Genomic DNA, 126,995 nt, shown 5'->3' on the forward strand with positions numbered 1-126,995 from the left:
ATATCATATATTATAAATATATATTTATATATAATGTATATTTATTAATTTATAATATATAAAAATACAAAATATATATTTTATACATAATATATATAAAATAAATAAATAAAAAAATATATATATATACCGATTCGATTAACCACCAATTTTCTTTATTGGTTAATAGAAACCAAACTCATACGTTCGATTTTTTATAAAACACCAAACCAGATCGATTCGATTTATCGATTTTTCGATTCGGTTTCGACCGTTCGATTTTTTGGTTTTTTCTCATCCCTATATGTGATCTTATATAATTCATTTCAAGAACCATTTAACAGCGCAGCTGTACTGATTTCATCCAGCTCTCAATCTTCGAGGTGGGACCCAAGAGTGCAGAGATCATCAAAACAAGGTCCTTCAAATAAAAAAAGTACTGGTGGTGCTTGGTAAAAAAACATGAGTCAACCGACGTTAAACTCAACAAAAAGAGTTCACTTTTGCTAAGTTACTACGATATGATTTTAGCGCAGCGCAGGGGTAAAATCGTGGATGAAGAGCATCGATTGAATTCAAGGTGGGAAGGTGGTGGGGCCACAACATCACATCCATGGCTTTGATTTCGTGGTTTTGGCGCAGCAGCAAACAAACGTGGTTTGTAAGCTCCAATGCGATGCTGGCTACAGTACAGCCTATATTTGGTAGGGAAATATTTGTAAATTCATAGAAAGGGAGGCCCCAGGCCCCAGCCTAACATCCATCAGGACTCAGGCGTTAACCCATTTCACGTCTTCGCTAGATGGATAACATTCTCCGGCAAAGCGCGCCGAACTTCGAACGTGACGGCAATGTCATAAAGCAGTTGGCTTGGCGACCAAAACAAAACGCCGTCTGTCCCCTCTCCCCCTCCCCCACATAGGATTGAGTTTGACCCAAGCTTTTCTGCCACGTGTACTGAAATAAAAGAAGGCCCATCTACCTGATTTTCGCTGTTAATAAGAAGCTTAAGCTATTCTCTTTTCAGTCTCATCAGACAGGCAGAGAGCTCTTTAATGGCAACTCAAGTTGGCTATATTTATGTCTCCCGCCGATTCAGCTCTTACCCTCAGGCCTTCACGTTCTCCGAGCTTTCTGGCTTAAAATACCTCTAAAACCTGTAAGCTTTCCGTGCTGGCTCAAGAGACCATTCCATTTTCTTTCTTCATCTTCAGGTCCCGGCCGCATTTCCGACGAAGTGAAGGTCAATCGCCCGGAGTTGTTTCATCACTAGTTTCTCACTACATCGCTTCTGAGATCTTAGCTCTTAAAGTTAAGGGCGGGTCGATCCCGAGCTAGTCTTCTGTTCGAAGCTTGATATATGGGCGTTTTGGCATGTGGAGTTATTCTAGGGTTTCTTTACTGAAGATTCCAGTCATTCTTGGTTTGCTTTGTAGAGCCTTCTTGTTTTGGTTATTCCTTTCCGACAGTAGCTTGGAAATCACCTGCTAACGTGGTTTTTCCTTGTTGAATCGGTCATTTCGAGTTTTGTTGGAGGTCTTTATTTGCTTTTTCGGCTCTGTAGGTAATCTCACCAACTTTTACCTCTCAGGCTCAGCTTCTAAGAGTTGGTAAACAAACAATGTTAGTGCGACAGTGCCATTGACTTACTCCCTTTGGTACCGGACCGCAATTGTTCATTTTCAACATCTCTCTTTCTCTCTCTAGAAGTACTATTTGCTCAAGGTTTAGTTCGCCAATCAGTGTTTTCCAGCCCCAACTGTGACAAAATCGTATTTTTTTAGAGAGGTTTCTCCGTGGTTCTGATTATATCATATGAAGTTTCTCATTTCTGTTCACTTTATCTTTGAAACTCGTTCTTGAAGTCGTGAGGAGCTTCCTGCAATGACTGCGTAACATCAACCCAGATAGCTGTTGAAATGGGAAGGCTACTTGGGATTTTTGCCTTTCTTGTCTTAGTCCCATTTTTTGTGAGATCTTTGGAAACAACTCTTAATGACGACGTTCTTGGGTTAATTGTCTTCAAGGCTGATCTCCAAGATCCGGACTCGAAACTGATATCTTGGAATGAAGACGATGACAGTCCCTGCAATTGGGTAGGAGTAAAATGCGACCCCAAAACCAACCGGGTCTCTGAGCTTGTTCTTGAGGGATTCTCTCTATCTGGGCGTATTGGCCGAGGAGTTCTCCAACTGAAATTCCTTCGCAAACTATCCCTCTCAAACAACAATTTCACCGGGACCATAAACCCAAATCTTGCACGACTTGAGGGCCTGCGGGTCATTGATCTTAGTGATAACAGACTGTCAGGACCAATACCAGATGATTTTTTCCGGCAATGTGGTTCTTTAAGAGAAATGTCCTTTGCGAGGAACAACTTGTCAGGACAGATCCCACAGAATTTGGGCTCGTGTTCAACCCTCGCCACTCTTAACTTCTCCTCCAATCAGCTATCCGGCCCGTTGCCGTCCGGAATCTGGTCCTTGAATGGCCTTCGATCACTTGATCTTTCAGATAATCTACTAGAGGGCGTGATTCCCAAAGGTATGGCAGGCTTGTATAATTTGAGATCGATCAATTTACAGAAGAACCGGTTTTCTGGGCAATTGCCCGATGATATTGGAGGGTGTTCACTCTTGAAGTTGATTGATTTTAGCGAGAATTCTCTATCTGGGAGTCTTCCAGATTCAATGAGGAAACTTACCATGTGTAGTTCTCTGAGTTTGCATGGCAATCTATTTAGTGGAGAACTTCCGGCGATGATTGGAGAAATGAGAGGCCTTGAGACTCTAGATCTGTCAAGGAATATATTTTCTGGTGGCATCCCAGATTCATTGGGGAACCTTCAATCACTGAAGCTGTTAAACCTGTCTAGTAATGGGTTTACTGGAGTTGTGCCTGATTCCTTGTGCAACTGTAAAAACCTTTTGATCATGGATTTTAGTCGAAATTCATTGACGGGTAACTTACCAGCATGGATTTATGGATTGGGCTTGCAGAAGGTTTTTCTTTCAGAAAACAGACTAAGTGGAGTGATAAAAAATCCATTCCCCCTATCAGTGGAGCCATCATACAGTATTCTACAGGTCTTAGATTTGTCAGATAATGCATTTTCTGGTGAAATTCCCAGGAACATTGGGACTTTTAGCAACTTGCAGATCTTGAATGTATCCAGGAACTCTCTCATTGGTTTAATCCCTGCAAGTATAGGTGATTTGAAGGCTGTAACTATTCTTGATTTGAGTGAGAACCGACTGAATGGTAGCATCCCATCTGAAATTTGGGATGCTGTTTCTTTGAAGGAACTGAGGTTGGAAAAGAACTTCCTAGCTGGCAAAATTCCTTTACAGATTGAGAAGTGCTTGTCCCTAACATATCTGTAAGTTCCGTGTCCTCTTGCTGTCTCATTTCTGCTTTGAAGTATATCATCACCATGAAATTTGAAAGTTTTTTTAACTCATTCTGTCGGAAGTATTTTAATAGTTTCTCAATGTTTTTTCCGGCTACTGGGAATTTTTAGTAATCAATCAAAGGGTAGATTACACTAGGACAATCCCTCCACTTGACTAACCACGCCATAGACAAACTACTAGCGGCAAGAGCTGAAAGATGGCCTATCTCAACTGTGGAGGAACCAAACCCCATGTCAATTTTTGAAGGATACTTGATAACATCAAGGTTATCTTCGCCTCCACTTATGTGATGATTTGTTCATCAGGCAGCATGCCTACGGCTATACTATTGCAATCTGATAGGCAAACTGTCTTTGGAAGTCAGAATTTTGCCCTCCACTGAACAAGTCCTGATTGCAACTTGCAAGTGTATTTGTCATCTTCTAGCTTGTTTAACAGTATCAAGATTCTTATTTTTTTTACTGGAAACTGAAAGTAAAAAAAAACAATAAAATGAAAATTCTCAGTTTTTTTTTTCACATTGGTTTTTGCAATTGTTCTTGGTGTGTTCGTTAAAAAAATCATTGTTCAAATGTTTAAATTCTAAAATTGTAATACTAATGACAGGCAATCATGGAGTAAATCTGAATTGGGTTGATGTTATATCTCAAGATTTTAAACTTGTTATGATTATTTATTTCTGTTTTTCTAATTGATTTTGCTTTTTCTTTTATTTGCATAGGATCCTGTCGCAGAACAACATCTCAGGTTCAATACCTGCAACCTTAGCAAACCTCACCAATCTCCAAACTGTAGATTTATCCATGAATAATCTGTCCGGAAGCCTACCCAAGCAGCTGGCCAATCTCCCCCACCTTTTGTCTTTCAATATTTCCCACAACAATCTCCAAGGAGAGTTACCTGCCGGTGGCTTCTTTAACACTATTTCCCCCTCCTCTGTTTCTGGTAATCCATCCCTCTGTGGTTCTGCTGTCAACCGCTCATGCCCTGCTGTCCTTCCCAAACCAATTGTCCTTAACCCTAACTCATCTTCTGATTCCTCTGGCATGGGTTCATTCTCTCCTAATCTCCGCCACAAGAAGATCATCCTCAGCATCTCTGCCCTAATTGCAATTGGTGCTGCCATCGTGATTGCCCTTGGTGTGATTGCTGTGACTGTCCTCAACCTCCGGGTACGGTCATCTACTTCTCGCTCAGCTGCAGCCCTTACACTATCGGGTGGAGATGAATTCAGCCAATCTCCCATTACTGATGCAAATTCTGGCAAGCTTGTCATGTTTTCTGGTGATCCTGATTTCAGCGCCGGGGCCCATGCCCTTCTCAACAAGGATTGTGAACTTGGCCGTGGTGGTTTTGGAGCTGTATACCGAACGGTACTCAGAGATGGCCGTCCAGTTGCCATCAAGAAGCTTACTGTGTCAAGCCTTGTTAAGTCCCAAGAAGATTTTGAGAGAGAAGTAAAGAAGCTGGGTAAGATACGACATCCTAATCTTGTGGCACTGGAAGGATATTACTGGACTCCATCACTGCAACTCCTCATTTCTGAGTTTGTTTCTGGTGGGAGTTTGTATAAACACTTGCACGAGGGAGCTGGTGGAAACTGGCTCTCATGGCATGAGAGGTTCAACATAATTCTAGGGACGGCAAGAAGCCTGGCTCACTTGCACCAACTGAACGTAATCCACTACAATCTGAAGTCGAGTAACGTACTGATTGACAGCAATGGCGAGCCAAAGGTTGGAGATTTTGGGTTGGCGAGGCTGCTACCGATGCTTGATCGCTACGTTTTAAGTAGCAAGATACAGAGTGCACTTGGGTATATGGCACCTGAGTTTGCATGCCGGACAGTGAAGATAACTGAGAAATGTGACGTATATGGGTTTGGGGTTTTGGTGTTAGAGGTGGTGACAGGGAAACGGCCTGTGGAATATATGGAGGATGACGTGGTGGTGCTGTGTGACATGGTGAGAGGGGCATTAGAAGAAGGTAGGGTGGAGCAGTGCGTGGACGGGAGGCTCAGTGGAAACTTCCCAGCGGAGGAAGCAATTCCGGTGATGAAGCTAGGGTTGATCTGTACTTCACAGGTGCCATCGAATAGGCCGAACATGGCAGAAGTGGTTAATATATTGGAATTGATCAGATGCCCATCCGAAGGCCAAGAGGAGTTGGTATGAATTGGACTTTTTTTTATTAAATTTACTACTACTAGAAAGGGAGGACATAGAAGGGATAGATAATGGGTATTCCGGCGAAGAGGAATCCGGTTAGTTTATCAGTCTAATTACACAGAAAGAGGAAGAAGAAAAATTGATTGTTGTAATTTTTGTTTTTTTTTTGGAAATTTCCTACTCGTTTGTTTTGTTTGTCTAGCTTATGACGGCACGGGTTCTCTTTGTAGGGTTTTTTCCTTTGTTTTTTTTTTTTTTTTTTTTTTTATTATTGTTATCATTATAGTGTTGCCGGATTCCTTTTCACCGGGTTTCAATTTGGGACCCCTTTCGAACCTGAACCAATTACTTTGCGGTGTGGATGAGTTTCTGATGTTATTGTTGGTTGGTTCTTTTATTTATTTATTTAGTTTGCCGTGATATTCGTGTGATGGGTGGATATACGTTCTTCTTGGTACGTACAATGGTTGTGTTGTGAAGCAAACAGAAGCCCTATCTTACGATGTACTATTGTTGGTGAAATCTGGAATCCGGTGGAACCCAAAAAAAAAAAAAAAAGGAATGATGGGGTCCGTGTGCGTCTTCCTGCTTAAAGGCGTTATTGTGAAGACTGAAGACGCATCGGCATCGTCTTTGACTCTTTCATCTTGTGGCTGCGGCCTGCGAGCGTTAAGCTTTGGATAAAAACAAATTCCCATTGGCTGGTTGTTGGGCTTTCTCGACTCGATCGGCCGACTGTGTTGCATGTTTCTGGGTTGGGTTGTACTAAAATGTTTCAGGATTGCCTGGTTGGCTGGGGCCAACCACCAGGCGTAGAAAGATGTCATTACGCTCTCGATCATCAGTATTCAGTAATTATGGGGTGCAATTTGTATGTCTTTCATTCATGGAAAAATGTTCCCAATGCGGTTGCAAGTGTCGTGACTCGTGAGGATCAATTTTGCGAGTGCGAGGATGAATTCCATTCTCGGCTAGCTGCCTAGACCTAGTTTTCCAAATTGTAATTAATAACACCAGAAGAATGGAACAAATGGAAAATTGGAGAGCTGGTGAGTGTGAGATGCCCAATTTTCACTTGTGTTCACAAACATCCACAGCTTATTCATATTGTTAGTGTGTTATTTGGTATTAAAAGGTAAAAGCAGCAAATACATGATGGGTGATGGGTGGGTGAGGCAGGTTAAAGTTTGGAACCGAATAACTGAAAGGCAAAAGCCCGGTAAAAAGTAATATAAAGAAAGAAAAAAAGAACCACTTCCACTATAAAGAAAAGCTATTGCGTGCTTTCGTACTGTCGGAAAAGAAGCACTCTTCTTTTTATTTTTTGTTTTCTTTCTTCATTTCTTCATTTATTTTTACTTTTATCTTTTGATAAATTTGATTCCCATTTCCTCAGTTGACGCCTTTTTTAAAGAAATTGAAGAGCTTGACGTTCATTACTTATAATTTTAGATAATTTCGTCCCTTTTTTTTATTATTCATAATATTCAATACGGATGCTGTTCAAGCTTCTTCACAGCCAATTTAGTTCTTTTTTTTTTTTTTTTCTTTTCTAATTTCGAAGAAAAAGGCCTTGTAGCAAAGGTGTGTTGATGGGTTATTTTAATTTCAGAACTTATTGCTTCACACTTTCACAGGCACAGCCTGCCCCTGCCAAAGTGCCTATCAGTTGAGGCATGAGCTTGAAATGAAACTTTTGATTAAATTAAAACTGTGTTGTGGGGCCGCCTTAGAGAAGCTTTTCCATGGGCTTCTCATTAACTTGCACATGGGGGGCCCTCAACAACTTAACTTTCTTTTTTACTTGGGTGGAATGTAGCATGTAGTGATGTAGGTAGGCCCTCTTCATTATGTGGTGACCGGGACGCTGGACTCGCCCCCCCCCCCCAAAAAAAAAAAAAAATGGTAACAAAATTAAGCCGAAGTGTTTCATCAAAAGCAACTCTTCAAAATTGTTTTTTTTTCTTTTTCTTTTTACACCAAATGACTTCTGGGTTTTCTATCTTTAGCTTCTCAATTCGCTAAATAAATAAATTCATCATCACTGTTTCCCTAAACTGAATCTGAACCCTTAGTTGGAAGAAGTTGCGCGTGCGCGGGCTGGGGCCTTGGGGAAAGATTAAGAGAATATCGAAAAATTTGTCTTCGTTGATGGGGCAAGGCGTGCTTCCTGTGAGGAAAACAAAACGAATTTGAAAGGATAGAAAAGAAAAAGAGAAAATTCTTGAGATGTGAGGAAATAGTGAACTTTGTACTTGATTACTTCATAGAGGGACAAAATGATATCTTTATACAACTTTCACTGAGCACGTAGTGGTTGAGACTTGAGAGAGAGAGAACATATGATGCTGGATTTTCCGATTGTGAGCGGAGACAATACGACTTGAATTTATATATTATTTATGCTTGTTTTATTTGGAGGCGGCATGTGCAAACAGCAAACAGGTTGATGAGATCTCAGTGATTACCTCTACAATTTGTAAGATTGAAAGGATTCTGATTTCTGAAAATAGATTCAAGTGTCTGTGAATCCATCCATCACATGCGGACAATATTAGTATATTACTTTTCCCATCCATCAAACAGTGCAGATTAGAATTAGACGGGAGGAGCTGTACTGTACGTGCAACAAAATATCAAATTGGATACTTGAATGGATCTGACCATCTACATCCAGCTGATTGATGATTGGACGGACACTCCTGGGTACCTTACCTTACATTTACAGTTCTTGTTAGACACCCACGAATTATCATTATTATTATTATTATTATTATTATTATTATTATTATTATTATTATTATTATTATTATTATTATTATTATTATTATTATTATTATTATTATTATTATTATTATTATATTACATTTACATGAGCTGCTGCTAAATTGTCTGTTCCGCACTTCCTTTTGTAGGGGGGGGGCACTATTTCCAGCCCAACAACACTCGCCTTTTAGATTATTATATCAAGTTTTTGAGGCACGTTGGACCCATTTATGATTTATAGATTTTGCAGGTTGGATTCGTTGGAAGGGAACAATGCCGATGATCAAACAGTATGCACCCTGACCGAGTCCGGATCTGGTCCCAATAATCATTGCAGTTGCAGAACATCTCGCCACGAATAGAATCCAGATTTCCTACTCTATCCGCCGTGAATTGCATCCTCACATCTGGTTGCAATTCACGGTGGCGGATAGAGTGGTGGGTAGAAAATCCGGTTTGCCAAGAATACATCTGTCTGCATGTACTTATAATGTGTGCATCAACAGTCTATACTCTACATACAGTCCAAGCACAATAGAATAGACACTTAAAATTCGAATTTCCAAATGATTTATTGAGACCAGAATATACGGAGTTTGATTTGGTGGGGATTGGATTTGGGGAAGAATGACTATTGACCTTTACGGCGTTATTTCAACTTTCTAGTGCATTTGGAATTTGCACCCATCTCAATTAGATATTATTCTAAAAGGAATGTAGATAAGATTTGGAGGAAAAGGAAATGAAACAGCTAAACCTTCAGTGGGATACATGATAATGTGATATTTCATCATTCTACCCATATGATGTTCACACTTCATACTAAATTGTTATAAATCAGAATTACTACCATGAGTTGTCAGGGCAATATTTAATCCAACTTCAAGGGATCTTCACGGTGAATATAATTATAGATTTGCTTTTGGACGCACATCTCCTCTTACCTATCAGATGAAAAAAAAAAAGAACGCCTCATTCCCACCCAACTATCGCCAAAACTGCTTTCTATTTATTATTTGAAAATCAACATATTGCTATTGAAAAATCTAATGTGTAACTATTTCTGTCATTTCTTTTCATTTTTTCCTCAACAAAAAAAAAAAAAAAATCCCATTCATTTTTGTCCAAAAAACCTCTAATCATCCCATCCGACTTCCCATCCATCTCTACTGGATGACCTGGAAGTATGGCCATTTGAAGACACATTTCCAGCCTGGAGTCCCCCTGCTGACTTCACTGCCTTGTCCTCATCCCAATCATCACCCCAATCCTGATTCCAACCATCCTCTGTGTCCACAACTACAGCTGAAACAGTCTGCGGCAGCCCCATTTCAAGTTCTTGGTATGGGATTCCACCATCACCGTGCCGCCTCTTCCCTAGCTTACAGCAGGCCCATGTCCCTCCAACAATCAAAGCAATTATAAACAACAAGTAGGCACCATAGATGGGTGACACAAGGGTGGTGTAAGAGGGGATTCGCTGGAAAAACCCTTCAGATACAGGTGATACCATATGAAGCACGCATTCCCCATTTCCAGCATTTAATACTATATTATGAGTTTCTGAGGTACTAACTGAGAACTTGATCTGGAATAAAAAAAAATGTAAATACTACCGATAAGCTCACAAAAAATGAAAACAAGGAAATAAAAAGACCGTGGAAACAGACCTTTTTCACTCGGTGTTTGGGTATCTCTAGCTCCTTAACAGGAATTTTTACTGATGCTGGGACTGTAATATTTACTTTGAGGGTACTCTCTCCATCATTCTGCACCAGAAGGAATAATTCCTGGGGTCCTGTTAGAAGAGCAAAAAGGAGTGAAAATCATTATTTCTTCCTTTCAAGAAACCAATAGAAGAACAAAATCCCTGTTGCTAGAATTACCAAAACTTCAACTACCTTTCTCTTCCACTTTTTTCTAAAATTTATGTGCACATATTGTGCTTGGAGTAGAACATGCAATCTAATGGATGCAAAGTAGAATATAAACAATTGAGCCATGGATTAGAGATTAGAGAACATCAACATCGACTTCCAAGTTGCATTATAAATTCTAAAACATAAATATTTAATTCCTTTGCAAATTGTTGACTCAGAAAGGAAAGAAACAAGAAAAGCCAAAACACAAGGAGAGCTAAGAAGGCAATTGTTAAAGATACCAACAGGAATTGATGTTTGAAGTATCAATTTGAGCCATTAGAGTACCCCCGAATCAGTCATAAATTCTCACTGAATATTGTGTGATAAACCCTCTCAATTAGGGCAGAATCATAGTTGTTACCTCATCACATTAAAGTTCTATAATAGAAATAGAGTGGATTACATGAAATGGTTTTTCTTCTTCATGCGTTATTTCCCTATTTAAGGAAAACACCTAGTATCTGGTAAAGGTGAACTTGGTCCACCCTAAAAGATTTTAATGGTGGAACGTTAAGTTTATGGAATCAAATTTAAGAAGTTTAAGTTTGCAGTAGCTGAAAGAACCATCGCATGAATGTGGACATGGGAAGTGGGAGCAGCTGTATAGTATTGCAGATATAACTTGATAATCTGAAAGAGAAATGGGTTATTCACAGGCCAGACTTCAGACTCAGACAATGAACATTTTCAACTGCCTTGGGCCCGGGCGAGGCCCATTCAAATTTTGGCAAAAGCTAAGTCCAAGCCCAGCCCATGAACAGGTCTATTGAGGCTGCATTTGGATTATCAAAAAAATTATTGAGAAAGTTGTAGGAAAGTCCACAAGGAATTTCATGACTTATTCTCCAAGGATACATGAACCATATGAATCGTATGAGTCGTGAATCAAATAATAAGATTTAAAAAATAATCATAAGAGTTATATTGAAAATTTTGGATGCATCTCTAATATTATATATACATCGTATTAAACAAAAACAAATGATAAATAAGAATAACTTTCATACACAAAATATAAAAAATTATTGAAAAATTTGAACACATTATTACTGTTATTATCATCGTCATCTAAAACTGCCAGATGCAAAGAATGTATACATTTGCTGGTTGAGAAGAAAAGGTATGCCACTCTAATCGAAGCATCCCAGTCAACTTACCACAATACCTTGCAGCATTGGAAAGCCTGGACAATCAGATACAGGTGGTGGTATCAGAAATAATGAATGAATGGAGGGAGCATATCCTTTTGTTTGACATGAGGTACTACTTGTACTTCTGTTTCTACTTGGAGCTATTGGGGAGAGTAGCAATTGGGTAGCTCTATAATGTAACGCACTCATTGTAATTACTTGTATATTATTCTTCACCCATTAATAAACTTTTTAGATACTGATTAAAGTCTTACCTCAATACCATTTTTGAAGGTGAAGATAGAAGATATCATGCTTTATATTCTGTTTCCCTATTTAAGATTCTGGTATCAATCTTCACAAGGAGCTTGTTAAGAGGTAATTTTCATAGCATAATATGGAAGGGGAAGAAAAGTCACCTCATTGATAGGCAAAAAAAATTGCAGACATAGAGATCAAGGGGAACAAAGCTCTTTTGTGCAAGTATGCAATAAGCATGGAGATTCAGGGAGAAAAAAGGGAAGTTTGTGGAAGTCAATGAGAGTAGTAGCAAGACTTTTGGCAGTTATAGGGTAAAGCATAAGGTAAAAGATAGCTGCAAGTGTAAATAAATTCATACTAGTTTTTTCATATAAGCAAAGAAATTTATCTCAGGAAAGCAAATTGCAAGTTAGAGCCTGCATGTATCTCTATATTTTTAACTAAAACCCTTCACCATGGCAATATTGGGTGTGAAGGATACTTTTCTAGCAGATTCAGAGCCTTCATATCCACAAATATAAATTTCTTTATGTATAGACTGTTAGAGTGTGGGGCCCATAAATTCATGGCCTATCGTTGTGGCTATAGGGGTTCCCTACAAAAAACTCTCATTTTGGTTTAAGTGAAAACCATAAAGCCCTAAAATCTCTCGCCCACTTATCTTTATAATATTTTTGAATTTAAAATTGAATTTAGGTAGATGAGTAGAAGTGGAGAGTGGTTGATTCTTATAGGCTGTTATAGTAGGAGTTCCTTAATGGTGGGGAACTACCTACTAAATAGGTGGATAGGGTCCCTCCTTTTAGCTATCTTCTAAGAGAAAAGAACCCCCGTTCATTCTACTCTTACCCACCGAACCATTATTGGGAAAATGAGAGAAGAAAAATTAACCCTAGCCTCTCTAGCCCAATACTAGAGTTTGTGAAAAGCTCCATTGAGAAATACAATAAACTTTTGCCAAATATTGCAAACCATCAGCCCATGTTCAAGACTCCATGAGGAGAAAAGTGCAGTACGAATACAAACAAGAGGCTGGACTGAATAGCTGATCAACCTAACTTTGAGAACATTCTGCTTGGCTGGAAATCAAAAGCAACAAGAGGAAGAAGAGATGCTCATGGCAATGGGCTCTACAAGTATCGTTTAGCTTATTTGTTTTTTTTTTATTCTATTTTGTTGACATTCAATCAAACAATAGTGGTATCAGAGCTGGTCCTTGCAGACCATTGCTTGAACCATGGCTGGATTGATTAGAAGGCCAATGATGGGCTAAAAAATTCCTACTGATTTTATTAATGATTGAGTGTATCATTTAGTTTAGTTATAAATTTTAGTTAATGGGTTTTGGTGATGTTCATTCCAAGACATGGCATGATCTAAAGTGGTAATTGTGAGAAAGTCATTTCCATGTATTGTTTCTCGTTGATGTAATTCTTTGATTACTTTATTTTAAATTGTGGATGCTGAAATTTTAAAGGCATCCTTGATGTAACAGGCCATGTTGAGGATGGACAAAGTCCACCATTAACATATAGTTTCGTTTCTATGTTTTGCTATTTTTTTAGGATTTAAAATGATAACTCAAGCATTACATTTCAGAACCATTGTTCAATTTATCTTCAGCCAATATTTATTTATGATTATTTAATTATATTTTTTGGCGCGTCGTTGGCTGAACAGCATGCTACGATCTAATCGGTTTTTAATTCCTTGTGGTGGAGTATGGCTGATTGGATTTGTAATAGAGTTTGTTGCATAGTAGCATGCAAGATAAAATTTTTTTAAAGAAAAATATTGATGCTGAAATGCAATGCATGCCCATCAAGTACTAGTTGGTAGCTTATTGATTAATTGCTTACGTTAGAATGCATAGTACTGATGTTGATATTTTTTTGAGATGTCTTAAATGTTCTCTTATTATTTGATGGATGTAACTTTACTTATGTTACTAAACTTGTTTGAGCCCAAAAGTTGAAGTTGCAAAGGGCTGGCTGAATTGCTAGGGCAATTTGGTAAGGTCCAACTATGTGTTTAATTACACATTTTGAGCTGAATTGGCGCAATGGACCATTACAATTCAATTGGGAATGTTTTGGGCTGAGATAAGTTTTGTGCTCCATAAAACAATAATAGAAAATTTAGGACTACTTGCATACTCACGTATAGTGGCCTTATGTGAATCAAGGATGTTTAAGCTACCTAATTAATTGATTTTACATACACCACACATCCTTGAGTTTAAGCTGCCGTTAATTAAATTTAGATTTAAACTTAAGCGTGGCCAAAGCAACCTAAGTGTAAATCGTAGTAGGCAACCACGTTTTCTGCAAAGATTGCATCTAGTTGACAAAACAATGACCATGAGGGCCCAAAGGCGAATGGTCATTGACATTGGCAATTAGATGGAGGGAAATAGATGTGAGTTAATTAGGGAATGGAGAAATCTCTAATACCCAAAGGTGCGGGACCTTCATACTCAAATTGAACCACACCTAGTTTCACATCTAGCGGTTTGCTACAAATGCAATTAGGTTGAATGCCCAAAGGTAGACTTGATTTCGTTTTACAATTAATCTAATAATTTATTTATTCTTTGCGGCAGCTAATCTTAACTTCCTAGACCATAGTTTCATACTTCTATTGGAAGGAGACAATTTCTAGGAGTGGAAAGAAAGTCTTCTTATTGCCTTAGGCTGCACAAACCTGGACCTAGCCTTACGGGTCAAAGAAAAGCCAATTGTTACAAATGAGAGCACCAAAGAAGAGAAGGAACTTCTCGCAAACTGGGAAAACTCAAATAGGCTGTGCAAAATGATGTAGTTCTTGGAGTCCAATGGTTAAGGCAACTAGGGCCGGTGATATGTGATTGGGCCCGTCTTACCATGGATTTTCACGTGGGCAGCTCACAGGTGCATATTCAAGGGCAGCTGTCCAAGGGTCCAGGACCCATTAGTCTCGCCTCCCTAAGGAAACAGGCAGCAGACCCAACCCACATCATTTTAATGCAGATAGGCTCCCACGGGAACGGCCCCATTCTAGTCCAAGGAAGCAGATCCAAAGAAGGCCGCACACAACTACAACAGCTACTTCAGAAGTTTTCAGTGATCTTCCAAGAGCCTAAGGAACTACCACCGAAATGTGCCCATGATCATTGCATTCCATTGCTGCCCGGAACTGCACCCACAAATGTAAGGCCCTATCGTTACCCCTATTTTCAGAAACTAGAGATTGAGAGAAAAGTGCAAGATATGCTTGATAGAAAAATTATACAACCCAGCCAAAGCCCATTCTCCTCGCCAGTATTAATTGTGAAAAAGAAGGATGGGACATGGCGGTTTTGTATAGACTATAGGGCTCTGAACAACATTATTGTGAAGGATTGATTTCCCATACCGGTAATCGATGAACTACTAGATGAACTCGACAGGGCCACCATATTCTCTAAACTAGACCTGAGATCGGGATATCATCAAATTCGGGTCCATGAGGGAGACATCCACAAGACTGCCTTTCGTACACACAAAGGGCATTATGAGTTTCTAGTCATGCCGTTTGGATTGACCAATGCGCCAGCTACGTTCCAAGCACTTATGAATGACATATTTCGACCCCATTTGCGCAAATTTATACTCGTCTTTTTTGATGATATACTCGTATATAGCGCTACATGGGACGAACACCTAGTACATCTACAAATCACCTTTGAACTACTAAGGACTCATAAACTCCTTGCAAAGGAGTCAAAGTGCGCATTTGGACAGACACAAGTACACCATTTAGTGCACGTCGTCGAAAACGACATTGTAGCAGCAGACCCGGAAAAGATCTCAAGCATGATAAATTGGCCCCGACCTCAAAATGTTAAGGAGTTACGAGGCTTCTTGGGTCTAACAGGGTACTACCGGCGATTCATCAAAGGATATGGACTGATTGTTGCCCACCGGCGCTCGCACTTCCAGACTTCTCAAAGGACTTCATCATTGAATGTGATGCGTCAAGCCAAGGAGTTGGTGCAGTCCTCATGCAAGAAGAAAGGCCACTAGCGTTTTTCAGCAAGGCAATGACATCACAGAAATGGGCCAAGTCAGTATACGAACGCAAACTGATAGCAATTGTTCTCGCAGTTCAGAGGTGGCGGCCCTACCTTCTAGGGAGGAGGTTCATCATACGAACCAACCACCAGAGCCTGAAATTTCTGTTGGAGCAGTCCGTACTATCCCCAGAACAGCAACGATGGATAGCCAAATTACTCGGCTACGATTATGTCATTTAATACAAGGCAAGGCACACTAACAAGGTGGTGGATGCACTGTCACGACAACCACAACTATTTCCATTACTTCTCACGGGCCCAACATGCTCCATCATGGGTCAGCTAAGGGAAGAAGCTGAAAGGCACCCACAACTGAGCAAGCTACGTTCGCAGGTCCAAGAGGACCCTACTAGCCACCCAGGGTACACAGTGGAGGACAACTTGCTGCTGTATAAACGCTGAATGGTGATACCACAGGATTCAGCAGCTTTTGGAAGTGTTCCACGCATCACCAGCAGGAGGACACTCAGGGATCCTGCGCACTTACAAGAGACTAGCCACTCAATTCCACTGGAAAGGCATGCAGAATTCGGTCCAAAAATTCATATGCGAATGCATTATTTGCCAGAAAAAAAAAGCGGATACCTAGTCTCCAGCAGGACTGCTACAACCACTCCCAATTCCTACACAAGTGTGGGCAGATATATCCATGGACTTCATAACAGGGCTTCCCCTTTCCTATGGCAAGTCCGTCATTCTTGTAGTGGTTGATAGATTCACCAAATACTGCCATTTTCTCCCTCTGTCCCACCCCTTTAGAGCCTCAATGGTGGCTGAGAATTTTACTAAGGAGGTGGCATGACTGCATGGTACCCCTAACTCTATTGTCTCAGACCGCAACCCTATTTTTATGAGTTGTTTCTGGGCAGAACTTTTTCGACTACACGGAGTGAAACTCTTCAAATCTACCAGCTACCACCCTCAAACAGATGGGCTGACTGAGGTGGTCAACCGGAGTTTGGAAACCTATCTAAGGTGCTATGCAGGGGATAGGCCACGTCAGTGGCTCAAGTAGCTTCATTGGGCAGAATGGTGGTACAATACCACGTATCATAGTGCAGTAGGAATGACTCCCTTCCGGGCTCTATATGGACAGGACCCACCTCTCCTACTCCCATATGAGAAAGGGTCTACAGCAGTAGCAGCAGTAGAAGACCAACTCCTCCAGCAAGATAGAGTGTTACAAGATCTCAAATCCCACTTCCATCGAGCCCAACAATGGATGGCAGATCCTACAACAGAAGGCATAAGCCTGTCTAGCACCAGATTGGGGAGCAAGTCTTCCTTAAACTACAACCATACAATCAAGTTTCAGTAGCAGGCCACAGGTGGAACAAACTGAGCCCAAGGTACTTTGGCCCATTTCGGTTTGTGGAACGCATTGGGTCTGTGGCATACAGGCTTGACCTCCCAGCAACATCAAAATTGCACCCTGTTTTCCATGTATCCCTATTGAAGAAATGGCCAAAAACAGGAGCAATAACAACAACCACCCTCCCATCATTCTCGGAAGATGGCTAAGTTCAAACTAAGCCCACCCAGATAACATATATCAGGTGAATATGCAAAGGAAATCACATCGAACCAGAGGCATTGGTGGTATGGTCAGGTCTCCCAATTGAGGATGCAACTTGGGAACCTTACTTGGACTTACAGAATAGATTTCCACATCTTGACCTTGAGGGCAAGGTCACTTTCAAGGGAGGAAGGACTGTTGAGACACAAATAAAGGGAATACAAGTGTACAAGAAAAGGCCACGCCAGCCTTTAAGGAATGTAACTAACAGCCAACCACTAGAACAAACTAAATAACTAACTGGACAAGTGGCTGGTATAACAGAATTGTAACAGCAGTATATAAATAAGGAAAGGAAGCTAGGAGGGCATCATTGACTAGGAAATACAATCTCTCTCTCTCTCTCTCTTTCCTGTTCAGGAGGCAGGCTTCCTCGAAAGAGTCCCTTAGTTAGGCAATTCCTAACAAGAACTCTCTGCCTACAAAGTATAGACCATTCAAGGTCTCTTATAACACACAAAGAGAGCCATGGAGTTTCAATAGGCTCTTAACTATGTGTGTCCAAGAGGAAGAGAGATTGAGGCATGAGAAGCTGGAAACAGTGAACCTTGTGCTTAAGGACAAAAAGAAAGGAAGCTTCACGAAGGGCAAAGGTCAGAAAATGACCAAGGGAAAGGGAAAGGCGTATCGGCATGCTTCCTATGCAAGAAAAAGAGCCATTTCAAGAGTGATTGCACTCGTTACAAGAAATGGTTGGAGAAGAAAGACCAGATGGGAAAGAATGCAAGTATAAATCTATCCCTTGTTTGTGAATCACATTTAATTGAAGTCCATAGAGACTCTTGGTGGATTGGCTTTGGTTCAATGTTTTAAAAGCGTAAGGCGCAAAACTACAAAAAAAAAAGCTAAAAAATCAAAAATAAAGTCAAAAAATTAAAAAAAGTGCCAAAAAAATAAAAAAAATATTAAACATAATGTTAATAAAAAAATAAACATAAATTTTAAAATAAATGTTTTAAAAAACCAAAGATCTAAAATTAAAATACATAAACATAACACGTAAAGCGTATTCGAATGAACATTTTTGAAAATAAAAGCAAACATATAAAGCATTTTCAAGCATGTAAAACCCACAATCTCTTTTTTTTCCTTAATTGCATTGCTTCAAGTAGCTAATGTGATGTAAAACATATTGCATTCTAGATTCTATGAGTCACCTTTGTACCACGCCCCTTGAGGCAAGCCTGAACAAGTCTATGTTAGGTCAAGAAAAGGCAAAAAGCGCAAAATTTTAAAAAGGTGCACGCCTAAGCTGAGGCGCATCAGGCGCACGCCTAGGTGTGCCTTAGGCGCGCCTTTTAAATCACTCCTCTGGTTCCTCAATCCATGTTGTTAAACCTTGTGGGGGTTTCTTAGACGTAGAAACCGAGCCCAAGTGAGCAATACATTTATTTGGGAAATGGAGATCGCCTCGAAGTGGAGGTCGTAAAAACATTTAAATTATTTCTTTCCATTGGTTTTGAGTTGATTTTAAACAGAATTGTGTTTGCCCCTGGGTTCTCTAGGAATTTGATTTCAGTCTCCAAGTTAACTTTAGATGGTTTTGAACTACTTTTTATTGGTTCAAAGTTTGAGTTGTTTAAATCCAACAAATCAGTTGGGAATTGTTTCTTAATTGACAACCTTTATAAATTGGACTGCTCATTGGGTGAGACCAAATTGGTCTTAAGTTGCAATGCGAGTATTAAAAAGAGTTCTCATGAAAGGGACTCTCTAACCTTGGGGCACAAAAGGTTGGGTCATATATCAGTTGATCAACTCAAAAGATTAATGAATGATGGGATATTGCAACCCATGGATTTCACCAAGTTCCCCACTTGTGTAAGTTTTATAAAGGGAAAACAAACTACCGAGAGGGGAACGAATGCCGCAAGAAGTAATGCAATTTTAGACTTGATCCATATAAACATTTGTGGACCCCTACCTACTCCCTGCTTGGGTGGTCAACGATACTTCATCACTTTCATCGATGATCACTCTAGATATATGTATCTTTACCTACTGCATGAAAAATCAAAAGCCCTAGAGGCATTTAAAGCTTTTAAAGCAGAGTTAAAGAAACAAACAGGAAAGACCATTAAGGTCTAATAGAGCTAGGGAGTATTGTGGTAGATACACGGAAGCTGGTCAAAATCCGGGAGCCTTCACTTGGTTTCTCCGAAAACATGGTATTGTTGCACAATACACCATGTCGGGTTCTCCTTATTAGAATGGTGTGGTAGAAAAGAAAAATAGAACGCTTATGGACATGGTGATGAGTATGATGTGCAACTCCTCTCTACCACAAAATTTGTGGGGGGAAGCCCTTAAAACTGCAGTGCACATACTGAATAGGGTTCCAACAAAGGCAATTCCTAAGACGAGTCCAGATTTTCTGACCACAACACATTGCTGGCCACGTTCACCCAACCATATATGGAATATCGGTTGTGTTGTGGTCGTCGATGTTCTCAATGCGCGACTGGATGAGCATGTCTAGCAATGTGTTGTGGTCAACAGATCCAAACTCTTCCTAAGACACCTTTTGAACTGTGGGTTGGAAAGAAACCCAACCTAAATCATGTACACATCTAGGGTTGTAAAGCCGAAGTAAGGGTGTATAACCCATAATTGGGGAAACTAGACCCAAGAACAATAAGTGGATATTTCATAGGATATGCAGAAAAGTCAAAATGATATAGGTTTTACTATCCTAATAATGCCTTAAAAGTGGAAGAAGACAGGAATGCTAAATTTCTAGAGGATCATGAAGAAAGTGGGAGAGAGCTCCTTGAAGCTCAACCTAGTGGGACAAGTGTTGTTGCACGTACAAATTGTGTTTTGCTTGTACGAGAAATGGAACAACAACAACTCCTCAATCATGGAGAAGTAACACCCACTGAGACCACTGAAGATGTTCAAACAATTGAGGCTACTAATGAGGTTCAAGAAATCGTTCTTGAACCTGAAGGACCAATACCTCATAGATCTTCTAGAATAAGGAGAAGCACCGCATTTCCGGATTTTGTGTATCTCCAACAAACAAACTATGACATAGGTGTCAAGGATAACCAACTAACCTTTCCAGAAGCCATGAATGGTTCGGACTCTGTGCTATGGCTTAAAGCCATGAAAAGTGAACTAGACTCCATGGCCATGAATGGAGCCTGGGAACACGGAGAAAGAGCAATTCCATGTAAATGGATATTTAAAACTAAGCGGAATCCTATTGGCATAGTAGAGAGGTACAAAGCCAGATTGGTGGCAAAAGGATATAACACGGAGAAAGGAGTGGATTATAATGAAATTACATCACAATGGCTTTAGTTTGGAAGCAGGATTCATTACGAATCACAATGGCTTTAGTGGCGCACTATGATATAGAATTACATCAGATGGATGTAAAAACAACTATTCTAAATAGGGATCTTCAAGAGCAGATATACATGGATCAGCTAGAGGGTTTCATTGCTAAAGGAAACAAGCATTTGGTGTGTAAATTAAACAAGTCAATATATGGCTTAAAGCAATACTCCTATCAATGGTATTTCAAATTTCAGAGCGTTATTACATCATTGGATTTAAAGAAAACGTTGTTGACCAGTGTATATACCTTAAGGTCAGTGGGAGTAGCTTCATTCTGCTAGTGTTGTATGTAGATGATATACTTATTGTCAGCAGGAAAATTGGCTTGCTTAATCAAACAAAAGAATTCCTAATTGAACAATTTGACATGAAAGATATGGGAGAAGCATCCTATGTCTTGGGCATCGAGATCCATAGAGACAAAGCCCACAAGACACTGGGCTTATCCCAGATGGCATATATAAATAGGATCTTGCAGAGGTTCGATAGGGAGAATTGCACACCAAGTGTAGTACCCGTTAATAAAGGAGAAAGGCTAAGAAAAAATTGCTGCCCACAAACTCAATATGAAAAGATAGACATGGAGAAAGTTCCCTATGCATCTACAGTTGGGAGCCTCATGTATGCACACGTGAAAACAAGACCCGATATTGCTTTCACAGTGGGAGTGTTAGGCAGATTCCAAAGCAATCCAGGTAGCTTCATTTGGTGTGTAAATTAAACAAGTCAATATATGGCTTAAAGCAATACTCCTATCAATGGTATTTCAAATTTCAGAGCGTTATTACATCATTGGATTTAAAGAAAACGTTGTTGACCAGTGTATATACCTTAAGGTCAGTGAGAGTAGCTTCATTCTGCTAGTGTTGTATGTAGATGATATACTTATAGTCAGCAGGAAAATTGGCTTGCTTATCAAACAAAAGAATTCCTAATTGAACAATTTGACATGAAAGATATGGGAGAAGCATCCTATGTCTTGGGCATCGAGATCCATAGAGACAAAGCCCACAAGACACTGGGTTTATCCCAGATGGCATATATAAATAGGATCTTGCAGAGGTTCGATAGGGAGAATTGCACACCAAGTGTGGTACCCGTTAATAAAGGAGAAAGGCTAAGCAAAAATTGCTGCCCACAAACTCAATATGAAAAGATAGACATGGAGAAAGTTCCCTATGCATCTACAGTTGGGAGCCTCATGTATGCACACGTGAAAACAAGACCCGATATTGCTTTCACAGTGGGAGTGTTAGGCAGATTCCAAAGCAATCCAAGAAGAGAGCATTAGAGAGTGGCCAAAAAGGTTTTCAGATATTTGCAAGGAACTAAGGACTATTTGCTTACTTATACACAAGTAGACAACCTAGAGTTGTTGGGTTTTACAGACTCAGATTTCGTTGGGTGCCCCGATAGTAAAGCATCGACATCAAGATATGTATGTCTGCTTGCAGGTGGAAAAGTACTAAGCAAAAGCTTAGAGCATCCTCTACGATGGAAGTAGAATTCATGAGATGTCATGATGCCATGACACATGCAATTTGGTTGAAGAATTTTATCACATGACTCAATGCCTTAGTGCTCGACAATGTGGATAAACCGATAAAGTTGTTCTGTGATAATTTTGCGACTGTTCTTTTCAAAGAACAACAAGAGTAGTAGTCAAAAGTAAATCTTAAAGTACTTAGTAGTGAGGGATAACGTGCAAGAACGGAAAATCATCATCGAGCACATAAGAACTAAACATGAGCCATGTTAAAAACATAGGAATTGTTAGTTCTTTTACAGACTCAACATGATGACACGTGTCAATAATTGATTCTCTCGTTCTTGCAATCCCGCAACTGTCTAATGCATGCACATCATTATAGACAGGCAGAAGAACACAACTACGACCGGTATACAAATATAATCCACTACATTGAGGGTTACAAGTGTAATCGTAATGATGCATGGATGGAAACTCCACTTTTAGGAGAGATTGCCATGATCTAAGTTTACATAAGTAATTACCTAAGTGTGTTTGAGAATCACCATGAGCTATGATCAAGTTGCGTCCTTCCATTGTTGACCCACCCGGGCCAAGTGCGAGATTGTTAAGAGTGTGGGGCCCATAAATTCATGGCCCATCATTGTGGTCATAGGGGTTCCCTACAAAAAGCTCTCATTTTGGTTAAGTGAAAACCATAAGGCCCTAAAATCTCTCACCCACTTATCTTTATCCTACTTTTGAATTTAGGTAGATGAGGATAAGTGGAAAGTGGTTGAATTGATAGGGGAGGTGGTTGATTCTTATAGGCTGTTATAGTAAGAGTTCATTAATGGGGGGAACTACCTACTAAATAGGTGGATAGGGTCCCTCCTTTTATTTATCTTCTAAGAGAAAAGAACCCCCATTTGTTTTACTCTTATCCACCGAACCATTATCGGGAAAATGAGAGAAAATAGTGAAAGGAGGAGAATTAATTCTAGCTTATTTAGTCTAGTACTAGAGTATGTGAAAAGCTTCATTGAGAAGTACAAGAAGCTTTTGCCAAATACTACAAACCACCAGCCCATGTTCAAGAATCCATAAGGAGAAAAGTACAATACGAATATAAACAAGAGGCTAGACAGAATAACTGATCAACCTAACTTTGGGAGCATTCTGCTTGGCTTGAAATCAAAAGCAACAAGAGGAAGAAGAGATGTTCATGGCAATGGGCTCTACAGGTATCATTTAGTTTATTTATTTGAGGAGTTGTTCAATTTCTTGTACAGGCAAAACATAATCCGCACATGCAACACCTGTCCCACTATGTTGAGCTTCAAGGAGCTCTCTCCCACTTTCTTCATGATCCTCTAGAAATTTAGCATTCCTGGCTTCTACCACCCTTAAGGCACTATTAGGATAGTAAAACATATATCCTTTTGACTTTTCTGCATATCCTATGAAGTACCCACTTATTGTTCTTGGGTCTAGTTTCCCCAATTGTGGGTTATACACCCTTACTTCGGCTTTACAGTTCCAGATATGTACATGATTTAGGCTAGGTTTCTTTCCAATCCATAGTTCAAAAGGTGTCTTAGGAAGATTTCGGATTTGCTGACCACAACACACTGCTGGCCACGCTCATCCAACCATGCATTGAGAATATCGGCGACCACAACACAACCAATGTTCCATATATGTGGCTGGGTGAATGTGGCCAACAATGTGTTGTGGCTAGCAGATCTGGACTCATCTTAGGAACTACATTTGTTGGAACCCTATTCAGTATGTACACTGCAGTTTTAAGGGCTTCCCCCCACAAATTTTGTGGTAGAGAGGAGTTGCACATCATACTCCTCACCATGTCCATAAGCGTTCTGTTTCTCCTTTTTGCAACACCATTCTGATCAAGAGAACCCGGCATGGTGTACTGTGCGACAATACCATGTTCTCGGAGAAACAGAGCGAAGGCTCCCGGATTTTAACCAGCTTCCATGTATCTACCATAATACTCCCCACTTCTATCAAACCTTACAACTTTAGTGGTCTTTCTTGTTTATTTCTCTAGCTCTACTTTAAAAGCTTTAAATGCCTCTAGGGCTTCTGATTTTTCATGCAGTAGGCAAAGATACATATATCTAGAGTGATCATCGATTAAAGTGATGAAGTATCGTTGACCACCCAGGCAGGGAGTAGGTAGGGGTCCACAAATGTTTGTATGGATCAAGTCTAAAATTGCATTACTTCTTGCGGCATTTGTTCCCCTCTCGGTAGTTTGTTTTCCCTTCATAAAACTTACACAAGTGGGGAACTTGGTGAAATCCATGGGTTGCAATATCCCATCATTTATTAATCTTTTGAGTTGATCAACTGATATATGACCCAACCTTTTGTGCCCCAAGGTTAGAGAGTCCCTTTCATGAGAACTCCTTTTAATACTCGCATTGCAACTTAAGACCAATTTGGTCTCACCCAATGAGCAGTCCAATTTATAAAGGTTGTCAATTAAGAAACAATTTCCAACTGATTTGTTGGATTTAAACAACTCAAACTTTGAACCAAAAAAAAGTAGTTCAGAACCATCTAAAGTTAACTTGGAGACTGAAATCAAATTCCTAGAGAACCCAGGGGCAAACACAATTTTGTTTAAAATCAACTCAAAACCAATGGAAAGAAATAAATTAAATGTTTTTATAGCCTCCACTTCGAGGCGATCTCCATTTCCCAAATAACTGTTTCTATGGCCTCGATTTCCATGTATTAACAACATGAATCGAGGAACCAGAGTCAATCCACCAAGAGTCTCTATGGACTTCAATTAAATGTAATTCACAAACAAGGGATAGATTTATACTTGCATTCTTTACCTTCTGGTCTTTCTTCTTCTCCAACCATTTCTTGTAACGAGTGCAATCACTCTTGACCTCTACCCTTCGTGAAGCTTCCTTTCTTTTTGTCCTTAAGCACAAGGTTCGTTGTTTCTAGCTTCTCATGCCTCGATCTTTCTTCCTCTTGGACACACATAGTTAAGAGCCTATTAAAACTCCATGGCTCTCTTTGTGTGTTATAAGAGACCTTGAATGGTTTATACTCTGTAGGCAGAGAGTGCAACACGAAGGCCACTAGGAAGGGTTCAATAACGGTGACACCTAAACCATTTAGTTTGTCACTTGTGTCCATCTCTAATATGTGCTCTCTCATTGTCTTGGAGTTGGAGAGCTTCATATTAACCATTTTGTTAAGAAGGCTCTGATACCACTATTGGTTGATTGAATGTCAACAAAATAGAATAAAAAAAAAACAATTAAACTAAATGATACCTGCAAAGCCCATTGCCATGAACGTCTCTTCTTCCTCTTGTTTCCTTTGATTTCAAGCCAAGAAGAATGTTCCCAAAGTTAGTTTGATCAGCTATTCAGTCCAGCCTTTTTGTTTGTATTCGTACTATACTTTTCTCCTTATGGATTCTCGAACATGGGTTGATGGTTTGCAATATTTGGCAAAAGTTTCTTGTATTTGTCAATGGAGCTTTTCTCATACTCTCGTACTAGACTAGAGAGGCTAGAGTTAATTCTCCTTCTCTCACTATCTTCTCTCCTTTTCCCAATAATGGTTTGGTGGGTAAGAGTAGAACGAATGGGGGTTCTTTTCTCTTAGAAGATAGCTTAAAGGAGGGACCCTATCCACCTATTTAGTAGGTAGTTCCCCCCATTAAGGAACTCCGACTATAACAACCTATAAGAATCAACCATCTCCCCTATCAGTTCAACCACTCTCCACTTATCCTCATCTACCTAAATTCAAAAATAGGATAAAGATAAGTGGGTGAGAGATTTTAGGTCCTTATGGTTTTCACTTCACCAAAATGAGAGTTTTTTTTTTTTTTTGTAGGGGACCCCTATGACCACAACAATGGGCCATGAATTTATGGGCCCCACACTCTAACGGTGACACTTTTCTAGTAGATTCAGAGCCTTCATATTCCCAAATATAAATTTCTTTTATGTACAGACCATATTTGGGTAAACTTTTGGCAATTGATTATTTGATTTCACTGATTTATCTCACTAGGATGAATTTATGTGCAAAAAAGGGTTGATATGAATTAAGACTTTTCTCAAGACACTCCTATTTTAGTTTTTCCAACAAGAGGGTACCCCTCAAGGAGGACAGTCTTATAATATTTCTAGTTCATCCTGATCCCTATGGACAAAAGTTATGGACAGACCTTCAAGAACTCAGATGGAGAGGATCTTGGAGAAGATTTTAAGTAGGGTGGTTGAAATGGAGAAATGCTCAAGCAAATCTGTATGATTGGCATATAGCAATGAAACTAAAAGGAAAGTTTTATAATATGGCTACAAGACTAGCAGTGTTATATGGTGTTGGACAACCGGGGGAACAACATAACTACAAAATAAGCATAGATGATATGAAGATTCTAACATGGATGAGTGACAAGACTAGAAAGGATGGAGTCATCAAAAAACACATAGAGGAAGACTTAGGAGGAGTCCCAATAGGTGACAAGATAAGGGAAGGTTGACCAAGATAATTTCGCTATTAGAAGATTAAAACAATAACTTCACCAATGAGAAGTCATTGGATACAAATAGAAAGCTCTATGAGAGTGAAGGGAAGGCCAGATAGGCCATGGGTTAATTTAACTGAGAAGATAGCTCTTGATAGAGTGCAACACTGGAATAAGATTCATTTAGCCAATCCCAAATAACCTTGGATCAGGCTTTGTTGGTTGAATTGATAGTTGTTCAAGCCCTTTATGCTTACGGTCTCCTATTGCAGAAGTAGAGAAATCGACTTTATTTGTTCAAAGATCAGTCTTTTAATATTCTATTCAAATTCTCAATGCAGTCCTTTTAGTAGTCAATGGAAAAAAGGAAGGAAACAAAGAAAATAAAAAATGATCTTACTTCTTTATTTAATATTTTTTTTTTGTTATTTATGTAGATGAATTGACTAAACATATTCAAGAGGAGGTCCCATGGTTCTTGATTAAATGCAAAATCAAGTTTATGGACAAGTACATTAGAAACAAGAAGTTTTAAAATAAGTAGAATTAAAACAGAATATATGCAATGTAAATTTAATAATACTAGGAGAGCAAACCATGATACACTTAGGATTGGTTACCAAGATATAACTCAATGTGACCTCATTTTTTTTTCAGCAAAAGTGAGATTTATTATATTAATTTGCAAAGTATGAGTGATTAATACAACTTGATTGATCAAAATGTCAATCCCCTCTTACAAGACCAAGTTACAATGATACCCAAGACAAACACTGCCTCATAACCCCTTGTTTGGCTAAGGAGTCAGCTAAACCATTTGCACTCCTCCTAACCCACTTGAATTCAACCTCTATTTCTCTTGCAATCTTTTCCACTTCTCTTGGCACATGCTGAAGGATCCAAGGAATATGCCTATTGGATTCTGCCCAAGAGATGACTATCTGTGAGTCTCCTTCTGCCTCAATCATTCTGAATCTCAGCTGTTTAGCTAGCCTAGGACCTTGCAATAGAGCCAACAATTCAGCCTTCAAAGAGTTTCTGAACCCAATTGGCCCTGAAAACATTGCCACAATCCTCTTCTCTGAATCTCTGAAGACCCCTCCTATTCCAACTATACCTGGGTTTCCAAGGGAGCTCCCATTGAAATTCAATTTTACTTTATTACCTGCTGGGGGTTTCCACTCCATCCTAACTGTCTTTTACTCTTGAAGATTGTGCTATTTCAGCCCAAGCCCTTGAGAAGTCAGTTATTGAGAAGGAATTGAAGCCTTGGTTCAATAATTCATAACAAAGGGGGCATTGAGGAGGATGTTTTTCATAGAATTAGAGCATGATGAACAAAATGGAGGGGCACATCTGCAGAATTATGTGGCAGGAAAAGACCACCTTGGCTAAAGGGGAAATTCCATAAAACAATTATAAGGCCATCTATATCGTATGGACTTTGGAGTAGTGTGTTTTTTGGTAGTAAATTAAAAAGAAAATTTATTAGGAAAATAGAAGAGAGTACAAAGAAGGTGATAAGAAATCACCCACCAAAAATGGAAAACCTCTCCCAGACATTCAAGGGAAACAAACATACCCACATCAAATGCCAAAACTCACAAAGCAAAATAAAGCAACCTCTCACCATATACTCAACCAGCTACATAACTCAATACTTTAAGAAGTTGACACCTCCCTACAATCTAATCAACTAAAATTCACTATAGGAGTTGCTCCAATAAGTGGAAAAAATGCATATGCTTAGATAGATGAGTGGTAAAACTAGAAAGGACACGGTCATAAGTGAAGTCAAATGAAGAAACCTAGGAGTAGCTCCAATAGGTAACAAAATGAGAGAAAGTAGACTGAGGTGGTTCAGTCACGTGCATGGAAGACCATCTACAACACCTGTAAGAAGAAATGATCCATTACAAGGAGCTAAAAGTGTTAGAGGCAGACCAAAAAGGATCTGGTGGAGACAGTAAGAAATTATTTAAGCACACATAATTTGGTGATGGATATGGCACAGAACAGAACAGAATGGTGAAACAGGACTTATGTAGCTGACTGCCGACCCTATATAGTTGGAACAAGGCTAGATGATGATTATGATGATTTATTTAGCAATATTACAATGGATAATTTTCTCTTCAGTGCTTTCAATTTCAAAGAAGGAAAAGTAACAATTCTCCTTCCTTTACAGGTTCTCCTACAAACAAATCATAGTCTAGAAGAAATTGTTCAAACTAGAGGACCAAGTAGACACAAATTGTTCAAACTAGAATAAATTCAGTTGGACAAAGGAAATCCTAACAAAATGGCTGACCTTCCGGAATTAAGTATCAACAATGAGATAATTCCCAGAAGGATCTTACCTCTATGCACCAAAATGGTTTTATGTTAATTAGGCAATTTGATATTAACCTAAATAAATATGCTAGAAATGACACTAACTAAAATGCTAAGCAGTGTAGTAAATGCGATAATTAGGCTCACATTAGAAAAGCAAAATAAACGATTTGCAGGAAGGACTATAAATTGACTACACATATGCAAGGGAAGGATTAGCAGTTACCATTCTCATGATGTTTAAGGCACGCGACCATTTTCTTGTTGTCTATGCATCTGTTAGGTGCCACTGCACACTCTCCTCGTGATGAATCCACAGGACTATCAGATTCATCTCCTTTTTGGTTAGTTTCATCTTTGTCTACGTGGATTTTAGCCTGTGGACTCGGTGCAGCCTGACCATCTGAGACCTTCGGGCCCACGTCTGTTGAATTCTCGGGATTGAGGTGGCTAGGATCGAAATTCAAAATAGACGTGGGGCTGGGCGATGGAGAAATCTAAGAAAAAAACATAAATTCTCAGAATTCAGAATTGGAAAAGAAAGAATTCGTAACTCCAGAGACAAGGAAACGGAGTGCAAAGAGTATTACCTCTTCTTTTACAGGGAGCTTCACCCTGGGTGCAAGCCCCGCCACTGTTCTAAATCTTCCAAGCAAGGAAGCATCGGATCCTTTATCAAAGATCAAAATCAATATAATTACTGTGATAACTCCTTTTCTGTCCATCCTCGAGGGTCTCTAACCTCTACGGATCCAACAAATTCCTAGCCCACGAACGCAACCGATCCGTATATCAAATGAGAATAAATCCGAGAATCTCATATTTTAGCTGACATAGAGCCTGTAGGACCAAAGATTGAAGGAGAATTGAAACCAGAAAGCAGGGAAATCAATTACATATCCCACACTAGCTCAGAACAACAACGAACCAACTAAATTTAAGATTTCTGGATGGAATAGAAGAAGTACAGATGCGGTAAAGAGATTGAAATCAGTTCAAACATGAAACTAAAAGGGGGAGACCTAAAACAATCTTAGGGATGAAACTAGGGTTTAAACAATCATGGGAAAGATGGATGGAAATCGTAAATAGAACGCTAGAGAGGCCAGAAGTCGGGCAGACAATAACGTAGACAGGAATTTTTCAATGTGAGGGGGTGAAGTGGAAATTGGAAATTGGTAGTCAATTCCAGTCTTTTCCTTCATTTCACGGTTTGTTTCTTGGATAATTTCACATTGACGATTTCAGCGGCCTCCTTGTCATTTCCAAAATGCCCAGCCAAACCTCACGTTATTCGTCTGTGCGTGTGAGTTCAAATTGGCGCCTAACAGAGCGCTCCACAGGCGCCCCACTTGCATGAAGAGATGTTTTCGGTACATGGCTGGGATGGGTTGTGGAGCGCCATACGAATTTTGTGCGCGTTTCGTCCGAATTCGATCTGTTGAATAAATATTTGACGAATAAATGATTTGAAAAATAAATACTTTAGAAATATTTTTAAGTAATTATTTGAATGAACACTTATTAGTGTCTTGGGTCCTTTTTCAGATTACTTACAGTTATTTAAAGTATTTACTAGTAGAAAGTTAAAATGTGTTTATACAGAAGGGTAAAATACAAAAATACCTCCCTTATAGTTTTATTTTAACAAAAACCTACCCGTTATTTAAAAAAATTTGACAGAAACCTCCCTTCCGTCAATAATCTTCACGGAAAATGTTAAACAAATGATAGTTTTTTTCAAAATATCTATTTTACCCTTTTTACGACTTAATGTGTATCCGATCCTCAAACACTGTTCATCTTCTTCAACTACTTCGCTGGGTTTTGCCCTTCTTCCATGGAGGTAAATCTGTTGCGCCCACAAGCTCAGCCTTAGTCACAAGTCTTCATCGATTTATGGTTCTCACTCCCATCAGACGGAATTCCAATGAACTGCAAACTTTGGTCGACGGATTGTCCGGAACCACGAACACAGGTCGCTGCCAATGTTGTTCTTCAAACCCAGATGATTCTTCCGGATCTAAGATGGTGGGGATAGGGAGGTAGATCTTGCCTATACGAAAGATTTTCCCGTGCGGCTAGAACATGCTGTGACTTTAGTGTGAGGAGCAAATCCATAATCAATGAAATTAAGGGGTTGATGACAAAGATGACGAACGACGGGGCATGTAGAGGCAACACATCGACAACGGAGCTATTCCTTCGCGGGACTAGAGCGGTGCCTGTGCACTGCTTATACGTCAAAAAGAACCGGCCGTTGGTGCTTGTGATCCCGATCGAAAGGAGAAGGCGAGAAGAGGGGCAGAGGAGAAGAGGGCCGTCAAAAAAGCCACTCATTCATAAGATGCTTCAAACATACTTGTGCACTAGAACTAGCACTCGAGTCTCTGAGAAGAGGGGCAGAGGAGATGGCAAGAAGAGGGGTAGAGGAGAAGAGAGCCCTCGAAAGTCGCGTCTCTACGATGCAAACCCAGATATTCTGAAGGCCCTCGAAGGGCCAACATCCAAGTGTCAATCATGGTTCCCAATCAATTAATCTCCAACATTTCTTCAAGCCAGTCCCTCGCAAACGAATGGGTTCGAACCAATGTCGTTCCTTTCTACCCCAAAACCTTGATTCGTTACCTCCTTGTCAGCAATGAAATCTTCAGCTTCTCCTCCGACCAAGATCGACAAACATGGTACGATCTCGTCCAAGCAATGCGCCGACTCAAGTATTCCCTCAAAATCCACAACATTAGAAACATCAAAATTGGGACTACAGTTGCCATGGATGTCGTTCAATCGTCCTTCCCACCATCGAACGAAACGTTTTGGTCCGATATCTCCATACCCGTGATGAAGCCTCTGTTACAGTTCTTTAGCCGAACCAAATGGCGACCCCACGAACATTAATCTCGACTATGCGCTTTTCAAATGGAACCAAACCTACACCGACCCGCGAAGCGACTTAACCTACACCAACCTCCTCGACCAGATGCTCGACTCGGTTATCTTCGCCACGACCAAGCTTGGGTTCCCGAGCGTTTGGCTTGTAATCGCCGAAACAGGGTGCCCAATACCGGAGACGTCGACTAGATCGGAGCGAACATCTTCAACGCAGCTACATATAACCGGAATCTAATCTGGAGAATGACGTCCAAACCAGCAATCGGAACTCCGGCCCGACCAGGTGTAGTAATAGTAACATTCATTTTCGCATTGTACAACGAGAACCAGAAGGGTGGACCGGGAACTGAACGGCATTGGGGATTGCTGAATCCGAACGAAACCTTGGTTTATGAGGTCGATTTAACTGGAAAACGGTCGGAATTCGACTATTAGAACATGGCTTCAAGTTTCGACTAGTGGGAGAAGGATCCATTGTTCTTTGCCACAGAGGAAGTTCGGTTGCATCTCAGTGAAGCGGCAAGTGTAGCTAGCTGCTACGGGCTCGAGCAGGGGATCGTTCTTGGACGCTAACAGTGTGAACCATGCCGTCACCATCAAAGAAATGGTGACCGACAACAGGCTTGAACAGGGGATCGACGTAAACAATCCAAGGTTTCGGTTCCATCGGGAGAGGGTGTCTTTTGTTGCGAGAAAGGTAAAATAGGTATTTGAAAGGGTAAAGTAGGTCAATCTCAGTAGGACCAGGAAAATCATTAACGTGTCAAAAGGTAAAATAGGTATTTGAAAAGATTCAATCATAGTTTTAACGTTTTCCGTCATGATTATTGTCGGAAGGGAGGTTTTTGCCAAATTTTTTTAAAATAGCGGAGAGGTTTTTGTTAAAATAAAATTATAAGAAGGTTTTTATGATTATCAAAAATTTCAGGGGAGGTTTTTGTATTTTACCCTATATAGAAAGGGGATGGGCTACCCTATGTTGTGTAGCCACATGAAGCGAAAAAAATGTATTTATATAAAAATCGATCAAATTATGAAATTTTGGGGGATTTAAAAAATTGTTTATTTTCTTGGGTTTCAAGCTAAATCCTTTAATTTTATCGTAAAACAAGAAAAATCCTATGCTACTTCATTAATGTTCTTTGGGATAAATAACTCAATTTATTCATACTTGCTAAATAATGGATACAAGAGAAAGCTCTTTAAAAACACTACGCTTGAGATGAACATATCAAATGTACAAACATTTTTTTATAATTTTAAAGACGATCTGACTACCAGCAACAATGGGCTCGATGAACCTGCAAGAGATGAATCAGAGAACCGGGGTGGACTACTCGGCGAGGTCACTCCGGTGCTTAAGTTAGCACTCAGTTGTGAGCTGAAAATGATATCAGATTGTGAGAAAGCTAGAGAGCAGAGATTCCGCATCTCTTCGCCCATGGGGGGTGAGGTCTTTATATACTGGAGTCCTTGCGGGTTTGGTGGAGTAATTCTTGGATCCCCGCTGTGATGGGATCCGTTTCTATGTTAGTTGGGGATAATGCCACCAACCGGTAAGGTTGCCCATTTCTGTCTGAATCGGGGAGTGGGTGAGCAAATACTAATCGTTACAAGTCATGATCCTGTAAGATGCGGCATACGGTGGTGAAATCCTCGGGGTTGTCATGCGGTGGTTGGTCTGATTAGGAAGCGAGTTGCCTGTGAGGTGCCAAGCTGCTTGGTGGCGAGCTGCCTGTGAGGTGCCAAGCTGCTTGGTGGCGAGCTACCTGTGAGGTGCCGGCCTGTTTGGTGGCGAGCTACCTGTGAGGTGTCGAACTGCTTCTTATTTGTCATGAGGTGCCATGTGTCATAATGTCATTAGAGAGTCAAATTCGCCCTGATCAACAAGGTTGAGTAAATAGGCATGGGGGTGGACTGAAATGTTGTAACTATGAAATTCTACACATAACCAAGTTGTTGTTTTCCCATTTATATCTGATCACTGTCTACAATAGTTAAAAAACTAATGAATTCGCTTTAAGTATATAGTTATAGATCTCTTTTAACTCCTGCAAGAGCACATATTTAAGCCTAATGCACTTAACTAATCACCAAATCACAAATCTAAGCCTAGGATATATACCCATCATAGGATATATAAACAATAGAAGGATTAATGAAACTTAAAAAAAAAAAGTTTCATTTTTTTGTTTATCATTTGGTCATTCCCCTGAATCAGAAAACCATAAACCATGGTGTATTCAATCTATCTCTCTCTTTCCTTCCATCCCTTCAATCCCAGTCTTTTCCTTCATTTCACGGTTTGTTTCTGGGATAATTTGGCAATGACGATTTCAACGGCCTCCTAGTCATTTCCATAATGCCCAGCCAAACCTCACGTTATTCGTCTGTGCGCGTGAGTTTCAGATTGGCGCTCAACAGAGTGCGCTCCACAGGCGCCCCACTCGCGCATCTCCCATACTTCTCTTATCGTGAAGAGATGTTTTCGGTACACGGCTGGGATGGGTTGTGGAGCGCCATGCGAATTTTGTGCGCGTTTCGTCCGAATTAGATCTGTTGAATAAATATTTGACGAATAAACGGTTTGAAAAATAAATACTTTTAAAATATTTATAAGTATATATATTTTAAGTAATTATTTGAATAAACACTTATTAGTGTTTTGGGTCCTTTTTCAGATCACTTACAGTTATTTTAAGTATTTAAAATGGGCACGGGCAAAGGAGAAACAAAGGAGTGGTTGTTTATTTAAAACGTGGTTATATAAAAATCGATCTAATTATGAAATTTTTGGAGATTTAAAAAACTGCTCCTGCCCATCACAAAATATATAGATTACAAAATCACATTTCTTTTTGTTTGTCATCTCCATATAACCTTCCCCACCTCTCCCTCCCTCCCTCCCTCCCTCAGTCCCCCTCTCTTATCATCTCTCTCCTCCTGCCCATCCCCCATATAAACTGCATTACAAAACCATCTCGCAATCCAACATATTTTTTTTGAAGCACAAAGAAAAACTCCCCTTCCTCATCCCTCTTATCATTAATTGTGAAAAATTTAGAAAAAGTAGAATAAATCCCTTATATTTAAATAAAATAAGGGAAATGTAAGAAATCAAAATAAAATAATCAACAATTGAACTTTTTTTATAAGATATTTGAACTATTGAAGTATAGGTAACCAATTTAATGTATAGTAGCTAAAATTTCAGCTGAGTTGGTTTAGCACAACCCTTCAGATGAATTGTTGTAAAAATAATAGTATAAGAATGCAAAATGGAACTATATTGAGAATAGATTTGGCTTTACAAAACATGGTTTATAGATATCTATTTGGGGACCACCTTGGCAAGCTAGAAGCCATTAAGCTTTAGCCCTCCCAAACAGGCACTACCAGTTTGGTGGGACTGCTGGAAGTTAAACCATTCACCTTGAATAAGGGTATTCAGTCAAACTACACCTAATGTGCAGAAACCCTTATACAATAAAAGAGAGAGAGTTACGGAACAAATAGCTAGCAAATTGTAGGCTAATCAACAGCCATAAACAAATAAATTCTGTATTAACATCTTGATTAGATAAACTATTGTAGGTTAAATAATAGCCAAAAGTAGATAAGTTATTCCTTAATACATTGATTATGGAAACTATTCAGAGGTGTAGAAAAAAAATATTTGCAATTCTTCACCCAAATGATGGACTTCGGTTAAATTAGGGGTCAACTGACTAATGGAGATGCCATACCACCTCAGCAGCTCAGAAATGAGAGGATGGAGGGGAAACCTAAGACTGAACTCTAAAAAGTGTTGGTAAACACAAATTTTCCCCTCTTTTGGTGTTCACGGCTGATCATCGGTGTCAGGAACCCTAAGTCTGTAAGACCGAGGGATAAAGTACTTCTTGCCTAAGTTCTTCACCTACTCGAAGTCAAGAATACTATACTTCTCCGACAATGGAAGGCGCTCTATGTTCACCCCCTGAGCCACATACTCGGCCACCAGCCTCCGGCTGAGCTCGGGGACCTTCTCGCCCTTAACCACGTCAGGTGACCCCAAAGACCCCTCAGCCTCCCTAGGCCTCGTAGATCTGGCACTCTCATTGTGAGAGTCATCGCCCCTTTGGCTGCTTTCAGCACCTATAGGGGCAGTCCTCTCCCTTAATACCTCGACCTCAGGCCTCGAAGCTAGGACCTCAGACTCACAAGGGTTGTCTTCACCGCTATTGGCAGCAGATGGGGTTTGGAAGGAGCTTGCTCCCGAGACGTCTGAGAGTTCATAGCACTCTAAGCCAGAGTCTGAGTAAGACATAGATGCAGATGGGTCCTTTACTTAAGGAGACGAATTCTGGAGAGCTCTAAGGAAACATGAAGGGAAACCGAGGTCTTTGAAGGCAAATGATGAAAGCGAACGCAACTAAGGCCCCTATTTAGAGGAAAACGGATGACCCAGATCACCTCCAACCCAACAACTGCGAAATGACCGCCTCCACGACCCAATTAGGCAACCAACATGTGCCGCTCACCTCGAGAAGACGAAACGACGTCGAGCGAGGCGATTGGTCTGCTCGCCATGCCGACTGGTTCGCCCAACAACACTGAATCGGAGGACGTGCAACCCGGCCAACCTAGTGCCTGTCTCGCCTAAGGACACAGTGCTACGACCCGTCCCGTGCATGACTCTGACCCAGAGCCCATCTCGGGCACGACTCTAACCTACCAACGAGAGAACCCGTGGTATGCACAGTTTGCGCCCACCATCGAGATCTGTCCTCCACACGGGTTATGGCTCATCAGCAACAAGGCTCGTTTTGCATGCGGCTAAGTCACAACCTCTCATCACCAAGTGCTACCCTCGATGACCCTAGCTGAGGCTGGTGCCTCACACAAACTTGCCTAGGCACCAGTCAAACGCAGGACAGGGGCAAGTGCCTCTTACTTACTCCCGTATATGGCACGGATTCGAACTCATGGACGTCGAGGCCTTTGGACAGCAGAAGCCTCCACGGCCTCCCTCGAAAGCCGGTAACGAAGACCAAGTCCACACCACCGCAAGCGATGCTGAGTGCACCCCCATCAGCCGAGGCCGAGGCCCTCGTTAGATAGGCGCATAAGTGCCTCCCAAAGGACAACGCACTCTCTTCGGCTGAAATCGAGGTCCTTAGCTTAGACCTCCTCCATGACCTCGAGAGGGGGGGGGGAATGATGTAGGCACACATGGCCCGAACCAATATCATGTGCACACGTGGCGGGTGACCACACTCCTCAGGGCCAAACCCATCCTAGTCGTCTGAGCTCACCTACCTCCAGGCGGCTTCAAGTATAAATAGGGGGCAACCCTTTCAAGGTAATCATCTCGAATCTAGACTCAAGACTGCTAAGAACTCTCCAATTTCCGTTGTGGCATTGTTTGAGTACTTTTGCCTCAAGCCTCGCCCACCTGGTGTTGCACCCGTACTAACTTGACCGTCGGAGTCCTCGCCTCGAGTTAGCACCTAGGGCCTCTAACATTCTCTCTCTCTCTCTCTCTCTCTCTCTCTTTCTCCAAAAGTCCGACCTACCAGTCCTCAGCCACAACAGACCTTGGACTCCTCAACTAACCCTCGGCTTCAAAGTAAAATTACAATATTACCCTTAAACCATTCTGAACAGCAACAAGTGCCTTGCCTTAAACCTGCCCAACACCAAGGACGAGGAAAACTTAGAGATATGAGCCCCAGCCATATTTCAAACAAAATATCCAAACTCAAAAGTGGGATGTCACAAGGTAACAATCTTATCTTAAAATTCCTATAATCTAGAAAGAGCAGTTGTAGTACATTGTAGTATTGTACACATGATCATTTGGTAGCTAGTTCCATTGATGAATGATGCTTACAATACTTCCAAATCATAAACATTAATATACAAGCAAATTAAGATCAAACGTGCAAGTGCAACACTCTATCTCCACCTCTTCAACACAGAAAAGGTTACCCGATCAGATAAAATCATAAACGGAAATAGGATCAAGGATGGCAATTCTTTAAGTTTAGAGGGTGTTTGGTTCCATTTATGTTTATTCAGTAAACGTTTATTGATGGTGCCACATAGGCGTCATCTCAGCATTTCTCTCTCTTGCTCTTCTGCATACATAAAAAATGTAAGAAGTGAACTTTGGTTTATGTGCATGCTAGCCGTTTGTAGAAGTTATTTTTTAAAACTTCTACAAACGGCTAGACGTTTATTCACTGTTACGCTGAAGTGGTGCCTAGTGGCACCTAATGGCGCCTAGTTGTCATAAACAGTTGCGGTTATTGTATTTCTCAGTTTTACCAGCAAATAAAGTACAAACGTTTATTCAATAAACATAAACGGAACCAAACACATACTTAGTCTGACCCCCGCTCCATTCGGCTAGTCCCTTTCTCCCTTCTTGTGAAATCCTAATGCCCATCAATCCGACTTAATTCTTGCTCGATGTTGATCAGCTGATGGGTCCATCTTTAGCTGTATTTACATCCAAATTATCTATGCAGTATGCACCAGTAGGGGTAAAGTCAAGGGGAAAATGATTCCATTTTCAGGTTGTGTTTTACTGTTTTTTAAAGCATTGATCTAGACCAACTAGTTAACCAATCAACCAAAAGCAAATGAGGTAGCCACCCTATCATGTAGCTGTAATTAAGGGTGTTAATGGATTTGGACGGACCCAAGGTTCAAAATATCGATATGCCTGATGGGCGTATCGAGCAAATTGATACCCTTTTTTTTACTTTTTATTTTTTATTTTTTTGGGAACAGGTTTAGGGGGGCGGTTTAGGTCTTCTCCATCCCTTGAATCGGTCAGACCCCCGATACACCCACTATAGGGGCGTACCAGAGGAGTCCCGGAACGATACGTACTGGCCGATACGGGCTGATACGTGTCGATACTTTGAACCTTGGACGGACCAATAAGGCATATTGAATTGGACCAGTCTAGACTTAATGGTCCAAAGTGTTTATTGGATTGGATTGGACCTGGTCCATCTATTAGAAAAAAACTATATTAGATTGGATTGGATTGAGCCAATATCTGGTCCATTGATAGAAGATAAGAATATAGGTGTCAATGAACCAAATTTGGGTTAGAACTAATCTAAATTAGAACAAATTTGAATAGACTGAATGGTTCAAATATTAAATTGGACCTATCTAAAATGGTGTAAAATATTCACTGGATTGAATTGGACATGATCCATTTATAATGGACTCACATTGGACCAAAAATCCAGTCCAATTGGCACCAACGAGGCAACACTTGAGTAAATAGAGAGATGATTTTACAATAGGGATTTTGTTAAATCAATCAACCATTTATTGGAATCCGAATCTGCACTTCACAATGGACATGGGGAACACCTCCCGTCATTTAATTTATTATTCATGGGGAGATGTTTTCATTATAGGGTGGGATGTGGCTGTGAGGTCGAGCAGATCCCAATTCCATTCATTGATGCATATCTACGAGTACGAGGGTAATACTATGGGAGTGAACTAGACACTTGGTAATTGCCCTTTCATTAACTACTTTTGTGTAGAGTAAGGCTCGTAAAAAGAAAAAGATTCAAAGATGGCATTGAAAGAGTACGTAGTTAGAACTTACAAGCTAGAATGAAATAAAAGGAATTTCTCCAAGGCAAGGAAGAATAAAGCGATCGATGACTTAAGTCGACAACTTGGACCTTTTCTTTTTAATCATCAGTCGACAAGTTGGACTACTTGAATCGAATGGCTTCCATATGGCTGGCCTGGAAGAGATCAGAGAGAGAGAGAGATGTAGTATTGAAAAAGCTTTGCCTTAAATCCTTTAATTTTATCTTCTTTCTCCTCAAGTAAGAAAGGACAAGATAAAATGCTTGAATATCTTTGTAAATAATATGATTGCCATGGTCATAGATGCATGCACATGCATGTTCATGCATGGTATATATATATATATATATGCCTTACTTAAACATGAGTCGATACTAAAAAGCACAGAAAAAGTATAAGCTTTTCTTTTTTTTCTATATGTAGGTGAGAAGTGAGAAGGGATTGATGTTGATGAGATTTCCGTAGACAATAGCCATGAAAGGAAAGGGAGGAGTTGAGAGAGTTGGGGATGAACACAGATCATTGTTCGACCAGTATGAACGGCTGTGTATCGAGATCCAGCTCAACCAGGCAATTCTGGGTAGGAGTTTATCGGAGCCAAGTGTGGGTCGATCCCTGGGTCTGGGGCCTCCGTCTGAAGCTCCACCTTTGGTTTCCCAAGTGCGACAAGGGCGACGTTCCAGCTTGCCCAAGGTCCTGAAGAAGCTGTTGAAGTCAATTTTTGGTAGAAAGATGGGAGGAAGAAAGGATGAGTCGCCACATCCAAACAACAACAATAATAATAATCCTCTTTTTTGCAAGGCATTCAGCAGATCCCTCCGAGTTTAGTTAATCGGCAGATGTTCTGAGCTTTGAACTAGCCTTTGAGGTTGAGGTTGAGGTTGATGACTGATGAGGTGGTGTGTGCTTTAAGCTTAACCATGTTTTTTCATTCTAAATTTTTTACAACTATCTTTTGTATTTTGCAGGTAAATTATGTCCTTTTGTTTTCTTTGCCAGCTGTCTTAATAAACATTTCAGTGATGGTGTGTGTTAAATTTGATTGATTTATGATATTCAATCTGAATGGTGATCTCCCCTATCCCTAGCCCAGCGTGGAATACATGGATGATGGAATTAATGGTGGCCTGGGTCGGGTCTTCACTCCTCATCCGTTCTCACCACATGCCTTGCCTCGTTACTGATTCGGTGGGGAACTGGTGATGGATTACCTCTCTCTCTCTCTCTCTCTCTTTCTGATCTAGTGGAGTGGTAGGCGGGTAAATATAGGTAATGCAGGTCACCTAGACAAATTCAAGTGCAGAAAGAGAGAGAGAGAGAGTAGACTGTTGTATGGGGAATGGGGGGCCTTGACATGATCAGGCATGGCCCCGTTCTAATATTCGAGTAGACCCGTCGGGTCACGGGTTTTGTCGAGAATTAGATCCGAGCAGGTTTTAATTGGGTCTTGAGTCGTGACGTCTATGCTCCAGAAGGCGAAAACGCCTATACCTTAAGCTTAACCTGACCTTTGCATACGAGGAGGAGAAACAATCCAACAACATTACTCCGACTCTATCCATCTATCCTTCATTGGATGGACGATGGAATGTAAGAACTTAAGAACTCCTTTTCTTCTTTCATTGATGCCTTCTTCAGTTGTGTCTTCATCTCCTCCATTTTCCTCTCTTCCCCAATCCCCCCTTCGATCCTGGCAGCTTCAACGTCCTCCCGAGACCAACTTTTTTAGCACTCTCAACTCCTCCAAAACTCAACAAGGTAAGCCGATTCTCCTCGCAAAACTTACTTCCTCTGATATAAAATCTGCAAAAATTACTTCATTAGGGTTTTCCAATCTTGCTAAGAAGTTACCCATAATAGCACTTTCGGGCTTTGGTAAGGAAACTGGTAGACTACCCACCAAGGAAAAAACACAAGGAAACCAAATTTTATTTGACGCAAGTGAAGGATTGCCTGCGACACTAGAGGTAAGAAATGTTGATTTGGTAAAGGAAAGTGGAAGAACACCTACCAAGAAAGAGGATGAACTTATTGATTTTTCGAAGAAAAATAATGGAGTACCCATCAAGAAAAGAGCACTTCGAGATTCTGTTAGAAGAAACGCCAATTTACAAGTACTCGACTTCGTTGAAAGAATTAGAATATTGCCTGTGGATGGGCGGATTGAAATTCTCGATTTTTTCGAGAAAGATGGTCAAGTACCAACGCTTTTCGAATTCAACAATCTGCTTATGGCTATGGTCAAAGCAGGTGAGCCTGAATTTGCCGTCAAGCTGTTCTGTAGATTGCCTTCTTATGGCTTAGCACCCGATTCTCGAACATTTTCGATTATGATTTGGTGCTACTGCAACAAAAATAACCCGGATGAAGCAAAACAGATGTTGAATCACATGATTGAAAATGGATTTCATCCGGATGTTATGACCTTCACTTTGCTGATCAATTCATACTCCAGAAGGGGAAGGCTACAGAGAGCCTTTGAGGTTTTTGAGGACATGGGCCGAATTGGTTGTGAACCTACAGTACGAACGTATAATTGCCTGATCAATGGCCTCTGTTATGTGGGTAGGGTAGAGGAAGCCTTTGATTTGTTTAAGAAGATCAAGAAATCTTCTAAGAAACCAGATATTTATACCTACACCGCGGTTATGGATGGTTTCTGTAAGGTTGGTCGCTCAGATGAGGCGATGGTGTTGCTCAAAGAAGCATTGGAGATAGGATTAAGTCCAACGGTGGTAACTTTCAACACTCTATTTAATGGGTATTGTAAGGAGGGGAGACCTTTGGAGGGAATCCCTCTCTTGAAGAAAATGAAGGAGAATGATTGCCAGCCCGACTATATCAGTTACAGCACCTTGTTACATGGACTGTTGAAATGGAAGGAAATTCCAGCCGCTTTACAGATATACAAGGAGATGTTAGATATTGGTTTTAATGTTAATGAGAGGATGATGAACAGCCTACTTAGAGGAATTTGCAGGAAGTCATGGACTGATGAAGAGCTGTTGATAGATGCCCTGGAGGTGTTTGAGAGAATTAAAAAATTCAGTTATACTCCTCACTCATACACATATGGCATGATGATACACGCTCTTTCCATTAGAGGGGAGATAGAAAAAGCTTTAGCCAATCTACATGAGATGTTAAGCCTAGGATATCATCCAAGGATGATTACCTTCAACACTGTTATCCAAGCACTTTGTCGTGCAGGGAGGATTGATGAAGCATTGCTTCTGTTGGTCCATATGTTTAGAGGAAGAACAACCCCTAGCAGAATTTCTTGCAACTTATTAATCGATAACCTCAATAAACAAGGAAGGTTGTTGGATGCTTGCAAGATATATGGGGCTGCATTGAAGCGAGGTGTCACTCCCCATCAGAAGCCAAAACAATGTTTAATATCTGATAGACAGGTTTCTGGAGAAGTTCTCGCTAAAGTAGGGCCAGAATGCTAGCATAGACTCTGAGAGACATGGTATGGGATCTTTGATAACTGAAGCAATTGTACATGTCACTGAGCAAGGCTTGAGATAGTTGTACACTGTTGCATTTTTAATTATATTGGAAGAGACTTGAAAACTTAGACAATTTTGACTGTAAAATCTGATACTGATAAGTTAGAATTTCTTCTCAGAAGAAGAATGGAAAGAATACTAGTTTTTTTTAGAGATAGAAACAAACTCTTTGCTGAGCATGATAAGCTAAAGAAATCAGGGTTTCTGGTGTATTATGAACATTCATATGATTTGGAAGTGGCAAATTAATGCTATGGTAAGTTTATGTGGCAAATTAATTTCGAAGTGGCTTCGTTGATTGCTACCAAGTCAATTGAGAAGTTGAGAAATTTGTTTGGATAGCTGAGGGGATAAGAGGGTCTTTATCGTTCTCCTTCTTCATGATGTTTGCTGTATTAATCGAGTAATAATATGAAAAGAATAAATTGATCGGCATGATGTTAAGCTATGTCAGGCATTACAGTAGTATTAAACTAAGGTTTAGAACTATTTCTCCTCATTTCTTGCGAAATGCCATGGGATAACTTAACATTTCCAATTAAAAAAAAATCTATTTATGATTAAAACCTGGAAGTTGGAAAGAGATGGGTTGGTTGGCTGGAACCCAGTCCATTAGTTTGGTTGGAATCAAGCTGGAAAACCTTCAAATGTTGGACAAAGCCGTTGATTTAGGCAAATCTACCATGAATCAGTTGACTGATGCTATCTCTACAGACATAAAAGATGCATTTTTCAGACATTTTCTTATTCGTAAATTTCTTTGACTTTTTTTTTTCTGAATTGTTTTAACTAATATTGTAATAAAATAGCACTCAAACCCCCCTCCCCCCCCCCCAAAGTATAGAAAGAAGCTTGCACATGGGGCTTATTCTCTATATTTCTTCTTACAACCTTTGGCTTCAAGGAGCTTTAAGCTTACAGAAAAAGCTACTAAACAAAAGAAATAATGATAAATTGATAAATTATGCATACATGCAGGGGAAGAAATTGATTGCTTATCAGTCTCCAAGAATGGTTATTTATTTCCCCATTTCTGTTTGAGATCCAAAATCAAGTCCCAGAAATGTAGTCGAGGATTCTCCCCCATGTTGTGTTATATTCGGTATTTTATCTTATTCTTCTGTTACTTCGGTTAGAAATAATCATGGTCCCCCATGCTTCATTCCATGTTCTTGTTCTATTCTTTGAGCTAACTCATAAGATCTGCTGAGTGCAAGTGTTTAACATCGTAGTCCATCAGATCTTTGAGCTCTGTTCAGATTTTAAAGGACAAAAAGCTAAGGAAAATGCTGCCCGCAGAGGCAGAACCATAGATGGTGATGAGGAGACGTGTCACTGACTCACTGGAATGCTACATCTACATACAATACCAATAGACCTAAATGAACACATTTATACGTGAATACAAGAATAGAAGCACTCGATGGAGATTGAAGTAGAATTAGTCAAGTTAAAAGCATTCATGCTTATCGAATTGGGTCCCGGTTTTACCGGTTATTTGGGCGCTTTGCCTGTTCAACTCGTGAAAACCTGCCAAACCTGTCATTTAACCAGGGCCCAGAAAGGCCACCACTTTCCGGTCTTCACAGTCCAACCATCTGGTCTGAGCCCAGTCTTAGGACACTGGGTATAACCAAGGTATAGATGTTAATGCGCAAGAGTGGGAAGAGTAGGAGTCGATAAAATCAAAAACCTTTTTTTTGCTAAAATCATAAAATTAGAAACTCAATGTGCAATTATAGGAGATAAAAACAAGAGAGAATTGGTTTGATCATTGATGCAAATTGACGTTCGCGGCTTCAAAGAGGAGAAGACTAAAAAGCAATTGCGTTGAGACAACGAACGAGTTGCGAGTTTGAAGACTTTTAGGGTAGATCAATAAATTGTGGATAGAATTCGTAGATTATCATCAAAAGCTGGGACAAAGTATAAACCATTGTTGCAGTTTAAGTCGTGAGGCTTTACCCTGAAATTAGATTTTTGGAATTCCCCCTTAGTTCCAATGAAATTATTCATTGCACGGGAGAAGCATTTGCTCTGCAGTTTGCGAGAACAGAACCATTTGGCAACAGGTTTTAGCGTTCCCTAGAGTTGGAAGAGAATGAATTAAGAATGTAATTCCTGATAACTTCCATGTCCTCATGATAAGTTTGCCCTTTTTCATAGCTCTCTGTTAGTCTGTTTGTACAACAGCACTTCAGCCTCAGGCAACCATCAAGAGGGCAGTGGGTCTATGGGCAGAAAACTAAATGCTGCCATTTATGCCTTAATTAATTAGTTCAGGGAATCCAATTATGGAAGATTATCAGTTGAGCTGCTCGAATGTAGAGAGCTAGTACATCAATCGGTGTAGTAAATCATAAATGGCTAAGCGTATTACACCACGTCCACAGTTGGATGACCACTAATCCCTGTGATATCAGGTCTTAGATTTCCATGGAATCCATCTTGTACTATGTAGATAAAATACAATTTCTGTTATGCTCTTGTGGATCCTCGTGTTGATACTCGAGAGATTACAAAATCAAGATCAACCTTGGTAAACATACATAATAAGAAAATTTCTTTTGCAATGGAAGAGTCTAAAAATCTGCCAAAACAATCTAAGCACGGCTCATGTATTGTCCAGTTCTCGTATCCACCAATATTTCCTCCCCAATGTTTACAAACAATGGAACGTTTACAACAGCACCTGTATCGAGGGTTGCTGGCTTTGATCCGCCTGATAACAAAATTTTATTTCAGAACAAAGGTTAATACAACATATTATAAATATCTCATAATTCATAAAAGCATGACAACCACCATTACAAAAAACAATATATGGGGATCACAAATACTCCACTAAAGTTGCAAAATAAAATGGGTTTATCAGCATAATTTTCAAATTGAGATTATCATTGCCCCTTATCTTCCAAGTCTGAAAAGTACTTATGTATAGCTGTTCTTCTCAAGGTTCAAAATATCGCAATGTATCATACTGTATTGTACTATTGTTGATATGTATTGTATTGATTTCAAGGTCGTCAAATCGCAAAATATTAAGGTTCAGAGAGTTTCTATGCATTTAAGTGTCAGACCCCTCCTAATGTATGTGTTCTGTAATTAGGAAACTGTGCAAAGTATAATAGTATGCAGTATCCTAGTTAATAAAAGGCTTCATACTGAAATTTTCATTACCGGAACCTTGTTTCTTCTATATCATGAAAATTGTCAAGCAGAGTACTGGGAAATGACATATTATACACCCAAAAAATGAGTAGCAGAGGTATGGATATTGAGATGGTTGGCTGGGAAGATCAGAAAGGGTAGAAGTTGAACAGATGCACTTGTGTAAATCTAGGAGCAGTCTGATAGGTGACAAAGAGAGAGGAAAGGCAGAAAAAGATGGTTTCAGTGAGTCCGTACAAGGCCATCTGCTGCACCAGTAAGGAGTCATTGCATGCAAGTTGAAGCAAATTGACGGTTTTAGAAGTGCTAGGGGAAGGCTAAAAAAGACGGGTCAGTTAAGTGAAAGAATAAGAGGACGAAACTCTTATAGTCTATGTCAGGGATCTTGATAGACCACAATGGTAAAACAGGATTCCTGTAGCCAACCCCAAATAGCGAGGTTAGGCTTCATTTAGTACTCGAGTAGAAATTGCATAATGGACAAAACTCTTATAGGTGCACGCCACTACAGCTAGCCATTACCATAAAAGCACATTTAATTCAATGTCCACAACCGTCATTGATAGATCTTCTGATAAAAAGCAATTCAGTACTTGATTGAACAGCTAGGAACTTTTGATATAGTGGAAACTTTTGACTTTTAGGTACTAGTTCAAAACATGGAATCTCAAACAGATGATATTAATTAATGACTGTGAAGTGTGTTTTTTGGGGCCTCGTAGGCTCATAGAGAGCAGCAGTGTTTTAAAACCCACCCGGATCTTGAGCTTCCCCTCCATGTCAATGGCTCAGCAGTTCAACTGTCTCGCTCACGGGTCAACCCATTATGTCATCAACATAAAAAACTCAAAAAAATCAGGACCCTGGTAACCTGCTGAACAAGTTAGACAGGTACAACTCAACCACCTGGGTCAAGGTCATTGACCAAGGCAACAGTTTTTTTTTTTTTGGTAAAATAGTGAGTTGGAGGTTGACCCGAACTGGTATTGTGAACAGGTCACCAGTCTGATTGACCAGATCAACGACAGGTTGAAAACATCGATAGAGAGTCTCACCAACCATTTATGTGAAAAAATTGAGAACATCAATACTTACATAGCTTACAAAGAAAACCTAACAGCATTACCTTGTGCAGTATCCCCTTTAACACCAGGGTCCGCATCAACCACAGTCAGCTTAACTGTGATGGGAAGTTCAAAATCGATGACCTGCAACAATATCAAAAGAACAAGGTTATATTCCTTCTATGGAATATTCATGTGCTCATCTAAGAGCATGTATGTTTGTGTTGCTGTGTGCATATAATCTGTGGTTTTATGTGCAAACCCACATATATCCATATAAGGATACGATAATCACTTATACTGCTAGAATATGATGCCCATTGCTGCTGGCATTTATGGGCATTGATAGAATCTAATGCCTCAGAGTATCTAGAGTGCTGCAGCATGCACAATATGGTTCTTCGTGTACATCTTTTATATGTTGCACAACTTCAACAGACAAAAGGCCCTTACCCAATGTTGGACTTGGACCCATTTATTGGGGTCTTGGGAGGGGTAGACTAGGTACAGTCCTAACTTTTGGCATCTTTTGCACAAAATGCGCCCCCCCCGCCCCCCCGACTCAAAATCCAAGTTCTTATGCTTGACAGATGATATATTAAAATGGAAAAGAAAAAGAGAAGGGTTTCATAATCAGCTCCAGACAATCCTACTTATTTCTGCCATGTGAGGAAACATCCTTACACCTATTGGACTTCTCCTTGAGTAACTAAACTAAAAAATGCCCAAACAAGGGCATCTTATTTTGACCTAGTGTCAAGGGATTTAAGCTGAAATTTACCCATGAATAGAAAGCGGTGAGAGGAAAATGCAGGGCCGAAGCAGATTGACGCATGGAAGATTCCAATTATTTTGACTCCTTAATTAGATGACCTTCTAGCAGATTCATTTCCTATAAAAAGAAAAATATATGAATAGCAATGCAAATCTTACTTACTTTTCCATTCCAAAAGAGCACATTGCAGTCCATTCCCTCTTTCAGCCACTTTGTCTTGTCACCGACATCTGACTCGTTAAGACGTGTTTCTTCATATGTATTCTGTGAAATCATAAGAACTTCAAAATTGATAAAAGAATTTTGAGAAGAACACAGAATTTTTAGTGCAAGTAATTTTTTTTTATACAAGTCCATCCCTTTTCTGATGAGTCAACACAAGGGCTGTCAATGGGTCAGGTCTACCCAACAGAACCAAACCAAGCCAACCAGTTATTTTTTTGTCCCGATTATAGCTGGAGCAGTTCTGGTTTTGCATCTCAGTTTTAATTATAACTAGGTTGGGACTGGTTTTGGCTGTTCCGAACCAATTATACATCTATATGTTTAATGTATATTGCTTTACTACAATAGTACCCAGTAGTTTATTTGTTATTTCTCATAATACATTTGCAATTTCATTATATTTTATGTCTAAAAAGGTAATTTATCAGCCTTTATAGTCAGGAGACTATTCTCACAGAAATATATAGTGGACTTCACATATGAAATCATTCAGTTGTCTTGAGTCAAAGTGTCAAACTCAATACCCGCTGCATGAGGAATTGAGGAGAAAGTGCCACAATAACCTGAGCAAAGGTGGTGGCAATGTAATTGCAAGTGATCTGATAGCTCCAATAGATGTCCTACCCTTGGTCTTTCATTCAATGCAAATCAACTCAAAAAAGGGGGGAGGGGAGGGAACTTATCCTAGCAATTCAGGTTTGACTACAGGAATCCCATTTTCCACTCCACCAAAGGTCATATGTCCTGTCAACCTGAGTCTAGTTCTTTTATTAATAAGACAACCTTACATCATTCTTGGCCACCCCTGAAGTCTCAGAACCCTCAAGTTGCATCAGATGACTCTATCACATCGGTGCCAGCAGTGATCTTTTATATTAATTCTTACTAATGTTACTGTTCTATAATTAAATATTAATTTTTTTAGACAGAAGATGAATTTTATTGGAAAAGTGGTATGCATAATGTTATGAAGAGAGCACCTTTAATACAAATAAGAATGATCTCTTCATCAACCATGTAGAGAACACTGATGTGGGCCCCACAGCTGTGGTCCCCACTGTGTTCGTAGGACAGTATGTGTAATTATTTGTTTCAGTCATGGTAGTGTCAGTTGGTGGTCAGTTTGTTATTTCAGTTGTTATTTATTTCAGTTTTTTATTTGCTTTAACCTATAAATACTAAGAGAGTGGCAGCGAAAGATCATTCTGAATTTGTCCCTTCTTTCAACCTTTGTTTTCTCCAGTTCTTCTCCTCTCTTTTTTTCCTTTCTCTTTCTTTTCTTCTACTTTTCCTAATCTGAAATCTATTAGGGTTCAAGGCTGATTGTAGTCTTGATTGTCTACTAGGTATCAAAGCCTATCTATCTAGGGTTTCTCATGTGAGTCTAGTCCAGCCGACCACATGAGAACTATCTAGGGCTGGAAGTTTATGAAGAAGTATACGTTGGCTGATTCTTGGAGGTTACCAGAAGAGGTTCGCAGCTGTTGAAGACTTGCCACGGCTTGCAGAGTGTTGGTAATCAGGAAGAATCAGAGAAGGCTAGGGTTCAGGCAACCTTGGAAGGTAGCGAACAGCATTCTCTGGGTAAGTCTTATTTATTTTCTAGAGACTGCTATCAATCAAGATAGGTTGGACCTATCTAGAAGGAGCGGCCGAACTGTTTTAGGGTTTTCTCTCTGTTCTAGGGTTTGACATTAACCTTGCGGCAAACCCTTCTGTTGGGCCGAACTCTTGTTATCCTCTTGGAAAGTGCTTGTTTTAGGGTTTTCTCCCAGAGGTGATCAGTTTTAGGGTTTCACATTGACCCTACGACAAAACCTTAACTGTACGGACTGCTTGGAAAGTGCGGCTGAGCACTTATTTCAGACCTACGATTGAAACCCTAATTCTGTTCCAGCATCTCAGATTGCTCTCTAAGCTGATTTTAGACCTATTTTTTGGTTTCAAGCTCTTTTAGGGGGTGAAAACTTGTACGGACTGCTTGGTATTGTGATTGTCGTTTGGTTTCAGATCAGATTTATACTGGTTTCATGCATATACTGTGGTTGCCGATTGGTTTCAGATCAGACCTGCACTAGTTTCATGCATATACCGTGATTACAGATTGGTTTCAGATCAGACCTGCATTGATTCCATACTGATTTCTGATTGTGATCGACTGTCCAAGTGCAGTTTTCTGTTGTAGTGACCCTAACAGTTCGTACCTATTGATTCTTGACCAAAGATGGAGTTTAAAAATCAGGGAGAAGGTAGTTTTGGGAACAGCAGTTATGGTAGTATATCTGAAACTAGGTTTCAGATTACAACTGTGAGATTTGACGGGTCAAACTACTTGGAATGGGCCCAATCAGCCATGATGACTATTGGGGGAAGGGGAAAACTGGGCTACCTCTTGGGAGATGTGAAAGAACCTTCCAAGGAGGACCCGATGTACACCAAGTGGGTTCAAGAGAACTACTTGGTTATGGCATGGCTGTGTAATTCTATGCAGCCACATATCAGCCGAAATTACTTGTGGGCCAAGATAGCCAGGAGATATGGGATGTTATGAAAGAAACATATTCCCAACCCCTTAATGTTGCCAGAGCCTATGAACTGAAGTGTGAAGTGAATAGTCTTAAACAAGGAGATAAACTAGTTTCTGTCTATTTCTCTACCTTGAAATCCCTGTGGCATGAGATTGATCACCTAGAAACTCTTGAGTGGGAGAGTCCTAGAGATGCACAGACTCACGGAAAGCAAGTCGAGACAAATAGGGTGTTTGAATTTCTGGCTGGCCTAAATTCAAAATATGACATTGTGCGGCAACAGATACTGACTAGAGATAGTGTGACCCTCTCTCAAGCATACTCCCTGATGCATAGTGAAGAGACCAAGCGGAAAGTCATGATGCAACCTCAGCCTCTTTCCCCAGCCCTGACAGCTGTTAAACCTAAGTCAGGGGGTGATCCAGAAAGGGATAGGAAGAATGAAGATAAACGGGACCTGGTATGTGAACATTGCAAGAAACCCAAGCACACAAAAGATACTTGTTGGAAGCTGCATCCTCATTTGGTCCTAGCAAAACTGAGAAATAAGAAGGGTAATGCTCATGTGGCTGTGAATACTGATTCAACATCCTCGTCAGGCACAAAAGGCACACCCCTAGAGACCTTAGCTACAGTTCGGGCTGCCCTAATACAGTTGGAAAAGAAAGTTGGGAGTTCAACTCAGCCATCTCAGTCACCAACGGCCCTTGCCACATCTGCTTTGCACATTCAGGTACTCGAGCCTTAGCTTACCATGCTTCAGCTCCAGGTAATACTAAACACTGTTGGGTAATAGATTTAGGTGCATCCGACCATATGACTAGCTTTCCGTCATTGTTCACTACTTATCACTTGTCCTCCGATAGAGATAGAGTATCCATTGCTGATGGCTCTCTTGTTCCCATTTCTGGCAAGGGTGACATCAAGTTATCGGATACTATCTCTTTATCTTCCGTCTTGCATGTTCCTAAGCTTGATACTAACCTGCTTTCAGTCAGTAGTATTACCAAACATATGAACTGTTCAGTAACCTTTTTCCCTGACCGATGTGTTTTTCAGGACTTGGAGACGAGGAAGGTGATTGGGACTAGCCGTGAGACGAATGGGATCTATCTGCTCGGAGAGAGTTCTCGTTGGGAAGAGTCAGTGGATAAGAAGTCCTTTGTTTCTCAGTTGGTGAGTCCGGTTATGCTTTGGCATAACCGATTAGGTCATTTATCTTTCCGGTCCTTGAAGAGTTTGTTTCCTACTTTATTTGAGTCTGTTGAGTTGTCAAAGTTGAGATGTGAGAGTTGTGAGCTTGCCAAACATTGTAGAACATCTTATTCTTTGAGTAATAAAAGGAGTAATTATTCTTTTGATATTGTGCATACTGATGTTTGGGGGCCATATCACATCCCTTCTATGGGTGGGTACAGATATTTTCTGTTGTTTGTTGATGACCATACCCGTTTTTCTTGGGTCTACCTTATGTGTTCTCGAGATGAGGTTCCTGCTCTGACCCAACACTTCCATCAGATGATTATAACCCAATTTGGGGTCAAGATCAAAGTTCTTAGATCTGATAATGCAAAGGAATACTTTGCTAAGCCAATGACCTCTTACCTCCTTCACCACAGCAGAACGGAGTTGCCGAAAGGAAGAATAGGCACATCTTGGAGGTGGCTAGAAGCATTATGTTTACCTCCAATGTACCTATTCGCTTCTGGGGTGATGCCATCCTCACGGCAGTATATCTCATTAATCGGGTTCCTTCCCGGGTTCTTGATATGAAAACCCCTTTTTCCCTTCTATACCCATACGAGGAGTTGTTTATCATTCCCCTTAAAACCTTTGGTTGTACCTATTTCGTTCAGCTTCTCGGGCCCCATCATTCCAAGTTTGACCCTAAGGCCTCCAAATGCATTTTCCTCGGCTATGCACAAACTCAAAAGGGTTATTGCTGCTATTATCCTGTTTCGGGGAAGAAGTTTGTCTCCATGGATGTCACCTTCTTTGAGGAGACACCCTTTTATCCTAGGGTTTCTCCTCAGGGGGAGAGCAGTGAGAGTGGGGATTTGGGTCTTTTTCCTCAGGGGGAGCGCAATGGGAGTGGGGCTGTTCCTTTACCTATTCCATTTGGTGATGAAGGCTGTAATGGTGAGGGTGGTCAGAGGGATCAGGAGTTGAGAGTCTATCACAAGCGATGCAAGCAGGTTGATCCCAGTCATCGGCAGTCCAGGCCAGCTCCAGTTCCTTCTGCGGCTCCAGATCCAGGTATTACAGTCCCAGAGCCCACTGAGACACCTTCCGCTGTTCCTTTACCTCCTACGGATGACCTTGACCTCCCTATTGTCGTCCGCAAAGGGAAACGGCATTGCACCACATCTACAGCTCACTGCATTTCCCAGTTTTTATCTTATGATTGCCTATCTCCCTCTTACCGGTCTATCTCACTTCCATTGCCAATGTCCCTATTCCAAGAACAGTGCAAGAAGCCTTATCAGTTCCAGAGTGGAAAGATGCAATGCAAGTTGAAATGGATGGCCTGTTGAAAAATAATACTTGGGCGCTAGTTGACCTACCCAAAGGAAAGAAACCGGTTGGATGTAGATGGGTATTTACTGTGAAGCATAATGCTGATGGCTCCATTGAAAGGTACAAAGCCCGACTGGTTGCAAAGGGGTTCACCCAGACTTATGGTATAGACTACTTGGAGACCTTTGCCCCAGTAGCCAAGTTGACTACCATCCGAGTTCTATTATCCCTTACAGCAAGTCATTCTTGGTCCCTGTTCCAGATGGATGTTAAAAATGCTTTTCTGAATGGAGACTTACAGGAAGAGGTCTACATGTAGTTGCCTCCTGGATTCTATGATACAGAGACAGGTAAGAAGGTTTGCCGACTGAACAAAGCATTGTATGGTTTGAAGCAGTCACCTAGAGCCTGGTTTGATAGATTCAGACTAGCCCTTAGAAAATTCGGATATGTACAAGCCCAGTCAGATCATACACTGTTCATTAAGAGGGTGGACTCCTCTCTGACCCTGCTTGCTGTGTATGTGGATGATATTGTAGTGACAAGAAATAATAGTAGTGAGATTGGGTCCCTCAAACAGCTCCTTCATCAAGAGTTTGAGGTGAAAGATCTTGGTACACTACGGTACTTTTTGGGTATTGAGGTTGCTAGATCTAAACAAGGGATCTTTATCTCTCAGAGAAAATATGTTCTAGATCTGTTGGCGAAAACTGGAAAGTTGGGTGTTAAGCCTGCTGATACACCCATTGAACAGAATCACAAGATTAGTGCAGAGGGCGGGGAGCCTCTTGAAGACAAAGTTATGTTCCAACGATTGGTTGGAAAGCTCCTATATCTCTGCCTCACTCGGCCAGATATCAGTTATGCAGTTAGTGTTGTCAGCCGGTACATGCATTCCCCTAGAACTACTCATCTTCTTGCGGCAGAGAGAATATTAGCATACTTGAAGAGATGCCCGGGTAGAGGTATACTGTTCAAGAACAATAATCACATGAAGGTGGAGATCTATATAGATGCCGATTGGGCTGGGAGTGCTGATGATAGGAGGTCTACCTCTGGATATTGTGCCCTTGTGGGAGGTAACCTTGTCTCTTAGAGGAGTAAGAAGCAAAGTGTTGTTTCCCGCTCTAGTGCTGAAGCTGAGTACAGGTCAATGGCTAACGGAGTGGCTAAAATCTTATGGCTGAGATCACTACTTGAAGAGTTGGGTATTGATTATGAGAAGCCATTGATGTTGTATTGTGATAATCAGGCGGCTATTAATATATCCCACAATCCGGTGCAGCATGACAGAACTAAACACATTGAAGTTGATCGACATTTTGTGCGAGAGAGGGTCTCATCACAAGAAGTGTGTCTCCCGTATATCACATCCAACATGCAGCTCGCAGATAAGACAGTACAAAGGAAGAAGTTAGAGGCAGACCTATCCAAGTTGGGAATGATAAATATCTATTCCCAACTTGAGGGGGAGTGTAGAGAACACTGATGTAGGCCCCACAGCTGTGGTCCCCACTGTGTTCGTAGGACAGTATGTGTAATTATTTGTTTCAGTCATGGTAGTGTCAATTGGTGGTCAGTTTGTTATTTCAGTTTTTTATTTGCTTTAACCTATAAATACTAAGAGAGTGGCGGCGGCAGATCATTCTGAATCTGTCCCTTCTTTCAACCTTTGTTTTCTCCAGTTCTTCTCCTCTCTTTTCTTCCTTTCTCTTTCTTTTCTTCTACTTTTCCTAATCTGAAATCTATTAGGGTTCAAGGCTGATTGTAGTCTTGATCGTCTACTAACCAAAAAAAAGAACATGAATGATTTACTCTTATAGAAAGGCCGTAGGCATCCAGTTAGTACTTAGTACAATATCTGAATATGATTTATCACAACTGAGACATAACATAAGAAGAGGAATGAATGTTACCAGATCCATAAACACAAACTGGGAACCATCTTTGTACGTGTACTGCTTGATTTCCTTCACTATATTTGCTTCATTTATCTGAAGAAACAGAAAATCACTATAAGAATCTAGTTTGAAACCTAGTAATATGGCAGTGCTAAAAGAGCTTCCTGGTTTTTTTGGTAGTTGTAGGCATAAACTTTGAAAGATGCAGTATAGGTAAACCTGGACCCTGGGCAAAGGCAAGGCATTCAGAGATGAGCATGGGACCATTTTAGCCATGTATTATGGATCAATAAAAAGGACTCTACAATAGTTTAATTTGCCAGAAGCATTGCAGAGATTGAGAATGGGAAGATCACTAAATTATAAAAATATAAAGGTAGAAGAGGACTTAAATTCTACAAGAACAATTCCACTAGGGCTATTGCACTTGGTAAGTCAACTTAGTTTCAGTGTGATGAGTTTGCCCTCAAACCTGAATATCTAAACATTACCAGAGAATTCTCATACAGCTGAACAAAGAAACTTAAATATGGTTAATAAGAGAATCTAAGAAGTCCCATGGTCAGTGCTAGTTACCTGGACATGTGACCTGTGTGTCCAGTTCCAAAGTGTCAAGAGGTTTGCCTGACACACTAGACTCTAAAAATCCTAGAGTAGAGACATGGCAATGTAACATAACCAAGTCTTGTTCAATATGTAAATTGCTCGAATGCAAATAAGCGATAGTGTAGATTGGACGAAGTAATCACAAATGTGCACACTATGCAATTACAACAGTCTGCATTCACTATCTTTTGGTAATTATGCTGCAAGAGAAATAACTCTTTTAAGGTAAGGATATGTCATAAATATCTCCTCACCTTGAAAAGTGGTTTGTGGGGACTCTTAAATTGTTTAAGGCTGCAGTGAAGTAAGAGGACAAAGATGATGTTAGGAACCAGTATGTTGAGAAGATAAAAGGAATGGGAGAGAGTGAGAGAGCTGGTCACGCTTAGGGGTGCTCACAGTTTGGTTAACCGAACTGGTATTACCGGTTTCTGGAAAACTGGTAACCTAAACCAAACCAAAGCCGATCAGTTAACCGGTTGACCGGTCTGGTTAACCGTAGGTTTGGGTTGTCAGTTTTTCAGTTTTTTATATTTATAATATATTATAAAAAATATATATAAATATATAATAAAAAACTAGAAGTAAATACAAAAATATTATATTTAAAATAATAAATAATATATTATATATTATAAATATATATTTATATATATAATGCAGATTTATTAATTTATAATATATAGAAAATATAAAGTATATATATAATATAATATACATAAATATACATAAAATATATAGAAATATATGTATACCGGTCAGTTTGGTTAATCGTCAGTTTTCTATATTGGTTAACCAAAACTGAACCGGTACCTTCGGTTTTTTTAAAATACCAAACCAACCGGTTCGATTAACCAGATTTTCAGTTCGGCTTCGGTTGGTTTTTCAGTTTGGTTCATTTTCGGTTTTTCTTGCTCACCCCTAGTCACGCTTCATACAGCTGGAGATTGTATTAAATGAAGAAGTTGATATCAACAATAGTAGAACAACTATGCAGGCAGGATCTGAAATTAAAATAAAATTTAAAAAAAAAAAAAAAACTTTCTCCTTCAGAATGCTATTGCAGAAGCAGAACCCTCGGTGTCTTTCGTGTTTATTTAACACTTTATTTAAACCTATAAATTATGATATAGTATAACAGCATGAATACGGTTTAAGTTGCAACACCTGGATTTTCTATGTCAAACATCTATGTTGTATAAAACATGTCAAGGCATTGTGTGCCATACCTGCACTGCCCATGACTAATAAAAGAGGTATTCATTGCATATCAAAAATATTATAGGCATTCATCTCCCAGGACTGAATTCGATACCAAACAAGGACTCAAACATTCTATCAACCCTTAAGGCCAGATGGAAAACAGAAAAATCCTATGATATACATAAGTGAAATAAGGAAAGTAATGCTAAAGCAGAATTTATCTTTCAGGTGCTGATCATCAGAAATCCCAAACTTATGACTCGCAGGGTGAACTTCTACTAAATCAAATTCACAGAGTATGATATTTCATGAACACATCAGCTTGCAGTTTAAACTATGATATTATTACCGTACTTCCAGCTCGAAACGTTTTCTCAACAACGTTGCCAGTTACATAATTGCGCATTTTGGTCCTAACAAATGCTGCCCCTTTCCCAGGTTTCACGTGAAGAAATTCTGCACAAGAACATCAAATGAGGGAAACACAATTTAACTAGAGATTAGTCCAGAGCAGCACAGGACATATAAGCAGCATGACAGATAAGGTTGTAACTGCTTCTGGAAAACAAATAATAACTGTTTCTGGTCAGTGAAAACTGGTGCTAGTAGGTTCTGTTTCATCCTTGATACTTCCAAGCCTTATTATACTTCTCAAATGGAGTAGTACTATTTCTATACAAACCACTCCTAACAATAAAGAAAAATACCAACTTAAAGTCTTACAAGAAAACACCATAAATAGAACCCCTTACATCTAAACCAAGTATGAGGAGCCTAATTAAGTCATGCATCTTCACTAACAGAACAACATCAAACATCATAGGATACTGACTTCGTACCCAAAGGGATGAATCCATGATGTTTCACCTACAATGTTGTCCCAACATTAATCAGATTTACTTGATAATAGAGAACAGTTAAATAAATCCATCCATGGCTCCTTTTGAGTTGGCATTTTAAAGTCCCTGTCCTAGAGCAAGCGTGAAGTTCAACAGGACCAAACTTGTTGCATGCCGCACTGAGAATCCAAAATGAATTTCAGAGTTTGTGCTGTTTCCTCGTTCAATAATAATGACCTCGCTAAAGCATCACATGGCACTATAACCAATATAGCATCTTCCTTTTATGATCTTAAAAGATATGGCATGCCCTCAATCATGCCATAAAGTTTAGCACATAGTCCACACAACTTGAAAGTCAGAGCAAGAGCAAAACCCATGTCATTATAAATTAATGCTCCGATTGGTTGCACTTAAATGAAGGAAAATGAATGAATTCCATTACAGCGTTTGGTTGCATGTAAAATTACTGTAGAGTATAAATGTTTTCAGAAAAGTTAGTACAAATTGTAGAAAAATGATATTCCTTCTAACTCTTTTTTTGGTAAAGCTCGGTGGTCTGATCTCGATTCATATCTTGCAACACTCATCTTCCTGAACAAATCAAACTTGTCCTCCAAATTAAGAGGAATGTGATTCGTTTTTCTTATTGAGTATCATTTCCAAAGAAACCGGTCAGTTTTCCTTCATTTTACATGCAACCAGACACAATCCAAATTGGAAACTTATTTCAAAAAAGAGCGATGTCCTTTATCATAGTAATTGAATGATAAGACTAAATATCTCTATCAGCATTATCATGTGTCTCAACTCTCAATTCTCGTGAGGACAATTAGAGATAAAACAAGCAACTAGGCAACGTTGTTAGAGACAACTAAGCAATAAAACGTGCATAAACAAGAAAGAATAACTGGTTCCAAGAAACAATCTGGGCAAAATGAAAAACATGCTCAGAACCTTGAATTGAAAAGCACTCCTCAAAAAGAGTGAAAAAAAAAAGAAATTTCATTTTAATAAATAGACTATAACAGAGGGCTCGTACCAATGACTCTCCACGGAGCTCCATCCACTTCAATGTTTGAACCTACTTTAATATCGTTGCTAGAGAATGCTAGGATTTCTGTACAGTAGAAAATGGAATACAGTATATGTCATGGCCATTTTCTAAGAACAATAAGAAGAAGAAGCGTGTCCTCCGGAACTGGTTTCGGGATTTTACTTGGGAATCTGAAGCGCAGAGGAATTCTGGGAAGAACCCGCATTGGGAGAACAGACGTCTTCGATGAGAAAGAAACCGATGACCAACGGAGACAATAACTGGGAGACAGACCCAGGGTTGCGATTCCCGCCATGGTTTTAGTTTTTGGTTGGGAAGAAACAGGAAAACGAGTGTTCCGCCAAAAAAATATATCTCCCCAAATTAAAGGGCCATTCTAAGTCGATAACTGATAAGGAAGGAAGAAGGGATTTCACTCAAGTCTTATGAAGCAGCACATATGCACGGAAACACTGATTGGGATCACGTGTGCGGGGAAGAAAACTGGAGTCTGGAACTCCGGATCTGCTCGGATAGAGCGCGCCTCACATCGACCACACACCATGTCTTGGCCGCACATCGGAAACGTCTCAAATAAAATGTTTTCAATACACGGTGGATGTACTGTGAGATCGGTGTGAGGCGCGCGGTGTGTAAAAGCAGATCCTTGAGAGGAATGAGGCAAAAATTAAAATGAAATAAAAAATCTATCGGGTCGAACCGATGTAGGTGGATTCAGATTTTATTCGCTCATTTTCGGTTTCGACTCGAATCCATCAAATTTATATCGGAACTCGAATCGAATTCAGAATGCAACAAAGCTATTGATTAGCATTCTTAAATTAAATTCAAAATGATCAGCATATCATATGCTAATAATTAAAAAAAAAAAAAACTAGAAATAACTTAGACATTTTATAATGGTCATGAATAATGTGAATGGAACTTGTCTGTCTTACCAGAACCTAACTTTGTTAGATAAAATTAGAACATCCAAAATATATTTAACAGAGCCATGACCTGGTCTATCTTACCAGATTTCCTATGGTTTATGGTCTCTCTTGAGATGTAATTCTCTTGTTGATTGTTGAATGGAATTTGTCTTTGGGTTTTTTTAAAAAAAAAATAAAAAACAGTAAATCTCTTACTGTGGTTTGAAGAAAAAAGTAGGGAAAGACAATGAATGTTTGTAAAGGTTTCCTTACATTTTCCTTCAAACCAAACATAACCTTAAGGTCTTTCTCGTTTTTTGGATTTTGAGAGGGAATAATAGATTTTGGTTCCCATTTATCAAGATACTTGTATTGTTTTTTATATATCCACCTATTGTTTGTAAAATTCCTTATGCTGCATTTGGTTTGAAGGAAACAAGTAGGGAAAGGAAGGGAAAGGTAGGAAAACTTTTACAAACTTTGTATAGGTTTCCCTACCTTTTCCTTCAAACCAAACATAGCCTTTAAGGTGCCTCGATTTTTCTGACAATTTGTTATATATTAGTGCACTATCACAACCTATTTGCATGTGATATCACATGATTTATATGATTTTTTAAAACCCCAAATTTACCCTTTATGGTCAAAAAAAGCCATTTCGACGTTGACCCCTTGGAACCTTAGTCTATTTTCACATTCAATTCAAGAAAAAAAAATAGCATGTTCCCCTTTAGTGGAAGGCTGTGAATAAATTGCATAGCTGAATCTAGGATTCATGTCTGAATTTGGATAAACTTGGATGCAGCTCTGCTTAAAAGTTCATAAATCATTCAATGTGAAAGACTTCGGGTTTATTTAGCGCATCTTTCCGCATAGTCTTTCAGTTGTTTATAAGCCGGGAGTATCGATTTTCAGTCTATTTCCGTTTGGCGTGTGGAAGATCTAGCCATCAAAATACGCAAAAAAAAAAAACCATTTTGGGTTGATTTCAGAAAGCTTCAAATGAAGCTTCTTACATCTTTTGCGTTTTATTCTCGTGCAAAAAGACACGGGAAGATGCACGGAAAAATGCACATCTGCCAAGCGATCTTCGAGTTGTCCAAATATTGTGCCAAAAGCTCAATGCGTCTCTTTAACTGTTATAGCTACAAGAAAATCTTCTCAAAAAGACACGCCAAACGAGCCCATCTTCTATCTATCTTATGTGTGAATCATTGGGTTTTATTTTTTATCTGATGTCTAAGTTATTAGAGGATTACCGTGCACGTGTGTGTGTGTGTTAGGTGAGCTCAATTTGATGTAGTGTCTGAATCTTAGAGAGAGGTGAAGTTAGTTGCAACTTTTTTTTCTTCAATAGTCAGGGGAAGTGAATCCTATTGGCCAATAAACCTATGTTATTTTTTTCAGATTTATGTGAGGAACATGAAAATTTTATTTTATTGGGTATCACTTATAATAGCAATGTTCAATAAACCAGTCTGGCCCGGCCAATGTCCGGTCCGATTTAAACAAAAGCTCATACAGGGAAGGATTTTACTCATAGAGATAAGCTTCATCGCCCCTCTTGACATCGGATCTAACTCGACCAGGCATGAATTGATATTTTATTATTTTCATAAAATATTTAAAGACGATATAAAACTGACAGAAAACTTGAGGGATTTATGGCATATTTGAAGTTTATCAAATTAGTATTGGTTCATATTCTAGTTAGGTTCTAAATTGGATGGAATTTGAATCACCCTTAATATTATCAAATTAGAATTCAAATGCAAACAAATGAGTACGAACCGACCGATTAGTTATCACTCATTCTTATGATATCATTTGATTGATTATTAGGTATCATGCATTTTCTAAAATAAATAGCTGAACCCTAATTTTCTATGCATATTAAGCCCTGTTTGAAAGTGTGTTATTGGATAAATAAGTAATGGCTTATTAACACGTGCTTATCGTAATCAGTTATGGCTTATTAGTGTGTTTATTGGTGTTAGTATACGTACTTTGAAAATTATATCGCAGGCCAAAACGGGTCAAAAAACACAATAAAAACTTATTGGCTATGGAAATGTTTGCAATGCACACCGAAAAGGGCTGTGAGAATGGTGTGGGTATAATTTTGTGGTGATTGAATCTACTCTCTAATGTTTCATATTATTTTGCTAACACATGTTTTATACATAAGCTATATAATTCATATATATATATGATTCACATATGTGAGGTGACGGGATCTGTTCCTCACAAATGGGCACCTCACAGGCACATCCACAATGCATTGGGAACATCTCTCGTGAATAATAATTAATAAGTACGGGAAATGTTCCCAATGCATGATGGGATGCGCATGTGAGGCACCAGGTGTAAGGAGCGGATCCGGTCTTGTATGTGAGATGTATGTGTTTTTGCTGATAGAAGATTGTATAAAAAATGTTTTTTTTTGAGAGTTATATAATTTAAAAGGCAAACAAAAAAGAGGATTATAACCAAACATCTAATTGCATATCCTAAAAACATCACTTTGCAAGAAATCTTTTTTTTTTCACCATAACAGTAGACCATGATACGATTAAGTAAGGTTAGTGTTGATGCATAATGCAAGCGGATCAGATTGGATTGGATTCAAATCAGATTCAACGTTGTCCATGATGTATCCGATTGGATCTCATAAGTAAGGCTATGAATTTGAATTTGATCGGGAAGTCAAATATTCATATCTGATCCAATCCTATTGGTTTTCTTTAAAAATTAATAAATTTTTAAAATAAAAATGAAATATACCATTTTAAATAAAGAAAAACAAAAAATACAAGTATTTTTTTATTTATTTTCATCGTATATATATATATATACATGTTTATTTATAAACAAATAAGCAATATAACAAGTTTATAAAAGAATTTAAATTATATATTTATAAATAAATATATGACCAAATATATTTGATCAAATATGATTGGATTTGATCATGACCCGATCATTTGCACCCATGTGACTTAACTCCATATTTGCATGTATTAATATTACATAAATATGTATTTATACATGTATATTGTATGTTAAGAATTTGTAGGTTAATGGCAAGCTTTTTACAAAACACGATAACCGTAATCTTTTATACATAATAATACTAATATTGAATTAATATAAACCTTTAAAATATAAAAAATAAATACATTTTACAAGAGGAGGTAGAAAAGTTGAGCTAACATGAGCCGACTTGTTATGACTTAGGATTAAGGTCGGGATTGAACAACTCAGGCAAGACTAGGGTTAACCTCAACTCGACCTAAACCGGCTCGACTCAACCCATAGGTGACACCATTCCTATGAGTGCAAATGGATCAGATCATTATTTGGTCGAATTTAGATCATCCCAGTTCAAATCTTTGAATGAGATCGATAATAGGTTCCAATAAAAAATCAGGTCGAATTTGGATCACCCCTATCTGATCCAAGAAGATTCGATCCAATATATATGCTATATATTTATTTATATAAATATAATATATATATGTTATTTATTTATTTATAAACATATTATTTTGATTGTATTTTGTAAGTTTGTTACATTATTTATTTTTTTCAATAAAAATGTATACATATGATGAGAATAATTAAAACAATACTTGTATTGTTTTGTTTTTCTTTATTTAAATCGATATATTTTATTTTTTTCTTTTAATAATTTATTAATTTTTAAAGAGAATAAAGCGAATTGGATCAGTTCCGGATAACAAACACCCTGATTCGAATCCGATCCGATCCGATCCGTGCATCCCTACATCCCAACCACCAACATCATTTTGGAAACGTCGTATTAATACAAGGTACTTCGAGTTAACTCAACATCAACACGCCACACGTCAACCCCCACAGATATGATGAGACGCATGGCAACGAGACCGGATTTGCTCCTCACAGCTGACGCCTCACACGCACATCCTACTATACATCGGAAACATCTCTCGTAGTTAATTATTATTTACGGGAGATGCTCTCGATGCACGGTGGATATACATGTGAGGCGCCAGTTGTGAGAAGCAGATCCCGTCTCACAACGGCAACTTCCTGTTTTCCGGTGTATGACTCGGCGTCGTGGGACCCATGACATCATGCGGATCTTCTGCTGGCATCACTCTTTTGGTCCCACCGCACTCCATGAGACCATGAACATTGCTGAATTGCAGGGCAGCTCAAATTTTGGGTCCACCTGTTGTGGCCCACCGCCAGCTAGGGGAGTTCATCGGAATGTTAATCAGATATTTTTTTGGGTAAAAAAATGCTGATCAGATGGTTGGGGCCGTTGGGAGCCATGTTTTTCTTTTTTTAATTTTTTGGTTACTAAACAATTGCGGATTTAGTTAACGATTCTGAGACAATTGATGATATATTATGACGATGTCGTCGTTCAATCCCATTCGATTCCGCTCTCTTCCATTCTTTATTTCTTGGGTTAGTTTTTCATCATTTTATGTTTTTAAACTTATTATGCTTTTCGTCGCCGTCTCAGTGCACGGTGATGTTAATGGTGGCGCACGTTGCAAACCAGAAGCCAAAACGTATGCACCGTCTTCCCCTAGTAGAAAGAGGACTGGGGACGGGAAGCCGGGAAGCGGACTCGGGTTCTCTTTCTTTAAAATAGAAAGCAGGTCGCTAAAAGGGGTGGTGGGATTTGGGAAAGCGCTATCGCGCTCTCTCGGTGTCACTGTAGAACTGTAGAATAACAACTCCTCTACCATTGTCGTCTGCATCAAAGACCAAACTTAAAAGCAGTAGCAGAAAGAAAACCCGAAAATCATTTTTCCCTTTCAATTCTCTGAAACATAAAAACGAAAAAAATGGGTAATCAATCGTTCGTCTTTTTTTTTTAATTTTTAATCACACTATAAATATTATTATAATTTCTGGTCCGCACCCCGCATTTCGTAACCCCGCCAAAATCCCTGAAATCTCTCTCTCTCTCTCTCTCTCTCTCCCTCTGAGACTGTCAGACCACATACACATACACATCTACAGCTACTGATAAGTGACTATCGGTGTCTGAAAAAAAAGGAGGGAAGCCTTCGTATCTTATTCTCAGTCAGTTATTCTCTAAAACTCCTAGTCCGCTCGATAAATCCCTTCTCATTCTACTCATCCTTCTGAGATATAAATCAAGTGTTTCTTCGACGATAACGACTTCCATAGGAGATTTCTGGTCTTATTAGGATTTTTAATACATGGCCTCCGAGTAGATGGATTTGTTCCACCCCAGAGAATGGACAACGGATTGAATTCGCAAATGGTTTTCCAGGACGATGGTCTGCAGTTCAGCTGCGGTGCTCCCCAACGTCACGTTGCTGATCCCGGCCGCAAAACCAGGGAGGTCAGCGGCTTTGCAGACGAGAAGATGTTTCCCATCGTCCGAGACCGCTATGTCCGGACACCGGCTTCGGAATTCCGACGGAGCCTTTATGACAGCTCACCTGGTAGGCAAGATCGTCCTGAGAATCAGCAGAATTGGAATGGCAATGGAAGCGCTCGACCGCCCAGTGCCGATGGTTCGGAAGGAGAGGAAGATGACGACGAGGAGGAGGATGACGAAGTTGACGAAGGAGACCGGGAAGTTGAGGCTTTGGACCGTTTGGTTGCGGCCGATGACGGCAACAATAAGAATAACAATAGCAGCAGTAGTGTACATAGTAGCTCCGAGAAAATACGCAATGAAAAATCAAATTTACAGAAACACCCTTCTTTTGGTATGAAAATCTAGCTAATTTTTATTTCTCCTTTTTTTTTCTTTTCATTCTTGATCTTGGAATGCTTAGATCGAGTTCATTTTGACAGGCGGTTCAAGCAGGGGAGCATTGGAAAAGGATGTGAACGTTGTTCAGTCTGCAACTAGCATTAGAGGGAGTCCTAGCGAACAACAACATCAACAAGGTCGGATTACTCACTACGACAATGCAGTTACAATTGCAGAACCGGACATTTATTATTCGCAGTTTCTCCAAGGGACGGAGGGAACAACCCTTGTGCAGAAGGAAATGGGAGGGGACAATGGGTGTGGGTTTAGTGGGAGACGGGATGGATCTTTGTCAAATGAATCCGGAGAATCTCTAAGGGCAATTCTCTCAGATCCTCTGACGTAAGTCTCTCTGATCGTGTGCTGCTTCTTTTTTCATTCTCAATATTTTTCTTTGTCACAGAATATTTGCACTACAGAATTTGTGCTTTAAGTTAGTGAACCGATTTATTTCACTGGCCTGGGCCGCCTGGCAAAACTTTAAAACTAAAACTGCAAGGGATTTCCTTTGGATACATCTTGCCTACTCTCTTCCTTTTTCATAGATCTATTTCATTTGCATATTTCAATTACATATCCTGGCTTTTGGTTCTCCAGTACAATTAACTATGATTTGTACCCCGACTAGCTAAAGAATCCGCTAATCTATTGTCTGATTGGCGAATCCTGGAGAATGCTCCAGCTCCATAATTAGACCACTTACCTCCATTGAGTTCCTATGGTGCTAGGTTCCTAGTGCAGTGCATTAGTATGAAACCAACTTATGATCACATTCGAGTCTCCTACTGCAATGTCCCTCTAGTTTGGCTGTTTTCCCATTCTTAATCCTTGTAATATAGCTAATATTTCTGTGTTGGTTCAGTCTCCTTGAGTCCTTGACCTCCAGGTCCAGAGTATATAGCCGTTATGTGCCCTTGGTGATGTTTGAAAATATCTCCAATTCCCGACCTAACTGGATTTACCATGCTGCGCCCAACAAAGTTAATTTTTAATAGGGTGATGCAGTGGAGCCCAGCTCATTACTCTTTGCTGCGGGTTTCTTTAACCCGAACTGTATTTCTTGGTCACCTCTAATTAATGTTATGGATTTATTTATTTATTTTGATATGGTAAGGGAATTAAACAAGATGAGAAAAGGATCCTCCTAGCACATCTGCAAGGATAATGTAGTCTAGGTCACACGAACTGGCAGTGGAATCACTTATGGCTCCATGATGCCCTTTGTTCGCCAGTCAATCAGCAGACAGTTACCTTCTTTATGCACGTGGTGATAGCTTATCGAATGTTGTGGATTTATTTAATCCTAACTGTATTTTTTTCTAGTACCATAGGTGGAAAAATCATGTGGACATGCACTTGAGAAACAGTTTTTTTGGAGTATGTGGAAAGAAGGAATTCTAAAATATTCAACAAGGAGATTGAGGTCAGAACTATTATTGATATCATTGCCTTAAGGGTGGCCCATTGGGTCTCTATTAGAGAGGAGTTCAAGGGTAATTCTCTAGATTCCTTCCTGAGAGAACAGAGAAGGAATACTAATCAGGACTGGATAGGTTTTGTTCATGGGGTTATAAATTTAACTTTGATGGCCACTTGCTAGGAAACCATGGACCTTCCGGAGTAAGTGTCAACTTTAGAAGCCATCAAGGCAATACCTTGTTGAGTTTCTCAGAACCTGTTGGTGCAAACTCCCTTAGAGCTGATCTTCTTGCCCTTCTACAAGGGCTTAAATTATTTCATTCTTCATGTTGGAAGAGCCTTCTCGTATGAGGCAAGTGTCAGTGGTTGTTGATTGGATGAAGGGTATTGAAAAGGTCCTTGAACCCTCAGATTTTATTGGGAGTAAAATCTCTAGCTGCTCTTTTGAACATCTCACTGCTCATTCAGATAGATACTTTGGCCAACTAATTCTTTTGCTGATTCAATTCTCTTGTGAGAGGTGGAGTTGGGTGACGGGTTAACTCCACCTCCCACAGTCATTATTATTTCTCTTGTGAGAGGTTGTCGGTGCTGGCAGAATGCTGCCTGCGTGGACAACCTTATTTTAATATATAGATTCTTCGGCTATCTGAAGTGTTATAATAAAATATAGAAAAAAAATCATCTCGAAAGACCAAACAGTGCACAGATCAAGCAACATTACTAAACATGTAAAAGAGTAGGCACTGTTATATGGATTATATTTTTGTTTATATGCAAATTATAATGTTATTTAGTATTTTAAATATGTTTAAAGTTTCAACAAAATGAAATCTTTCTGGTTTTTGTTTTTTCTAAAGTTTTGGGGGAGACGGGGAGAATCCTTTTCTATTGTCTTTCAATACAAATATCTTCTATTTACTTCCTTCACCCCCCCCCCCCCCCTTTCAGTGAAAAGTTCACTGAAAAATAAAAATAGAAAGCTCTGCACTATTTAACTGGCAATTTGCATTTTTGTTCTATGAATGTAATGATGCAGTTGAAATAATTTATACTCACCTAACTTTAAATTACACTTCATAAGGTTTCTTATACATTTGGAAGAAGGGTTGGAGCGACAAGTCTATATCACATGGGCAGAAGCAGTGAAGAAGATGTGAGACATGGTTGTATGAGAAATCAGGCTCCTTCTCAGTGAAATCCTTTTTTAATGGCCTATCAAGGGAGGATACCTCTATCTTCCCAAGTAACAGGATCTGGATCAGGTCCGTACCATCAAAGCTAGCCTTCTTTGTTTGGACTGCAGTGCTGGATAAGGTTCCAACCAAGGAAAACTTAGTTCGAAGAGGCCTAGTGGTGGCGGATCTGGACTGCACCTTGTGTAATGGAAATGTGGAGACTGCTAGCCATCTATTACTGCACTGTGAGTCTGCGGCTTCACTTACTGGATTTGGGTAAGGTTGCTGGAGTTTTTTGGAGTTAAAATGTGCTTCCAGCTGATGTGGAGGGCTTCATAGAGGCCTGGTTCTTAGGAGGCCTCAGCAAGGTGGGTAAGGTAGCTTGGAGCATCATCCCCTCTGTTGTTTCCTGGGCAGTGTGGGGTGAAAGAAATAACAGATTTTTTTGAAGGGAGGCAGAAGTCAAAAGAAGAGGTGCTCAACAGGATTTTTGGGATGGTATTTTCGTGGCTGACAAATCACTCACTTTTTTAAAAACAGACACACTTGTTCTTTTTTGAGATTGATTTACTTTTTGTAAGAAACATATAGTGTTTTTTGGGCTTGATTGGGGGTTGACTTTGATGAGTTTTATTGTCTTTCCCACTGTACAGTTTTCTCATTGTACAGGGGCCTTATTGTATTTTGGCCTTTTGATATTAATGAAATGCTTTACATTACAGGCAAAAAAAACAAAATCTCTTGCAATGTGGTGGGTTTCTTATGGAGATATTTCAATTCCTTATTTATAGTTCAGTTTTTTCGGCCCTGCGATCTGGATGCAATCTTCTCTGTGTGGCTAAATATTCAAGGGAGAAAAAAAAGGCACATATTTTTTAGAGTTGTGTTCCATTGCAATAGGTTGGGGGCTTTGATGAGAAAGTATTAGGAGACTGTTCGAGGGTAGTAAAAGAGGTATGGGCAGATTATGTGCTGACATTGGAAATATGGTTGTATACTGGTTTTGGTGTTACCAGAATTTTAAGGGATGGACAGATCTTATAGTTTGGACTTTTAGGTTACTTTTGAACTGTCTTTTGATGTTGAAAATTGATTAATTGTTTGAGATGTTAGTCTCTGGTGATGTATTTCACTATGATGTTAGGTTCTAGCTCATCGCCCTAGATGCTATTTTACTCTTTATCTTTTATTATTATTATTTGTTAGGTGACATAACTTTGTTAAATAAAAAAGAATAAGTATATACAAGGCTTAGCTGCTTAGTTAGAGCCCAAAAGCTCCATATATAGGTTGGACTAGTCACTTATCCCAAAGCCTAGTATTATAGCCAAGCCCAAAACATTTGTTGCCTATAAATCCTAGTGATTTAAAAGGCGCGCCTCAGGTGCATAGGCGAGGCGTATTTTGGGGTATGCGCCTCGCCCAGGTCCTAGGCGCACCCCTTTCAAAAGGTGCGCGCCTAGTGCGCCTTGCGCCTCAGCCCAGGCATGCGCCTTTTTAAAATTTTGCGCTTTTTGTTTTTTTTTTTTTTTTAGTCTAACAGCTGGGCCGGGGGCTCCGCCCTCGGACCCCCGACCACACCCCTCGAGGCAAGCCCGAACAAGTCTATGTTAGGGTCTGAAATTCTTATTTGCTAATGTTGTTCATTATTCATTGCAATAAAATATCCTCTTAAAAGGCAATGAAAGTTATAAAACCATTGTTTTTTATGTGAGAAATAAGAAATTCAGACCCTAACATAGACTTGTTTGGGCTTGCCTTGAGGGGCGTGGTACAAAGGCGACTCATAGAATCAAGAATGCAATATGTTTTACATCACATTAACTACTTGAAGCAATGCATTTAAGGAAAAAAAGAGATTGTGGGCTTTACATGCTTGAAAATGCTTTATATGTTTGCTTTTATTTTTAAATTTTCATTTGAATACACTTTACGTGTTATTTTTATGTATTTTAATATTAGATAATAGGTTTTTTAAATCATTTATTTTAAAATTTAAGTTTATATTTTTTATTAACATTATGTTTAATATTTTTTGACATTTCTTAAAAAAATTTGGCATTTTTTTTTGAATTTTCTTTTTTTTTTGTGCCTTTCTTAAAAAGGCATGCATCTCGCCTTGTGCCTTGCGCTTTTAAAATACTGATAAACCCCTTGTTTAGTCAAAGCATCTCCCATTGCATTTGTTGATCTTTGTACCCATTGAGAAGGCTAGACCTGCTTCCCCGGCCAGCCAATTTATCTCCTTTATTGTACTCTTCTTTTTTTTTTTTAATGAAAAATTTCTTTCATTTACTATAAAACTGATGGTTGCTAATGTAGTAGTCATTGCTATTGTACTCTCTCTCTCTCTCTACACACACATGTATATAGGCATGCTTTTTATTGTATTGATTGGTTACTAATTATTTGGTGGAGAACATATTCATAATTAAATATTTAGGATTATAGTAATCAATTCAACAAGCCATTCAGTACTTCAGTCATTTTTTTTTGATGAATAATAATAAGTTTATTGATTCAGAAGCAAATTAGAGTGAGTTCATACATCATCCCAGTGAGAGGCGCGAGCTGCAGCCCCTCCTTGAAACTTACAAGTAAACTAGGAAAGAAAAACAAGAATCACAACTGAGCCCAAAATAATTCTTCCCTATTTACCCCTTGCTTAGCTAACACATCTGACAAGGTATTTGCTGATCTCCCCACCCACTGTACAGTGACCAACATATTCCTTGTCAACCAACTAAATTTCTTCATTTCATTCTTGTATCGCCACATAGCCTCTTCAGAATTTTTCAACCAACCCACCACCACTTTGGCATCCCCCTCGATTATTAGTTGTTGTACCCCCAGCTGGTTTGCAAATTGGACCCCTTGTACAACAGCTAAAAGTTCTGCCCTGATGGAATTCCCAATTCCCAAAGGACCTGAGTAGAGCAACAAAATCTCTCCCTTCTCATTTCTCAAAGTACCCCCCACTCCGGATAATCCTGGATTACCCATGCTGCTTCCATCAAAGTTCAACTTAATTGAGCCTTCGGGTGGAGGAGACCAGCTTGTAATTGATTTGGCCTTTAAAGATGAACACCTTGCTACTGCTGACCAATTTCTCCAAATGTCATTAAAGGAGAATTGATGAAAGATTTCCAAGGTCTTCAGCCAATGTATTGCCCTGTTTAACACACAGTCTTTCAAATCTTGGCTGTTCCTTTCCTTATCTTGAAAAATTCTGAGATTCCTCTCTTCCCAAAGAGTCCAAGTCAAGGCAGCACGAGCACATCTCCACATAATTCTCCCTATTTTTGTAGGCCAATAAAAGGTAGAATGGTTGAAGAGCATGTGAACTTCTGCTGATAGACTCCAACTACCCCCAAACAACGAAAGTAGCCAAGCCCAAAGGTCTGCAGAAAAGGGACAAGATACTAATAGATGGTAACAATCCTCACCGTGAGCTCTACAGAGGATACACCAATTAGGAGAAATACAGAGAAAAGGTCTTCTCTTTTGTAGGTTGTCTAAGTGTTTATTTTCCCATGGAAAACTTCCCAACAAAAAGCCATAATTTTTGGGGGGACTGGCTTACACCAAATTTCTTTTGACGGAAAGGGTTGGTGAGTAGAAAGTTGAGAGATGGACTTGAAAAAAGAAGCACAAGTGAAGGTTCCATTGGGTCTAGGAGTCCAAACCCTCTTATCTGGCTTGGAGGGATCCAAACAAACCTGATTAAGACACCCAAGCAAAAAAGAAAGACTCAATTTCAGTCAAAACCCACATAATGACTTGTTCACTAAAAGACAAAGCATTATATCATTCTGTTCAGCGATTATCAAATGACCCCCAAGTACTTTATCTGGCTGATACTTGTGCATTTCCTTGGCTGAATGTCTGATGAGTTATTATTCATGCATTAACTATTGAAATTACATCGTTTGTTTTCTGATCAGTTCCGCTATTTTCTATTGTGTTTTTATTAGAGGAACCCTCATGGACGATGCAATGATTTTGCCCTGTGGGCACTCTTTTGGAAGTGGTGGAATGCAGCATGTATTTAGAATGGTGGGTTTTCATCCTGTGTATTTCTTGGGATATTGATTTGTGATCATTCTCTTTATTATGTAGTGCTACTCTGTAAGAGTAATACATTTACATGTATGTCGGGAAAAAAGCTTCTGGCATAATGTTAAATGGTTAAAAAGGCAACTAACTTCTTTTATTACTTGGATAAGAAAAGATTCTACATTGTTTTGAATACTGACAGCTTTCACATTGAAGATCAGACATAGACCCGGACATAGAGAAAGCAGGAAACAGGACTGAAAAGAGTCAAAAGACTACCCAGACCCAGTCTAGAATGCCACAAATAGATGCTAGACTTATTTTGACTGTCTTGAAGACTGCAGGACAGAAGACTGAAATGAAGAACCCAGGAAGTAGAGACCACCAGATTCAAGCCAATGTCCAATCATCCTCCCTATTTCCAGATCCTGAAATATACAAAGAGCCAGGAATTAAATTTACTCTGCAATTAGAATTCTTAGTAATATGACTGACAGCAGGTAAATTTGTGGTCAATTGGGGAACATGAAGGACAGAAGATGATGTAAGATATAGGAAGAGTCAAATACCAGCCTAACAAAACAAACCTATTGTACATAACATCCATTCATTCCTCACAACTATTGAAGTTTATGGTTAACATTTTAACAATAAAAAATGATAAAGATACTTAATATGTTATACATCATAAATATTTTCCACATATGTGGACACACTTATTAAATTGTATATTTGTGTTTTTTTTATCAGAAAGAAGATGAATTTTATTAATAAATGACTGAAATAGGTTACAGAAAAACACAAACTATGCCCAACAACATATTACAAAACAGCCCAAAAAAGCCATTGCCTGTAGACCCATTGGCAGTCCTCCTAATCCAAGTAAAAGAGGCATTGAGCTCCAAATTTCTTAAATCAGCTTGTTTAGCAAGTTTTAGACCTTGTAGCAGCGCTAACAACTCAGCCTTTTGAGAGTCACCCACCCCCAAAGGACCTGAATACATTGCTAATACTTTGCTTGAAGTATCTCTAAAGACACCACCAATGCCTGCCAAACCCAGGTTTCCTATAGAGCTTTCATCAAAATTTAGCTTAATTTTGTTGGTACCTGGGGGCTACCATTCCATCACCTTTCTTTCTTCCAATTTGGAGGAGTGCGGTACTTCATTCCATGCCCTTACTATATCAGTAATTGAGAACATTTGAAAGAGCTCAAGAATTTTTACCCAATGTGCTACTCTAATCTTTATAATTTCCACAATTTCTTCCTTTGGCCTGTACTTCTACCTTGTGAAGTTGCAAAAAATCTGTCAAGTGTATGTACGTGTTTTTAAAACAAAACTGACAGGTAACATGGAAAACTTTGACCCCTAGGCGGTTTTCCAAAAAATCTGTTCAACTTCCTGACTTATGACTTGAACCATCCATGCATGTGGGTGTTAGAACCCCAAGGACCATTAAGTTACCAAGGTGACCACCTTTAAGAACAATGTCTATACTGTACAAGGTTAAAAGGGAAGTACCTGGTTAGGACTCTGTTTCAACTTCTGATCGCAATATTTTATGAGAGGTCAGTTAATACTTTGTATTTTGTGTGTATCCAAATGGATGGTACACCCCCATCCATCATAGTTCAATAGTAAAGAAGAAAAAGAGAAACCAAAAGAACAATGATATGGGTTTGAGTCATTTGACAGATTGCATGTTTATCAATATACCATACCTACACCTATTATTTGTTGCATTCCTTTTACTAGTACTGGTTTTAGACATTTCATTAATTTAGCTTCTATAATGGATCTTCAGAAGGCTTGCTGTATTTGTTCACAGTCAGTTTCAGAAGATTCAGTGGCACCAAATCTGAGTAAGTTTTAGTTTTCTATGTCAATTGCAGTCTAAATTTTCTCTCATCATATTTAACTGTTTCTTTTTCTTTTTGGTTTGGTAATATTTGAGAGTTTTTTGTTATAGTTTAGCTGCTTCCACTTCTATGTTATTTAAGATGATATTTTAGTTTGTTGATTACTTGAAGTATGATCCATCTGATTATTAAATAGTTCAGTTGTATTTTATTTCATTTATTCAGGTCATTTTTTTTGCTACTTCACAAGGTAGAATTTGGTTACTATTTAGCCATAAAATATATTTGACTTGATCTAAAATCAATATTTTAGTTAAGTTACTCAGCTTTAGGATATTCTGTTTCACAAAGTTGGACATAAAGTTTTTTTCCCTTTTTTGCTCAGTTGGACTAAAAGGTAGTTATTGCTGAGTCTGCATGCTCTATGATTACTTGCAAGTCTAAATTTTTAAAAATTAATTGATGGTACTACTGGCTTCTTATGTGTTATTGTTCAGTCATGCACCATCGCTTGTTCTGCATAAATTGATTTGATGCTACTGAGCTTTAGGATGTTCCATTTCACAAAGTTGGACTTAAAAGGTAGGGTTTTTTTTGGGGGGCCTCAGTTGGACTGAAAAGTAATTATTGCTGAGTCTGCATTACGTTTTTGGAGATTAATTGATGGTACTACTGGCTTCTTATGTGTTGTTGTTCAGTCATGCACCATTGCTTGTTCTGCATAAAGCAATTTGATGTCGAAACCATACTGAACTTTTTCACATCCTGTGACAGTTACCTTTTCCTTTACTAACTTTTTCACGTCTTGCACAAGTTATCTTTTCCTTTTAACTAACTTTTTCACATCCTGAAATAAACTCAAGAAACTTTCAGGCATGTGTAAATCCTGTATGCTTCTGTTCAAACTTATAAAAGGGCAACCATGACTCTGGTAGTAAATATTTTTTTCTCAAGATAATAAAGGCAGCGCCTAGTCATTCTGGCCTCTGCAGTTCAAATATTGACTACCTAGTTCCCAGACAAAAAAATAAAATAAAGGTAAAACTGTGAGAGGGTAGGTGAAATTGCTTCTTTTTGTTCTCTCAGTGCCTTTTAATCTCTACATTTAAGAAATCTAACTAGAATATAAAAATGTTAAATAACTCGTGCAAAAAGGGCATATGCTAAGACTTAAGAATACCACATATTAATGATTAAATAAATTGCTCACCTAGTTTGAGTAATGTTTTAGACCTAGTTGATTATTAGTTGCAATTAGTTGCAATTAGTTGTGCTGGCTCTTTAGGGTTTAAATCACTTGGTAAAGTTCTGAGAATTCCTAATCTTCATCGTGGACAATGACTACTTGACTCCTTAAGTTAACTGCATTTTTCTGAAGGACTGACACCATCTAAGTTCCGCTGGACAAATGTATTGCAGGCCTGCGGCTTCACTTGATTCGGTAGATGTGCCAATTCACCAATGGGAGTGTTTTCACCAAAAGGGTATCTATCCTTGCTTTTGTATGCTGTATGTAAGTGGCTGTGTTTTACAATCTGGCACTAGTTCATCTTTCAAATTTACCCATCATAATCAACTTACAGCCACAATGATGTAGCTGCATGAGAGGGTTTCTTTTCCATCCTTAGAAGTAAATTAAAAAAAGGAGGGAAGTAAAAATGTTCTGATCTGATCAAAAGAAGGGGACAAGTAAAATGGAGATGACCCAATATCCCCAACCCAATCAGTCATGAAAGATCATATTGAACAAAAATAAGTGCAAACAAAAGCAAGCCATGGGCTTAAGAAAGAACAAGTCAATGTAATGGAGGGTGTGATTAGAAATCATCTGGGTGTGGTGGTGGCACTCTTCTCAGGACCAATAGGTATTGGTGACTCAATACAGGCTGAATCTCTAGCCCTACTTCAAGGTCTAAAGTTGGCTGAGCAGATAGGAATAACAAACTTAGAAATAGAAGGAGACTCACTACTGGTCATTTCTTGGGCTAAAAACATCACATCAGTACCTTGGAAGCTCAAATTTATCTTCAGAGAAATTGACATACTTACAAGGAGGATCAACTCTCAGTTTGGTTGGATCAAATGGATTGCAAATGGGATGGCGGATACCCTAGCAAAACAGGGGGCAAATAGATCTACATTGTACTGGGCAGAACTGTAACTGATTGTATGTGAGTGCAGATTAGATTAATGCTTTTCTACTACCTATAACTTTTATAACTGATTGTAACTTTTGCTATGTTATTAATTAAAAATTTCTTGCTGATAAAAAAAAAAAAACTATGTAATGGAGGGCAAGTTTACTCAAGATGGGATTTTAGAGTTGGAAATAGGTTCAAGTAGGTAAGGATGAAATTGATGTGAATGGGTAGGATGGTTTTAGGTTGAAGGGTTTGGGGGCTCAATTGCGAGGGCACTGCAGATTTGTTCCAAAACTGTGAGAAGTTTCGAGCTGAAAGTAATAGGTTGGAGTTTGAAATTTTAATGAAAGATTATATGTAGGTTTTATACATAATATGTAGGACTGTTTGGTTGCTCCATTGCAACCTGGGTGGCCTAGGTAGGTTGGAGGGTGGGCCTTGGCACAACGGTTGGGTTTCTCCATTGCGACCTGGGTGACCAGGGTTCAAATCTTGGAAACAGCCTCTCTGTATGTGTAGTAGGGGTAAGGCTACTTACATCTGTCCCTCCCCAGACCCCGCATTGGTGTGAGCTCATGCACTGGGCTGCCCTTTTTTATGTAGGACTGTAGGAGCAACCAATTTTGGTAGGACTCTGAGTATGGCCTGCAAAATTCTGAATGCACAAAGAAAATTTGAGAAGTCTGAACACAGGCTTCTAAGTAAAGTTTTTGGATGGTTTGGTAGGATAAAGTGATCAAAACTTATCGAAGTGACCTAGTATAAAGGCATTATAAGGTTAAAAGACAAAAAATCTGGGCCCTAAGAGAATTAGGTGAAATTTTGGAAATTAGGGTTAGGCTTGGGATTTTCCAAAGCTGTTCTAGGGGATATTTACAAGGTTAAGGGATGGGATCAAATTGTGTTTTCACTCACCAAACCTAGAGTGAGATGATTTATGGATAAGAGTTACCATAGAGCATAGAAACTAGTGAAGGCCTCCATCATATCTTTAATGGTTGTAAGAGTGCTGAATTTGTGGAGTTATAATTCTGCTACTTTCTTGATCAGTAACACTGTAACACTTAAACTTGTATTAATAGAGGAAAGAAAGAAACCCCTGTACACTGGCCAATGGCAAGGAAACTATGCAATTGGGTAGAATGCAGCAGAGCACTGAGTAAAAGGAATACAATACAATCCGAAAATTAACTTTGTCGTTCCACCTCAAAGCCCGGTGCCTTGCATACAAGTTGTGGTCTAACTTGAATAAAAGAAACCAGAAACTGTTTGTTTTCTGATATGAATTCAGTAGGAAAAAGACGAGAAAAAAGGTCAAGAACAGAAGAGGAGAAGAGAGAAGAGGAGAAGAGGAGAAGAAGAAGAAGAGAAAAGTAGAGAAGAGAAGAGAAGAGAAGAGAAGAGAAAGGGTGCAGGTGCCTCATCAGTATGTTTGTAACTTAACATTAGTGGAGTTACACTAATACCCCTGCTGCCTACATAAGAAACATAAACAAATATATCTGGCCTAACTAGCATAACTACCACAAAATAACATTAAATTACATAAAGATATAAAGTGGGACCACACACTAACAACTATCTCTACACTCACCCTCAAGTTGGGAATAGATATTAGTCATTCCCAACTTGCATAAATCTATCTTCAACTTGGTCTTTGTACCCACCTTAGTGAAGAGATCAACTAGTTGCATGTCTGAGGCAATATAGGGAAGACACGCTTCTTGAGATGCAACTCTCTCTCTTAGATGATAAAGTGCCGGTCCACTTCAATGTGATTAGTTTTGTCATGCTGTATTGGATTGTGAGTAATGTTAATGATAGATTGATTATTGTAATACAATGTTAGAGGCTTTTCATATTCAACACCTAGTTCATCAAGTAAAGATCTCAACCATAACACTTCTGCCACCCCATTAGCCATAGACTTGTATTCAACTTCAGCATTGGAGCGAGCAACAATACCCAGAGGTAGATTTCCTGTCATCAACACAACCAGCCCAATCAGCATTCGTGTATGCTTCTATTTTTATGTGACCATTATTCTTGAAGAGTATGCCTCTCCCTAGGCATCTCTTTAGAGTTACCGTTGATATATAACTCTGTCTTCAAGTGGCTCTCCACTTTCTGCTTTTATCTTATGGTTCAACTCAATGGGTGTGTTGGTAGGTTTAACTCCTAACTTCCTAGTTTCTTTTAACAAATCAAGAACATACTTTCTTTGGGAGACAAAGATGCCATGCTTAGATCTGGCTACCTCAATTCTCAAGAAGTAACGTAGTTCCCCCATCTTTTACTTCAAACTCTTAGTGAAAAAGTTGCTTATGAGAGTCAATCTCACCAATATCACTTCTTGTCACTACAATATCATCTACATAGACAGCAAGCAGAGTCAAGAGTCTCTTTTTCTTAAAGAAGAGAGTGCGATCTGATTGAACTTGAATATAGCTAAATTGCTCCAAAGTGTTGAGACACAAATAAAGGGAATACAAGTGTACAAGAGAAGGCCACGCCAGCCTTTAAAGAATGTAACTAACAGCCAACCACTAGAACAAACTAAATAACAAACTAGACAAGTGGAGAGGCTGGTATAACAGAATTGTAACAGCAGTATATAAATAAGGAAAGGAGGTTAGGAGGGGATTATCGATTTGGGAATACAATCTCTCTCTCTCTCATTCAGGAGGCAGGCTCCCAGAGGTCGATTACTCCTTCTTGCCCGATTCAGTTTGTCTTCATGTAGTCGAGCTAATGCTGTTGCTTCAAGAACGGTGGTGGGCTGCATGGCTTTTACCTCCAGCCACATGTGATGTGTCTTCCTTGGTTGGCTTCTTTATATCCCCAGTCAGATAGACTAATTTGCCTCTACCTCCAATAGCCATAATAACTGATTGGGCCCAATCCAAGTAATTGGTTCCATCAAACCTAACAGTAGTAATCTGAAAAGAGCTCTCAGTCATGTTTCCAGCCCCTAAAATACCTTCCCCTTGAGTCTTTAACTCATTTCCAGCCTTCTCCGTTCTATATAAAATATTAACAGGTCACTCTTTCAAGAAGGAAACCCCTAAACTGCCTTTTCTATGCAGAAAACCCTAAACGATTGAAATCAGCCACCTAGAAATCACTCACAGTCAAAAATTATCACCGAGAAATCACTCACAGCCACGAATTATCACCCAGAAATCATCCACAGTCAAAATAACAAGCCTGGGAGCAAAGAACTGATCGTAGGGTTTGAAAACCCTAGAGAAAAGAACAGGGAAAGCAGAGAACTGTCAACCGCTGCTTGCAGAGTGGTTTAAACTGCTCTTATTCCAGGTCGATCTCAATAAAAAGAAGTATTTTCTCAGAAGAAAGTTGATTGTCACCTTCAATCTTCAGTTTAAACCCTAATCTTGGACTTACCTATTTTCTCCGATCCTTCCTGGTCACCGGGCATTCTCCAAAGGTCATGCAATCCCTTGGGCAGCAACCAAAGACTCCAGCAACCTCCAAGGATCAGGCGGTGATGCAGAGCTTCCAGTCCTAAGAAGTTTTCATGTAGCTGACTGGATCAGGCTCACATGAGAACCCTAATCTCTCCTAGGTTTGCTCTGATATCAACTTGAATAAAAGAAACCAGAAACTGTTTGTTTTCTGATATGAATTCAGTAGGAAAAAGAAGAGAAAAAAGGTCAAGAACAGAAGAGAAGAAGAAGAAGAAGAAGAAGAAGAAGAAGAAGAAGAGAAGAGAAAAGGGTGTGGGTTAAGTTATCTTGCTGCCCCTCGTGCCTTTCCACGGGATGCATAAACTCTTATTTGCTGGTCTAATAAAATTTCACTCATTTATCAACAAAAAAAGTTATCTTGCTGCCCCATCAGTCTATTATTTATATATTTGTAACTTAACATTAGTGGAGTTACACTAATACTCCTGTTGCCAACATAGGAAACAGAAATAAATATAAAACAAATATATCTAGCCTGACTACCATAAAATAACATGAAATAATATAAAGATATAAAGTGGGACCACACACTAACAACTATCTCTACAGTCTATCAACCCCACCTCTAGTTTATTATTACAATTCTGCCATTAATAACCATAGCCCATAGAAAACTAAATAGCTGCTAAGCAACTACAACTATATATGAGATCTAAAATATAAGCTAATTGCATTTAAAGAAAAAGATTAAAGGACTCCTTGGTTGGACCACAGCAGAAACATACTGAAATTACTAAAGTATTCCCTTCTATCAAATTCAGCCCAACTCCCAATCACCATTTGTGTGCTGTATCAGGGCATATTTCAAGTACATTTTTCCTCCTAGAAGTCTTAATAGGTGTTGTGCGCTCCTTATCACTAAGCCTATAAATGAGCTCTTCTATAAAAGATACGTAAGTACAAACTAGATCATTAAGAAGGGCCCCAGAAATAATCCGCTCCTTGTGTGAACAAAGATGTAGCTGATCCAGTAAACAGGAAATGAGAGGGTTTTGTTGCATCTATATTATTCTCTTTGTGGTTTTCCCTTTTTTTTTTTTGCTTTTGATGATGATAGGTTGGTGTCATGATGTGGACATAGGAAGGTAAGTGGGCGTCAAGATGGGATGGCTGCAGCAAGCCATCAAGTTTGAGGCATGCACTTTACGGAGTTGTTCTTGATCCATTGAGAGAGGTTTGGACTTTTTAGAAGAATCCTTCTTGAATCCACACATGAAAGCATGTTTTTTGAAGAGTAAAATTGGTGGGTCAGCAGAGTGGATTCGTATTCAGGTGAAAAGGCAAGGCCACCCTCCAACCTCAGTGTGTATTGTGGACAGAGAACTGTGGCTGGAGTTGTTGCCAGAGAAAAACATTTCAGCGGACTGGAGGGAGTTGGTGGTAGGTCATCATGATTGGATTCAGTTGTTGTTGGTAGGCCAGGACAGGGGGAGTTAGGACAAAGCTAAAGGGGAAGGAGATAGTGCAAGATTCTATTGGGGGGGACTGTTCGGATCTGGAGAAGACCTTGATGACACGACGGAAATCACAGCGGTGGGGAACCAGTGTGTGTAAGATGACGTTGATGTGGCAGTCATCCATACCTTGTGACCAAAGGAGCCTTTTACAACCGCAGCTCAACTTGCTTGTTAGTAAGGGAGGTTGGGATTCAGAAATTTCAAATTTTGAATGAAAAGGACTTTTTTGAAGGAGTGGTGTCTACATCTATTGAGAGATTGGGCCAGTTGGGTCTTCATCGAGAAAAGTTGGGGCAAATGGGAGGTGAATGCAGGGAAGTAGGTCCTTTGCAAAAAATGCTCATCAAATGATTGTGAGGAGACAAGAAGTCTTAATTGTAGGGTTGGGCATGACACAAGAAGGAACCACTACTACTCAATTGAGGGGGCCATTTGAGGTCATGCCACCTGTTAGCCCAACCCGTTTATCCAGTGAGCCAATCATGAACCCAACCTAGGGTCAAACAAGGTTTATAGGAACTGGCTTAAATCCTCTAGTAGAACCCCTTGTGTCAACGAGTTCATCAATCGAAAGGGCCTTGAGCTGGGGTTTTAGGAGGAAGGACAACTTCAAATGCAGTCGGTTGCTCCGGTTGATATCAATGAGTTCCCTTTGACTAGGTGTGATTAGCAAATATTAGAAGACCATGAGACTAATCCAATAGATGAAGAAGTTGAAGTGGCTCTCACTGTTTCAGAGCTGGTGGTGATTGGGCAAGGGGAGGACGAAGATTCATTGGAAGTTTTTGAGGTGATGCCTGGCTCAAGCCCTATTACTTCTTTACCAGCAGAGTGGCCGACAGTTGGTGAGGTCTCTGTCTCAACTACAAGGAAAACAAGTACGAACGAAGGGCCGGGGTGCTTCTTGAGGGTAGAATCTATGTCGAGGAACTTTCTACTTGGGTTCTTTCAAAATTTTTTGGATTTTGGGCTTTCTTGGGGTATCTTTAAAAGGTATAGAGGGGTTAACGAAGGCGTATCTAATGGAGGTAGAGAGGAGGATGCTAGAGGAGAAAGGAAGAATGGAGAGGAAAACAGAGAGGGAATTGTTCAGGCTCTCTTGGGTCTCAATGAAAAATTAAAAATGCAGGGGCAGCACGGTTAGGGTGGGAAAGGAAGGAAGAAAGGATAGGGATTGATGGGGGTGAAGCAAGGGCTAGGGTAGTGCACCAAAACCTTTATTCATTTAAATGAAGATAGTGTCTTGAAATATTAGAGGCCTAAAATCCGGCCGAAGGAGTATAGTAGTAGGATCCCACTTATGATCATGGAAACCAGATATTCTCTGTCTCCAAGAAACCAAAATGGAAGTAATGGAAACTCAAACAACAAGGACTGTATGGGGAGAGCACGATTGTAACTGCGAGTCTCTTACGGCTAAGGTTCTAAATATTGATACAGGCCAATACACTGGATGGGGCATATTGGCATGTATCTTTGGGCGCTTATATTTTTTTAGTTTTTAGGTCAGCCCCTGAAACTCAACCTTAAGTGCCGTATTAGTGACCCACCAATACAATATGTATTGGCTGATACAAGCTAATACATTGCGGAATTTCAATCCTTGCTTCTAGCTATTGGCACGGTAGGAGGCTTGGTGGTGATTTGGGACGTAAATATTAACAGATTTCTTGACTTTTTTTAAAGAAGATGTGCTCTAAATCCTATCAAACTTGGTCACTCTCTACAATTATCCATTCAAATCCTACCTACAAATTTCATTGAAATAGACTCATTTTTCTTAATCTGAAGCTTTTTGCAGATTTGGGATGAAAATGTAATTCTTGTAGTTCTGCCTCAAAAGACTTCTTAACCTAACCAATATATACTCTTATTCCTTTAATCACTATTAACTAGTGTTGCATAGACATGGACATGGAAGCCAGAATCTGATGTATGTTTACTGATAAAAAAAGAATCTGATGTATGTTCAAGAGTCCGACTCAACAAGATGGAAAAATATGAACTTGCAGATATGTCCATGGAAAGTTTATATTATTAAAATAGTTTATATATTTTGAATTCTAACATTATACACCTGCAAAAAAGGGGTCTACAATGTTGCCATTGTTACCAAGTAACATTTAATTTAAAAAATGGCATTCATCATATACATTAGTTATTCACTTATGTGAAATAAGCCAGGAAACAAAAAGGAAATGTGACGTAGAAATAATCCAAGTAGGTAGTCCTACATCAGTTGCTCTTAGAGCTGTCAATGCTACATTACTGATGAGGGACCTTGTTTTTATCTAACATTGTCCGGCATGTTTCATGATGTTTTCTGCATCTAGCTTGCTTTACCAGATTGTGCAGATGAAGTAGACAAGTAGTGATTCTAAGATGTTTGGTGGTTAGATACAACTTTTTAGTGTATTCATGTCTCCTAAAGCCCCATTAAGCATTTCTTATCAGTAAATCTAAATGAAACATTTGAACAGTTTTGTTGAAGTTGTAATTACTGACATCATCTTTAGTTAGTTGCCCTTGTACTGCTTTTGATTTTTTTTTTTGAAAGGTAAAATATAATATATTGATACCAAAAAATGCACAAAAGCCCTATTCTGTGCATCAACCATAGGGCTACCATGAGCCTCCAAAAAAGTCAATAGACAAAAAGGAATGGCTGAAATCCCCACAAAAGGCTCTATGAGCGGAGAGCCAACTCTTAATAAAACCAAAAGATGCATTAATAACAGCCTTGACAGGGTTTTTCTTTGGAAGGAAAACTCCTGCATTTTGCCCTAAACCATACTGCCCACATTACAGCCAAAGGAACCACATGCAATACTGTTTCTCTTCTTATTCATTCCTGGAACATTTCAGCCTCTGAGGAGCTTATTAACTGAAAGAGGAAAACATCCACACAATTGGTTTGCCTTCTGATAATGTGACCAGACCTTACTGGAGAAGTCACTGTGCAAAAATAAGTGATTAAAAGATTACTGCTGCTGCTCACATAATGGGCAAAGGCAGTTGTCAATATCCATTCCTCTCCTATCAAGGTTCTCCTTACACTGTTTTTTTATTGACAGATATTGGATAACACTTTGTTTCTATAACTTGATTCTATCAGATGTTTTCTCTTTATTATAATCCATAAAACGTGGACCAATAAAAAGTGATGAAAAAACAAAAAGGCGGTAACTAACTCTGGATATATTCTACTCTGCTTGCATAGCTCTGCGTGCTGCAGTTCAAGCATTTCGCAGGGAAGAAGAATTGCAGTCTTTTCGGGCATCAAAAAGAAGAAGAGAAAGGTTTGAACAGGTTTGTCTTCTCCATGACCTGTACTTTGCCATCTAAGCTCTACTTAGAACATTCCTAGATATTCCTTTTCCTTCTAAATATCTATTTCATCATTTTTGCAGGACAAGTATGGTTATGGTGATACATTTCCCATGGACATGTCAAGGGGTAGAGGTGTTCAATTTCCATTTTCAGTTAGTGACCGGGTTATCATAAGGGTAATATATAGTGCACACCCAAAGTTTAGTGTATTATATTTTTATTTTTCTTTGCTCAAACTTGGGAGGTAATACCTCAATGGAATATGAGCCAGGGTAATAAGAGGACACCACAACGCTTCATTGGACGTGAGGCTGTTATAACAACACAATGCTTGAATGGATGGTTAGTTATCTCTGTGTATTTGTTCCCATTCCATGTTTTTACAGTTCTATTATGATATGCCTTTTCTAGAGAAGAATGCTAGAAAGATGTGAAATATATTCATCAATTTTCTGTCCATCAATTATGCAAAATATAAAATGTGAAATTTATACCTCAATCTATTCCATTTACTATGACTTCTTTCACCATCACCCATGGGAACTCGTAATTAGTTCCTCGTATGTATCATGAAAGTGATCCACAAAATCTGTATGGATGTGTGAATGTGCTGCCAACCCTTGGATTAAATTCTGAGGAACATTTGGGGGAAAAGAGTTTTAGTGGGCGTGTGGGTTGTGGAATTTGTTCTGATAGATTTCAGTTTAGCTACTCTGCACAAACTTCTCGTTTCTTTTTTTTTTCAATCTTTTCTGATAGATTTTTACTATCATTTTTTAATATTTTCCTTTTTCTACAGGCTTTTTTCTAATTTGAATAATCTGTGATAATCCTGCTCCACCATTCCACTCTGTTAAGTACCATAACCATCGTTAAATAATGGGCCCTTAAAACCATTTCTCACTACTTCAACCCATGTCCTTTTAGTCTGCCCCTATCTCTTATAGACCCTTCAACTTACAAGTTACAATTAATCACATCTATCTTGGTACTGGTGCTTTAGATGGTCTTCTACACGTGACCAAACTATTGCAATCTTGTTTCACTCATTTTATCACCTATTGAAGCCACTCCTAGGTTCTTTCAACTAAATTTATTTCTGATCCTATCATTTCTAGTTTTCCCACTCATACATTTCAACATTCACATTACTAGTTTTCTATTACACTCATTATTGAACATGTTGTTTCTTGACTGTCCAGCACTCTATCCATATAACATTGTTGGCTTTATAGCATTGTTATAAAATTTTCCTTTGTGACATTCTCCTATTATGTAGGGACTCCATATGCATTCCTCCATTTTACCCATCTTGTTCTAATTCTATAGGCAACATCCTCCTCAATCTCTTCTTTGTTATGAATTATTTAACCAAAGTAATAAAAGAGGTCACATTGAGTTATCTCTTGGTCTCAAATCCTAAGTATACCTTGGTTTGCACTCCTATTATTGTTAAATTTATTTTGCATATATTCATTTTTTAATCCCAGTTATTTTAAAACTTAATTTTATATTGAATCCTTTGCTAATTTCATCAATTAATAATATGCTATCAGCAAACATCAGGCACCATGGGACTTCTTGAATACATAACCTTCATAGATTAGAAATAGGTGTCTGAGTGTAGGAAGAAGAAGAAAAATAGGGTGGGTTACTGTTCACACCAAAAACATTTCATTATATACTAAGATGGAAATTACAGTTATGCCCCTATAAGGGCGCCCAAAATACAAATAACAGAAAAGACAACAATACCCCCAAGTCAAATGCATATTCCTCGATAGAAATGTATAGAACTTGAAAGGAGAATTAAAGAATTTTTTTAGCTTTAGAGGGTGAGGGAACACATTCAATAAGCTCTCAAAGGAAAAACACTATCAGTCCATCATCTCTGCTAGAATGGACTTATGTACTCCCTAGGCTTTTCTTTTCTCACGCCCAAGAGAATTTTTGGCAACCTTAATCCCAACTATTTGGGGTGTAGACAAAATTCCCATGGCCCTAATGGAAATAATATTTTTGTGGATGTATTGAGTCGCTATTTTCCTTTCGTCTGAATGTGTGCGTAATTACAAATTTGTATGGTTCCTCGTTAATTTTGGATTTCAACAGGTACGTTGTAAAGACATTGGACAATGCAGAGAGTGTCAAATTGCAGTATCGTTCTTTGGCCAAGGTTTCTGATAATCCATTATCAAATCTTATGTCAGGCAAGACCACTCCAAACTGGCTTTAATCCTTGGATACCCACAATTGAAGCAACCATAGGACATCTAAATGCAGCAGCTTCTTGCATACTAAATTTGACAACAGTCTAAAAAAATAAAAAGTTTTGATTCCTTGGAACCATGCACTGTAATACTTCACAGTGAAAGTTATTACAGCGCCATTTGATTGACCTAAAAAATGATACGTTATTGAACATCTTGTAATCTTTTCTATGTGAAATATATCTAACAAGCAATCTCTCTCTCTCTCTCTCTCTCTCTCTCTCTCTCTCCATTTACCAGTTCCTGTTGAAGCGAGAAGCAGGCTCGTTATATTTAAAAAATTTGAGTGTATGTTGAGAACCAGACTTGTTATGTTTACAAAGTTAAAGTAAGCACAAAAAGCCAGAGGAAAACAATCATCTTCCTGTTTGACTTACTTTTGTTATTTGGCCTTAACTTACATTTAATCGATGGATCAGGAATTCAGATGAAGGATTGTTGATGGTAATGGAAGCATGATCGAGAAGCTTATTGTGGGGTGTCACTTGTGAAAATAGGCTTGCAGATTGAGAAGGCACGGTACGACTGTACGAGGAGCTAAAACTTATGGCTTGTTTAGCTGATAGTTTTACCTTGATACCGATAGTAAGCTCTTACCCTGATAAAGAGCATGCTTTTTATTGGTGATGGCTAAACCATTTGCCCAGAATGCTCGTTCATGGAGCAAATAATATGGGTGGTCATGAAAAACCAGAAAAACTGAAAAAATTGAACCACCAGTAATCTGAACTGAAAAGTCCAATTAACCAAAACGGTTGGTTCAATTTTGCTTTTTCTTTTTCAAAATTTCGGTTTTTTGGCTTGGTTTCATTTCTTATTAAAAAACGCGATTAACTGAAAAATCAAATCAGTCAACCAGAACCAGTTAATCAATTGATTTGGTTCAATTTTGGTTTGGATTTAAACAAAAAAAAAAAAGCAAATATTTACAAGTCTTGAAATTTGCGGGCCTTGGCCTAGGATCAAGTTTGTAATTACCGGGTCAAGTTGAAAATGATCACTCCTAGGGAGATAGGTCATGCAATCAAACATCCAAAGTCAACTCCAACGTTGAACAATATAATGCAGAATATATTTTTGGGGGGTAATTTGAGTTCAGTCCATCGTAGAATTCATAATGCGATCAAAATCACATCAGCACCCACAGACGCCTTACATGCACATCTTACCGTGCATTAGGAGCATCTCCCGTATTTGTTATTGGGAGATATTCTCGATATATGGCTGGTATGTGCTGTGGGGCGCTGTGAGACGTGTCCTATGGGGAGTTGATATGAATTCAATGCAATCAGTTTGGGTCAGTGTTAGGGGGAAGATTTCCAATTCACTGGGGGAGGGGTGCTGTGTATATAGGAAGTTGTGATTAATACATTTGGAGAATTAATTTCCCAATTCTGATTTTAAGGCGTGGTCTGAGAACATTTTTCAAAAAGATGATGTACCAAACAGCAGGTGTTTCCTCAGAAAACATATTTCTGATGTAGCATTAATGTTGTACCATTTTATGAGAAAATGGCATCGATCCCAAACACGTACTTAGTGTCACACATGGGAGACGAAAAGACGCAGGAAGCGGGAAGCCAGATACAATTGGAAAATTTCTTACGTTTTAAATTAATTTTTACTTCACTAAAATTATATAAAAATAGAAAATTTGCAATTTCCACCTTCGCACGTTGTGAGGGAATAGATTTGAGATGTCTCCCGAGGACAGACGATCCCAGATTCCCGATGCAAGTATGCATAAGCATCCGCAGGTACATCTTGGATCAAGCATTCATGACCTGACCTGTTAGCTGTATAGAGTTTCGGTCGAAGTTTTTAAGCGTGGGGCGTGGGCCAAAGAATAGCCACTTAGGGCTGTAAATACATCGGATTCGGATCGTATACACCATACAGTTGCATCCATGTCCAATGAAACTCCTAAACCCGCATTTGTATCATATGTAATTTTACATTAATGAATGACAACTATCGTGTTTAAAATGACTAAAAATTTAACAAAGTTTTTTAAAAAAAAAAGAAACTAATTATTTTACTTTTTTTAGTAAGGAATAAAGCATCTACTATTCAACAAGCATGAATGAAATCTGGTTCCATAAAGCGTAGATGGCTTGAACAGAACAAGCGAACCGTGCAATGCCATGTGCTACTCTGAAGATCTTTTGATGCGGACATACCAAAAGAGTTGACTAAACTTCTACAGGCATCAATGAGGAGGAGATGCATCAAGGCAAAATATCATTCGCCAACAGAAGTTTCACTCGTCGAAGACATTTAGACAATCACTCTCAACCTGAATCCGGGACAAGTTTAAAGTTTAAACCTCTCACAAATGGAAGGACATAGTAGGCTTCAGCTTCGTGGAGAAACAACTGACAACCGAATTGCTCTTCCAAATATAAATTGACCATGAGAGTTACTAATGACAATGCCGGTTACAGCTTCCCTGAGGTGGAGGTATACATCTCGAAGGGATAAGCTGAATATGACCATTGCCCTGAATAGTGAATATGACCATTGCATTCAAAAAAACCTGCTTGCAAAGTTGCAATGCGACTTCCATGATAAATGTAAGTATAATAAATGTATTGTAAGTTAATTTTTAACTTATATATAATAAATGTATATAAATATAAAATATTAAAATTTATCATTTATAAACTTTATATAATTATACATAATACTTATTTATATTACTATATACATAATTATACTACATATATACATAAAATAAATATTTTTTATCAAACTCTGATTTTAATTGAGTCAAATGGGGTTAAATCCACACCAAATCCAATTATTAATAGGATGCAAGTTCTAACATCCAAATCCAAGATAATCTGAGTCGAATTGGGTATTCAATCTTTTGGAATTCATTGACAATCCTAACAGCCAGATGGATGACAAAGTTTCAAAGCAAAAACTCATTCCACAAAATTAGAACATATACGAATAACTGGAACTTCATACTTTGATAATTCACATATTCCATAATCTTTTTTATTTGACAATTAAAATTCCAATAACACTGATAATCTCCCCGTGCTGGTCAATGCTGAAAATCTGACTTTCAATAAAACTCGAAACACAAATTATCAATTATAGCTTCTAATGTTACACCAAAGCAAACCTGAATCACTATTTCGTTGACTAATAATAAATGCACAATTGAAATTAGTGAGACTAATACTAGGAAATGATCCAATTAATTTAGAAATTAACCTGATTTGTGGAGGATTTGGATTTTGGACAAGTTTAGAAACAGGACACATTTTCTGTAGACATGACAAAGTTGCAAGTGGAGTAAATGGAAGCTGCTGCTGCCCTTATGGCTAATTCCCTCTCTGAGTAGTCTGCTTTTCTTAATCTGCAAAAGAAATTAGCAATTTGGTTGTGAAAACCTATTCGACTCCAAATGCAACAAAAACAGCTATGAAAAAGACTAGATTACCATGTCAAACCCACAATCTGTTGATGTAACGTCCAACTTAGGTGATGTGTCCCATATTTAAGTAGGGGCATAACAGTCTTTATATTCGACTCCAATGCATCATAAAAGAAACTATAATAATGTAAAATGTTAATGTTGAAAGAGATGGTTTTACCTAGATTCAATATCTGATCCACCGACTTGTGGCAAACCATTTGCTGTAAACCAGTTTACACATTGTAGACCCTGTTCACAATGCAATTGCATCTCTTTGACTTGATACAACCAGTGTTCCTGATTTATAAACCAAAAAACTAGTTATATGCCTACCAAAAACAAACAGAATGAATTAACATTTATTGACAGAACAAACTAAAATTCATTAACTCTTAAGTGAGCATATTAGATCTGGGGCCAGGAACCATAGAAGTATTGCATGGTTCTAGGATTGGGACTCACCACCAGTCCACCATATGGGTCCAGTTCTAACATTGGTCTTATAAAATCAACTTAGTTAGATGATCTTCAACCATCTGGTTTTCCATTTGTAAACATTTTATTTTACCTTAAAAACAAATTGTCCAATATCCAATCTACAGGGTGGGAACCTGGTGAATCTTAGTTTCCAAGACATGCAAGATATGGCAAGTCATTGTGTCCCCAGACACAAGATTAAGGCCAATTCTAATAAACAAGATACGTTTTGATGGGGGAATAACAAAAAAGGAGGAAGCACAAGGTACTTCTTGAGAAAAAACAGATGACTCAAACATCAACACATGGTAAACAACTAAGGACACAGTTTCCAACCACAAAGATCTTCTGGGTGAAAAAGATTTTCCTAATTGGATTTCTCATCATTTGATTCACTGTGTATATGGCTCCAGAAAATTTTGCTGTCTAGTCCAAAGGAATGTGAGAGCAGACTATTATGATAATCTGCTAGAGCTTCTGGGTACCTAAAAAAAATCTTCTAGTTGGGACCATCAAATGCATGATCCTAATGCTAAAGCAGGTGTACATACAGGAAATGGAGAGAAGTAAAGCTCAGATCTCCTGAAAATAGTACCTCTTGCAACTGTTTTTTTTTTTCAAAATCACAATAATGAGCCTGTAATCCAACTATTTTCTATTAGACTCACCAAATGTTTCCCCTCTTCAGCCAGTGCATTTTCCATTTGATCAAACAAGGCAGTCCACTTTGCTTGATGCATCTCTAGACTTGCAATGTTGGGATGTCCATCAGTGGATGACTGCCTCAAATATGGATCATTTTCATTGTTAGAAGAGAACTCTTTTGACATTAGAAAAGGCAGTTCTGTCTGAATCACAGCCCGAACTCTCTTCCTACTGCGCCGCAATGCTGCACATAAAAGAAGACAGCAACATAAATATGCTGCACTAAGGATATCTTTACTCATTGCCAATCTCCTATGCCTTCTACAAAAGCATAGAAATACCTGCTAGACGTCCTCTGATGTCTTGATAAAGAAGTTCCAACCACTGAGAAGCTACTGTGGCAGCTAAGAAACCAAGTAAACACCCAAATCAGCTTAAGGTGTTAACAACTATTTCTTTTTAAGTCATCCATTAAACTATGTTATGTGTAAAACTACCTTTCCTGTTAAATATGTAAGAATGACTTATATAACCACCAAAAAAAAAGACTTAAGGCCAGATCAATTTTCAACCGAGATAATCTCCCGGTGAGCCACTCTATGGACAACCAAGCTCCTAGTATTGCCAAACACCTCCCTGCAGGGGTGTCCTATTCATAAGGGAGCCAGTTGCTAACCATCACCCTTTTACATTTTGTATCTCTTCCCATCGTGAACTCAGAACACTGTGTAGGACTAGGCATGAATTACAAAGAGAATAATAATATGTTAAGAGATTTATGCCTAATATTAAAACTGACCTTTTACAGAAAGAGAAGAAACACTCGCTTGATTCACCGGCTCCTCATTAGACACAGAGCTGTTATCTTCTGATGCAACATTTGTAGCTGATGACAATTTAATTGTAAGAGCACTATCAGCACATTCAGAGGTGAAGTTCAAAGCACCTGAAATTTTGTCATGAATCTTTCTCTCCACTACATATGTTTCATCATGTCCAACTTTATGATCTGAACTCAAAGAAACAGTTTGTTTATCCAAGGATAAAGGAGGCTGCCTACTTCCTGATATGGTATTTGAAGGTTCATTTTCATGAGAATGATTAGGTTGACTAATTCCTGAATCATGAACATTTTCTGGGTCTTTCTTTCTATCATTTATTTCCTTTCCTCTTTTTAAATGGCTTTCTGATCTTCTTTGAATGTGACCATTTTCAAGCTTTTCAGATCTGACTAGGGCCTCAATTATAGAATGGACCTGTTTACTATTCCTCACATGGTTAATGATCCCAGGGTTCAATTCATTGAGTAACCCACTAGGGGCCGCAATCTTCGTGAATCTATTAACCTGTTCCCTCTTTGCAAGCTCCATTTTTTTCTTGAGCACATCATTTTTACTTTTCCTCCCACGCTGCTTAGGCACCGGTATGCCTCCATGTGAAGATGAGAGGAAACCATTTTGCTTCATCTCTTTCCACAATTTCAATGAGTCATTTTCCTCCAAAGGCCCGGTTGAGCTCCCACACTCTGAAGCCTCTCTGGATTTAACATGACCATAAATTTCATAAGGAAAAATTGATTCTTGATCAACTGAGCTGGAGACATCTGTTGCATTGAGATCCAACCCAGTGCCTCTTGAAGCTGTAAAATTACCACCATGATCTTTCTGGTGCTTTGCAAGCAAAGATGGCTTGCTAATATCATCAACATGTAGTAATGCTTCACCATGCATGGAGTTATTAGCAGCATGCGCTTTGGCATTGAGATCAAAAGAATTTGGAGCAACATTAACATTACCTAAACTCAAACGAGTGGCTTCCTCTAAGAAAGAATGCTCATTTCCTCCTGTTGTTATTGTCTGGAATGCATCTGAAATTGTGGTTGAAGGCTCTTGCGTGATTTGGGATGTCTCCTCTATGTCAAGGTGTAATCGGTCTGTGGTTTCTTTCCTTAAAAAAGATTCCTCCGCATAATGGTTTTCCTTAACTGCAAGATGAATTATAACTTAGAACCAGAAATTTCTAGTGTGTATAAGGAAATATACAGACAAATGAAATTGAAGATGGAAAATGTAGAGCGAGCTGAACAAATAAGCAAAGAGGATCCAAAGTTCCTCGCAAGACTTTTAGAATTACAACCAACCATGCATTAAATAAGCAGTTTGGAAGAAAATAGTAAGACGAGACCAAAAAATGGGTGTTTGACAAGATTTTCAATTGTGTTCCTGTGCTACAATTCAAAATGAAGTTCTCAATAAAACATGAAATCAAAAGTTAAAACCCTGTTGATTGAAAGTCATTGCAGAAATTTGAATAACCATACTTCATATACTAAGGAACGTTGAACCCAGCATAAAGATATACTTTTTAGAAAGGTAAAAGAGAAGGTAAAGAAGGGGAAAAAAAAGGAAAACAGTAATTCCAGAAACGTATCTTAGATAAACCATCATCTGACACAAGAATTTTAGATCATTGAAAATGAGAGAGCGAGAGAGAGAGAGAAGCCACATAAGAACGTGAGCTATAGGTGCTAAACTGCTAATATATCTTTAACAGAAAATATATCTACACAAAAAGAAACAATGAAACATACACGGAACGAGGACATACACGAAAACCAAATACCAATTTTAGTATTTACATTTCCAAGCATGGCAAATGATCAATTGTAAGCAATAAAATGTAAGCAAAGTCGAGCATTTCCAGGATAAAATCTTGCTTGGAGCCCAATCAAATGACGAAAAATAACAGCGGGAAAATGGAAACTCACTTGAATTTGCCCCGAAGCGATAAAGTGATTCGAGATGTCTCATTTTAATTCGCTTGGGAGCGAGCTCTGAGTTTCCTCCCAATTCTGTACAATCTCGCTTCTCCGCCAACGGCTAGAAAAGAAAAACAAGAAAAATAAGCACCGTAACCTGTAAAGAGTTAGATTCTCAGAAAAAATAATGAAACCTCCTCCGAGAAAAAAAAAAAAGGTAAAGAAAAACCTTTGGATCAGATCTAGGACTCACGAGTGGTGGACCCAATACAGATTCCGAACCAGACGGATCTTCCATGATGGTTTCCACTTCCGCGAAAGACAATTGAGAAAAATAAAAAGTGATTGAACCTATGGATGTTCAATTGTGAATTAAACGTCAGGTTGAGAAGACCAGATAACAGTCACGTCTCTTCGTGGAAACACAAACTGAGACGAATGCCCAGGCTCCATATTATCGCTCATTGTTCTCTGGTCAATAATTTAGCGAAAAAAAAAAAAGACGGAGAGGAGAAGATGATGGAGTGAGTGTTTGTAAATCTGTGCAGAGTCGGAGATGACAGGGAGAAAGGGGGAAGACCGAAAGAGAGAGAAGAGAGGGAAGAGGAATGGGAATAGTGTAAGCTTAGGGTTTATTAAGGTTGCGAATGTTTTCAAACTTCAAATCTGGTTTTGGTTTTTTGAAAATACGCAGGAGCGCGTTGACAAGCGTTATTCTGCTTATACTGCTGCTCCCTCTCTCTACTCTCTCAATGGATTGATGTTTTTTGGTGGTTCTTTTTCAAATTCAAATGTGATGCGGTGGGGACCGGCGCGGGAGGGCTTTGCGGCATTCCTCATTCATTTAAGAGTTGTGTCATGTGTGTGGTATGCATGCGGGCCGGGCGATAGAGAATTAGAGAGAGAGGGAATCTTCTTCTTTCTTCCTACTTGGCGGTTTCAATTTACCGCCCAAACGACCACGCCGCCGTAAAGAACTAATAATATATTCCGCTCCCACCATTATAATATGTGTCTCCTTGGTTGGAAACGTAATCATAACCACTAAAATAGGATTCTTTTTTCTAAAAGGGATAGATAGAATTGATGATTATATGCCCGTTTCCACTAATCAACCATCGAGTGCATGAATCTACGATGCTGCATGGACAGGAATTGAAGGTATAAAAATAGGGATCTCAATGGATCGGGGCCGACCCGGTGGGATTGGGCCGGTTTCTGATTCCATAATCTGTACCGATGGATCGATTTTGGTTCCCAATTTATCGTCCCAATTATTATCGGTTTTGGACAAACTGATTCAGGCCCCATCTGATGAGCCATAATATATAAAGGGTCTGGTTCAATTCGAGGACCTTGATATTTCTTGTCATGTCTATTCTTGTTCTACCCTATGCCAACTTAGACCTAACTCGTCGATACCCCTTATATAAAAAAGGTCAGGGGTTAAAGATGAAATTTGCTTTAAAAAGATTAAAAAAAAAAAAGAAGTCTATGATATAAAAAAGACAACAAAAATAAAGAAAATGTAAAAAATGGAAAATTAAGGGTGCAAGTTGAATGGGTTGGGGCAGGTTTAAGTTCAACCCAATCCCAATCTAAAAATTAGGCCTAAGGCCCGAGCATAGACCAAGTTTGAAGACAAGCCTGATCTATCCAACTCAGCCCAGCCCACACTAAAACTTGATGCTTTTGGGCTCAGGTTGGGTCTGTCCAGATTGCAACCCTTGGAGAAGTATTTCAAGCAATATCTCTAATATATTTAATGGGGTTCAACTATGATACCAGAAAAAAAAAAATATATATATATATATATATATATATATATATATATATTATGGACAATCAACCAGCACTATAAAAGATATTACCAAACAAGTGATCTTCGTCAAAATTCATGAGGTACTTACTAACCAAAACTCTTCCGGTTGAGCAAGGCTCAGACCTAGGTTATAGCCTTACAAAGCCCACTTGGCACAATCAACCATCACCCCTAACTATATTGGGAATATTTCTCATACTTATATGTTAAATTGATGGAGATATATTCCCTATGTACAGTTGGATGCTATGTTCTCAAGGTGTTATATGATTTTTTGTGTAATACAGTTTTTACTTAATTTATTTGATTAGTGGAATGGCGTGGTTAATGCTTCAATGTAGATGTAAATTCTATATGAACGATGTCCATACAGTAGTGGGAACTAGGAAGACAACGAAGGTTCATAACTAAGAATAGTAAATATAGTATGACACATATTTGAGATGCACGTTGTAGATTATGTTGGAAGTTATATGGGTAAGCAAATTTGTACTTTGGGATGTTATTTTAATTTGCACTGATGTAAAACTAGTGCAAATGATTTGAGTGTAAGCTTTGATTTATTTTTGTTTCAACTGTTCATTTCATCAGTTATCTGACACACATAATGTCATGGGTGTGATTGAAGACATTTTTAACTCCCAAAATTAGCATCGGGAAGAATCTACTATTCACTGTCTTTTTACTTTAAACTTATTGAGTAGCTAACGGTAACATCTTTTTCCTACTCTCTCTTTAGAAGCTGTGAATCAGAGCAATGCCATTTTCCAAAATTACTCTCTCATTTATAAATTTCTTGCATTCTGCATTGAAGGAATCTCTCTCACTAGTTGTGAATTCATGGAATATAAGAATGTATATCATTTGATAGCAACATAAAAGAATTATGAAAAAAACTACAAGCATTGTATTGAGTAATGTTATGATCCATTTGTCTCACGTTAGCAATATGGGATGCTAATGTGAGATATCTCACATCGGTAGTATGGGATGTTGTTATATAATATATATATGGATTCACTCCCTCTAACAACTAGCTTTTAGGGGTGAATTATCATTAGACACATATCAAGTAGCTTAATACAAAACCAAAACTACCTATTAATATAATATAATATAATACAAAACCAAAATTGCTTCATCTTCGATCACGCCCAGCTTTTCCTAAAACTTTTAAAGACATTTCCAGAATTCAAAAAGATTTAGAATCTTGGCTTATGCATGAATAACTTTATTGGAAGCGTGCCAATGTTGACTAGACCTTGCATGGTGATAGATGCACCACATATTTTCATATCTCTACAACCAACAAAAGGTGAAACAATAGAATTTAATGTCTTAAAAATTATGTTGGAAATTGGACCACCAATGATGATGAGATATCTCAGACCCTTGTTTCATATTTTAAAGATCTATTTACTTCTACTAGCCCAGATTTTTCAAATATCCAAGTTCCAAATTTAGACAGGTTTCTCTCCCCTGAAGATAATGATTTACTTTATCGTATTCCCCCCACTGAGGAAGTTAAGGCCATTTTATGTGGGATTGGACCTTGGAAATCACCTGGGCCGGATGGAATGCACGCAGGATTTTTACAGAATCAATGGTCCATTGTGGGTGTTGACATCACAGCTTGAGTACAACATATTTTCAAAAATCCCGAGGATATCAAACATGTGAACTTCACTTACCTCTGTTTGATCCCAAAAACTAAGAAAGTTGAAAGTGCAAAAGACTTCAGGCCCATCGGCTTAAGCAATGTTCTATACAAAATTGTAGCCAAGGTCATTTGCAATCGGCTGAAACCGATCCTCCCCAAACTGGTCTCCCCATTTCAAAGTGCTTTCACCCCTGGACAAAACATAACTAAAAACACAATTATCACTCAAGAGGTCCTTCATAACATGAATAAGCAAAAAGGTAGAGTTGGAAACTTTCTTCTTAAACTAGATCTTGCTAAAGTCTATGATAAAATGGAATGGTCTTTTTGCGCTTTGTTCTTCATCACTTCGGGTTCTCAAATGAACTATGCAACCTCATTTATCAATGCATTTCAACAACCCAATTTTCGGTGCTTTTAAATGGTAAACCTAGCACTTCTTTTTGTCCAAGTAGATGTTTGCGATAGGATTGTCCATTATCGCCCTACCTCTTTATTTTGTGTATGGAAATGTTGTCCATGCTCCTAGAATCCAAGCTTCAACTCAGGGGGATTCATGGCTTCAATTTCACCAAAACTGGCATCCATATTTCTCACTTGATGTTCGCATATGATCTTTTGCTATTTGGGAGATGCAGTTGTACTAAGGCAACCCGTATTCTTGATGTTCTGCATATTTTCTGTAACTAGTCTAGACAAGAGGTTAACTTTAATAAGTCATCCATTTTCTTTAGCACCAACACACATAGAAGAATACGAATTCGAATAGCTAGCAAGTTTGGAGTATCCTTTATGAAGTGATGGGATAAATATTTGGGTGGTCCTCTCTTCTTAGGTAGACCTAAAATTGTGGAATGGAATTATTTGGTGGATTGGTTGAAAACGAGATCGTCAAGTTGGAAAAAGAATACTCTCTCTCATGCTGGAAGAAGTGTTCTCATCACTACTATTTTTCAAGCTTTGCCACAATATATAAAACAAACTTATCTATTGTCGGCAACAATCTGTAATAAGTTGAACAGTGTTTGCTGTAACTTTTGGTGGTCAGACTCGAACTTCAATACTTTACATATTCAAACCTGGTAATCCTTTATGTTACCAAAGGATTTTGGTGGACTTGGCTTCCGTGATACAAATTTGAAGAATGTGGCTCTCATTATAAAATTAGATTGGCATTTCTTGAGCAATCCCAATTATTTGTGGGCAAAAATTTTCCATGCCAAATATATTAAGAACTCAAACTTTTGGCATGCCAAAATCAACAGTGGTTCATCATATATCTGGAAGGGCATTTTGAAATGCCAACCATACCTTCTAAAGGGTTGTCGATGGCTGGTGGCCAATGGTTCGCATATTAACATTACTGAAGGTCTGTGGTTACCTGTAGTTGTTCAACTAAATTATGTTCATCCCCAACATATGCCTTTAAAGGTTGCAAGCTTAATTGACCACTCTACAATGACTTGGCGGTTTGATCTAGTGAACCTATTCTTTGACACCACTGTAACTAACCATATATATAATACATCTCTCCCAATCTCAAATGAAGAAATAGAAGATATTTTGGCTTGGGCTCTAACACCACATGGAAACTATACAACTTCTGGGTACAAACTCCTACTAACAAAAAAAAACCCTTACATTCTTTGCCCATCTTTTCGGTGATGGTATCTCGTGGCATTATTTCTTGAGTTTAAAATTCATTCCACCTAAATTGCAGATTTTCATTTGGAGAATAATGTATGATGCTATTCCTATTAAAAGAAGATTGCAAGTGGTGCTTAAACAACATAAATACTTCTTGCCCTCTGTGTGAGGAAGATGATGAATCCCTTAAACATTTATTTCTCAAATGCCTATTGGCAAAGCAAGTTTGGTTTGGTGCAGACATTGCTATCCGTTCTGATGTAACCACTGACATGAGTATTGCTAATTGGCTCACAATCTGGATAAAGCTTTTAAAATCAAGGCTCATCATTGATATTGGTTTACTGAAAATCATATATTTTCTATGGCATATTTGGATTGCAATAAATGCTTTACTATTCAATAACAACCCATGGAATCCTCATATGATTATCCAGCACGCCACTGATTTTGCTCATCAGAACTTATTGGTCACTTCTAACCATCATGGTAGCAATATGGATCCTGCAAGAAACAAATTGATTCAGCCAGTGCACTGGACAAAGCCACCCAATGGCCATTTAAAAATTAACTTTGATGGAGCCAATTCCTCTTAGAAGTCAGGTGTGGCATTTGTAGCGAGGGACCACACAGGATCTCTCATTTTTGCACGAGCTATTCCTCTCAATCATTTGCTTCCAATTGTTTCTAAAACCACAACTCTATTGAAAAGTATAAAGTTTTTCCATTTCCATGGGATTCTCTCACACCATCTCTGAAGGTGATAATGAAATAGTTATTAAGCTCTTGTTGGAGGAAAACTCTCATCCTCCTTGGAGTATTTTTACTCTAATATCTAGTTGCAAGAGTCTCCTCAATCACCTTGATGGTTCCTCAGTTACTTTTACTCCAACATCTGGTAACTACATAGCTCACCACTTAGCTAAATTTGCTTTTACTTGTCAACTTCCTCAAACTTGGTCATATGCTCCTGAGTTTATCTCTTCTCTATTGAACAAGGATGTAACTGAGATTTGAAAGTTGAATGAAGGTACCTAAGGGCTTTCAAAAAAAAAAAAAACACACACACACAATGAAAGAAAATTGGTCATTGGTCATCCCCTTTCGGATCCCAACCACAAATAAAATAAAATTTTGTTTTCATTTTTTTCTCCCATAATCTTGCTTACCAACAATGGGGTGAAGCAAAATAGGATCACCAGGAATAAACCCTAGTCGTGATTCTGTAGGATTCAACATTCATGTTGATTCTACCTAAGTCTCTATTTGCAAGTGAGATAGAATTTGCTAAGAGTTATACAATTTCACATGGCCAAATCTTAGAAGAACTCACATTTTTTGAATGTGTCAATGTGATACTAATAATTTAGCCAATTGTACTAAGAAAGAATTGGATCACCTAAGTGCTTGGATGGTTCTATTCCACACCATTCAGATGATTTTTGAGTTTATGAGAAAAAAATTGTTGTAAAATGATAAGGGAATGGAATAACCCGAAGTGCAATAATGTTATATAACTTTTTTTGAAGATGTTGTGAATTAAGAAAATTGCAAATTTGGATAGTTTAGTCGTCCGACGTGGTGATGCCCACACCCACACCTTGACCCCTGACCCTTTCTTGTCTTTTGAATCTTGCCTCCAGAAACCAAAATCCCAATGAAATTGGATGAAAGGGAAAGAGAAAGACATCTACATGTCGTCGATTTTGTAGACTTTGGTGTTCATGTGAGATTTGACATTATTAATTGATTTCTCATCACTGAAATTTTTATTTGTTAGTGGCTATATAAGAAGAAAGGGAAAACAACAATTTGATAATTTTACTACCATACGACGTCCCTTGACCACAAGTTTGCATTTTGTATACCCATGGGTGCATTGGACAAGTGCACCCTCGAATGAGAGGCGAACACGTCATCTCATTCGTCTTAACCGTGAATTAATGGAAACTTTCTCCGTTACTAGTCATTAGACTGGTTGAACTGATAATTTTTGACTCTCCTCCACCGAACCCAAGCTTCCATCAACGACTCACTACACATCGGCATCGTGAATGCATAAGCCAACGATAGTGGAAAAAAAAAGCCACCGTCCCCCCGCTCTCCCTCCCCTTCATTATCTTGTCCGGTAGGAGATGTTGCCCCAGAGATTCGGTCCCATTTCCTCCCCAAAGATTTGGTCCCAACGATCTACTAGACAATGATGTGCCATTACTTCTGGAGCCCCATCACAACGGCCTGACCTTCAGCGACGATGACCACGAAGACGGTGTGGTTAAGATTAACAACGAGGCCAATCGATGCTATAGCAACGGTAGAGTTGTATTGGATTATAACAAGAAACTGAAGTATGCAACACTTGAAGCGGTGAACAAATCCCATGTGTCATACAATGGATGCCCATATGGGGTGGCTTTAATGGACACCGAACAAAAGGTCTACAAAGGGTCGTATGTGGAATTGGCGGTGCATAATCCAAGCTTGGGGCCAATTCAGGCGGCGCTGTGGCGTATGTGGCGGATGATAGTGGTGGCGGTGGCGGGTATGAGAAGATCGTGGTAGGGACATTGGCGGGGAAGAAATGAGCAATGGTAGGACATGAAGGCACGGCATGGTTGGTGCTGCAATTAATATCGCCGCAATGTGATTTTGTAGTATTCCACTGCAATTCGACTCCCTCCCTCAAAACATAAAAGCCTTGTTAATCTGTTATTGATCGATCTAAAGATGTTGTTAGCATTATTGGGTTGGAGGGGTGAAATCATTTCAGATCAATTATCCTCAAATGCTTCTTCGATTTGTTGTACCAAAGAAACTTATCTCTCCACTCAAGCAACATCTCCTCAATCTAAATGCTTAGGCTCTTCCCAAACTCTCTCTCTCTCTCTCTCTCTTTTAAACTTCTCCTTATGTGTTATTTCTAGTTAATACAATGAATATTCTGAATTGGAACAACTCTTGGCGAAAACCTGATGTAGTCTTTCAAAAGAATGGACGAGTATCGAACGGGATAATGGAGGGGAGGGAGAGTGGGGGGATAGTGGATTTTTTCTTACTGCCGATGGCTTATGCGTTCATGCCGCCACCGCGGCCGGTGTGCAATGAGTCACCGATGGATGCATGGGTTCGATGGAGGATAGTAAAAAATGGCTAGTTTAACCAACCGAACGACTAGTAAAGAGAAAGTTTCCGTTAATTCGTAGTTAAGATGGATGAGATGACGTGTTCACCTCTCATTCGAGGGTGCACTCGATGGATGCACAGAACATGGTCTCCTTAACCGCTATGTGCTGAAGTGCAATTTTTTAGAGAGAACTTTAAGATAATGTGGTGGTACATTTTAAAGTTGAGATACTAAAGTAAGACTGTTGCAAATTATAGGTAAATGGGTGCACAAGCGCATGTAGAAATTTTAAATTATAATAATAATAATTACTTATCATATTTATTTTTGTTTTGTATAATGAATTAGTCGAAACACAAGATATTTTTAGCCAAATTGCAAATTAGAGTTAATGGGCTTTTAAAGAGACATATATACTTATAAACACATTACCACAAAATTTTATTACAAATATCCCACATTTAATCCTTCATCACACTAAGATTTTAATTTGGGTTATCTCATTAACCAAGATATTCATTTCTTAAATTCCCTTAATCATATCATTTATGGACCAATCAAATCCACCAAATGATCCAAGAGACCAATACCTCTAGAAACCCCATTGTCAGCACTTGATTTTTGCCCAATTTGCCATCCAAACCCTAATTTACCTTGAACATTGAATTAGACCATTCGATCATTCTAAAGTACCTAAAAATCCATGAACACCATCATCAGACCTAGGACCTCCTGAAATATCTACCCCTGAAATTTCAACCCAAGATTCCCCTTCGTTTATTCTTTTATCAAACCAAGATTATCTTTTAAACCCTCTTGTTAGCGTAAAGCACCCATAACCCAAATCTCCTTTATCCTAACACCTTTGAATCAATTAGACCACACAATCGAACCCTAGATACACCAAAAACATCTGCCCATAAATTTTTAGCCTAAAATTCCCCCATTTGTCTCATCATCGAACGAATATTCCATTTATGATGCTCTTGTTGACCCAAATTTCCGTGATTTTGGCTCTCCAAAATCAGATGTTTCATAAGATCCTAGACACCCTAAAAACCCTACTTGCAAAAATTCAGCCCCAAAACCTTTGTTTGCCCCTCCATTACATCAAGATTCCATTTCAAAGCTTCGCATTGACCATATCAAGTCCTTTTTGAATCGGCCCGATCTCGACAAAATTGGGCTAATTTGACCATACCAATCAACCCATAATGCTCAAAAACACCACCATGCCAAATTTTAACAAAAAAATCCTTCATTTTCTCCTCTATCACACCAATATTTTGCTTCAAAGTTAATAAATTATTTGAATCACTACTCCTCTAGATCCGCCTAATCTGAGCCTATTTAGGCCAATATGACACCACCAATCGATTCAAAATGCCTACCACCTTGTAAAATTTCAGCCAAAAATATACTTATTTGCCCTCCAATATAAAAAGATTCTATTTTGGTCAATTTCATTGGCTTGTATACATAAAACCATTGTATATACTCAAATCCATCTTCACCCTTCATTTTCTTAACCCAAAATACCCACCATTAGATTATAATTTTGTTTTGGCCTCCTTAAACCCGAATTGACTAAAATACCCCACAAGCTTACAAACCAAAATATCTAAAATAATTAATTAAAAAATACCACAATTAATCATGATATTTTTTTAAAGATATTATTGTCATTAATTATGGTATTTATTTAATTATTTAATTAATAAACAATATTTATGAAAATACTATTGATTAATTAACGATATTTTGATATAATTAATTAGTAATTCATGAATTAACAATATTTTTATTAATTATGGTATTTAATTAATTAATAAATACAGTTAAATATTGCATTGCTAATACTGTTAATTAATTAAATAAATTAAATAATTCATTATGAGAGAGGGAGAAGGGAGTGATGAGGTGGCTTCATGAGGGAGCAAGAAAGGCTAAAATGAAGAGTGTTTGAGAGTTCTCGGTTGAAAATTTTCTATTAAATAACAAAATAAAATAGATTTATACATAAATATTGAAAATATATTTATCACAAAAATACAATAAATAGTTACTAAAAATATAATAAATATAAATTTTAGCATATATAAATATAGATTAAGATTTTAAAATTATTATTAATAAATATCAATTTTCTGAAAGTCATTTTCTAGATACATGCCTATTTTTTTTTTAATTTTCTATATTTTTATATTTTTATCTATATCTATTTTAAATTTCTATTATTTAGTTATGGCACCATTGGTTAACCCATATGACCTAAATGATGAATTTCTTACCCACCATCGGTCAAGAAATTTTTTCTTGTTAATTAACTTTTATACTATTAAAATTAATGTTATGGATTTAATTATGAGAATAATAATTAATACCTTATAAATGGAATTTAATGAGAGGGAATTGGGAAATGGTTTCACTTCTATTTGGTTTTAGATTTTATATTCCATTTCCATAATTAATAAAAATATTTTTTATTTATCATATATGTGCCCAAAAATTTCTATATATATTTTTTATTATGTATATTTTTGTATTTTATTTATTTTTAAATTTTTTGTTGTTTAATTATGACATCATGGTTTGGCTCATTTGATACAAAATGGTTGAACTTCTCACCACCACCTAGATGAAAACATGATTTTGTTTCCATGTAGATTTTAAAATTTAAAATTTTATATTATTAATTATTATGTATTGATTAATTAATAAAATTTAACGATGAATAATAAAAAATTTAATGAGAGAAAATAAGAATTAATATAAGACATAAAAGAAAATTGAATGAATACATTTTTTGAGTTCACAATAAAAAAGAACCCATATTAAAAAAAGGCATTTTAATAAAAAAATCTGGAAACAATTTACCCTTTTTAGCCGGTAATGGAAGAGGAAGACCACCAGTGTTACAGTGGGGCTAAAAAGCGCCTGGTGGCGCAGTCTATGGTGCTGTTGTCTAAACACGCGTTAGTAGGAGCCTGGAACAAGAGGTTGAAACTTCTAATTTTCCAAAGAGTTGGCTGTATCTTCAAAACTTCAAGTGTCATGCATGCATATTATGCATCCATGATCCATTTTGCATTTGCATGGACACGCTTCCATTGCCTCCCGGGACTCGTCCGCCGTTGCGAGCTCCCGGTGACGTTTGGTTGATTTGAAGAGCTCTCCGGTCGGGTTCTGGTTGAATTCATGCAGAACATAGAGAACCTGATGAGTATACGAGGAAGAAGTAAAGTGGGAGAGGAGCTTAGTTTTTCTTTTCCCCAGAGTTTTCAAGTGAAATTCACAACGGAGTTAGGGTTTTGATCAGTGGCTAGAGTCGTAACTCGTAACGCTTGCTGTCGTGGATATTTTGTAATGAAATAGGCATTTCTGTTGGGGTTTTATCTTCTCACGAGAGGTTTTCAGAGCAGAGGGGGATTCGCTGAATGGCGTCCAAGATTTGTATGAATGTCTCAAGCGGGGCCGACATCGTCGATCGAATGGAGAAAAGGGTGGGTTCTGCAATCTAGTGGATTTGCTAAATCTCTGCGATAAGTGCGGGTAGACTTATTTCTTTTGGAGTTGATTTTTCTTTCTCATCGTGGAAATTGAAATTTGCCCTATTTACGTACTTTTTTCGTGTTCAATTAATACTAGGATTTAATACTAGGTTTTCTGTTTTATCGTCTTCTGCATTCACTCCCCCCTCCAGGGCTTAGGGCGTTTATGGATTAGAATCGATCGTTTATTTATTTATGCTGTTTATTTTTAATTTGGTAAATGGGTTTCTGTTATATTGCTGCATTTGTTAACTTTATGCGATAACTTGGCGTAATATTCTATTTTCGATGTATTTCTTGCTTTCTACCGTAGGAGACGCTCACATGAACATTAAACAAGAATAACACTTTTACCATACACAATTTCCCTGTGAACACCCACATTGGCCACTACCTATCTCAATGTGTGTTTACACTACAACCCCTTTTCCTAGGGGATAGTCCCCTAAAATAATTGATTCCTATTTTCCCCTTGCATTGCCAAAGCATCAACCATACTGCAAGGTTATCTTTTGGGTCCAAATCCAAATGAAAGTGGCTCTCAGCTCCCTAGCTTAGGATTCAACTTCTCTCATCATATGCCCTGTGAAGCATTTTTTTTGCACCATTCGATCACCACCTTTGAGTTTTTTCTACTACTGAGTTTTGGAGTTTAAGGATTTTTCCAATCCCAATCCTTGTAATGTTGCTAATAGTTCAGCAGTTGTTGAATCCCCCTCTCCTATTGGTTCTAGTCAAGATTATGCTGTAGCAGTTCTTGAAAATTTCCATCAATCCCTGGAAAATTTGGGTTATACACCCATTGAAGTTTAAATTGATAAAATCAATGATTAAAGGAGACAAAAGTGGAGCCATATGAGTCCTAGACGAAGAGGATGAGGCTATAATCTGCCACCTTCTTAGGAGATCATCTGATAATAACACGCAAATAATGGTAATGCCTTTACACAAAAGGAGTATATGATTTCTATCCTAATTGAGGAGGTGACGTTTTTCCTGCCTGAACTGGGCACAGGAGAAAGGGAATAAAGAACACACCATTTGAAGGGTCAACTTCTTTTTGCAAAAATTAACCATTGGATATTCCTTTCTTATCCTCACTTTCATATAGAGTTCTGTATATTTATTTTTTTATCAATATAAATAATTCTATAGATAGAAATCATTTGTTTGAGACCTTCTTTGACCTTGGAGATCTCTGTGGTGATTCCTTTGACTGATGTGCCTTGAACCTCTTTTCCCTCGCACACATTCACTGAGCACAAATTTTTGCTTTCATCCTTGCTATCAAACAACTTAGGAGTTTGTACCCACAGGAAGATTGAGAGAAGTGAGGTGCCTATCACGGGAAATTGGTGTTACCTTCAAATGGGTTAGAAGGACTGCAAATGGTTTGGATGATACCTTACCCAAACAAGGGGTTTCTAGGGGAGATCTCTTTTGGGCTTTGTTGTAAGTTACTGAATTAAAGGGGCAACACCTCTTTTGGGGTGTGAGACAGACAACTGTACTTGTTTAGAGTTTAATTTGAACGAAAGTTATCTTTTCCAATAAAAAAAGTTTTTGGCTTTCATCCTTAAGAAAATTCATATCCAGTTCTACATGCTTGAAGGCTCATTAAAGCTTGAAAAAGTGACCCCCTTTTGCTCAGGGGTATAAGTGGATTCATGATTCTTCTGAAAACATTTTGCCAGACATTGAACTCTGATCGAACTTTCCAAAAACTGCAAACAAAAACTAAAAAGGAAGTAATAAGGAGCAATATTAAAATAAAAATAAGAATAACAACAAAAACAACAACAACAACAAGAAGTAATAAGTGATATAAGCAATTTTTTTATAAATTTGAAATAGTTTTTATTTATAAAGAGGGTCTCAGCCAAGAATGGTTTGGGTTGATGATCCAGACTTCTTCTGGAACTGGTTGATGGTCTGGAACTGTCCAACTATTAATGTCCAGTTTGATTTCCAAAGCATTGGATTATATCCACCTAATATTGCATTTACTGAGCTTGAGTTTCTAGGGCTTTTGGATCAATGGGCTCAGTGTGATAGGCTGATAGCTGCTCCAAGTGGCAAAGGTTGCCTGTGGATGTTCTCCCTCCAAAATGAACTTGTGTAGACAACGCTTGTATACAAATAGGTAACCAGTAGGATTTTCTCTGTTAAGGCATTCTCTGTGAGAGCAAGTAATTGAACCAAATCTATGTCTCTAGTGGTTTATGACATGCCTGTAGATTTTGGTGTTCTGCTCCAAATGAGATAAGCCTAAAGGAACTGGAAAATCTCCTTAGATTGAATATGGGTATAATGCAGCCTCTGTTTCCTTTTCAGATCCAGATTCCAGAAGTGAAAAAACAAAAAAGAATTTTAAGAATTATGAATCCATTCTTTTTGAGGTATTTTCTGCAGATTTTCTACTTCCTGACATTAGTAAGCAATGTTGTAGGTCTTGAACTAGACACAGAACTGGAAAGCTTGCTAGGTCACAGGTCTAACAGTGTTCGACTGTCAATCATAATAATATTAATAATAATTTTTGTGACATCATGTGTCTAAGAGGCAGCCAGATGGTTAAGGCTCTGTTTTTTGATACAACTGCCCAGGGTTGAACAAAAGGCGTGTTAGATTAATGATAGCATGTTAACACACACGAGCAAGAGGTTTCAAGTTCAAATCTTCTCATTTGTGATTTTAAAGTTTGTAACAATTTAGTGATCCCAGGCGAGTTGAAAAAACTGTCTGGATCATTGAAACTCGGCTGCTTTTCAACAGTTTACTAGATTTTGACCAATTTGACTGGTTTAACTGGGGCATTAGGCCTCTGGTAAATGGGTCTCACAGTCTGACTGGCCAGTCCGGTCTGAGTCTTACAACACGGGTAGTAAGTAGTCCTACAAAAATATTTTAGTTCAATATTAAATCTAATATGTTTTGTAAACCAGTGCATTTATATATATGATGTTCAAATATGTAACATGATGCTACCATGGAAAGCAAAAGAGAAGCCTTTAAAGGTTCTTTATTTATTTTCCAGATTTTCATGTAGATGTATCTCCTCTCTGAGATTGCTTAAGCCTTATTCTAAATCCTTGACCTGATACTCTGCTATTTCACATTGTCTAGGACCACATCCTCTGTTAACAGTGTTTGAGTCAAATAATGCCATGGTGAACAAATTAGTGGAATGGTGAAACCAAGGTGCGTGTCGGCCTGTATCAGTGTTTTTTTTATGTTTTATTTATTTTTTTCAAAACCGGTTCAGAGGGGTTGGTTTAAGTCCTGGCTACCCTCTGAACCATGGCCCGACCCGATACAACCCTTGTAGGGGTGTATCAGGAAGCCACCGGCACGATACGTATCGGCCCGTATCGGCCGATACGTATCGATACTTTGAAAGCTGACTAATTTGGTTGGGAGAAGGCTTTATTGAGTTGAACAACTTAATTAGGAATTAGGAATTAGGAATTAGGGTGCCAATGGCTTGGGTCCCAGCATGGATTTAGTTTAACCCGATTCTGACGTGTCTAAATGAAATGGAAATCTGAACCCAACACAACTCATTCCACAAGGAGCCTGGACCTGCTCAAAAAAAAAAAAACTGTTCCAACATGATCTGTGTCTGCACATCCAAGACATGGTGGGTCCCAGTTTTATGGTGAGATGTGCGGCACAGCATGTTGGGACAGTTTTTGTTGTGAGCAGATCCCGACGACTCCACAAGTAGCGCACATCTATACTCAATCAAGGGTATATTTACAAATATTACCATGATAGAATGTCAAGCAGGTAGGGTCTGGCACAGGGGCAGACACAACCCAAACCCAATTAAGGCTGATCATCCCTAACCCATTAAGGTCAGCTCAATGCGGGCTTACCACTTAATCTGACCCACTAGCATCCCTAACAGCAATGTCTTTAAAACTCAATCTGCACCACCGGTAAATATCAAGCAACTTGTCTACCCTACAACAGTTACCTTTCCCAAATCTAACTCTAGTTCCATCCCTCACCAAAAATTTTGTGCAACCAGAAAACTCGGTATGAAACCACATATTTCCTTTCCACACACATACCCCATAAAACGAGCTCACCAATCTGGAGTCCCACCCAAATCTTACCACCTCGTATTTACTAACAATCACCATTCTCCACAAAGATCTCCTTTATACGTACTTGCAGGATGTGCATAAATGTCTCATATAGGCAATTGTCATTTAAGAAAGATTGAGATGTATCACTGATGGGGCCTCATCTAAGAAAGTTTCTTAATAAACTGAAGGATCACATAATCTGATATTTTTTATCATCTTTTGTGTGGAACTTATTTGAAGCTTTAATAGGACTCTTGTATTGTTTTTTCTCTTTTTTTATTATCTGGCCTTCCAAATAAGTACAATGAAATTACATTCATATGACTAGTCATCTTGGTACTTGGGCCTATGTGATCTCTTTTGGTAGAATTTATTGTTTAGTGTCTTATTCCACTATAGTGAGATATGGCTGTGATTGTTGGAAAATTAGCTTTTCTCTTACAAAACCCAGTTTTGAACTTGTCCCACATTGGAAAATTATAAGCTTTGTTTTCAGTATTTTAATAGGAGCTGATTTATACTCCTTAGAAATAGTAGAGGAGAGTATGGGGGTTTGATACCGCGCAACGCGCGTGCACGCGTTTGCGCGGGTGTTTGCGGTGCAATGAGGCGCTTTAGAGGCGCACTTTGCTAACACTTCGTGCGCACCCGCATGGCTTGCGAAAGGCGGCTTTGGTTTTGGTGCGATGCTGACCGTTGATCACCGTTGGTGAGATCAACGGTCACGATTCGATCAGTGTGATCAAGAGGCATAATTCAAAGTTAACAGTCATTAACTGTTAGCTACTTTTTAAATAGTCACAATGTTTGAAATTGTGACTGTTCAAGATGCCTTCTCTGAACCAAGAGCATGAATCAGACTTAAAAAACACACATTCTTGAAATCCACTTTCTCTCTCTTTCTCAGTCCGGTCTGCTACAGTCTCACAGAAGGTTTCTTCGGAGATTCTTCAACTTTGCTGGTTGCAGATTCTCGCCCAAGGCTTTGTTGTATCCTGGAACGGATTTGCCTGTAACCCAACGGCAAATTCAGTGAAACTGAGTGGGGGCAAATAACGTTCTAAAGACAGTGTCTTCAGACGTGCCTCAGAGCTTCTCCTCCAAAGTTACAGTGACCATATTTCCCAACAATTTTAGAACGTTATTCTGCAATGGAGGCGGAAGCAAGCATGACTTCGATCAAGATGATGAACCAAGATCTTGTTCGACTAGACCATTTCGATGGAGCAAACTTCAGCCGATGATAAGACAAGATGATATTCTTTCTGACCACACTAAAATTATACTATCTGCTGAACTCGAATCTGCAATCACTTCCTGAACCCACTGACAAAGACTCAGAAAAACTAAAGAAGGAAAGAGCAAAACGAGATGATGACTGACTTCTGTGCTGAGGACACATACTGAATGTCTTAGCAGACCGGCTCTACAACTTCTACAAGGAACTTACATCTCCAAAAGAAATCCGGAAGGCCCGGGAATTCAAATACAAGGTGCAAAAAGTATGTATGAATAAGTATCTTATTGCAGAATACTTTGACCTCACCATGAACGACCATAAACCCATACTGGAGCAAGTTCATGAACTACAGGTGATAGTCAACAAAATTCGATCCCTTGACATCATCATTCTTTAATCTTTCCAAGTGGGAGCAATCATTGCCAAACTTCCACCCTCTTGGAAGGATTACAGGAAGAAGCTTCTGCACAAGGCTGAAGAATTTACCTTGGAGCAAATTCAGCAACACCTTCGTATTGAAGAAGAGTCTCGGATTAGAGACAGTAGGGATAAGACCCTGGCTGGTATGCTAAACTCTAAGGTCAATTTTGTGGAAAGCGGATTGAAGAAGACTAACTCTGCATTACAAGTAAAGAAGAAGGATGGGAACTTCAAAAAGAGCAACAATAAGAAATGATCCTGCTATGTTTGTGGAAAGAAGGGGCATTATGCCCGAGTCTGCCAACATCAGAAAGGAGGAACCAAGTTTGCAAACATGGTAGAAGACAATCTAGTGGCCATGATTACTGAAGTCAACATGGCAGAATCATCTTCTGGATGGTGGTTTGATTCAGGCGCCACAGTCCATGTTTGCAAAGACAAGTCCTTGTTCAAAAGCATATGAAGAAGTGACTGATGGTCAGGAGGTACAGATGGAAAACCAAACATGTGCCAAAGTTGCTGGAAGAGGCAGCGTAGAGTTGAACTTCACATTTGGAAAGACACCGACTCTCCTGAATGTTCTCTATGTTCTTGACATTAGAAAGAACTTGGTCTCAGTAAATCTTGTCTGTAAGAGGGGATTCAAAGTTGTCTTTGAATCCGATAGACTAATCCTATTCAAGAATGGGATGTTTGTTGGAAAGGGATATGACTGTAATGGTATGTTCAAATTAAGTATTAATGAAGGAAAATTTTCTGCTTATATTGTTGATTCTTTCTTTTTATGGCATGATAGATTATCACACTTGAATTTTAAATCCATAAAGAACATGAGCAAATTTGGTATAATTGCTTACAGTAATGAATCAACTGAAAAATGTAATATGTGTAAAATCTAAAATGGCTAAGAAACCTTTCCCTAATGTTGAGAGAAATTCTCAACTTCTAGAACTAATTCATTCTGACATTTGTGAACTCAATGGTGTATTAACTAGAGGAGGTAAGAGATACTTCATAACATTTATAGATGAATTTTCTAGGTATGTCTACCTTATGAGAACTAAGGATGAAGCCTTTGACATGTTTAAACTGTACAAGACTGAAGTTGAAAATCAACTAGAAAAGAAAATTAAAATCCTTAGAAGTGATAGGGATGCTGGATACTTTAAAAGTGAGTTTAATTTTTTCTGTTAAGAATTTGGAATAATACATCAGTGTTCTGCTCCCTATACCCCTCAACAGAATGGCCTGACCGAAAGGAAAAATAGAACACTTACAGAAATGATAAATTACATGTTAAAAGCTAATGCACCCTTAAACCTGTGGGGGGAAGTACTCCTAACAGCCTGCTATGTACATAATAGGATTGTTCTAGAGTTAATAACAAATGTCCATATGAACTATGGACAGAAAGAAAGCTTAATTTAGCATATCTAAAAGTGTGGGGGTACTTAGCATATTATAGAGTTCTAGATCCTAAAAGAATCAAGTTAGGACTTAGAGCTAAGAGAAGTATGTTTGTTGGATATGCAAAACATAGCAAGGCCTATAGGCCTCTAGACTTAGAGTCCAACATAATAATTGGAATTAGAAATGTTGAATTCTTTGAAAATAAACTATGTTTTGAATCTATAGAAAACGACAGAGAACCTGAAAGAGAAACTCAGATCTCAATGCCTGTTGATAATAATGAGATTGAAAGAAGAAATGACAAAACTGTAACACCTACAATAAGACCTAGAAGAAGTCAAAGACAAAGAACAGAGAAACACTTGGGTTCAGATTTTATCTCTACTCAGTCAATTGTATTTTTGGTTGAGGCTGATAGAGAGAAGATTTTAAATAAAATACCCATTGTCCTGAACATTGAAAATGATCCAAAAACCTATAGTGAGGCCATGACCTTTAGAGATGCTGCTTTTTGGAAGGAAGCTATAAATGATGAAATGGATTCAATAATGTCAAATAACACATGGGTATTAGTAGATCTACCTCCAGGATCAAAACCAATAAAATGTAAATGGGTGTTTAGAAGAAAATACAACACTGATGGAACTGTACAAACTTTTAAGGCTAGATTGGTAGCCAAAGGATTTAGTCAAAAGGAAGGGATTGATTACTTTGACACCTATGCACCAGTGGCTAGAACAACTTCTATTAGAACATTCATAGCATTAGCATCCATTTATCACTTATCTATTCATCAAATGGATGTTAAAACTGCTTTTTTAAATGGTGATTTAAATGAAGAAGTTTATATGGAACAAATAGAAGGATTTGTTCTTCCTGGAAATGAGAAGAAAGTCTGTAAACTAGTTAAATCATTATATGGATTAAAACAAACACCTAAACAGTGGCATGAGAAATTTGATTCATGCATTCTAGCTTTTGGTTTTAAACATAATAGTGCTGATAGATGCATCTACTAAAAATTCACTGAAAATTATGGAGTAATTGTATGTCTTTATGTTGATGATCTTATTGTGGGTACAAATATGGTTGACATAAATGAAATTAAAAACTATTTATCCTCTGTCTTCAAGATGAAAGATTTAGGAGAAGTAGATACCATATTGGGAATAAAAGTTAAAAAACATAGTAGGGGTTATGCATTAAGCCAATCACATTATATTGAGAAAGTACTTGAGAAATTTAAGCATTTAGGATTTAAAGAACATAGCACGCCATATGATTCTAGTATAAATCTAGTAGAAAATACTGGTAGAGCAATTGCACAACTTGAGTATGCTAGTGCAGTAGGAAGCTTGATGTATGCTATGCTTTGTACTAAATCTGATATTGCATTTGCAGTAAGTAAACTCAGTCGGTTTACAAGTAGTCCCGGTGTAGAGCACTGGAAGGCAATTGGGAGAGTTCTTGGGTATCTCAAGAGAACCTTGGAACTTGGCTTGTTTTACTGTGATTATCCAGTTGTACTAAAAGGGTACACTGATGCAAGTTGGATTACCGGTAATGGAGATAACAAGTCCACCTCTGGATGGATTTTCGTCCTTGGTGGGGGTGCGATCTCTTGGGCATCCAAGAGACAAACTTGTATATCTCACTCGACCATGGAATCCGAATTCATAGCCTTAGCGGTTGCTGGAAAAGGGGCTGAATGGATTAGGAATTTATTATTGGATATAAAACTTTGGCCTCATCCTATGCCTCCAATTTCCATTTACTGTGATAGTGAGGCAACTCTGTCAAGAACCTATAGTGGTACCTACAATGGTAAGTCCAGACATATAAGTCTAAGACATGAATTTGTTAGGCAACTGATTCAAGATGGAGTCATCACTATAACCTATGTGAGGTCAAGCAAAAACTTTGTTGATCCTCTTACCAAGGGCTTGGCCAGAGAATTGGTAAGAACGACAACCAAAGAGATGGGATTAAAACCCTTTACTTAGTCACCTATAATGGTAACCCAACCTGAACTGAAAAACCATTAGTATCAGGTTGGGTAACAACAAGTTACAACAATGTGACTGTTAGCTTAGCATTGACATTGAGAAATTTCCCATCACAACATAAACAGTGATGTCCGTTATGATGAGATGTTGAGTTAAACTCTTAATGAAGTTCTGAAATGTGTCAAATAACGGAACACATAGTGGAACTTCACCTATGTGAACATAGAAGTGGTGCCGCTTCTCATGAGAGTTTGGGTTTGTTCTTGGGATTGTTCATGAAACCAGGAAAGAAGCACATGGCCATAACAGTGTTGAGCAAAACTTGAAACTCTTGCAGAGACTGGACATTTTTGTGTGTATGGGTGTCTCCGGTCTGTCTTGAGAGTAATTGGTTTAAGGTCTTACCACCAGTAACTTTGACAAGGCTCTGAGATATCTATACTAACAAAAGGTTTAAGTTGATAAATACCTTTTGTATGCATAAATGTGTCATAGGTAGTTTGGATTGAGAGAGAACTATGTAATTGATCAATCAATGTGGGGGATTGTTGGATTTTAATCTCATAAGAGATTAAATCCAATGGGTTTGATTGGTCAATTACATGAGAAATTGCACCTGCACACTCTTGATTGAAAAATTAGCTTTTCTCTTACAAAACCCAGTTTTGAACTTGTCCTACATTGGAAAATTATAAGCTTTGTTTTTAGTATTTTAATAGGAGCTGATTTACACTCCTTAGAAATAGTAGAGGAGAGTATGGGGGCTTGATACCGCGCAACATGCGCGCACGCGTGTGTGCGACGCAATGAGGCGCTTTAGAGACGCACTTTGCTTGCACTTCGCGCGCACCCGCATGGCTCGCGAAGGGCGGCTTTGGTTTTGGTGCGATGCTGACCGTTGATCACCGTTGATGAGATCAACGGTCACGATTCGATCGGGTGTGATCAAGAGGCATAATTCAAAGTTAACAGTCATTAATTGTTAACCGCTTTTTAAATAGTCACAATGTTTGAAATTGTGACTGTTCAAGGTGCCTTCTCTGAACCACCACCTACCTTTTCTTCATACCTCTACATAAACTATTTAAGGAGCATGAATCAGACCTCAATTTCTCTTGGGCCCACAACCGTTCCCTTCTTTGAAGTTTGAAACCACAGACCTTAGCCCGAATGAAACACAACAACTTCAGCTGTTGCTCCAGGCTTACTCTGATGTTTTTAAAGAGCCCAATACCCTACCCGCTTTGAGAGCCCATGACCATAAAATACCCATTCAACCCGGGGCCCCGCCCGCCAATGTCAGGCCATACTGTTACCCCCATTACCAAAGGGCAGAAGTGGAACAAATGGTGAAGGAGTTGTTAGACAAGGGCTTTATCCGGCCCAGCAGCAGCCCATACTCATCACTTGTTATCTTAGTGAAGAAGAAGGATGGCAACTGGAGATTTTGTGTGGATTACAGGGCCTTGAACAACATCACAGTAAAGGACCGATACCCTATACCTTTCATTGAAGAGCTTTTTGACGAATTGGGTAAGGCTAAGTATTTCTCTAAACTAGATTTGCGGTCAGGTTATCATCAAATCCAAGAACATCCTGAGGACATTCACAAGACTGCATTTCGGACCTCGGATGGGCATTTCGAGTTCCTAGTGATGCCTTTTGGTTTAACCAATGCACCTTCTACATTCTTGAGACTCATGAATGAGATCTTCAAACCTTATTTACGGTTATTTTTGCTGGTATTCTCTGATGATATACTTGTTTACAGCCCAAATTGGGCCACTCACCTGGATCATTTACAGCGTACATTGGGCTTACTCTGCCACCATCAACTATTTGCTAAGCCTTCCAAGTGTTCCTTTAGGCAGACCCAAATTAGCTATCTCGGGCACATCATCTCCGGCGGGCAGGTGTACACTGATTCAGAGAAGATAGCTTGCATGGTCACATGGGCCAGGCCCACCACGCCACGAGCTCTCGAGGGATTCCTTGGGCTCACTGGTTACTACCGACGGTTCATAAAAAACTATGGAGTTCTAGCAGCACCCTTACTAGATTGTTGGAGAAGCATTCTTTTGAGTGGAACCCACAAGCTGAAGAAGCTTTTCAATTACTAAAGAAGGCAGTGACAACACCCCCCCACGTTGGCCCTTCCCGATTTCAGCCTGGAATTTGTGGTAGAGGCTGATGCCTCTGGGAGAGGAATTGACGCGGTCTTGATGCAGCAAGGTAGGCCGCTGGCCTTCTACAGTAAAGCCCTTTCCCCACAAGCCCAAGCCAAGTCGACGTACGAGAAGGAACTTAGGCCATTGCTCTCGCCATCCAAAAATGGGGAGCATACCTCCTGGGCCACAGGTTCGTTGTTAGGACAGACCATCGCAGCATCAAGCATCTATTGGAACAAAGAATTTTGGGCCCTGACCAACAAAAATGGGCCTACAAATTGTTGGGGTTCGATTTTAGCATTGAATATAAGCCGGGACCATCTAATGCCGTGGCTGATGCACTTTCCCGGATGGATGACCTTCACATAGTGGGAGTATCGCAGCCAACTTATTCACTGCTGGACCAACATTTGGCCCAGATACGGGCCCAGATCCTGGAAGGATCAGCTCTTACTTCAGGATACATTGTGAAAGGTGGTGTTCTTTTCTACAAAGGTAGGATGGTAATTTCTGACCGATCCAAGTACCACCAGGAATTGTTACAACTCTTTCATGACTCAGCCCAAGGGGGGCATTCCGGGGCTCTCCGTACCTACAAGTGCTTGGCCACTCATTATCATTGGAGGGGCATGAAACGAGTGGTGCAAGATTATGTTGCAAGGTGTGCCATGTGCCAATAGCAGAAGTATAGCACGCAGGCACCAGCTGGGCTCTTACAACCCCTACCCATACCAGAGAAGGTCTGGGAAGAAGTTACCATGGACTTCATAACAGGGCTCGCCACATCTCAAGGGAAGTCGGTTGTGCTGGTGGTGGTCAACCGGCTAAGTAAGTACACACACTTTATTGCACTCTCCAGGCCTACATACGGGAAGTGGCCAAACTCCACGGGACCTCCCTCTCCATTTTGATCGACCGGGATCATCTCTTCGTGAGCTCCTTTTGGCAAGCCTACTTCACAGCCCTGGGTGTACATCTACTTCACTCAACCAGTTATCATCCATAGATAGATGGACAGTCGGGAGTAGTTAATCGTTGCTTGGAAACTTACTTATGATGTTTTGTGGGAGATAAGCCCAGGCAGTGGGCTCGATGGTTACCATGGGCGGAGTTTTGGTATAATACCACATTCTAGGTTTTGGCAGGAACCACTCCTTTTAAGGTACTTTACGGGTGTGACCCTCCGCCTATTCTACCATACGAAAAGGGAACGTCATCAGTAGCTGAAGTTGAAGCCCAACTCTCGGAGAGAGACAAAATACTCAAGACCCTCAAGTACCACCTACAGCGGGCCCAACAGCGTATGAAGATTGCTTATGACAAGAAACACCGGGAGTTGGAGTTTTTAGTAGGGGATTGGGTCTATTTGAAATTCCAACCATATAGACAGGCGTCTCTGGCACGAAGATCATCTCAGAAACTGTCTCCCCATTACTTCGGCCCGTTTCAGGTGGTTGAACGAATTGGGGTCGTAGCCTACCGTCTCAACCTCCCTACAGAGTGCTAGTTTCATCCCATTTTCATGTTAGCCTTCTTAAGCCTTGTCTATCCCCCTCTGATATCACCAGCCCCACACTTCTTTCGTTCTCAGAAGTTGGCGAAGTGATGTTTGAACCACAACGGAATAGGGATGTTCGTTTGGTAAAAACTGGCAGCAAGGCCCACAACAGGTTTTAGTTGTGTGGAAGGGCCTGCCGGAGGAGGATGCCACCTGGGAGGACTACAACCAACTTCAGAAGCAGTTTCCCACTATCGACCTTGAGGACAAGGTCATTCTCGATGGGGAAGGGTGTGTTAAGACCCGTGTAGAAGCAAGCCCGGAAGGAGAGGTCCAGGCCCATGGCGCTCGAAGCCCAGCTTAGTATGCCCCACGAATCATGTGCACCATGCCTTGAGAGCATGACATGATTAAAAATCAATGCCTTGAGAGCATGACATCAGGAGAAGTGATCAGAGTTCGTTAGTCTGTTAGAAGACGTGATTCTTACTATAAATATCTGTAATGAGCTCTTGAGAGCATGACATGATTAAAAATCAATTAGCATCTTCTTCTCCCTTCTTTCTTCTGTCTCTGTCTCTGTCTCTCTCTCTCTCTCTCGCACATTTCAGGAGGGTGAGCTCCCTTGAACCAGCTACACCCATTCTCAGTTGCCCAGGAAGCAAGTCCATCAGTCTACTTACAGCTTTTCATTGGTACAGTTGGCATTTAATTTTGTTCTTAACTTTCTTGTCTGTAGAAGATAGTTTTGTTTTTGAATTTTTCTATGTATAGAAAATTGTTACCTGCAGCAGCTTTTTTCTGTAGATAAATGGCTCTTTTTCATGTTGAAATACTCCATTCTCTATTCAATATGGCACTTTTTTCTGTCCATCATTTTTCCTTTCTTTATTTTTCTTTCTTCCTATTCTTTTCTCTTTCTTCTTCTGTAGATAATTGTTACCTGCAACAGTATTTTTTCTTTCTTCTTTGTTTCTGTAGATAGATAATGGTTCGTTTTAATGTATCCTTGTGTTTACATTATACAGGGCCATCAATTAGATGACTTTGAACATATAGGCATGTGTTTTGGGTATTCCGAAATTGAACTGACAAAAATACTCGGTATCACTAAACTGCTTTGGAAATGTATGATAATCTTTCATTTTTCTTTATGTGTATTGCTGTAGTTTCTGGTGCGCGAAGCATGTAAAATGTATGGAATATATTACCCACATAAGGATTTTGGAAGAAGACGCTAGTTTTTGCATATGCCAATGTATTTTAATGTTCAGAATGCATATGTGGGTGAACAGAATTTTCAATTTCTACCACTCATGACTTATGTTCTGTAATTGTGACATAGATAAGAAAAAAGGGAGAGTTGTTGCAAACCATAAACCAGCCTTGGAGCGTGAACTTTCAGGCCTAGACACACTGGCCACTGCAACGGTCCTTGGAGACAAGGGAGGGGACCAGGGGCCACCTTGGGGAAAGGCTCAAAGCACAAGCCCACATGTACATGCAATATTTGCGTGACTGTGGAGCACCGTCTCAAAACACTCATGATGCGCAGGAAGAAATACTAGTTTGAGCGTGAAGCAGAAATTGCTCAGAGGAAGCGACATCTCTGGGGTCCCAGAGATGGAAGTTGAATTAGACAGAAACGTACAGAGGAGGTGTTTATTTATCGCAATTAGATCCTACGGAGAATGAGAACGAGCAAGAAATGAATCATGTTCTGGTGGAGGCTAGAGCAGAATCTTAACTAAGAAAGGGGGTGAGAGTAGCAAGCCGCAGATAGACCTGGACTCTCATCCTGACCGTGAAGACGACCTGCAAGGTGGGTTGACAAGTGGGCATGACGAGTCTTCTTCAATGTGGCTAATCTCCCATTGGAGACGTATTTGAAGGAGAATGGTGTCACGAGTGTGGTATGTAAACAACAAGCAATCTCAACTCTCAAGCTTCCGTACATGCTGTTCCACAGGCCACTTGGCGGGGGAGTGAAGGAAGACGGCCTGTGGAGAGCTGCTGAAGTGTGAGAATGCTGGCGATGAAGAATGTACCGAGCCTGATGAAGCCAGAATTGATGTCAACATTTGATAGCGTGGTTATTGTTTTATAATGAATCAAACAGGAGGATGTAGAACATTTGATATGCGTTCTTCTTTTTTTGTTGGTTTCCCCTTCTAAATGTAAATTATTTCTACTTGTTTTTATTGTTTGCTGTGGATGTATCAATACGTAGAGAGAGAATTGAAGACCAAAAATTGGACGACTGTTTGACGTTGTAAAAACTTTGCTTTTCCTTTGAAAACATAAATGAATGATCGATGGGATCAAGACAGTCTTTGTGTGAACATGGCAATTAGAAAAAGACAATGTGGGGAATTCATAATTTCATATTTCCGCCGCTGCTACTGTTGTTGGTGTTGCAATCGCCAAGATTTAGCGAGCTGTACATGTGCGCTTTCCCCAAAGCACTTGGTCCTCACCAGACAGAAGTGAGTGCAGAAGCCTATCGATGATGAGCACGACACTCGGCATGTCTTGAGGATGTAACAAGCCGGGGTGCAATCCTTGCCTCTACCTTGAACGAGGATTCCCCATATTTTTGTGCCGGAGCTGGAGCTTGTGCAGCCGCGGCTTCTTCGTTGTTCTTCCATCTGTTCACCGTCTTCGTTTTCGTCAAGCTCTTTCACCAGTATGATCCCATCCGGTGCCGAGCAGTCTCCTCTGTCTATCCATCTCTTCTTAACATGGGGCCACATATCGCCCGTCGACTTGACTCTCTCCAACCTCGTCGTCAATATCGTTCCCTTGTTATTGGCGCAGAAGACATGAAGCAAGAAAGGCGCCTCTCCAATATTCCTCACGATCTCCGGAATTGAATCTCTCATCCACTGATCGAGTTTCTCAGATGGGATTCCACCATCCTTTCCAGATTCCCTCCAGAAACCAGGCTTTAAGTAAACCTCAGGGCCAAGAATAGAATCATTGGCATTCCCAACTTGTTCACCATCCTCACGAATGCTGAGATTCGGAGTCAGACAGGCGCAAGCTCGAGCGACCAGCTGCTGCTGTTGCTTCTGCTTGGGAGGAAGATGTAGATAAGTGGAATTAAGGGACCCGTTGTTGGTTTTGGCATCGGTACTGGGGAAGGAGAGCAATCCGTTTCCACCGCAACGGAGGCCCAAGATCGCCATCTGTGCGTTTTTCTCTGAATCTGATTGATGACGAAAAAGGTACAAAAACAAAACAAAATTGGTCTTTGAGTCTCGTGCCCACCAACAGAATTACAGGATGAGGATGATGATGATCCGAGGTAATTAAAAACATACAATGAACACCACGGAAGACGGAGAGCCGGAGGGGCGGAAGAAGAAGGAGGTGAAGGCGAAGGCGAAGGCGAAGGCGGTATTATTGTCTTTCCCGTCACGCCTCACTTTCTCCCCCCCGACGCTTTGTCTGGACGGAGAAATCGTGTGGTGACTGGTGAGTTATATATAATATTCCCAACTCCCCCAACTTGTTGTTTTGTTTGAAACTGAAAGAAAAGGAGGGGAGGGGAAAGCAAAAATAATCGATTTGGTAATTGGGATTTGGGAAATGGGAAATGCAGATGAGAATATGAGATGATCCCCCATGACATATCACATGTACAATGTGTTTTGTTCTGGAAACCACACCACTCCACACTCTCGCCAATTTCCCACACCTTCCTACCACGAGTCTACACGGCATAGCCACGCGAACGTTACGAGTTTCTCCTCCTTATGTTAACCGGTGAACCCGCCAAACCGGTCACTAAATTCGTATTCAATATTCCTACTCTAGCTAGCTAGCAAGTAGCAATAAAAGGAGGAAACCATTTTCACCAAACTATTGTCTCAACCTTTTTCTTTTTTTTTTTTCCTAAACTCAACATTATTATGCCTCAAGCAGTCAAGCCGGCATAATTTATTTCCGAAATAACAAATAAATACACTAATAAAACAAAAAGAGATCTCGTTCCTCTCTTTTCCAAGTCCAAGATGTTTCCGTATACAAGATGAACACTCTCCTCGTTGAAATCCAACCGTAACCAATGTTTTAAAACTGATCTGAGGTTGAACCGTTCTTATCTCTGGGTTGTAAGTTATTGGTTCAGACCATATATGTATTATTTATCTATTTTATATTTTATATAAAATGCTAAAAATTAAAATTTGAGGCAAAAAAAAAAATTCTAATTGAACAAGTGCAAAGTTACGAATTCTAAAAATTTACATATATATATATATATATATATATATATATATGTAACATAGCAAGTAATTTGTGAACCAGTGACAATGGGTCAGCAAGGGTTGAATGCATTTGACCAAATCAACATTTTTTGGTTAAATCTCATATTTTATGAAAATTGAAATCCAAAATTGTAAGCAGGTAATGGTTCGAATGATATGATCATATGGATCAATCGTGGATTGAAAACATTGGTAGTAATCTTACAAATTTTTAGCATTTAATATCCTTTACTAATCCAAATTCCAATCTATTCAAGTAACCAACTCCAGAAAAATCACACAAATAAATCTATTTGCAATTGACTAAACAACTCTTCGTCTTCCAGAGCCAGTGTGTAGGAATTAGGATCAGGAATTCAAGATGCGATATTTTTAACGATGGAATAACATAACCGGTTTAATCGGTTATAGGACAATGATTAGGTTACGATTTCCACGTGCGGGGATCGTGGAATCATCGGGCGGGCTGGTGCTGTCATGCTGATGCTGTATGGTGATTCAGAATAACACTTTCTTTCTTGATTCTATCGGACGGTCCTTTTTATCCTAATCTGGCGGTTGATAGAAGAGGTAATAAACTAATTTGATGGAACACGTCTTCTCCTTGATTTGACCGGCCAAATCTCCAATAAGGAAACGCGGTTTTCGGTATCATCATCGGAGGTTTCCTCTCCAAATAATCGGAGTTTAGACTTTAGAGCGTCAACAGCCGATGACCGGTGAGATGGTCAGTCAAAGGGAAAATTTATGATACGGTAAAGACATGGTATCCAAAGACTTTTGACCGATTAAAGCACCCACTTTTATGATACACTTCGTCGGGCTCATAAATGTAGATTATAAAACATTATTTTATATGTATTTACATTCAATGTATTTGTATTTGCACTTTTTTCAAACTGAGCGTCTTTTTCAATCAAACACAGGTATGTGTATCAATCCAGTTCAAACCAGTTTACGAGCCAGAATAACCAAGGTTCCAAAGTGGAAAAAATAGTAAATTAGACTCAGATTAGTATTGTAGAATATTAATCTTAAACAAGGTTCAAAGTATCAACATCTATCGGTCTGTATCGGTTGATACGTATTGTTCGGGACCCTTCTAATACGCTCTTATAGTGGGTGTATCGGGGGTCTAACCGGTTCAGGGGGTGGAGGAGACCTAAACCGCCCCCCTTGAACCAGTTTTAGAAAAAAAATAAATAACAACTAAAAAAAAAATAGTATCGATTTGCCTAATACGCCCATACCAGTGTATCGGGCGTATCGATATTTTGAACCTTGATCTTAAATGGGGGTGAGGCAGAGACAGGGTGGGGATAAGAAAAATATTTTTGCCTTAAATTAGGGATGGAATTTGCATATAATTCCCGAACCCGATAGTAAATTAATAAAATATCCGTACATTTAATATTGTTTTTTAAAATATCTTTAAGTTTTCCTCATATTCATATAATCCTAGGATCCCATAATTTCATTTATAAAATACTCCCAAATTGTCATAATCCAATTCTTAAAATACCCCCAAATTTCTATGGTCCTATTTGTAAAATATCCATAAATTAGATTTTTTAGAGGGTTGCCTCAGGGTAGGGAAAATTTGGGGATTCCCCATTCCCGATAGGGGAATGGGTGCCTCGCCCCGAACCTACCCCAACTGGGATCGGGGCTGGAATGGAGTAGAGTGTTTTGACTTACGGGGGTGGGGGACATGGGGGGGTGCTCCATCCCGTGCATCGCACGGGCCCTCGCTAGTATATCCTAAAGTAGAATGATGGCACATCATGGCCTGAGCTTTCTCTATCAGCCCCTCTCATTTTAGCATTCCTTGCTCCCTCATGAAGCCACCTCATCACTCCTTTCCCCTTTTCTAATTTTGACATCTAAGCATGCTTGACCCATCCATATTTCCTCTATGTTTATCTCTTTGGATATTTCTTCCTAAAACTATTCCTAAATTCTCTCTCTACCAAAATATAATATAATCTAGCCAAGTGGCACCACTATCCCCCACTTTCTCCTAAATTATCTATAATTCCTATTTTCTCCTAAATTATCTCTAATTTAGTAAGTTTTTCTCCTAAATTATCTATAATTCCTATTTACCTTCTCCCCCATTTTTCATCCATATCCATCAAAAGAAAATTTAAATTAAAAATTTAAGAATGATTTAAATATTATAATAAAATTATGTAATAACTTTAAAGTATTTATTAAAAATACGAAAAATATCATAGATTTAATAATATTCAAATTATTAATAATTTTATACTTTTATGAAATTCATAACAAAATTATGTACTAACGATATAAATTATAATTTCAATAACTAAATATTATAAAGAACAAAATAAATAAAATTTAGACAATGAGAAATTTTAAATAAAAAAATATGTAATAAATTTTAACGAAATTATGTATAAATCTATATTTGTTGTATTTTTAGATAGATAGATATATAAATAGATAGATATACTAAAGTAAAAACATGCCATGTCATGGTTTGAGCTTTCTCCCTTACCGCAATCGAGAACTCTCTAACATTCTTCATTCTAGCCTTTCTTGCTCCCTCATGAAGCCACCTCATCACTCTCTTCTCCCTCTCTCATAATGAATTGTTTAATTTATTTAATTAATTATCAGTATTAATTAACGTTATTTTACGATTTTTCTTTAATTATTTAATTAATCTAATTAATTAACAATATTATCAATACATTATTTAATAGTATTTATGAATTAATTATGGTATTTGTTTAATTAAATACCATAATTAATACAAATACTATTATAGAAATACATATAATATTGTTAAATTATTAAATAAACACCATAATTAATAAAAATATTGTTAATTAATTAATAACTAATTAATTATATCAATGTATTTTCATAAATACTAATTATTAATTAAATAATTAAATAAATACCGTAAGTAATAACAAAAGTATCATTAAAAAATACCGTAATTAATTATGGTATTTATTTTAGTTATTTTGGTAAGCTCGGGGGGTATTTTAATTAATTTAGGTATAAGGAGGCTAAAACAAAATTCTAATCTAATGGTGGGTATTTTAGGTTAAAAAAATGAAGGGTGGAGATGGATTTGAGTATATACAGTAGTTTTGTGTGTACGAACCAATGAGAGATTTGCCAAAATATAATCTTTTTATATGGAGGGCAAACAAGGGTATTTTTGGCTTAAATTTTATAAGGTGGTAGGCATTTTGAATCGATTGATGGGGTCAGATTGGCCTAAATAGGATTGGATTTGGGAGATCTAAAGTGGTAGTGATTCAGTTAATTTATTAACTTTGAAATAGAGGGAATTTTTGTTGAAATTTGGCAAGGTGGTGTTTTTGAGCATTATGGGTTGATTGGTAGGGTTAGATTGGCTTAATTATGCCAAGATCAGGTAGATTCAGAAAAGGACTTGATACAGTCAATGCAAAGCTTTGAAATGGAATCTTGGTGTAACGGAGGGGCAAACAAAGGTTTTGGGGCTGAATTTTTGCGGGTAGGGTTTTTAGGGTGTCTAGGATCTTATGAAAACATCTGATTAATTTTGGAGGGCCAAAGTCACGGAAATTTGGGTCAACTATGGGTGCTTCAAGCTAACGAAAGAGTTTGAAAAGGAATCTTGGTTTGACAAAAGAATAAATAGAGGAGAATTTTGGGTTGAAATTTCAGGGGTAGATATTTTAGGAGGTCCTAGGTTTGATGACAGTGTTCAGGGATTTTTAGGTACTTCGGAAGGATGAGAATGGTCTGATCGGGTGTTTGGTGTAAATTGGGGTTTTGACGGTAAATTGAACAAAAATCAAGTAATGTCAATGGGGGTTTCTAGAGGTATTGGTCTCTTGGATCATTTGGTGGGGTTTGATTGGTCCATAAATGGTATGATCAAGGGCATTTACGAAATGAATATCTTGGCTATTAAGATAACCCAAATTAAAATCTTATTATGATAAAGGGT

General features: G+C 38.8%; 7 protein-coding genes and 2 pseudogenes across 12 annotated transcripts; 5 read left to right on the top strand and 4 right to left on the bottom strand.

The window, feature by feature from the left end:
* The first annotated feature begins 1,008 nt into the window (after nt 1-1,008).
* Nucleotides 1,009-5,980, top strand: LOC104594482 (putative LRR receptor-like serine/threonine-protein kinase IRK). Its single transcript, XM_010254771.3, has 2 exons — nt 1,009-3,358; nt 4,114-5,980. Exons 1-2 carry the CDS (start codon nt 1,899-1,901, stop codon nt 5,564-5,566), a joined length of 2,913 nt encoding a protein of 970 aa, XP_010253073.1. The 5' UTR covers nt 1,009-1,898; the 3' UTR covers nt 5,567-5,980.
* Nucleotides 5,981-9,315: 3,335 nt separating this feature from the next.
* Nucleotides 9,316-31,876, bottom strand: LOC104594483 (uncharacterized). Its single transcript, XM_010254772.3, has 5 exons — nt 30,748-31,876; nt 29,580-30,427; nt 29,216-29,486; nt 9,997-10,124; nt 9,316-9,914 (listed from the first exon to the last, which is right to left on the bottom strand). Exons 2-5 carry the CDS (start codon nt 29,712-29,714, stop codon nt 9,462-9,464), a joined length of 987 nt encoding a protein of 328 aa, XP_010253074.1. The 5' UTR covers nt 29,715-30,427; nt 30,748-31,876; the 3' UTR covers nt 9,316-9,461.
* On the top strand, nt 31,133-32,453 carry LOC109114519 (putative glucan endo-1,3-beta-glucosidase A6 pseudogene; annotated as a pseudogene).
* An 8,496-nt stretch (nt 32,454-40,949) lies between these two features.
* Nucleotides 40,950-43,229, top strand: LOC104594484 (uncharacterized). The gene has a single exon (XM_010254773.3). It carries the CDS (start codon nt 41,079-41,081, stop codon nt 42,948-42,950), a length of 1,872 nt encoding a protein of 623 aa, XP_010253075.3. The 5' UTR covers nt 40,950-41,078; the 3' UTR covers nt 42,951-43,229.
* Nucleotides 43,230-45,463: 2,234 nt separating this feature from the next.
* Nucleotides 45,464-59,316, bottom strand: LOC104594485 (elongation factor P (EF-P) family protein). Of its 2 annotated transcripts, XM_010254774.3 has the most exons (7): nt 59,059-59,313; nt 58,882-58,959; nt 57,350-57,456; nt 55,207-55,284; nt 48,183-48,284; nt 47,308-47,389; nt 45,464-45,732 (listed from the first exon to the last, which is right to left on the bottom strand). In XM_010254774.3, exons 1-7 carry the CDS (start codon nt 59,189-59,191, stop codon nt 45,614-45,616), a joined length of 699 nt encoding a protein of 232 aa, XP_010253076.1. In that variant the 5' UTR covers nt 59,192-59,313; the 3' UTR covers nt 45,464-45,613. The 2 variants fall into 2 exon arrangements, with proteins under 2 accessions (XP_010253076.1, XP_010253077.1); XM_010254775.3 differs by lacking the exon at nt 55,207-55,284 and having other exon boundaries at nt 59,059-59,316.
* Nucleotides 59,317-64,224: 4,908 nt separating this feature from the next.
* LOC104594487 (uncharacterized) lies at nt 64,225-87,562 on the top strand. Its single transcript, XM_010254776.3, has 10 exons — nt 64,225-65,551; nt 65,640-65,940; nt 72,170-72,251; nt 74,058-74,115; nt 84,419-84,507; nt 84,609-84,704; nt 84,800-84,870; nt 86,641-86,738; nt 87,039-87,126; nt 87,218-87,562. Exons 1-10 carry the CDS (start codon nt 65,071-65,073, stop codon nt 87,255-87,257), a joined length of 1,404 nt encoding a protein of 467 aa, XP_010253078.1. The 5' UTR covers nt 64,225-65,070; the 3' UTR covers nt 87,258-87,562.
* Nucleotides 87,563-89,748: 2,186 nt separating this feature from the next.
* Nucleotides 89,749-94,970, bottom strand: LOC104594488 (uncharacterized). 5 transcript variants are annotated; one of them, XM_088897170.1, is made up of 8 exons: nt 94,338-94,961; nt 94,118-94,229; nt 93,146-93,334; nt 92,150-93,067; nt 91,692-91,754; nt 91,374-91,594; nt 90,407-90,525; nt 89,749-90,168 (listed from the first exon to the last, which is right to left on the bottom strand). In XM_088897170.1, the coding sequence occupies exons 1-8, from the start codon at nt 94,404-94,406 to the stop codon at nt 90,057-90,059; spliced, it is 1,803 nt and encodes a 600-aa protein (XP_088753296.1). In that variant the 5' UTR covers nt 94,407-94,961; the 3' UTR covers nt 89,749-90,056. The 5 variants fall into 5 exon arrangements, with proteins under 5 accessions (XP_088753296.1, XP_010253082.1, XP_010253084.1 ...); XM_010254780.3 differs by having other exon boundaries at nt 92,150-93,334; nt 94,362-94,960; XM_010254782.3 differs by having other exon boundaries at nt 92,150-93,334; nt 94,118-94,265; nt 94,362-94,959.
* Nucleotides 94,665-101,930, top strand: LOC148801865 (cytidine deaminase 1-like; annotated as a pseudogene).
* A 19,071-nt stretch (nt 101,931-121,001) lies between these two features.
* Nucleotides 121,002-122,375, bottom strand: LOC148801866 (uncharacterized). The gene has a single exon (XM_088898350.1). The coding sequence runs from the start codon at nt 121,934-121,936 to the stop codon at nt 121,148-121,150; it is 789 nt and encodes a 262-aa protein (XP_088754476.1). The 5' UTR covers nt 121,937-122,375; the 3' UTR covers nt 121,002-121,147.
* Nucleotides 122,376-126,995: the final 4,620 nt, after the last annotated feature.

Source organism: Nelumbo nucifera, chromosome 2 (assembly GCF_055504915.1).
Source record: "Nelumbo nucifera cultivar China Antique chromosome 2, China Antique-T2T, whole genome shotgun sequence".
Classification (NCBI taxonomy): domain Eukaryota; kingdom Viridiplantae; phylum Streptophyta; class Magnoliopsida; order Proteales; family Nelumbonaceae; genus Nelumbo; species Nelumbo nucifera.

Coding starts and splice junctions, on each gene's coding strand:
- LOC104594482 (XM_010254771.3), top strand. CDS start 1,899: ATGGGAAGGCTACTTGGGATTTTTGCCTTTCTTGTCTTAGTCCCATTT. Junction 3,359..4,113: donor TGCTTGTCCCTAACATATCT/GTAAGTTCCGTG, acceptor TTATTTGCATAG/GATCCTGTCGCAGAACAACA.
- LOC104594483 (XM_010254772.3), bottom strand. CDS start 29,714: ATGGACAGAAAAGGAGTTATCACAGTAATTATATTGATTTTGATCTTT. Junction 29,487..29,579: donor AGCTCCCTGTAAAAGAAGAG/GTAATACTCTTT, acceptor TTTTTTTCTTAG/ATTTCTCCATCGCCCAGCCC. Junction 10,125..29,215: donor CCTTAAACATCATGAGAATG/GTAACTGCTAAT, acceptor CTCTTCTAACAG/GACCCCAGGAATTATTCCTT.
- LOC104594484 (XM_010254773.3), top strand. CDS start 41,079: ATGGAATGTAAGAACTTAAGAACTCCTTTTCTTCTTTCATTGATGCCT.
- LOC104594485 (XM_010254774.3), bottom strand. CDS start 59,191: ATGGCGGGAATCGCAACCCTGGGTCTGTCTCCCAGTTATTGTCTCCGT. Junction 55,285..57,349: donor CGTTTCGAGCTGGAAGTACG/GTAATAATATCA, acceptor CTGTTTCTTCAG/ATAAATGAAGCAAATATAGT. Junction 45,733..47,307: donor TAAAGGGGATACTGCACAAG/GTAATGCTGTTA, acceptor TTTTGTTATCAG/GCGGATCAAAGCCAGCAACC.
- LOC104594487 (XM_010254776.3), top strand. CDS start 65,071: ATGGACAACGGATTGAATTCGCAAATGGTTTTCCAGGACGATGGTCTG. Junction 65,552..65,639: donor ACAGAAACACCCTTCTTTTG/GTATGAAAATCT, acceptor TCATTTTGACAG/GCGGTTCAAGCAGGGGAGCA. Junction 86,739..87,038: donor ATTATCAAATCTTATGTCAG/GCAAGACCACTC, acceptor TCCATTTACCAG/TTCCTGTTGAAGCGAGAAGC.
- LOC104594488 (XM_010254778.3), bottom strand. CDS start 94,406: ATGGAAGATCCGTCTGGTTCGGAATCTGTATTGGGTCCACCACTCGTG. Junction 94,230..94,337: donor GTCCTAGATCTGATCCAAAG/GTTTTTCTTTAC, acceptor TTTCTTTTCTAG/CCGTTGGCGGAGAAGCGAGA. Junction 90,526..91,373: donor CTGAAGAGGGGAAACATTTG/GTGAGTCTAATA, acceptor TTTATAAATCAG/GAACACTGGTTGTATCAAGT.
- LOC148801866 (XM_088898350.1), bottom strand. CDS start 121,936: ATGGCGATCTTGGGCCTCCGTTGCGGTGGAAACGGATTGCTCTCCTTC.